The following is a 144,179-nucleotide window of genomic DNA, read 5'->3' on the forward strand; positions in this document are numbered from 1 at the left end:
TAAAAATTAGTGCAAAATTATATCTTTCTTCGTGAAAAACACTTAACTTGAGATAGAACATGTTAAATTAAAAGCCATCTGCAAAAGCCTTACAAAATCTTTGTTATATTTTGATAGGTTTTTAGAACTTTAACTTGGCGATGATAAAGCTACAAAAAATCAAGAGAGAAAATTTTCCGGCCAAATTTCAATTGCTAGTATCTCGAAAATAAGTTCGACCATATTGAATATATAGTTTCTAAAAAAATGGAAAACAACACGTTTAATAATTTATTGCGATGAATCTTACAAAAGAATAAATAAAATGAGAAAAATGAAAAATGTTCTTGATAGGTTTACACCGTCACGGGGGTACTAAACTAGCCAGTATACAAAATTTATATGTTGAAACTCGATGGAAAAAATATCTGAAAGACGAGTATTTAAGAGACTTATTGCCCGGTTCAGTAGGAAATAGGCATGATCATAATACAAGACAAAGAAATAATATTACACAAGTCAACACACGGACCCGTTTATATTTCGAATAATTCACTCCAGCAATAACAAAACTATGGAACACTCTTATCTTAATCATAAGAACATGTGAATCTCTATCATTATATTCAAAAACAAATTAGTACTCAAAATAGTAAGGTCCAAGCGTATTATTATATAGGACAACGTTTTAGTCAAATTATTCGTGCTCGCTTAAGAATGAATTCAAGTTCATTGAATTCTCACCTATTCGTTCGTAATTTAGTAGATTCTCCAAATTGTCGATGTGATTATTTAGAAACACAATCTCGCTTCCTGTTATCTTGTCCCATATACATATGATTTAAGACATGAACTACTAGATTCTGTTTCAGTTCTTTGCTTTGCTTTTTGGATCAACGGTACTCTCAGATGAGCAAAATAGTCTTTTATCTAGTTTGGTGCAGAAATATATTATTAAAGGTAAACGTTTTAACTGTGATGTTAATGATTCATCATTCAATAGGTACCCAAGCATTTCATATTGTATACATGTTTATTTATTTTTTTTATTTTGTTTTTTTCTCATTATTTTTTTCTCCATCTTCCAACTTTTTCCTATTTGTATATTTATTACAGAGCATGCCAGTATTAATATTTATGTATTGTTCAATAAATGTATTATTTTTGTAAAAGGAGACAGATTTGTAAAAGCAAATTGCTTGTTTCTGAATCCTTAATATTATTTCATTTGTACAATATCGTTCATTGTTGATTTATCTGAATAAATATTGTTTAAACTAACACCGATATTTGTATTTAAAGTTGTATATGTAAAATGGCAAATCAACATGTTGAAGAAATGTTTTCTTTCAGAGTTGCTAGTTGTTGCAAGCATCTTTCAATAGCGTTGAAACCATTTTGTAATTCAATTGTTCCTCATACAATACATACTGTAAAAGCGTTTTAAATGCCCAATACTCATAAAAATGTTTTTGTTTTAATTAACTATCAATTGCTGCAGATTGATTATTTATTCCCGCGGGTTCACATGATGATACGTCAGTGCTTAGGTATACATTCTTTAAAATTAAAGGATTAACTAATTCAGTCGCAATAAAGTAAAGAAAATACACAGATATCATCTGCGATAAGCTTTTTAGAAGAGTATTTTATATTTCATAGATATGATTTGATTGTTAACCTTGGTGTTAAGTTTTTTTTATCAGTCTTAGGTAATTAAGTCAATTTGCGGCAATACACTTTATCAAAAACTGTCCAAACTTTTTTCTAATCTTAAACAAATCGTTATATCTATTTATTAGAATGTATGATTCGAGCAGTTGAATTACGATTTGATGATAGATGTATAGATATAGTAAACAAAGTATGTAATGTTGGCATCATCTGTAAAATATCAAATGTGTCAGATAAAACTTAATGATCGTCAGAGACTATCTAAAACTATCTAGGAAAGATTTCAAAATCTATTTTTTATCTACATGTATTTTACAAAATTTTGATATTATTAAGTGCTTCGGTACTGACATAATTTGTCATTTATTTTTCCAAACGTTTTTCTACTATAAGTTGAGAAAAGATTAAGAAACTAAATATCCCGTGGGGAAATTTGAGATGATTTTAGTTACTATTTCTAGGTTTCATTTGGCCGAACTGCACCTTATGATGTAAAGTGTTTTTACATACCTGATTTTTTAATATATGAGTTTGAGTATCGTCATGACGATATTTCTATTGAAATTTTAGAAATCTATTTAGAATGGTTATATCTCGTGAATTGTTTGTTGATGTGTTTTCATTTTGTTCGTCTTCAATACATTATTCGATCTTATGTTTTGTCTGATGGTCGTATACATGAATTGGGTGTTAAAATGTCAATTAACAGATGCACTTTCTTGATTTTGAATAAAGTTGAACCTCAACTTAATCTGCAATTGGTGTATGATTTTATTGTCAAATCTTTGTGAGTTTGCCTATCTTAATAGATTAGTGTGTCCTGGTGGTCTGGATTTATCAGGTAATTTCAACTAATTCAGCAAATGAACGACACTTTTCACCGTCAGAATCAGAGATCATATTTGGTTTCAGCATTCGAATATGATTGCAGACGATGTATTTTTAAGCAAGAAACAATCCCCCTTTTCTACAAATCGTATTTGTAAAGCAATTGTTTTTCTTCAGCAGATAATAACAAATCAATATTACAGATATAACAACAGAATCCATTTTTATTTTTAGCAAAAAACTAGTATGCAACTTCTTGAAACAGTTTAGTTTATATTTTGTACTAATACGTTAAGAAAGATTAACTAGTTATATACATTTACTTGACAAAATAACAAGTATTGAAAAGTCAAAAATTGTTCATAATCGCTTATAATATAATATCAAAGGTTACTGGTGTGCGGTTAGTTAATTGTCTACAAATAAGGATAACGAAACATAATGAAACGACATCTGTGAGACCCGAACAGTGTCTAACCCATGTAAATATTAATGTATTGTTCACGTTATTTAAATCCTGTTTATACAAATAAACTCAACATAGATACAAGGATTGAAATTTAGAATTTGCGCTAGACGCCCGTTTTACCGTCAGAATCAGAGATCATATTTGGTTTCAGCAGTCAAATATAATTGCAGAAGATGTATTTTTGAACCAAGTAATGACACTCCCCCTTTTCTACAAACCGTATTTGTTCAACAGCTGTTTTTAATTAGCAGATAATGAATAAATATTACAAATAGAAAAAAAGCCTTTTTGATTTTTTACGAGATAATTAAGCTGGTTCCATAGTCGGATCGTTTAGTATTGTACGAAAAGTGCAATACAAGTCAAGCATGTCAAGGATATCAGTTTCCTTTACAGAGTTGTCAGTGGTCATATAAGGTTTAAGTGATGGAAAAATAGTTCTGATGCTGTTTGGGACACGTTCAATGTACAATTTGCATACCATTAAATAAAACAAAAGCTAAAAATATAAGATAAATACAGGAAACAGTGTGATATTGATTCATCCTCAGAAATACTCAAATATAAAGGAAACATATTTGTCTAGTACTTTATGGTTGTTCCTCAAACGACAAATAAACAAGTATTTAAAATGCAAAGTTTGCCACTTATTGCTTATGATATAGTATCTAAGGTTACTGGTCAAACGCTACCTTATGCAGTTAGTTAATTGCCTAAAAATAAGGGTAATGAAACACATGGAATGACATCTGTAAGACCCAAACAGTGTCCAACCCATCATGTAAAAAATGTATGTATTATGCAAGTTATTGAAATCCTGCATATACAAATAAACTCATTATAGATGTATTCCATGAAATTTAGTATTGACGTCAAACGCGCTTTTCGTCTAGTAAAAACTTATCAGTAACGGTCGAATCTGAAACAAATTAATAATACCAAATGAAATACGATTTTTTGCAAAATACAGCTAAGGTCACCTATTTAGGAGGAATTTTTACCATCCGACGAAAAATACACTCAAACATTATGTTAGTTTTACGACTGAAATAAGGTAATGCTATCATTGTTTTGAGATAAGACCTTTTTTCACAGTGATTCATTTTAAATACTGTAAAGTTCAGCAAATCTTAATCACCTTTATTTTCTCTAAGACATATCACGATCATTTACTTATCTGTATGTAAAGAGATAAACGTTTACAAGAGGTTTTAATTACTTGTTATCATTTTATTCATCAGAGAAACTGCAGCTGTTTCTAGTTTTGTGAAAAATATAAATACATAAAGGGAATAGACTTGCACTGTTTCTGAATTTTATTTTTGTAAGTTTTATAAAGTGAAGATAGTAAGTGCTTATTTTATATACTTAAAGAGTAGGATTCAGAAAAAAATACCTCGATAATCACTTGGGATAATGACGTGCTATAGGACATTAAATGTAATTGTTATAGTAGTTGCTTCCTGTTTAGTCTGGTCTGGTGATATATATGTAACAGCATCAGGAGCAGTCACCAAAGATTCCGGGCCATTGTCTATTCCTCTGATAAACGACAAAGGAGCACCTCTGGTTGCCATGCTAGATGCCAATACCATTAACCGGAAAATAAAAGTTTACATCAGAACACTTATGAGGGAAACGATTCAAAATGCTGTGCAAGAACAAATAAAGGATATCTTTAAAACATCATTTGACGAAAACTCGACCATAAACTTTATCAGAAATATGACCATGCAGGGAATAAATGATATTTTAAAGGAGCAAGGACAAGTGAAACTGTTAGATTCTATTAGGAATGAAGGTACCTATAATATTATTATCTTTATCGGAAACAAAATGGCAGTCATACCATATCTCCTTATTTTTATATCAATTTACTTCAAGAATGATAAACATAAGCACTGTGTTATTTAAAACTTTATTGATATGATTACTTCCTCTACATTTTTACTTGAAAATAATCGATGATGTAATACTAAACTACGATACAAAGATGACTTTTATGTCCTAGTATTACTTATCCGTTATAAGATGGTGACGTGTTTTTGTCACCATTGTGTGCATTTTAACTTACAGACATCTCATACGTTTAAGTATTTTACATTCTTATCTTTTATCGGCATATTCTATATATACAAAGTACATTGTCCTTGTCACCAAAGTGTGGATTTTGTATATTTCAATTTGCTCGATTCGCTTTTGTGTGTAACGTGTTTTAACGATAGCAATATCTGTATGACTGAAACAATAACATTAGGGTTACAATATCACAAACTTGTCACCACTTTTACTGTATTTAAGCATCGGAACAAGGACATTATTCGTAAATATAAATTAACTTACAGACATTTTATACGTTTAAGTATTTTACATTCCATCTTTTATCGACATATTCTATACAAAGTACCAACGTGTTATCATTCACCAGCTAATGAAACTTTTGAACCTTCAAACATATTTATTTGTAAGGGATATTGCTACTATACTGCTGTCAAGTTATTAAAGATGTAATTTTTGGAACAATATTCGTTTACTCATAGGTTCTTAGCCCCGGAAATACAGAAATAAAACCGGTTCTTTGTAAGATCCGGATTATGTTCTTCTCGTATTATTTATGATGGGCTTCATATTAGAGCACTTACGATATGAATTGTATTGCTTTCTATATGATGAGGACAATATATTTCGATCTATAAAATTAAGGTCTGGAGCTGACTTGTCAATAACAACTTCTATTCCGTTTTCGTTTTAATGTAGATCAGTGTCATATTAGTTTTATCTGTTAACTATTCTCTCATCGAACTGATACTTGTTTTAATCTGAGTTCTATTGCGCGTATTGCTGTGCGTTTGTTTATTTAATCTTACTTAGACGAATTGGGGAGGTATGATAGCTTACAAAACTAGATTAACCTCGACACTTATTTCACCTTTCTCACGCCTTAAAAAAACTCTACGGTTTATATGTCCTGTATATTTTAAAAACTTTGGTCCATTCAATTGTTTCGGTGTGTAGAGTGGCTTCTATTTAGCCGAACTTGTATACATTATTGATTCGGGGTTATCATTAGCTCGCCTCCGTGTGCCGGAAGTTTTTGTTGGTTGAAGACCCACAAATGGTAAGGAGCATACCTCTTAGTTTCAGTAGAATCGTTTAACTCGATTTCTCTTGGATGAATGAAATGCAAGCAATTACTGTAATGCAAGTCATTTAGGTAACAGAGCATCTTCACTATATCAAAAAGTCAAATTAAAGAACTAAGCATGTGGTGTCTTCTTCTAGAAGGTGAGAATGTTTTGTTAGAATTTCTTCGGTATATGCAAAAAGGGATATCACATTTTATATCTACATAAATGTTCAAATAATGTTTCATTTAGCATCATCATCAACAAACGACAATAACTGATAATTCATCAACAAAACATACAAACAGGAACTTGTTTTTTTCATTTTCTTTTGTAGAAATAAATGAGGCGCTAAAATCATCTGACAAGGATTCAATGGTGGAGAATATTATGTATGAATTACAAGGTCAGTTGCTAATTTTGTTTTTTTAAATTACTAGTTCAAACGTATTTACAGGTTTTGAATGTATGCTACTCTTTTTGTTCTGCATTTGAACGACTAACTCACAGGGAATTAATAAACAATTATGCAATGCACAAAAAAAATATAATAATCAGCATTTCGTGCCAGAACCCTCGAAAACACCTGTTGTTTGTTTTTGACCATTTAAACATACCTATTCAGTAATAGTTATACACCGAGGGAAAGGTGTATCTGGATAAGAAACCCCCTCGGCCGGAGGCCGGAGGGGCTTCTTATCAAGACACGCCTTATCCCGAGGTGTATAACTAACTTACACCCCATTCTAATCTCTATATTGTTAACATTGATTATTAAATGAAAAAAAAACCAATAGTATGTATTGTATTGACAATATCAAACCATGATTTATATTTATTTTTATTACATGAAACCCCACTAGTAACCTTTTTTTTTATTATCTTCGTTCAAAATTTGACAGGTGAGTATATTTTACCAATGTCAAGGTTATTTTGCATGTTCCGATTTAATCCATGAGTTAATATGGATCAGCAGGTCAAGGTTGGCCGTATCGTGTATTCATATTACAAACAAAAAATACGTTATGCTCCCTGTATGCAGTGGTCAATATGGAAGGGTGTGAGACGGACGACATTTTTTTGGCAAGCGTTAGATTTGGTAGAAGAGACCAAAGATAAAGGCAATATTATAATCCAAAGAACTTGCCTGTATCAGTTCAATAATGGTAATCATAACTATATTTTCTATCTTACGGTTTTATAGAAAAAAGCCCCTTTTTCTCGAGAATAAATAAACATTCATATTCGGACCTACAAAGGGATAAGTGTGTCTGCAATAGAAACCCGACTACCAGAAACGCTCAGCATACAAAGATACGGATTTAATACTTTGTTACTCTCTCTTTTGAGGGCAGGAGATGATCCAGCTGGGGTCCCAATTCAAAAGAAAGGGGTGGGGTTTCAATCAGTTAAATACATTGATCTTATAAATCAGGTCCAAACCGCGGAACCCCTACCCCGGATCGGCCACTGGATAACGAGGGGTGGGGTGGTCGGAGAATTGTGATCCCCCCTTTAAAAAAAAGATCAATACTTTAGAATAGAGACATATGACTAGGATAAAAAATAATACTTTCAGCAAAGGAGTAAGTAAAGGATTATTTTTGTATTCAAAGTAGATGCTTAATTTTTTTTTTCGCTATTGGAATTTCCTAAAGTGTTTTTTTTTTTAATATCTTGAAACAATTTGTAGTGAACTTTATTATTAGTAATTTCTTATGTTCATGTTATTAAAGAATAATCAATTTCTATCGTTGCGAATAACAATGAACTTTGTTTGCTGGATGTAGAAGCAGGGGTTTCCAGAAACCCCGCTTGTCACAGCCTGTGGTCAAAATCCATTGCTATTCGTAACAATAGATCTATTCAATTTACATGTGTTTCAAAATTAGAAGCTATGAAGTAGAACAATAGAACTGGGGTGTAATTCGAATAGATAGATAAGCATGCGCACTAGTATGATAGCGCATTTTTGTTTCAGATTTGTTTGAAGTCATGTCATAGATTCAATGAAAAAAATGTAAATCAGATTTAAACCATGTGATTTCGTCTTTTCCATCAGTTAATGAATTGGCTTGCGCTACCTACGTTTTTGTTTTGAAACTAAACATAAAAATTGACGTAAAATCCATCTAGATGACTTTCAAATGAAACGTCGCATAACTACTTATTACAATGAAGTTGATTATAGACTTGCAATTGACCTCATTTGACATATAACTTAATCATAAGCAATGGGTCTATGATGGTAAGATGGCATCTGCGTCGATGAATTCTATCGATGTTCATGTATTGGTGTATTTCAAAATTTTCTGGATCAAGTATATTAGTTGTTATTGGCTTTGAAGTAGTTTGCAGTAACTGAGAGTACTTATCAGACCTGTATGTTGTCTCCTTTTTCTTTTCATTTTATTATTATTTTGTAACGATCTGATGAGTAAAGTTACTAACAAATGATTTTTTGAGTTTGTTCTTATGTCGAACTGTTATACCACTGATAGGGAGAGGGTTTGTGTTTTGCCTTGTGCAGGATCAAGCCATTTTTTCTCAAGGTTGAATTGTTTAACACTTGCCATGACGTTTTTAAAACATGCTATACTAATATGTTTGACAACTGTATATCAGTGATTTGCAATACTTGATCTTACAATGAAACGTTATGACAGAAAGCGCTCATGCATGTTACTATAATTTAATTTTGTAACGCGTCTTCTGATTAGCTGACGTTATTTTGTTATGAGCCCATAGACATAATTAAGTCATGTGACCGTGACGTCATCAACGTTTTTTGATGGTTTTCTACGGTTTAAAATGGAATTTAGAACAACATTATAAGAAATGACTGTAATATTTTTTCTATCTATTCGAAATAACATAAAAAATGTGGTGCACACTGTTAAATAACCCGCTACGCGCGTTATTCAGTGTGCACAAAAGTTTTAATGTTATTTCTTCATAGATATAAAAAATATTACAGTCATTCCTTGAATAGTTTACCATCATGTGAAGTAAACCCGTATAATATTGATCATTTGTACTGATGTTAAAGGACTTTGACTTGTTACTTTTTACTATGATAGTTATGATAATTATGTAACACCTCGTACTCATGGACAATTTAATAGAAAGCACTAATACTCATTTGATTTTATGCCATTAGATTTGGACGTACATATTGTGATGCATTTTAGTTTTTTTGCGAGAATTATAAGACTTTGTCATTTTGTTTGAGTACTTTCACAATTGTCTGTTTTTTTTTTGTATTGCCTTATATGCAATTGTGCAAAAAAACCATCAACATTCGTTTTGATGTTTGTGAATTCTGAAAATAAACCAACAAAAACATCTGAAAATTAATACTTTTTATAAGAAAATACCTCTTAAAGACAAAGCCGCTGACAAAAAGAAATAAAGATCAACATTACTATGCTATCTATCCCATCATTACTTTGATAGATCATATCTACACACCATTTTACATATATAAACAAAGAACACAATCTGAAAACAGGTGCAATATCTTCTTAAATGAATTTGAAAATGTGTTAAATTTCGGTGTTATGTCTCTGTTGTGTCGTAGTTCTCTTATGTTTAATACGTTTCCCTCAGTTTCAGTTTGTAACCCGGATTTTTTTCTCTCTATCGATTTTTGAATTTTGAACAGCGGTATACTACTGTTGCCTTTATTGAATTAAGAAATAATTCATGGGGCTTGCATATATCACTCAGGGTAAAATATTTGTCATAAAGGGCCAACCCGTGGTAAAATCACGATATATTCAAGCCCCATGAATTATTTCGATTCTAATAGGACAAATACGGCAATTGTTTTGGATCGAAGCGCTCTAGGTGAAGGCATTATTTGCCGTTCCCATAAATAAAGCAAACTGAATTAGTGACATGCTTAAACTAGTTATAATAACATAGTTCATAGGTTTGGAATGATTTAAATAATTACTTTACTTATATGTCTTATATGTATACAAGAATGGCTTATATAACACATTCTAATATGACGTGATTCTTTCGCTTTGTAAACAACACCGTGATAAAATTCTCGATATATCTATACTTAGCGCAGACTCCAAGATGTACACAAATGGCTGTTTAAATATGCCTCCCACGTAAATCCACAGGTATCGTAACCTATGTGCACAGGGTTGTGGATTTCGCTGTGTTAACAATTACAATTGAATAAAACCCTACAGAACATTTATTCTGATTCTGACGCATAACAAAAAGAATTTACACATTAGAGAACGGAAAAATGGACAAAAACAAAATAAATTAAAATTCCGCAAAATTCCAGTAATGATTTGGCGCATTAACGTCATTTCAAAACATGACGTCATACGAATGAAAACGTCAAAGCTGAAGGTTTTTCTATTGCGTTTACCTACTAATCTCGGTTACAATTGCATTAAAATAAAGTATTGAGATAGGTGTTGCTTGTTTTCTGTTCTATCGCATTATTGGCACATTTACTGATTTCAGCAAGTCAACATGGCGGCTCCTTGGTTACAACATGTCAACAGTGAATTTGACGGTAGCTTACGATAAAAAATGTAAATTTAAAATTGCAAATGTTGGGTTTACTGAGAAGTAAAAAAAGTAATCACATTTTTCTTCTAGCGATTAGTTAAGAAATCATTCATGCAGATTTATTAGATTTGTTTTACATTTATCGAACAGTGGGTAAAATAGAACAGCCACACACACGGTATACCCATCATCGCTTCAGTTTTTTAATGATCGTATTTGTCCTATTATAATCGAAATTATTCATGGAAGCCAGGATAAAATTCGAATATCACGGCCCAGGCCATGTGTAAATTTACAACAAATCTATGGCTTCCATGAATTATTTCTTAATTTTAGCATCGTTTGTTTACGTTTCCTGTTGTGATGATCTTTGGTTTCACTAGCTTGTATTTTCCCGTAAAATGCTTATATTCCGACCTCATCTTAAGCTTGTTATGATGTCAGGTAGCACATTCACAACAAAAAAATCATACGACGTACGAGTACGATGGCAACAGTACAAACAATGTAACTATTCATATTTTACCACGGGTGTGTACTATAAGCGTATAAAGGACATCATGTTAGAATTATACCTTGACGTCTTTGAAGTAAACAGTTATGGTATATGTAAGCAGTTATATATAGACAGCCGTAGATACTTCACCAATGAATTGTTCATACCGTATAATCGGTTGTAAAAACACCGAAATGTGATAACATTTAAAATAACGACTAAATTATAACACAAATATTAATAACAATCACGAAACTAAAGTTTCCTGACTTAGGACACGCATATTAAGATAGTGGCAAGGTTATCACTCAATCCTCCATTTAACTCGGACTCGTGATTTAACAGCACATATCGTATCTAAAATTACGGTATTCACAAAGAATATCATTGTAAAAATTATGATGCGATATCCTATTTACATAAGATAAGTCAATCTTCCAAACTTAATCATTTTATCCGTGAAAGAATTTGGTAAACCTTTTTTTTTACAAATTTGTAGTTACGAAAACCTCGACCTTACTTTTTATCAGTTGTACAAAAATTAAGTTTATTAAACATGTTAAAATCTGCAATGCGATTACGGACACGGGTCTAGCATGTATAGCTAACACTGTTTTTCATAAAATATGTATAAAGTTGTGTTACATAACGTATATTTAGCATTTATATGATAATAGTTATCAAAGGTACCATGATTATAATTTAGTACGCCAGACACGCGTTTCGTCTACACAAGACTCATCAGTGACGCTCATATCAAAATATCTATTAAGCCAAACAAGTAAAAAGTTGATAACTGATAAATTTTAAAAATGAATACAACAAAAATAAGTCTATCTGTTCTTTAAACAGACAATTTGATTACGCTTATTTTACAATTTTGAATCATTATACACAATTTGAGGTGCAGAAGAAATGAAAACTTTTTTCGATAAAGTATCCTACCCTTTTAATTTAAAGCAAAACGGATGAAATAGTTTAACCAGTAGATATATCAATCATGAAATATAACGACTATTTGATTACAATACCCAATTGCCAGATTTTGTTGAATGAATAAAAAAGGATGGAAAGGCAAAGGGTAATATCTTGAAGCGATTACATATATACCAAATTAGATTATTGCCATTACTGTACGTGTATGTATATGTATATATTAAACTATTTTATTAACCAACTATCAGTAGATAAGTGTTATATTAAAGACAATTTGAAATTAAGATCTCATCTATTTTACTAGAGTGTTTTGAACTTTGACTATTGCTTGTAGTACTGTCACTTTATCAATGCAACTAATCCAGAAACTATTTGACGTATACTCGTACAATCAACTTAGAGGAATTTATTGATTCATTTGCACTTGACCAAATAATACAATCACTTGGAAATTACAATCTGTATAGGAGTTCTTGGAATTGTATTACATATTTTACAATGCTCTTCAACTTCGTACTATATTCTACCTTTTTAGCTTTTGTTAATTCGAGCGTCACTGTCGAGTCGTTGGTAGACAACGCGGACGTCTGGCGCGTATACAAAATTTCAATCCTAGTATCTATAATGGGTTTAAAAATTAACTGACAAAAATAAGACTTTGTAACATATAATTACGTCCCTCATTTTTACACCAAGCTTTTAACTGTATCCTTTCTAAAATTTTGTCGTTAAAACTCTAAATATTAGTAAGATTTATGTGCAAACTATATACAGTCCTTTCCATTATGACATTTCTTTTTAAGAAGACAATAGTGGTGTATATCATTTTCTTTTTTATATACAAATATGTTGGTGAAGAAAACAGTTACCCAATTCACATCTTATTTCTATATTATTTATAAATGTGCATAAGTATAGGTCGAAATGTAAACGTTTTTTTTTTTTATTTTTATTTTTTGCTTAGTTTATACATTTGAAAAAATTAGAATGATATGAAAATATTAATTTGAAAATAATTTCTTTCAAACAATGTATTTGGAAACTTTTTTTATTATAGAAACCTGTCTACCAGAAAACCATAACATCAGTGAAAACGATATAAAGAAAGACACGCAGAATATTCTCAACAGTAAGTTCAGAAAAAACATATAAAATGCAAAGATGTGTTAAATAAGACAAATGTTAACACCAAAAGTGAAAGTTTATTTTGAAGAAATAGTGTATATATATGTAACAGGAATGTAATCAAATAGTAATATTCATACATCATATCACTTTTACAAACTATGTTTGTATGCTCAAATTCTACTGTTGTTTTTTCAAGAAATGGAAGTGTACAAAGAAATTGTCCAAATGAAAGGAAAGCTAAAGGAAGACATTAAGTTGATTCTTACAGGTATTTCCATTTTGTTATTATGTAAACAAAGATACATAACGAAGATATGTTATGATTATACATGATATAACAAAAGACTTTGGTGTAAAGTTTTCAGCAACTTCAGGGAATTTGTAGACAGGCATCAATAAGGTTAACCTATATTGTATAAACAAACAATTATTGATCCAGGGAGAATATATTCAAGAGAGAAAACAAACGAACTCAATGATATCAACAGAAATGAGGCGATAAACGACGAGCTTAAAAAGGGAAAAATTAACGAATAATCGTCAAAATAAATGAAAATGAAAGATCGACATCAGACTATGCAAATTTCTCTTCTACAGCGAGAATCTTACTTTGGCCATTTGTTTTTCATGGTTTTCAAAACCAGTTTCACTATCTATTTAAAGTCATCCCGAAATTCGAAAAAAGAATTCCCGGATCCCGAAAGGATCAATCCCGAGCATAAAGACACCTAATCCCGACGTCCCGAAAAAGGTCCTGCTCCCACTCCCTCATGTAAAGGTGGTAACATTTGGTGTCCCGAAATTATTCGTCGCATAAGCGATAATACCACATCCAAACTAGAGTAGGCATGGGTTGCAATAATGAATTGAAGGAGAATGTAAACTTGTTATCTCTTGGATTTCTACTTTTCAGGTAGATATTTTGGAAATTCGATATTAGATTATTACGTATTGTGGTTAGTTGCGTAATAATCTTGAATTTCCTAACGGCAAAAGAATAAAATATTTTTTTTCTTCAGAAGATGGAGGAAAAAAACAAGTTTCCGAAATTCTCAGAATGTTGACACGGGACGTAAAAGGCAAGTTAGAACTATTGAATGCTTATTAAGATTAAGTTTAAAGTTTAAGATATGGTATAATATTAGATTATACATATTCCCATGAAAGAGTAATACAAAAATATATGTATACATGTAATTTATTTTTGATATTGAACATGTTGAAAAGCACTCATCTTTTAAAAATTCACAATCTATTTAACGGCAAACAAATTTCTATATATCTATCAACTAAATGTCATAACAAAAGCTGGATCACAACTATCAAATGTTTTGTAAACGTTATCCGCCAAAAAAACATTATGCATAAAAAGAGTTATGATACATGTACATCAGCAGTTCCTTATGCTAAGACACTCAGATTAGATCAGGAAAATTCTAGAATCACATTTTCACACAGACATAATCCAAATACTATCACAAATCCAATACTTTTATGCTTGTTAAATCCAATCAAATGTACATTATACACTGCACAAATATTTAATTTTCTTGTACACTTCCTTCTCAATATTCATAGGATATTCAAAATCAAAATAAAATTGTTGAGCAAAGAGAACAGGAAAATCCAGTCATCATGGTTCAGTTGTCATATCATTATGCTTCTACTTTATATCCAAAATCACAGTCTTCATAACGGTGTGAGAAAAATACTCCTATTTGTGTATCATGAAAATCCCAAAAGTAAATTTGCGCAAAATACAAAATCTCTTCTACATGTTCTATGCAACAGACACATCAACCTGAAAAAGAAAATAAACGTAATAATGATTTCTTTTTTCTTTTTCTTAAACAAACATGTGAACAAGTATATGATTATCACACACAACATAAAATTCATCATCATGATTAATGTTGGTTTTAAACACATGATACTATGTAATTTAGAAATAAAATTCAACTGTTATCTATATTATTTATATGTGTATAATTTATATGTGTATAATTTATATGTGTTTGTAAACAATTTCAGTGTGTATATTAACAATATGATATCAACTTATTTACTTTTTAAGCTCAACCTTCTGTCTCTATTGTATAATTCTGAAGATACGTGTATGACGTGTAATATAAAAATAATTAATCTCTATAATGAGTGAAAAACTAAATATATGTTCCTTAAACTGTCAAGGCTTAGGGCAAAAAGAAAAGAGAGAAAGATTAAACCTATGGTGCAAAAACCAAAAATGTAATATTTTATTCATACAGAATCACACTTTATTGAAAAACATGAAAATGTCATAAACAATGAGATAAAAGGGAAACTTTACCATAGTTTCGGAAATTCACAATCAAGAGGCGTAACAATTCTTATAAAAGATAACATAAAATATAAAACTATTAATGAAACTAGAGATAATGATGGAAGAATAATACTCATTAACATAGAACTTGATGGTAATATTTTTACGCTACTGAATGTATATGCTCCGAACATTCGTCGAAATAGAAACTCTTTTTTCAAAAAAGTAAACAATATCATTAACAATAACCGCTTAGGAATATTAATAATGGGGGGTGATATGAATGAAAGTTTAACTTCATTTGATAGAAAAAGTATTAGCCCTAATAATCAAAATAAACCTGTTAACAGTTTAAAGCAACTTATAAAAAAATATAAACTTATTGATATTTGGAGAGAACTAAATCAAAACAGCAGTCAATTTACATGGAGAAGAAAAAACAATAGAAGTGTTGCAAGCAGAATTGATTTTTTTCTAATAAGCCCAGATATAAGACCGCACATAATATCAGCAGACATAAGACCTGCACTAATATCACATACAGATCATCAAGCGATCTCTTTACAAATAAGACTTAAAGCTCAAAATAAAGGCAAAGGATTCTTTAAGATAAATAACAGCATACTGAATGATACAAAATACAAAGAAATAATAATTAAACTAATTGATACTCATCAAGAAAAAATACTCACCAGAAATAATGATCCTCGAGTTACTTGGGACATTTTCAAAACTGAAGTAAGGGAGGTAACCATTGCATACTGCAAACAAAAGGCTGCTGAAAGTAAAAATGAAATTAAACATTTAGAAAATAAGTTAAAATTCTTAAATGAAAAATCAAGTAATTCTCAACATCTTAAAAAAGAAATAAATAATGTAGAAAACAATTTACAAAATTTATATGTAAAAGAAACTAGAGGTGCACAAATTAGATCCCGAGTCAGATGGGCAGAGGAAGGGGAAAAAAACACAAAATATTTTTTGGGTCTTGAAAAATCAAGACAAACCAAGAAAACCATTTCCGCCCTTAGAAATGACCATGGTACTATTGTTACAGACGCGTCGGATATTCTTATTCTAGGGAAAAATTACTACCAAAATTTGTATAAAAGTACTAAACCGGACCCTTCAGAAATAAAAAATTATATAAGTCAAACAAAGATAGATCACTCACTATCCAATAGTGACAGTGAACTATTGGGGGGCAACCTTACATTAGAAGAATGTACAAATGCTTTATTTAACATGAAACTAAATAAATCCCCTGGACTAGATGGTCTCAGTGTAGAATTTTATCGAACATTTTGGTCATACCTAAAAGAATCTGCAGTGAAAGTATTTAATACATGTTATGAAAAAGAAGAAATGACAACTCTCCAAAAAATAGGTGTTATCTCCTTATTATATAAAAAAAAATGATCCATTATCATTAGATAACTACAGGCCAATCACTTTATTAAATGTAGACACTAAGCTTATGGCCTATGCCTTAGCGCAAAGATTAAAGATGGTGTTGTCCAAAATTATTCATAGCGATCAGAATGGATATATAAAAAATCGGTACATAGGTTTTAACATTCGCCAGATTCAAGATATTATAGACTACTCAGAAAAATTTAATATAGATGGGGTTTTATTGTTCATAGACTTTTCCAAAGCCTTTGATTCTTTAGAATGGCCCTTCATGTATGAATCTCTACTAAAATTTGGAATACCACACTCCTTCTTGAAATGGGTTAAAACGTTATACAATGATACTAAAGGATGCCTGTCTAATAACGGCTGGATTTCAGAAACCTACAGTCTGCACCGTGGTATAAAACAAGGATGTCCGTTAAGTTCTCTTATTTTTGTTATGGCAGTTGAAATCCTGGCCTGTAGAGTAAGACAAGATTCAAACATTAAAGGGTTTCAAATTAAACTTGATGAAAAAACGCACAGTTTAAAAATTTCCCAATTGGCTGATGACACAACACTCTTTCTCAGTTCAAAAAATGAAATACACCAAGCATTAAACCTAATAGAAATATTTGGAACACTTTCTGGTTTGAAACTGAATAAATCTAAAACAGAAGGTATATGGTTAGGTAGACTTAAACATTGTAAAGAAAAAATTGAAAATATACACTGGAGCAAAGAACCAATTAAAAGTCTAGGTGTTTACTTTGGATTAGATAAAAGTGAATGTGACAAATTAAATATTGAAAAAACAATGAAACAGACAAAAAAATTAATACTTGATTGGGAAAAAAGAAATTTAACCATGATAGGACGAATAACAGTTGTTAAGTCGCTTATTTTACCTAATCTTACTTTTTTGGCTTCGGTTGTTTCAATACCCCAAATGTACATAAAAGATGTTAAAAAACTTGTTTATAATTTTATATGGAATAATAAACAAGAAAAGGTAAAACGTTCAATACTTACCAAAGATTACACAAATGGAGGTCTAAAAATGACAGACATTGATTGCTTCTTAAATGCACTAAATATTTCATGGGTTAAACGATTAACGGCAAAAGAATTTGCTAATTGGAAAGTCATTCCAACATATTATTTCAATAAATTTGGTAAAAACAACCTTATATTTCATATGATGCCTGACAACATAAAATCATTACCTAATTTAAGTAATGTTCTACCCACATTTTACTTGAACATATTAAAGAGCTGGTATGAAGCATATAATACACCAACAAGTAATACACCTATCATAAATTTTAGAAATATTAGGCAGCAAATGTTGTGGGGTAATAAAAATATAAAATTTAAAGGAAAATGTTTAGTTTACCCAAATTGGATAAAAGATGGTATTATTTTCATTAATGATATAATTGACCAAAAAGGGCACATATCACAAAAACTTATATTGGAGAAACTAACCTCAAAAACCAATTGGATCTCAGAACTTTTAAAATTGAAAAATTGTATTCCAAAAGAATAGGTTAGTACATTAAAATCTGACAAATCTTTGAAAACTTCTGTAAAAACAAAATTAAACTTGTCCTTGATTGTTAACAAAAAAACAGAACTAATTGAAAACATGTCATCCAAAGATATATATAACTATTTAAATAACAAAAATGAGGAGAGACCACTAGGGTTCTCCAAATGGAAAAACATCTTCAATCTAGAATCAATCACTCCAATAAATAATGTGCTTCAATTTACTTTTACCTATTTAATTAATAACAAATATAAAATGTTAAGATGGAAATTACTCCATTTCATCCTACCATGTAAACAATTATTACTACAATGGCACATACAAGAAACAAGTATGTGTGACTTGTGTAATGTGACTGAAGATTACGAACACTTTTTTCTCAAATGTCAATTCTTTCATGAATTTTGGAAGAAAATATATGTACTTTTAAGCAAAATCAAAATTGGGTCACATATTTTTAATTTTAAAACTTTAGTACTGGGCTATAAAATACATGATCCTATGTATAATGATATAAATCTCTTCCTCACTGTCTTATTATATTCAATTCATAAAAGCACTCATATATCAAATTATAAACAAAAAGACATAGACGCTTATACAATTTTCAGAAATGAATTTTTAAACACATACGAAATTAACATATATATTAATGCTAAAAACAGCAAATTTTTAAATGATGTAAAAAGATACATATGATCATGAATAGCTAGATACAATATTTTTTTTATGTATAGAATTTGTGTAGCAAAAGTTGACAATATATCTGAGCACGTGGTAATATACCAAAACAGCATGTTTTGTGAAAATGTACAGAATTTTGTCTCAAAATACTTTTATACACACTTTATCACTTAATCAAATGAATTTCCAACTACAACGTCGAAACTTACCACATGTAATTTTTAACTAAAGTTTAAGTTGTTCGTGTGTATCAATAAAACATATAAATTAATCCGGACAATTGATCAACAAGCTTCAACGGTTTTCATCAATAAGGTTAAAGGTCAACGATCATAAAGTTTTAATCTTTAGAAACAAAACCGGACAAAACTGTACACTTTCCGTAATTATGAAACAATATAGTTTGTAAAATGTATGTAATAACCATGAACTGTAAAACTAACAAACTATGATCTTATATAATAATTCACTGAATAAATTCCCTGGTTATCCAGTGACTAATTCACAGGGATACTCGGCCAACTGCTGTAGGTCGAGTAATTTGTTACAACAGCAAAGAAAAGTGCAATAAAGACATTATTTTATTAAAAAAAAAAAAAAAAAAAAAAAAAGTTTAAATGTGCATCCGTAAAACAATAACGAATGCAAATGGTTAATGACTAGATGTCATATCGATTTATTTGATTTAATTAGTTTTTATGTTGAAAATAAATAACAAAAGTTGATATCAAGTAATTACAAATATCATGATTTGATAAACGTGTTCATTTAAATGTATGATGAAATTTATGTTGAGAACATACTCAACCCTTGTCGTCCAATGAAAAGTCAGTTTTTTTCGCCTCTATTTTCATAGTACATGGCTTTCCATGCACTATGAAATGGTATACATGAATGACTTTTCATTGTATGTTAATTATGAAAGTGGACTCTTAAAAACAGCACTAACGAAGTGTTCAATCCCCTGAGGCATTTTCCTTGGGAAAAAAAGTTTTCTAATTAATGAGGAAGAAAAAAGTTTAAAACAAAAACATTTTGAATTTTGAAAATTTTCGTACATTTTCTAATGGTACACATAATTATATAGAATAAATAAAAAAAAATGAAATTGGGGGTACCAATGTAGTTAAAATATTTAATTTATATCCCGACATTTGAGTGATCATGAATTAGTATTTTTTTTTTCTTTTAAGAAAACAACGCCAGACTACTGATACATAAAGGATTTTTCTTTAAAAATCACAATACATGTTAAGTTATCAATAAAAAGTAAGCTTCTAATGTTGAATGGTCTGAAATCAAATATCTATACAGTGAGTTTTATAATTTAAAAACAAAATCAAAAAGGGGATTTATATAACATTGTGTTTTTTAAAATAACAAAATTTAAAGATACATAAATATTAAATTTTACCTAAAGCAGAATATAAAACAATTTATCCTTTTGGTCCTTACAGACTTTGTCAATGCTATTTCATTTCATCCGTTGATATGACCATTACCTTTGTTTGAGCTTCACTTCATTATAAAAAGTGAACTATTATTTAGGTTAGAATATTACAATGGGAAAGTCGAATTTTGTAAGGTCACTCGAAAGTGTGAATACATGTATGTTCTAAATTGGTCAGACAATACTTGGTCATGTTTTAGGAAGATTTAAGCCCTTGACTCTGACATTGGCTAACATCTTCAAAAAACATGACCAAGTATTGTCTTACCTATAAGTAAATATAGTTTTTGTCTTTTAAAACTCTACAATGTTATAAGACAGCGCCCCGTGTTTAATATCAACAGCACACTTTTTCAAGCTGTTTCGTACGCTTTAAAACTTAGAGTAAATTTTGACAAACAAATATATGTTTAAGTATTAGTTGTGGTTTTTACAACTCAGCAATATTCTAACGAATAGCTAATGCACATGTTTGATTTCGATATATGCGAACAATATTAGTTACAATATTCCTTCACTTTTAGTTTGTAACCCGGATTTTATTTTTTCTCAATCGATTTATGAGTTTCGAACAGCGGCATACTACTGTTATTAAAAAAATGTTTCTTACCACTTAGTCAAAGTGCACACATTTTAGTATGATACTAAACACATCTCTCCCTAAGGGAAATGAATCATAGACTTTCCCAAAAGAGGAAATCCGATAATTAAACTTTGAATTGTATGAAAATTGAGGACTTAAAGCAAAATGTAAAAAATTAGATTATCATCTATATTTTTATCAAATGAGAGGAATAACATACCATTGTGGTACATCTGAGGAATGAGACATTAACAGATTTTTTAATAGATAAGCTAATTGATATTTTTTTTATTTCGTAATATTATTTAGCAAAACGATTCATGAATATATTAGTATCACATGTATACATACCAATACATTTGTACTTTGTATTTATATCATAGCTTCGGGGGTATGTGCGATACAAACTGCAAAGGATTGTTCTGAACTGCAAAAATATATATCCCACTCTGATGTATACCCGATATATCCTGACACATCTGAGGTCAAAGTTTATTGTGATATGACTACAGATGGTGGAGGTTGGACTGTAAGTTTTAAAAATATAATATTTAAATAGATCCTTGTCTGAACACATACACTTTTTCATTGGTCTTCATTAAATGGATGAAATTCTCAATAATAAATTTTAAATCGATTACTGAAAATTCAAAAATTATTGCTTAAAATTACGACAGTGTAAAATCGCAAGAATGTAAAGTCATATTTTGAAAGTTTTTATATAAAGTAAACAGAATATTTCGAAATATGTAAAACTGAAAATAGTCTTTTAGTCTAAAATGACAAAATCGCAATAATGAAGGTCGCAATCCTTATGTATCTTATGTTTTATATATCATTATTGAATCAATCAGGAATGTGACACACACAATTGTTGTTATCACATAAGCAACACGACGGGTGCCACATGTGGAGCAGAATCTGCTTACCCTTCCGAAACACCTGAAATCACCCCTAGTTTTTGGTAGGGTTCGTGTTGTTTATTTTTTAGTTGTCTATGATGTGTCATGTGGACTATTGTTTATCTGTTTGTCTTTTTCATTTTTAGCCATGGCGTTGTCAGTTTATTTTCGATTTATGAGTTTGACTGTCCCTTTGGTATCGTTTGTCCCTCTTTTTCAACTATTTCATCGTGTCTATAACAGAATTAAATGTAAAATGCACGTGCTAATCATTTATGCGTTGTGTACATTCAGGTGATGTTTTCTCCATTTCGTAACCAATAAGAGTGAATGGATGCCTTTACATATGAGTTTTCTTACCTGCATCTTTGTTCTGATATATTTTCATCGTTCATACGATTTCCTTGATAATAAAAAAATATCGCGAATAGAACATTAAGATTTGTGCCAAAATATTTTTTTTATTTACATTTCATATTCAACACGAAATCTATAATATACATCTTTAAAAGAATAACGTGTTATTCATTGTTCGTTAGCCGTCTTTAAGTTATTCATTTTAATTTCTTTTTTGTCATCTATTTGAACATATGTTCTTCAGATGCAGATGGGTATGTTTCACACGGAGAACATCCGGTTTCTGGTTGTGTTATTGTTACTCAGTCTTTTATTTTCATTATTGTCTTTTAGGGGAATTAAATATTTGTGGATTCTTATAAATTCTATATATAACTTTTGGACTATTTTTAATTGGTCTATTTCTGAAATTTATTCTTACATACTTTTGATTTTTTAACCCTATATGATAACATTGCCTATGTAAATTTTAAAATTGTTTGTATGCACATTGAACGACAAATCTATGTGATGTATAAAATGCTCTGACGTCAGACACACAAATCAATGAATGTGTTTGTAGATAGATGTTTTTGTGTTCTTTTAAATTGTTCCTTTTAAAATTGTTATACGATGATGACTGATGCGCTATAAAACCAGGTTTAATCCACCATTTTCTACGTTTGAAAATGCCTGTACCAAGTCAGAAATATGACAGTTCTTGTCCATTCGTTTTTGATGAGTTTTGTTATTTGATTTTGCCATGTGATTATGGACTTTCCGAATTGGTTTTCCTCTAAGTCAGTATTTTTGTGATTTTACTTTTTTGTATATTGTCGTTGGTCTTTCAAAGCTTTTGGTCACTTTACATTTTTGTCATGGCGCTGTCAATTTGATTACTTCTTTAAAATTTGAAATTTCCTTTGTTATATTTTGACTCTCTCTAACAGAACTAACTTGATCTAGAAACAAACGCGTGTATAGCATGTATAGTGAAATTGATATTCTCAAGTTATAAGTTATTTCTTTTTCAATTGAATACAATCAAATCTTTCATAAAACAATTACTATCGATATGAATTTTGAATGAAAAAACATTTGAAACACTTAAATATTCCACACAATTTGAACATACACAGTTGTTATGTTTACTTGCTGTTAATTGTCAATGACGAAATATCTCTCCGAAGAACAATATCTTTAAAAATAATCACTAACTATAGTGTCATATCGTAATTGACAATACAGATGATTATAATTCCAAATTTGATACGTGTGTATCAATGTTACATTGAGTCGTTCAAATAAATGTCTAATTTTTGTAAAAAAAAAAGTATATTACCAAAATAAAAAAAAACGAAATCCGAGGAAAATTCAAAACGGAAAGTCCCTAATCAAATGGCATACTCAAAACCTTTAAAATCTTATCGTTAGTTTCTGTGTGTGTTACATTATCGTTTTTTTGTTGTTGCACATATCAGTGTTTCTGTTGCTTCGTTGTTTTCTTTTTATAGTTGATGTGTTTCCGTGGTTTTAGATTATAACCCGGATATGTTTTCTCTCAATCAATGACTTTCGAACAGCGGTTTACTGCGGTTGCCTTTATTGACACACATCATACGAATGGATAACAACTGTCATATTCCTGATTGGATGAAGGCATTAAGAAAAAGTAGTGAACACTAAACCTGGTTTAGAGTAGCTTAACCTCTCATTTGTATTAATTGTAATCTACTCTAGATAATCCAAAGAAGATTAGATGGGTCTGTCAATTTTCAGAGAAATTGGAAAGATTACGAGAATGGGTTTGGAAATGTTGATGGCGAATACTGGCTAGGTACGTACATGTAAAGGAAATAATATTAAAAAAGTTACTGATCTGTCACTGGATCAAAATATCCTGTCAGTACGCCAATGCTTGAAACATACCCAATGTACCAAAAGAAGCTTTTGGCTTTACGTCGGGTGTCATATGTGAAGCAGGATCTGCTTACCCTCTCGGAGCCCCTGAGATCACACTCAGTTCTTGGTTTTGTTCGTGTTGCTCAGTCTTTAGTTTTCTAACATTCTAAGTTATGGTTGATGTACTGTTGCTTCTCCCTGTTTGTTTTTTTATTTGCCTATCTGTTTGCTACGGCAATGTCAGTTTTTCATGTTTATCTACGAATTACGTTTTTGAATGTCCCCTCGTTGCCCGTCTGATGATTACATTTTCGTACTAAATAAAATTTAATAGGATGTCATTTTATCTAATATTTTTACACAAAAACATAAAGGAATGGATTTGCCAATTGATATTATTGCATACTCTAATTTGAATTGCTTGAATTGCTTGACACAACTATTGCTATATGTTTGGTTACCATTGTAATAAGAACTTTTTTCGAGGACTTGGTGTAAACTGTAATCAATTTCAAAAAAACACCATCTAAAAGACTTACCGAATAAATGAAGAAAAGTAGCTTTATACGCGTAGATGTTTCGTTGTAAATATTATTAGGTATTATTAGAAAGGAGTAGGTCCAGTAAGATCCCTTTTTGATCCCAAAATATAGCAGTTTTACAAAATTGTTAAAATGTCATATTGGACAGTAAAATGCTTCTGATACATGAATATGGGCTGTTTTTGACAGTACAATGCACATATATCGGGCACTAGATCCATTAAGTCATGCTAAACTACTGAAATCTTCGCAATTCTCGCATTTTAGTGAATTTTTAGACGGTTTTCGTGTAAAACAAATTAGGCTGCATTCGTGTTCATCCTTAATATTGAAATGTAAGTTGTAGTTGATGATAATACATAACATATATAAAGGTTGATGATGAACACGGATGCGGCCACTTTCATTTTTGACAAAAACCATCTGAAAAGTGACATTTTTCAGCATATTTGGTAGACTTTTCATATTTGAACTTGAATCATATCGTTTTAATGACTAAAACAGTTAAAAATCTTTCACATAAACTATTTAAATCAACTGAAATAGCCACTTAAGTCTTTAAAAAGTGGTCAAAATCTTTCGTCAGATGAACCTGAAATTTGAGGCCAAAATCAGTCCTTACCGACCTACTCCTTTCTAATAAAATTGCATTACTAGATATAATCAACCTATCTGACCGTATATTGTCCTATTGCATTAAAATATGATAGACGGGAGCATTAATTGCATAATTTTTTGTCCCGTTGAATACAAATACTTTATTGGAATATATGCTTTTCAAAAATTAGCACAAACTACTTTTTCATGCTTCACTTAATATTTAGTTATTAAATTTGGAAGGATTTCATTGACTACAACATTTGAAGACATTAATTTATTCAGTTTCCAGTAATCAAATGCACCGATCATTAGCTTGTCTTTTCACTAGACCCATATTATATTTATTTCTTAAACTACACCTGATAGACTATGTTTGCATCTTATGGCAAGTATTTTATTCATATACATAGACGTTTAATTGAAAATATGAATTGCAAAAAAGTTGATACCTCACATACTGTTATAAAATATGAAAAATAATCATGACTTTTTGTATGGAATTTCCCCATGAAATTGTATTTCTAGTGCTCATTTAATCAATATATTTCAGTAATACTGCTGGTTTGAGGTTTAATTCTGATTATTGAGTTACAAATTTCATGCATTAAATATCAAGAAATAAATTTGAAAAGTGAATCAATTAAACAAGACAGTTATACACTGTTCACATTAGGGACTATATTCGTAGACAATGAAAACCCATGGAGGATAACTGTGTTCTTGGACCTAACAGGATAGATATTCACTAGTCTTAATAAAACTTTGCATAACCTAGGCTTAGGGTATTATGAGATAGTTGGCTAAGTTTCATGGCAGTAGGACATATATTATAGAAACTAGGGTCATTTTAGTATTGACATTTGGAAGTTTATGTTTTACGTTCAAATCAAATATCTTTAACTGTCAAGATTTTGGTCCAAATTTTGGTTAATATTTGAAATTTTGACAAAATTTGCTTTTTAAATGCTCTTAAATATTATATATCAAGTATTAAAAACATTTGAACACTCATTTATAATAAGTCAAATTTATACGATCCCATGTCTGAAAATAGAGATTTTTCAATTCAGGGAACTTCAAGCCTTATATGAACATGCATTTTTTTTCCAATTTGAAGTTTGTGAAGTTTTTGTTAACCCTAAATTATTCTTTCATATATATTAAATGTACTTTAGATATACATAAAAATTACAAAAAGCATACCCCATGAGTATAAAATGGTCTTGGGCCATGTAATACTGAGAATTATTTAGAGTCGATTTAAGACGTAGCCCATATTGTCATATGAAATGCACAGAGAAGCTATTAGAAATGAAAACTTGTTACTTTTTGCTAATTTCTATGCTAAGGTATCATGATACAAGAAGTCTAATTGCAAAAGGACTCTTGTATTTTAATATTTTGAAAGACAGTATGGTCTGATGACCACTTTTTTCACTCACAATTGCATTGTAAAATGTTTTTTTACAGATTTAGTGATGGACTACAGATTTTATGTACAAAGCTGTTCACATTTTACATACATAAAACAGGCCGTTTAACCAGGGCCATGACATGCATGAATACAAAAATGTTCTCCACTTTTGTTCTGTGTTTATATACTTTTCTCTATAGTCAGAGCTCATAAATGGTTAATGAAATTTGATCTAAGCAGGACCAAAAAAGCTGTCAGATAGAAAGTCAGCATGCCTCTTAGGCCTAAAAGGCAAACTGCTTGACAATGCTTATTTTAGCCGTATAAAGCCAAAAAGATTTCTACAAAGGACGATAACTGTGTCCTTGGTCTATTTGGAGGTCGATAGTATTCCCGTAAAACACATTATTACAGAATAATACCTTATCGAACGCGCCTTACATCTAAAAAAACAACATACAAAGGGAAAATTTTCTAAATACATTTTTATAACAAATGAAAAATGAAGGAATTTCATGGAAGGGATAAGTTTATCTCAATTTTAAATTTATATAAAGAGACAAATTCTGACAAACTCTGGTGTCGTTATTTCTGTAAACATCTTTCTAAATATTTCCCCCATAACATATATACAATCAAATTGCTCGTATGATAGGCATGATATATGTGTTTATTCATGATCTTATGCTAATGAAAAAAGTAAAGAATCTGGAAAACCATGTGATAAATAAAAATGCAAGATTTTTATCATTTTCGTCATGATAAAATTATTTTGTATGGACGAACATTCCGGTGTGCGATTCTAAAAGTCTTGGAATAACTTGTTTAAACTTGAGAGTTACATAATAAATCAAATGCAATGGTCGAAAAAAAACAAGTCCAAATAATGGTTGTATATTTGTTATGCTATATTTTTTTCTTCATTCTATTTGAAATCTCTAGTATGTAGTTTACTATCATGTAATTGACGTAAAGTTATTTGACATGGACAATAAAGAAATATTTCCTTGATTTGTTTTAACGCTGCTGTATCATGTGTATCATATATATTAAAAGGAAACAAACACATTCACAGCCTGACATCCAGTGGTAAATATGAACTGAGAATAGACCTAATGGATCTGTCCCATAAAAAGAAGTATGCTGTGTATAAAACGTTTGTAGTTGGTGATGCAGAGTCGAAGTATAAACTTACGATTGGGGATTATAGTGGAAATGCAGGTAAATAATTAAGACCTAATCTATACACCTTGCGTAAGAAACTTTTGTCCTGAACATAATGTTTTACGCCGTCTTTTGGTACATCCAGGTTATATTACATATATCTATGGAAAACATAAATTTCAGCAATTGCTTCATTTGATGATGCTTATGCCACACCAATTTAATTCCTTGTTCAGCGGGCCACGCAATTAATCTTATCAAACGGAAAAATTTTTTTTTTGGGAATATTCCCGCTTCCCGCATGCGAAAAGTAATCGTGTATTTTTACCGCGCTGTTTTTTTTTTGTAAACATTAAATAGATAAATAGCGATCCCAGCATATTAACATTGAATGTCTTACCCCTTACTTTAATAGATTCCGCTTTCAAATCATCGTAATTTTCGTGGTTAAAATAAAGTACGCAGATTGAGAAATGTTGCTTTCAACTGCAATAAAGATTGTTTGCCGACGGAACACATCTATCCATTACCAGATATAGGAGTCTGTTGCTTAGACAGGGGTCATTTTACTGTTGCAGAAAGGAAAAAAGAGCTTATATTTTGTAACTTCAAAGTGGTAAAATCATCATATGTAAAACAATTTTGTTTTAAATATATGTCAAATTATGTTTAATAATAACGAAGTTATATTAAAGTTAAGGAACATTACAAAATATTTGGACATGTGTTGGCCATATACTGCCAGATATATATATATATAGTTCTTTGGAAAGGTTCTTCAAATAATATAAGTATGTGCACTTTTGTACCATCACTTGAAAAGTACCCCCATAAAAGGGATAGTTATAACATTGAGGAGTTGCTCCAAAGCTGATTATGACTTGGATGAAGAATTGTCTCATAGGCACTCATACTCAATCTTATTTATATGCAAAGTGCTAAAAAGACAAAAATCAAAAGTGAGAACACTAAAACTACAGAGACACAGACAACCAACATATAAAACAAACAAACTAAAATGTAAACATATCAACCAACAGCTCGAAACCTAAAAAGGTGGAGGTGAACTCAGGTGTTCTGGAATAATGCGCAGTTTCTGCTTCTTGCAAGACAGCCGCCATGTTGCTAGCTATAAGGCATATGTGGTGTCAAAAGTAGGAAAGACATATGACAATTCAATGCAGATAACGTAAAGCAGTTGACATAATAATTCAAATATGTCTTGGTGAACAGGGAAAAAAAAACACATTTCGGCAGATGATTAATGAAAGAAATGTCACAGTACAAGTAGTATATCATGTTTATCAAATTGTATAAAAATAAAAAAAAAAATAAAAATTAAACTTGTTGCCTTTTGTAAGCTATTATTCGTGAGTTTCTTTGTCAATTGTGTTCTCCTATTTATTTATATTGTAGTCCTGTAGTGTTGTGTTTTCATTTTAATGTTATATTTCACATGACCATAAATGAGGGAGGTTTGGCATGCCACAGAACCAGGTTCAACCCACCATTTTTTCCTTTAAAAATGTCCTGTACCAAGTCAGGTATATGGCCATTGTTATATTATAGTTCGTTTTTGTGAGTGTTACATTTTAACGTTGTGTTTCCGTTGTGTTGTTTGCTTTCTCTTATTTTTGAGTGTGAATTCACATTACTATAAGACGTGTCACGGTACTTATCTATCCCAAATTCAGTTATTTGGTTTTGATGTTATATTTGTTATTCTCAAAGGATTTTGTCTAATGCTTAGTCCGTTTGTGTGTGTGTGTATGTATGTGTGTGTGTGTGTTTGTGTGTGTAACATTTTAATGTGTCGTTGTTCTCTTTTATTTAATGCGTTTCCCTCAGTTTTAGTTTGTTACCCCGATTTTGTTTTTTGACCATGGATTTATGAGTTTTGAACAGCGGTATACTACTGTTGCCTTTATTTATACCATCTTGTTTGATCAATATTGTCAAAACCTTTTATTTTATGTTTACAAACCAAAATTATAATCTCTGACCTTTACTTTTCCAGCTTCGCCTCAACACTTTGCAAATTTTGATTTTTTTTTTAATTAAAATTTTCAAATAACTTGCTCGTCCCATTTTTGGAGTCGAAAAAGCCGTTAAATTTAATTGGTGTGGCATAAATTTAATAGAATATATAAACGTTTCATTCATATCATTTGTTCTCACTGTTCTCATATATTGAAGACCTGTTGGTGACCTTCTGCTGTTGTTTTTTTCTATGGTCGGGTTGTTGTCTCTTTGGCACATTCCCCATTTCCATTCTCAATTTTATCATAGTTTTCATTTGATTCAATATTGATAGACAATAGAAAATATACTAGAATTTAGATTTTAAAAAAAGACAAAACTATTTTACAAGTTACATGTTATATTCACTTAAATGTCAACTTACTCTATGTCATTTGTAGTTAATGATTTATTTATTATTGATATATAGGTAATCAAATGGTTTATCATAATGAGATGAAGTTCTCAACGTTTGACCAGGATAACGACCAACATGATGCTAAATGTGCTAACTCCTATGGGCCATGGTGGCATAAAAGCTGTTGTCACAGTGGTCTCAATAAGAAATTTAACACCAACCTGTACTGGAATGACTTCAACAGCAATGCAGCTAAAACCTCAGTTATGATGATACGAAAACTGTAATTCTATGTTAAATGTGCCGAACTATTTTCATTATCTATTTAACTGATTTATAGTCAAAATACTGGGCTAAGGATAGGTATTTATAATGTTCTAACAGAAGATATTTGATTGATTTTAAGATAAAAAATCTGTTTCATTTATACAATGATTTAAAGCGGTTGTAAATATTTTTTATTCCTATCTGTTTTGATTTTTTACAAATGAGAGGCGAATGATATTAAAGGGACATTCAAACCCATCAGTAGAAAATGAACTTATTACGCCATGGCTAAAAAGGAAAAAGACAAACAGCATGTTACAAACACTATAGAAAACCAAAGACTGAGCAATGCAAACCTAATAGATCTCAGGTGCTTCGGAAGGGTAAGCGGATATACAATAGTACTTTTAAACAATTGTAAATTTGAGTAATTGATAAAAGAACAAAATAAGGTGTGTTTTAGTCAGATCGCAACCGGACACAAGTATTTGAAAAGCCTAAAGGTCAGCATATGTTGACTAAATATGCACCAGTGACAAGTCTGTATTCAAATAATGTGTGTATAAGTTAAAGAAAAATAATTTACAAAATACCTGCCAAATTCTCCGAATGCCTCAAAAACAAAGCAATATTAGGACATGGAATAAGGTACATTAATAGCTGATTAACAATTATACTCAGCGAATTTAGACAAAATACACAAAAAAGATAACTCGCATTGATCCGAGTATTAGACAACCATATCACACATTTTGTATACACAGATAAATAATACAATACCATTTAAGAGTGTATACAATTGCTAACAGATGTACAGTTTTTAACTTACTGATATCAAATCATGTATAACTACCTTAAACCGATATTTAATATTGAGAAAAACGATAGTTTGTAATTTTGTTATGACACTGTTAGAAAACGAAGTATGTTTCTCCTTGAACATCTGAATAAACCAGTGGTGTAAATTGAGATTTAGTTGTTCCATCTTTTCTTATTTTGTTCTTTTATATATATTTACTCCTTAATTATGCATACTTGATTGTCAAATAAAAAAATATTCACTTTGAAAATAAAATGTGTTGAACACATAGCTAAACAAAGAGCCTTGACAATTTTCTTGCACTGTACTGTCTTTTTATTGTGATGATTTCTTCATTTGTGTATACATGTCTTACCTTTAGAATATATTGATTCAATTTTAAGATCTTCATTGTTCAATACATTTCCATAACCATGACTAAATTGAAATCCAATTACAGCAAAAACTAATGATAAAACATTAGAAGAGTATGCATATGTTTGTAAACTGATATGATCAGTCTTAACATCTATGATTTCTGTCCATCCAAACGATTGAATAGTTATCAAAGGTACAAGGCTTACAATTTGAAACACCAAACGCGCGTTTCGTCTTCATGAGACTAATTAGTGTCGCTCAGATCAAACAAATTAGAAAGCCAAACAAGTATATAATTGATATCCAAATACGTTTTGTCTATCAATACTTTTGAAAGCAGTAAATTTATACAAAAAGACGATATACTTGATATTCATGTGAACATCAAAGTGTGACTACTGCGCTGGTGATTGCCTCCGGAGACGAAATGCCCACCAGTAGTATCATCGACCAAGGGGTGTAAATAGTTATCAAAGGTGTCAGGCTAATAAAATGTTTTGTAATATGTGTCCATGAAAACTAATGGAGTAGCAAATGAGTAGGGCAACCATTATCGCATGACTATTTCATGTTCACCTACGGCTAATCTTCTTTCAACCTTCGGCTACTCATAAATCAAGTTTCGTAAATAAAGATATAAAAAAACACTTATGACAAAGGAAATTTTTCAAGATCAACACACTATTGACAACAAATCGAGTTTTCATCATAACTCGACTGGACACATTTTAGCCGTTATATATGCTCGAAAAATATTAATTTACCCTGTAATATCTAATAAACTGTTAATGTGTGAATTCGCTGGAAGCAATAAACAATCAACTGAGATCAAAAACTGACATATTTGCTTATCATCGCACGTGCGTAGCTTTCCAGATGTTTAAATATGTTCATGTGTGATTGCACAGACATGAATTGCATAAATAAACTATCAACGGGGCTGTAGATTATGCGTAACAATGAACCCAATGCGATTAGTACAAACTGTTTGTAGAAATGCAATATTGAAATATTGAAATGAACTTTGATATGTTTCTTTTAGTAAATGTCATGAAAGATTCCAAAGGGATAGTTAAAGTCATAAATCGAAAATAAACTGAAAAGCAATGGCTAAAAATCAAAAAGACAAACAGGCAGCAAACAATAATTTTCAAGACAAAACATAAACTGCCTGAAAGGAAATTCTTATATTTTGTTTGAGTTATACAAATGAAGAAGTAGTAAGATAGACAATGATACAACCCTTCACAAGAAACTATATAACAGAAATAAATTATAGGTCACCGTACGACCTTCAACAACGAACAAAGCCCATACTGCATAAATAGCTGTTAAACTCCCCGAAATCATTGAAACCAGAAAAAACAGCCTTATGTACGTACCAAAAATGAACTAAAAACTAATTTGTAACACAGCAACAAACGACAAAAACTGAATTCCATGCTCCTATCTTGGACAGGTACATAATGTGTTGGGGTTAACATGTTAGCGGGGCGCCCAACCCTCCTCCTAATCATTGGACAGTGGTAAAACAGAACATAAGAAATGTACACAACAATAAATGAAATGTTGTGCTCAATTGATGCCTCCTTTTCATATTATTTGCTTTGAACTTCGTCTAAAATGTCAATATTTTCCCTTATAAAGACAAAATGTACTCTACTGTATGACTGCTCTTGAAATCATATGATTAAATTATTATTGATCTCGATACTTGAAGGCATATATGAGGTATGTTCTCTTTGTACACTAGTACCAATGTAGCATTATTACTTGAGGTATTTTCCCCATTAAAATTGTACTCTATAAGCAAAACTATATGTTTCTTTACGACTTTCCTAGCATAGAAATCGTATTTGTTTCACATTTTCCCTAGAGGTCACGTTACTTTTAGAAATATATCACGTATAAAAAAATATGTAATTATGCAGGGTTTACTTGTGGACATAGTTTTCCACAGAAAGAATATAAAATCTACACCCTTTAAGTCCTGCGCTTAATATTTCAAACATTTCTAGAATGGAATGCTTACGTTATCAACTTACTCACACTCGTATCTTCAGGACCTGCTTTTAATTCTAAAAAAACTGAAACAAACCAAAAGGACGGTAGAAGATGAAGATTATGATTAAGATCAAGACTAAGATAGATAGAAAGATTACGAAATGAACGCAGTGCCCTTAGCATGGATCTGTATCATGCATATATTATACCCAAACGCAATGTGCCAATGTGGTTATTTATATGAAAATACTAAACATTATTTCCTCTCGTGTAGAAATTATACAACTTAAAAGAAAACCCTAATTTTTTAAATATGCCCACTGATTCGAAAACTTTAAGGTCTCTTTTATTTTAGATTGTAGTTAATAGGAGTTATATATTTGTTCAATGGAACACATGGCATGATTTTTAACTAAATGAAAAAAAAATCTCGGAGAGAATTTTTCCACTTTTCCAAACATATTTCACATCGATACATCATCAAATATATAATTGTAATACCTCATTTTACGACTAAGAGCTGAAAAATTTAAAGGAATTTCAATCTTTTGTCGATTACTAGCACGTACATTTGTATTATAGAAACACGTGATATTTATTTGTTCGTTCTAAAACAATTACAGATAGGAAACATTAATGAAGATTTAATCTGACAAAATGTGTATTAGTAAGGTAAAACTATTTAAATAAGACAAAATGTGCTGCTATATATTTCATATGATATCTTATTCACAATAAAATTACGAAACAACAGTTGTCATGTTTAAGATTTACAGATTACAAAAAAAAAAAAAAAAAAAAAAATATGACAACACTACACAGACAGAGAACATAATCAATAAAATTGTCTCGCATCAACTCAGATAGAATTTTCTTATACTTCGCTTCAATAAAAAGAAATTCCATGTTATCTTATAAAAATAGAATGAAAAGAATTGTACACCGTGCTTATTGTCCAAAATTGACACAATTTTAAAAGATTGTTAATTAAAAGATGTTGGCAACAAACTTGTTTTCTTGCTACAAGTAAAAAAGGAAAATATCACAATCATTCCAGTATAAAAAAAAATATTTATCAGACCTAACTTCAGATATGTAAAACAAGAAAAATAAAAAAAAATCAAGTTAAAGGAAAAATGGTGAAATTCATACATATTTCAAAATCAAACCCTCGACTTTTTCAACCAACAGTTTTTTTTATAGGTCAACTATATTGAGAAAAAATTTGGTTAACAAAACAATTAAGGAATGACTGTAATATTTTTTCTGTCTATGAAGAAATAACATAAAAAATTTGGTGCACACTGAATAACGCGCGTAGCGGGTTATTTAACAGTGTGCACCACATTTTTTATGTTATTTCGAATAGACAGAAAAAATATTACAGGCATTTCTTATAATTTAATTCTGAATTCCATTTTAAACCGTAGAAAACAATGAAAAAACGTTGATGACGTCATGGTCACATGACTAAATTATGTCTTCGGGCTCATAACAAAATAACGTCAGCCAATCAGAAGACGCGTTACATCCAAAATTAAATTATACTGATATAATAGCTTAAAGCGACAATAAAAGTGAATAACAATCAACAATGTTTAAATATAAATCATGGAGAAGCAAACACAACTGACTTAAATTTATACAAACTTACGAATAAACATTTCGGGGCCTTCTATAGCTGACTATGCGGCATGGGCTTTGCTCATTGTTGAAGGCCGTACTGTGACCTATTATTAGTAATTTCTGTGTCTCATTGGCAATCATGCCACATGTTCTTTTTTTATAGAATAAAGCTCACAAAGATGCTAACAACACAGTTTACATAGATGATGTTACATTACAGTACATTAAAGCAAAAAAAAAAGAGCATATGAACTGTCCCTTTAAGTGGGATCCATCTGGCAAACAATACAGGTTCTTACATTACAAATTTAATTCCAGAGGACGCATGTACAAGAAACAAAATACTTTTCTCTACATTTTATCGTTACAACTTTCAAGACTACACAAAATATTCATCTTCTATTAAAAGCAAAACAAGACTACAAAAACACAAAAATTCCGATAAATTGTACTAGGTTAACTATTTTAAATTTCAATTAACAAAATATATGAACATAAAATTAACGAACAAAATATGTAATTAATCATGACAACCTCTAATGAAATAGAAACATTAGGTGCTAATCGGATGGAACTTTATGGGGTTCATTGAATTCAGTGGTGATAAAAAAAAAATTCATTATATAAATGATTTAAGTAAGATAAAAATATGTCGAATCCTCTATCACGATAAACCAACATTCTAAACAAACAAAACTGATTTATTATTAATATACATTGTAATGATCATAACTATGCCTGATATCTTAGCTTTTGGATGAAAAAGTGAACTGCAATGATCAGCAAGTAATATAAATGATGTTAGTAAGAATTTGTAACATCGTTCTGAAGATATCAAATGTCTTTTTTTTTCACAACAATTCACTTAACATTGTTCATCAAGACAAAAATAACACCAAAAATAAAAAAATCCTTGCGCTTGTTTTTCTACAAGTTATAGTAAATAATCATTTGTTTTCAATTATGAAGAGACATAAATTATGAGAGATTGCAGCTGTTTTCTGCTTAGTTATAAGGATTACAAATACTGAAACCGTTTCTAAAGTTATATAATGTGAAGAGAGTGTAGTTCTATACAACTAATTGACTGATATTAAGGTAGTACCTGTACATCGACGATCACTCAGAATAATAAAGTGTTGTTGGAAAATGAATTCAATATCTGTGGTAGTTGCTTTATGTTTGTTTTGATATGGAGATATTTTTGTTACAGCATTAGATTCCGACACCAAAGATATAGGGGAACCTTTGTCAATGCGTTGTCGTTTGTGTATGAGTTACACATTTGTTTTTCATTCATTTTTTTTACATAAATAGGGCCGTTAGTTTTCTCGTTTGAATTGTTTTACATTGTCTTATCGGGGCCTTTTATACATGTTATAGCTGACTATGCGGTATAGGCTTTGCTCATTGTTCAAGGCCGTACGGTGACCTTTAGTTGTTAATGTCTGTTTCATTTTGGTCTTTTGTGCATAGTTGTCTCATTGGCCATCATACCACATCTTCTTTTTATACTTTGATTACAGACAAAGGTGCACCACTGGTGGCCATGCTAGACATAAAATCCATAAACAGGAAAATGAAGATTTACATACAAAAGCTTATGAGGGATTCGGTTCAAAATTACGAGAAAGAACAAACACAACGTATGTTTAAGACTTTATTGGAAGGAAACTCGACCGTTCAATGTTTCAGAAATATCACCCTACAGAAAATTAATGACGTTTTTAAAGCGAAAGGACAAGATCAACTGATAAATCTTTTCAGGAATGAAGGTGATTATAATATATATTTAATTGGTTTTATTGATAACGGAAATTATAGATTTAGATTCTTGGCAGTTATTTTTATATCTTAAATCAGTGCAAAACTGCTTTATCGAATATGATTCATAATCAACACTTTTGAATCGATTTTTGATATATTATTCAAAAGAAGTATAAACTTTAGTGCAATATAACATAATTTCTTGTGATGGAATGCTTTGTTATGTACTTGAAACCTTGAATCTGCTTAAATTGTTTTGAAATAGAAACAAGAAAATCAACTTTGAAAATTGAAAGCTTCATGTCAATGGTAATCTTTTAAATTGTCTTACAGTATACAATCACAATCACTTTTTGTTTTCCTTTCTTATTCCGGATACTGTTGAACCATTAAAATAATTTATCAATGATTGTCTAAACACGGTTGTGTCGATAACGAAGGTTCCAGATATGCGCGTAACAAATACGTGTTACAAATAAATTTCAAATGTTATTTATAACTTATAAAATTTTATAAATAATTATGTGTTTGAAAAAAAGACAGACAAAACGTTAACGTTTTAAGGAATTCGAAAATAAAGAAAGCGTTATATAAATAATAATTGTAACGCGCATATATTGTTGAAGGATCTATAAATTATTTAAAAGGGTTAAGAAAAATACCAATAGTGGAAGATATAAGCAAGCAAAATCGAGAGAATTGTGCAAATGATGATACAAGAATGAAAATTAGCACGAAGCATTATTATTATATACTTTTTAAGAAAAAACTGCTGGCCATGAACATTTTTATTTTTTTCAAGATGGTCACGGCCTTTTTTAAAGATGGCTGTTTTTCCCAGTTCGAAAATATTTATTTTTCTGGAAAACTTTTTCTTTGACCTTCTTTTAGTGAAAAATATTATCAGGTTTGGTGGCTACATTCCTTGCATGTGACCAGGGATTTGTATAATGATATGACGTATTTAATAGAAATAAATATTTGACTCTTCAGGGTTTGTGCATGCCCGATAATGTAAAGGAATTCAAACATAAACATTTTAACTATTTATTATTTACTTGGTGCTTTTGGATTTTTAATGATTTTATGAATTGGTTTGGTTACACAATTAAGGCTATGAAACAAATTCGTTTATCAATTTTGCGCATGCGCAAACTATTTATAGACATACAGAGTAATTTGCACCCACTACCATGACACAGTGATGCAAATCGTAGTTCTTCTAACAGACTTGGATTTGAATTTGGTAAGCATATCTTGCGCGTTATTTAATTCCTCTGAAAATCTATGCTCTTCTATGCAAGTAAGTATAACTTCTATGATGCCAATGTTTGAAATCACACCCATTCAGGTGAATTGATCAAGCTGCTAGCATTCGACGGATAAGGTGAAAAAAGTCGTTAAGTTTCAGAATCCCGACCAAATACAAATATATAAATGTAGATCAACCACTTTTGGTATTGGCTAAGCAAATTCAGTGGAAATGGCCAGATTTTACACGGAGAAGATAAGTTTATCGTTATGTTTGGTAGATAGTACATTGAAACAACTTGTTTTAAATCATTTGGGGATATATTGCATGGAAGTCGATGATTTTGCAACACCTAGAACGTCATATTATTTTCATAGTATATCCAAATGTACCTAGGACTAGACATGTGCATCAGATAACTGTGTGTGTTTTGCTTGAATCATTATATATAAATGTCTAAACGCAGAAAATTTGGCTCGATTATTTGAGGTGTAAGGAAAGAAAGTCATCTCGACCACAGTTAAATTTGTGGCGTTAAATTATGAATCTATAAGAACTTCCTGAGCTTTCAGTCGTACGTGAATTTTATGAGTCAGATACCGTACCTCACAATCAGTGCATAACAAGCATGGTATCGTATCAATTATGCTCAATGGGAACTGATCACTCTCCGAGATATGGCTTAACTTCACGAACATCATCCACAAAGTGGCAATGGAATTTGCAAATGGCAATTTCACGGTACGTGAGATCAGTAAGTTGTTTTCTTCTATCACAATTGATCAGGCACAAAACAAATTAATGCAATTGTGAAGGGCGATGTTGGTGCCACCGAAAATCCCTTTGAGATGATGGATGGATGGAAGTCAGTAGACTGGTAGATGAATTTGAAAGATCTAGTGGTTTGAGTTATTCCACAACAGATGAACGACATCACGAAGACTCTACAAAACACAAAAGGATTTCTTTGAAAAGTATCAAAGACTTTCTAAAGTGATGAACGAGTTTGGAAATCCATTTTTTTGTTTTTTAAAATAGTCAGATTTGTACAAAATTGACTGTTTTAAGGAAATTGTTAACTCGGAGGCAGATGAGATGTGTATATACACTCCAAGATATTAGGTCCGAACAATACGAAGATCTTTTGAAGCAAATGCAAAACGAAGGAGAATCTTCTTCTCTACTCCTGGTTTTTAGTGTTGTTTCTTATTCATTATTTATAACTGTTGATGTAAATGTCATTTGGTTTTGTGAGATTTTGTTTACTCCTTGGTTTTGATTGTTATTGTCTTATGGCCAGATAAAAAAGAACTATTTCCTATTGTAGCAGTAAAAAACCAACTGGAAATGTCTTTGTCAAAAAACAAATCTGAAGTTTAGTTTAGTTAAAACATATTTATCTAAATTTGATTAGGAAACAAGTTTTGCAACTTATATTAATCCCTTTCCACTTTGCGGGTGCGAGTGCTGCCTTGTAGCGTTTTTAGCCTGCTATTTTTCGAAATCTACAAGGGTGTCTTTAACGTGCACGAGATATGGCTCTCTCTTAACACGGGTCAGCCATTTATCTTCCCCGTCCGACGGACTATAGCTGAGAACATGAAAAGTTATTGCGATCCCTTTTTTTATACTGTTCATTTCTTGTCAAAGTAGACAGTTTTACTTTGATTTCGGATGCATAGTAAAAAGAAGTTATGCACAAGAGCTCGGAGAAATCAACAAAATAAAAATAAAATAAAATTCCGCGAAAGTCTTTTAATGTTTTCGACGCAGTTAAGTCATTTCAAAACATGACGTCATACAAATGAAACCACTTGAGTTGAAAGTTTTCTGTTACAGAAACCATCGAAATTCGTATGATATTGTATTAAAACTGATTTTGAAGGTAGGTTTTGTTTTATTTTTATATTCTATTGCATTATTCGCATATTTACTGATTTCAGCAAGTCAACATGGCGGCTCCTTATTTACGAAATGTCAACTTTGGATTTGACGGAAGCTAACGAGAAAAACATAAATTAAAAATGGCAAATGTCGGGTTTGAGAATTACATTTTTTATAGCGGTTATTTTCGAAATAACACATGCATGCTAAAGATTTATTAAGATGTTTGAGCTTTATCTAACAGGGAGTAAATAAATAACAGCCAATTACACAGCATAGCCACCCTCGCTTCAGTTTTTTAATGGCCGTATTTGTCCTATTAGAATCGAAATAATTCATTGAAGCCATAGATCGTTGGAAATTTACACATGGCCTGGGCCGTGATATTCGTAACGGTTACCGCTCAGGATAAAATTCGAATATCACGACCCAGGCTATTGCTTCCATGAATTATTTCTTAAGTAGACAAAGTATGTAATGTTTGCAGTATCTTGTACGTCATGATAAACTGATTAACACGTAAGCAGATCATTACTATTTTGAAAACAGTTCTTAATCTTTATTATATGTTTAAGACAGTGTGGTCATTATTTGTGTTTTGGTACAGAGATGCACTTTTACTTATTTTTTTGTTGGCCTTCAATAAACTGTTCGATCTCGAGTCCTAATTTATTTCTATATAAATATAATAATAATCTAAAAATTTCCAACTCGTGATATTTTCAAGAGATTTTCATTTTCTTCATATAAAAAAATGTAATTAAGTATATCGATATATTTGCTGTTTATGTTTTTAGTAGATCTTAATTCAACGCAGCTTTGTTTTTTCCCCGATATAAGTTGTTTTTCAAAATAATTAAGTCCACATAAATTTATTTTCAATGAATTACGAAACCAAATAAAGTTCCTTACATGACAGATTTAATTCCAGAGGATGCATGTACAAGAAACAAAATACGTTTCTTCATATTCTATCGTTACAACTTTCAAGGCTACAAAAATATTCATTTTTTTTTATTAACAATCAATACAAGAGTAGAAAAACACTAAGATTTCGATAAATAGTACTAGGGAGTTACAAAAATTAACCATATTAAGATCCATAAACATGAAATATAAACATAAAATTAACAAACAAAATATGTCATTAATCATGACGACCTCATTCCAAAATAGAAACATTAGGAGCTAGTCAGATGGAACTTTTTGGGGTTAATTGAATTAAGTTTTGTTTCTACTAATACAATATGCAAGTCAGATAAAAAAAAATGTCGAAACTGTAGCACGTTAAACCATCATTCTAACAAACAAAACTGATTTATTATTAACTTTGATCATTAGTATGCCTGATATCTAAGCTTTTGGATGAAAAAGTTAACTGCACTAATCATCACGTTACATAAATGATAATAGTAAGAATTTGTAACATCGTTCTGAAGATATCAAATCTTTCTATCACAAAAATTCACTTAAAATTGTTCATCAAGTCATTAATAACACCAAAAACATTCCTTGGCCTTGTTTATCTACAAGATAAAGAATAATCATTTGTCTTTATCTATAACGAGACATGAGTTATGAGAGATTGCAACTGTTTTCTGCGTAGTTATATAGGTTACACATACTAAAACTGTTTCTTTAGTCATATAATGTGAAGAGAGTATAGTTCTTTTCAACAAACCGTTATTAAGGTAGTACCTGTGCATCGACGCTCACTCGGAATAATAAAGTGCTATTGAAAAATGAATTCAATCGTTGTGGTAGTTGCTTTATGTGTGTTCTGGTATGGAGACATTGTTGTTACAGCATTAGAACCAGACACCGAAGATATAGGGGACCCAGACCCTTTGTCAATGCCTTTGATTACCGACAAAGGTGCACCACTGGTGGCCATGCTAGACACAAAATCCATAAACAGGAAAATGAAGATTTACATACAAACGCTAATGAGGAATACGGTTAAAAATTATGAGAAAGAACAAACACAACGTTCGTTTGAGACATTATTGGAAGGAAACTCGACCGTAGAATTTTTCAGAAATATTACCCTGCAGGAAATAAATGACGTTTTGAAAGAGAAAGGACAAGATCAACTGATTAATCCTGTCAGGAATGAAGGTGATTATAATATATATTTAATTAGTTTTATTGAAAACAGAAAGTATAGATTTAGATTCTTGCCAGTTATTTTTATATCTTAATCCAGTGCAAAACTGTTCCATTGAATATGATTAATAATCAACACGTTTGAATCAAGTTTTGCTATCTTATTCGAAAGAATTATAAACTACAGTGTAATATTACATAAGGTCGTTTGATTGAATTCTTTGTTATGTACTTGCATCCTTGAATCTTCTTAAATTGTTTTGAAACAGAAACAAGAAAATCAGCTTTGAAAATAGTAAGCTTCCTGTCAATGGTAATCTTTTAAAAACTCTTATAGTATACAATCACAATTTTCTTTTGTTTTCTTACCTGATTCGAGATAATTTTTAACCATTAACATGATTAAAAAATGATTGTCTAAACACTGTTGAGTCGATTACGAAGGTTCCAAATATTCGCGTTACAAATGTGTTACAAATAAATTTCAAATATTATATATCAATAATAATTTTTTTAAAGAAAATCGAAAATAAATATAGCGTAATACAAATAATTATTTTAACGCAAGTATATTGAAGAAGGATCTATAAATTATTTAAAAGATTCGCGAAAAATATTAAAGTGACATTAATCTGTTAATATCCATTCAAGTTGAAAATACCATGGTTTCATAGAAAAAGACCAAGAGACAAACAATAGTATAAACACAAAAATAACACAGAAAACTAAAAGCTGAGCAATACGAACCCCTCCAAAAAACTGATGGTGAGCGCAGATGCTTCGGTCGGGTAACCAGATCCTGCTCCACCTGTTTCCTTGTGTTCAAATGTTAATTATCAAGTTACATATATATTTGTTTGATTCTATTTTTTGTATGAGAAAACATGGATATGAAACACTGAGCTTTGCAACATTTTAATTGTTAATTTTGTCAAGTTTTGGTTAAACAACTTCTCATTACTTTGTTACTTCCAAGTTGTTATAAAAGTGGACTGTCGCTATAAGCATTTCTTTTTGTAAATATATTTTTTCTCGTGAAAAGTATCGAAATGTATTATTCGTCTCCTAGTTATCTTTGTTTCGTCTTAAACATATAGATATGGCTAATGATATTACAAACGCTGTTATGATCCTTTATCTATGCTGATTTACAATTGAGTCCGATTACTTTTCGCAAGAGTCATTACTAAAAATGTATCTAGTTACTCGAAAACCGAAAGTATACAACTGTTTTTTTTTATAAATGAAAGAAAATGCAATTGTGGTTTATATTTAATGATTTTCGAACTATGCCAATACAAAAGACTCTATGTTTTCTTTGTCTATAGCATAGCATTTATATGAGATTGCAGAAACAGTCGACGTTTACAGTATAAAAGATTTACCATCCTAGTGTTTAATTTATAAATGATGTACATTATCATTTACAACTGTTACGTCAGCACAAAATAAACAGATAGCTCAAATATTTATTTTCGTCTAAATATTTTATTAAAATTTGCAGTAGTAGTGTGATCCTTTTCTAAAGTTTTTAATGTTAGTATGAATTTGTTCTTTGACAATCAATGGGGACATTATTAGGTACCCAACTCATTAAGTGTATAATATATGTTGTTTCTATATGCATACAGCTTTATAGGATAAATTCAAGATAACAACGCATAAACACATATTATAACGATCAAGCCAATAAAACATAACAGAGTATATCGACCATTTGAACTGCGCACAATGATGAAATATAAAAAAAGAGATATATATCGAGACAGATCAACCATTACACGTATGTCTTTTGGTCACATGAAGCTCATAATTGTCACAATAACATAATTGTCATGATAACATCCAATCATGATTTTTCATATCAATTTCTGAGCAGATATAATTTTGCGTGAATATCTAAATTTGTACCTGTTAAATATTTCATACAACAAGTTATATGCCTGTATATTGAAATATTTCTAGGAGAGAGCAAACAGGACTGCGCTGATATAGTAAAATCAAACCGGAAAGCAAAGTCTGGTGTGTATTTCATATTCCCGGATAAAAAGACAGCAGTGAGAGTCTATTGTAATATGAATACAGTTCATGATGCATGGACAGTAAGTTGCATGTTGAAAAATTATTAAAAAAAACATTTTATAGTAGATAATCTTTACTTATAACAGAATTGTGTGCTTGTTTCAAGTTAGGAACATTGTGAATGATTTCTGTCTTTGGTTTGCTTTAAAATAATTCAAAACATGTGGACGCGGGCCAATTAAAATATTATAATGCAACAATAGTAGGGTTCACGCCTAAAGGAAGACTACATTTTCACCCTGGTATTTATTTGGATTTTTGTGTAGCATGACTATAATCTTATGGGTAGGGCTACGTTGGTTGAGTGTTATAAGGAGTCCAACTTATGTATCACCAGCTTGTCATCTCCAAATTTGTGAGTGTGGATCCCGCGTATGGCAAGTGCGCACGACTCAAGTCTTTATTGAACAGGATTATAAATGTTTTGACCGAAGGCCAATAATTCTTTCTAAATATTCCAACTTTCTTTACATATAAATACTGACTGCCATGAAATAACACTAAAGTGCTTAAATAGTGTAAAAAACGAATGAAGTAACTAATCAATATAATATGTTAGTCCTATGTATAGATTATGAAGACTTCAGTCTTATTTTGCAGGAATAGATATATTCTTGAAAACCATTATCGTTTATCATGAGACATAATTATTGTAATTCTATAGATATTTAGATTGATATAGAAGGTCAGCTCAACTGCTAGCCGATTAAAAGAACAATGATAATCCATTTTGAGTACACGTTTAGTTTTGAACCGTAGTACAAATGTGGTAATATAAGTCGGAATGAAAACCAAAATGCTGAATGAAAAAACTCTTTTGACACAGTTATGATTTTTTCCTATAACATAAAGGCACAGCCGAATGTTTTCATTTATTAAACGTTTGCTTTTATTTTATTTTAAGTCAAAACCTTTCCTAATTTTGATTTCCAGTGAACCACTGTTTTCCTTACATTTTGGTTATCATAAAATTCAGTAAATGCTAGTCGCGAGACATTATAAAGAAAAATTGGGAGCGATATGCATCGACAGGTTGAGTGACAGCTACTTAATATTTTTTCTCTTTAGTACACTCAGTATAACATCATACATGCATATCTATAACACTTAAGCAATACAGGAATAATATTTATCCTTAAACACTTTGTTGACAAGATTAACGTGCAGTAAGTTGAATAAGAGCTAAAAAAAACCCTGTTATATGTGAATATTTTGGTTGATTGAATAACATTTTTACAAAAGTTATCGATTTAAACGATTAAAGTACGATCTTTGAATATAATTTATAGTTACAAACGTTGTACTGAATAATACCTAAATTTATCAGTAGTAAGAACAATTGCCCTTCGATCCTATTGCCTTATATTTTCAATACCATGGACAGGACTTGATACTCGAAAAATATAAGGCAGTGATGTCATTTATTGGTGCAGTAACGTAACATGTTCTTGTCCATCTGCTTCAATTTATCAATGAAATGTTTGCGACTTCATTCACACAACCGAACAACGACACAACGTTTTGTGCGCGAAAATTTAACTTTACTTATACTTCATATTCTTTATATATATATAAAAAAAACCATAGAGTTAAGACAGATTGCCGATTAAAAGAGTCATGGCATTTTATCCCTAAAGGGCTCGCTTGATATTCTTGCTGATAAAGTCATTATCAAAAACAAAAATGCCATTATTCTATATATACAACCGTTTACCAGAATCGTTACAGATAATTCGGATTACCCTGTATTGAAAAATCTTTTAGAAGAAATAATTCACAATGTTTTTAAGTATATAAATGGTAGCGTGCGCTATAGATCTTTTAATTTGTGATACCGTACGGCATATTTTGTTTTAGTAAACAAAAAAGTAAACGACGTAATACAAAGAAACGAGTGATCAGTTGATGGGAGATTTTTCATTGAAAAAAATATTTGTTGAATTTGTAGGTAGATATATTTAACAAAATTATCAGTATTCCTATAAAAAACCTCTCTTTGTTTTCATATGAGTCGGAGGTGTTTCCGACACTTGTCAAAAACCCGAAGATCAAATAAGCTAGATCATTTAATTTCACATTGAGATATATAGATGATGTTATTTTCATAAATATTCCAAAACTTTTTGATTGGGTTCCAGTATTATATTCTATAGAACTAGAATTTCAAGAAACAACATGCACGATTTCAATTTTGAATCTGATCATTTTGCTCCATCTTTGTAGCAGCATACTTATATCATATAAAATGATTTACTGAATTTTGTTCTAGATTATTCAGAGAAGGTTAGACGGTACTGAAAATTTCCAGAGAACGTGGAAAGATTATGAGAATGGATTTGGGAATCCTTATGGTGAATACTGGATTGGTGAGAACAGTACTAGACTATCACACAGTTAGTTAGTTATGGCATTCTCGAAGAAATAAAAAAGATGAAAAATGATTTTGTTTGATTACAATGTACATGAGTTTGAATTATATCATTGCATTACGTTAATTATGATGACTCAAAAGCATTTATGAAACGTTTTCATCTGCTAATTACAAAAATTGAGTAAAATGATTTGAATTTCTCAACTTTGACAGTCAGTATTTGTGTTTACTACCATAATAAGAAAGAAAAGAACTACGATATTTTTGCACATAAAAAAATTAAAACAAATATTTTAAATTGAAAAAAATCATATATACGTAGTATCAACACAGAAAAATACCATTGTAAGGATCGATAAATATGTATCATGATATCATACTATTAAATAAAAGTCCGTAGTTAGCTATCATTGTACTTGATATACATATATCTGCATGTTTACCAAAAAGTTATCCCGTTAGGCTTTCTGTCTTTTCATTCCTTTTACTCCTTTTAGATATTTGATATTGTGTTGAAACACTGATGTGCTATTTTCTTTAAAAGGTAACAAACACATACACATCCTGACATCCAGAGGAAGATATGAATTGAGAATATATCTAACAGATCTGTCCAATACTGAGAAGTATGCTGTGTATAAAACGTTTATAGTTGGAGATGCTGCGTCTAAGTACAAGCTGACTGTTGGGAATTATAGTGGGAATGCAGGTATAAATAAAATAACTGTCTGAATAACTTACACTAAATACTGTAGTTTGGAACATGATTTTCCTTGCCGAAGTTAAGAATATCCAAGTAGTATCACATCTTACTGTGGAGTACGTTTCATGTTCATCATTCGTTTCGATCACGGTACTTAATTTGATATTCAATACATGTTCACACAATATTTGCAAAGACTTTCAAGAGTTTCAGTGAGAATTCTGTTTTCCTGATGTTTCGTCATTCAAAAAAGCCTGTAATTCAGTGATTGTCGTTTGTTTATGTGTTACATATTTGTTTTCGTTCATTTTTTTATATAAAATAAGACCGTGAGTTTTCTCGTTTGAATTGCTACATTGTCATATTGGGGACTTTCACAGCTGGCTATGCGATATGGGCTTTGCTAATTGTTGAAGACCGTATGGTGACCTATAATTGGTAATGTCTGTGTCATTTTGGTCACTTGTGGTGGATAGTTGTCTCATTGGCAATCATTCAACATCTTCTTTTTTATAAATAGTGCAATTATAATTGGTATAATGATTTTAAGGTGTTAGACAGTAGAGAAAATGTATTTAAAATGTTAATAAACATGACGAAGATAAAAGTAAGTGGAACATTTTGCAATAAATTAAGCTTCAATCTTACTTCAAATAACATAACATTGTTGTTTATGACACATTTATATTGATAGGTGATTATATGGCTTATAATAATGGAAATAAGTTCTCAACAAAAGACCAGGATAATGACGACTTTTTAGGAGCTGCATGGGCGATGGCATATGGACCATGGTGGCATAAAAGCTGTTGTTACAGTTCTCTTAATAGGAAGTTCAACCACAACCTGTACTGGAAATCTTTTAGCGACCACTCTGCCAAAACGTCAGTAATGATGATACGAAAACTGTTGTAGCTAAATTTAATGTTAAAGCCGCCTTTGGAACTAGTTCTAATATGCGATAGGTGTTACCTGTGAAAGGGGACAAAGTCAGAAAACCTTAAGAATACTTTACTGATCATATATGCAATCACTGTAGCAGTGGCTGGAGTGATCCCCTAAGGTTAAATAGTTAATTGATGAAATTAACATGTTAAAATTAAATTATATTCCCTTTATCATGTTTATTTATGTAAAAGTAAAACGGTATTTTTCATTATACTTCTATTGATATCTTTCGAATGACTTCGGATGTCTGAGTGAAAGAAAGACATGTGATGCATATGTACACAATATGCGTGTCTGTATTTACATGTGACAAGGGCGCATATTAGATGTTAGTTATGCATCCTTGGTTTACCTTAATTTTTAAAAGATTTAAATAGTAAAAAAAAACACAAAACAAAAAGGGTTACACAAAGACCTATTTGTGTCAGAATTACTGACTAAATCATGTTCCAGCACACAATGATAAGCACCGGAGGAAAACAACGTAACACACGACAAGAAAATGATACCTGCTTTACGACATGCATCTAATTCCTCTGCAGATTACTGTGCATCAGCTACCTTATGACGTACGTACAACAATTAGGAGGTGTGCTCTTTACATTTTAACACTTGCAAAGTCAACCTGGAAGGTAAATTCTTAAACTGCATGGTAACATCTGAGATTTTTAGAACCACATATTTAGTAGTCTTAAGTTATATGTATATGTTGTAATATGGAAGGTTCTGTACTATTCTCCTGTAGTAAATATCTTTGGTCTTCAATGAATAGAATGTATTAACAAGAAAAATTGAAACGAGAAAAAGTATCGGCTTAATTTCGGTACAAATCATTAAACAAAAACAATTATGATATACATTCACTACAGCAACACACAATAACTGTAAAATAAAGGGCTCCAATTTAGAACAGGAACATTCATAACGTGGTATGAAAAACCCTATTAAAAGTCATTTTAAAAGGGCTAACTTAATAAACTTATCGATATATATATATATATACAACTCGTCTAAACATCAACCCAACAATGTAAGATCTGTAAATTTGCTTTCGCAAATTTTTGGTTCTTCCCTCGCCGGGATTCGATATATATATATTGTAGAATACTTGTCAAGAAGGTATATTTATTAGTAGGTTTGTTAAAAGGCAAGTGGAAGAGAATTTGAAGTTCTGTACCAATTAAATCTGACAATCTCCAGAAAATGTCACGAAAAGTTCAATTTCACTTTATTGATTTCTTCCATATCCTCGAAAGGCAACTATTCGAGGTCATGAATAGCTGATAACAGTTATCTTCTGAAAATGTACAGGAAAAAAGTAAATTTAACTGACGACAGACAAAACAAACTTACAAACAAAAAACATGTCGAGGCCTTGTATAGCCAACTATACAGTATGGGTTTGTTCTCTTTTTTAAAGGCTATACGGTGGCATGTAATAGTTCACATTAACTTCAACTGAAGTTTAATCAATAGTGGTCTCATTGCCAATTACACAACATCTCCTTTACATTGTTTTAACATCTTAAGAACTATTCACTGTACATGAGTATAGGAATGGGCATAAGTATAACAGTTTCTGCTTCTACATAGAGAACAAACACTTTAAAGTAAAGTGGTAAAGAAAGTATCTTTAGAATGTTTTTGCTTCAGACAAAAAGTACTGATCGTAGGCTGTATAATTCAATTAACATCATATCACCTTCGAATGCTTAGAAATTCAGAAATGGCTATGGGTTTGCTCATGTTGCTACTGCTACATTAAAAGAGGGACGACAGATATCAAAGGGACAGTCAAACTCATAAATCGAAAATAAACTGACAACGCCATGGCTAAAAATGAAAGAGACAAACAGACAAACAATAGTACAAGAGTATAGCAAGCAGCGAGTAATAACATAAAAATTTTCATTAAAATTTCTAATTGTTTTCAATGTTTCTTCACCATGTTCACTGCATCGCGGTATTTCACAAATTTCTCACTTCTTACTATAAGATGTGATAATGTGAAGTTTCATTCCCGCTTTACTTTTCATTGTATCATTTTTTCTTTTTTGTTATGGTAGAAAATCAAAAGTTGTGTTGGTTTTGCTCAATACCTGTAGCTCTAGGTCCATTACAAATGAAGATATGTAAAAGGATTTTATAATTTTGAACAAGAAAATATAAGTCAGTAGTCTATTATTAAAATTTCGGCTCCGTTTAAAAGATGGGAGATAGATACCCGAGGGACAGTCAAACGCATAGATCGAAAATGAATTGACAACGCCATAGCTATAAAAAAAAGATAAACAAGGCTCTGTGTTGAAGGCCTTACCTTGACCTATGCTGGTTTACTTTAATAAAAAATAACTTGGATTGAGAGTTGTCTCATTGGCACTTATACTACATCTTCATATATCTAAATAATTGTACATAAGACATAACATAGAAAACTTAAGACTAAGCACCACGAGCCCCACAAAAAAACTGGGGAGATCTCAGGTGCTCCGGATGGGTATGCGAATCTGCTCGACATGTGGCACCCGGCACATGTCGTGTTGTTCATTTTATTACAAACCCAATAAATAGTTTCATTCGGTACACAACATTCGTGAAAAGGGAAGGGGGTTGTATTTACGACGTTAGGAACATATATCCAATATCATCTGTGAAATTGTTATTCCACATCGGTTAACCAACTTGTGATTGCAACTGTAAAATTTACAAAGATGATCAACTACAACTTCACCATTTGGAACTCTTTGTTTAATCACTTTCTTGTGAGCAGCAACCTCTATAAAGGAAATCATGATAGAAAAGTTCACTTTTTTTCTTTTGTCAGTAAGTTTTGTAACTAATGAAATTATTGAAACATATGATAAAGAAAAGTTGGTCTATGCGTGTGAGTTCGTTTTTTTTTAAATTATGAAATTTTCTGTGATTAAATTTATTTTATGTCATACAATACTGATTTCTTATTCGTAGTGAAATTGTTCTGTGTCTTAATTTAAAAAACAAATATGTAAATTTACGATAACATGACCTATCCTTTGTATTAAAAGTTATATTCGGCTCGTCATCAAAATACATGAATTATTTGCCACTGAAGTTAAAGCTAACAACAACCAATCTCTTATAATAACATAGTTTTCCAAAGGAAAAATATAGTTATAAAAATATGCATATACATGTACAAAAGACAGATTTTGTGTATCTTAAATCTAATTTTGATAATTTTATGTTGGTATATCAACAAAATTCGAGTTACGTTTTTGACGATTTTTCTTTATGTTATTTGGGAGTTAAGGTCTATGATTAACAAGAGATGTCACTTTTGGCATTAACTAATGTAATATCATTTAAACGGTCAGAAAATATATTTACACATTATATTTGGAAGTTGCAATACGCAATGTCGCATTTATCATATCCTATAAAATATTTGAAATTGATTATAAATTTATAATTTAATTTTGGATGTAACGCGTCTTCTGATTGGCTGACGTTATTTTGTTATCAGCCCATAGACATAATTTATTCATCTAACCGTGACTTCATCAACGTTTTTTCATGGTTTTTTACGGTTTAAAATGGAATTTAGAATTAAATTATAAGAAATGACTGTAATATTTTTTCTGTCTATTCGAAATAACATAAAACATGTGGTGCACACTGTTAAATAACCCGCTACGCGCGTTATTCAGTGTGCATCAATTTTTTTATGTTATTTCCTCATAAAAAAAATATTGCAGTCATTCCTTAAATAATCATATAAATCAAAATGAGGTCTTGCATGTCTTGCGATCGTTAAGCTAGCACAAACGTCATTGATAATATTTTCATAAAACTGTCACAAGTACAAACTTTTCTGAAAATAGATGCAAACAATAAACATTGAAAAATATACAGGTGTTATTGTTATGATCTGTTTCACGTAAAGCTGATGTGGGGAAACAAGTTAAAGTACTGAAGTGAACATTTTCTTTTAAATAACTTAAAAAAGGTGTGATTCATCAAGGGAATGCTTGTGACTTCATTGAGGCGCTAATAGTCTTTGCACAACATTTTCTATGTAAAATTTATGTATAAGCGTATACGTTAGGAGCATGTTTCAAACATTGGACATTTACACTAAATAGAAAATAGTGGTGTTTTTTTTTCTTGTCACTTTCAGAAGTTTGCCCCCTCTATTCCAATCACATACTTTTTTCAATTTACTCAATTCTTATAGATATACTATTTCTATACGAAGGTGTACATAGACAGACATGTCAAATGCATAATCTCAGTAACGGCGGAGGGAGCATTAATGTTAATCCTTGCCCGTCTCTACGTTCCTACGTAAAAATGTAAGTATTGAAAAAATATATTGAAAAAGGTTAAAATACAAAAATACTTGGTACAGGCATTTTCTGATCTTAAAAATGGTGGGATTGAACCTGGTTTCATACAGTGGAGATCACTTCTAACCTCTCATTTAACCTGTCAGAATCTGTCAGGAGAACTGTTCTAGGACAGTACGTAGAACTGTCAGCCTGACACCTTTTAGTCGGTTCTAGGCTAGAACTGTTCTAGCTAGAACTGATTTGGTTAGTTTTACCTAGAACTGATTTGAACAGTTCTACCTAGACCTGATTTGGTCAGTTCTACCTAGAACTGATTTGGACAGTTCTACCTAGAACTGATCCTGACAGTTCTACCCTAGAACAGTTTTAGACAGTTCTACCTAGAACTGACCAAATCTTTGGTCAGTTCTACTTTTAGAACAGTTCTACGGCTAGAATTGATTTATAAATTCTACGGCTAGATTTGATTTATAAATCCTACAGCTAAAATTGATTTATATATTCTACGGCTAGAATTGATTTATAAGTTTTAAGAACTCTTTGTCTAAATATAAAGGCTTATATATAAATAGCGATTAATATTATAAAGAGTTTTGCTATTTTGCCGGTTTTATTTTAAATTTTTCGTCGGCAAGAGAACATGTTTAACCCCGCCATATTCTGCATGTATGTGACTGTTCCAAGTCAGTGATTTTCTATTGTTGATGTGTTACATAAATTGTTTTTCTTTCATTTTTTTAACATAAATTAGGCCGTTGATATTTGGTGGTGGGGGGGGGGGGGCATTAGTATTTCAATTGTTTTACATTTGTCATTCCGGGAGTCAGGATGGCTCATTTTACATAACAGAATTATCTGACCTTAATGCAATGCGTTGTTTCCCAAACCACCAGTGGCGGATCCAGCAGTTTTAAAGGGGGGGGGTTCCAACCCAGGAAAAAGGGAGGTGGTCCAACTATATGTCCTCATTTAAATGCATTTATTGTCCAAAAAAGAAGGACCTGTTATATAAAAAAAATTTGACCGCATCAATCTAAACTGACCTTATTTGCTCTTTCTTCCTGCAAATCTATATAGCTGCACAGTAATTCAGTTATAATGTTAGGTCAAGAGGGACTGTAATATACAAGTTACAGCAATATTGAAAAACAATGACCTCAAAATGTTGTTCGCATGAATTAATAGTGCCAGCATGTCCTCTTTTTACTCAAAGTATTGAATCATAAAACAAATATCGGTAGTTTTCATACTTCAGACTGAGTCGTGTAATAAAATCTTTTGACCACATCAACCAAAACTGACCATATTTGCTCTTTTCATGCAAGACTATATAGCTGCACAGTACTTCAGTTATAATTTTAGGTCAAGAGGGACTGTAGTATATATAAATAACTGCAATATTGGAAATTAACGACCACAAAAAATAATTCGCATCGAATGAGAGTGCCAGCGTTTCCTACTTTTATTCAAAATATCGCATCAGAAACAAACATCAGTAGTTTTCATACCTCAGACTGACTCGTAACAAAATCATTTGTCTGCATCAATCAAAACTGACCATATTTGACAGCATCAACCAAACCAGACCATATATGACTGCATCAGCCAAAACTGACCATATTTGCTCTTTTTTATGTAACTCTTATAGTCGCATAGTAAATCTGTAATATTGTTATATAAGGATGGATTGTATAATACAAATGATAGAAATATTGGAAGACAATGCTACCTAATTTCTTTTGCATCAATTTAGAGTGTCAGCGTGTCCTCTTTTTAATCAAAATATTGCATCATAAACAAATATCAGTAGTTTTCATACCTAATACTGACTGGTATAACAAAATTATTTGTCTGCATCAACCAAAACTGACCATATTTACACTTTATTATGTAAATTTTAATATATATAGATAATTATATAGCTGCATAGTAAATCACTTATAAAATTGAGACAGGAAATGCGAATGTGTCAAAGCGACAACAACCAATCACGATGGATTGTATAATTCAAATGACAGCATGTCCTCTTTATATTCAAAATATTGAATTGTTAACAAATTTCAGTAGTTTCCATATATCAGACTGAGTTGTTTTAATAACAACATAATTTGACCGCATCAACCAAAACTGAACATATATACTTTATCATGTAAATAGATATGGCCTCATAGTAAACCAATAATATTTCTATGTCAGGACAGATATTGCATGATAAAGATGACACCAAATTTTGTCCACATTGATTTAGTGCGCCATTATTTCCTCTCTGTATCGATAATATTATTATTTACGGAATGACTGTAATATTTTTCTGTCTATGAAGACATAACATAAAAAATTTGGTGCACACTAAATAATGCGAGTAGCGGGTTTTTTAACAGTGTGCATGCACCACATTTTTTATGTTATTTTGAATAGACAGAAAAAAATATTACAGTCATTTCTTATAATTTAATTCTAAATTCCATTTAAACCTTGGCAAACCATGTAAAAACGTTGATGACATTACAGTCACATGACTAACTTTTTTCTATGGGCTGATAACAAAATAACGTCAGCCAATCAGAAGACCCGTTACATCCAAAATTAAATTATTAAATAATGAATTGTCTTTTTAAGTCAGTAGTTCATGATGGTTTTTTTTTAAACAAAACTATTTAACGGCATCATCCAACACTCACATGACTGATTCATATACTTTATTTTAAAATGAAAAGTACATGTATGAGAAGTTCTTTTCTTGGAATAATTTGAAGAAGGAAAATGATTGGTTTTGTTTGTAGCCTTACGTCCAGTGGCAAATGTTTCATTCATGCTCAGATCGAGTATATTTTTCTGACGTTCAAGACTCCCAGATATTATTTATAATCATTATGGATAAGTTTGGCTACGAGATAATGCAACTGTACATATTTTTTTTTACGCTTAACAACACTTTTTTCATTAATATCCCATAATTCATCCACCGTACAATTTTCGTTTGAACATTTGTCAAAACAGAATCTTAAATCATGAATGTAAATCCAAGGCAAACAAAGTAAGTTAAGATTAAAATTTCATGAATTAAATGCCGAGTTATATTTAGGAAGAGACTGTTAAAGACGGGGAACGAAGAAACGTAAACAATGATGTTTCATATGCAATCTTATAAAAATATTTCTCCGATAAGTTGGATCACCTTCTAGCACTTCGATATTTGTACATGTAACTTTTGATCAGAAAAAAAAAATATAGAAAAATCTGCTATTATATATAGTAAAGTAATTGGAACGGATTTTTTTCTTCTAAATTCTAAAGTGCCCTTTCTGCAGTGACGTCATTTAGAACTGTTCTACAGTCCTGACTGATTTAGTCAGTTCTGCTGACAGTTCTACGATTAGAACTGATTTGGACAGTTTTACCTAGAACAATTTTTGACAGTTCTACCCTAGACCTGATCCTGACAGTTCTAGCTAAAACTGATTTAGTCAGTTCTACCTAGAACTGATCCTTACAGTTCTACCTAGAACTGATTTAGTCAGTTCTACCTAGAACTGATTCTGACAGTTCTAGGTAGAACATTTCTAGGGTAGAACTGTTCTAGCTAGATCTGTTCTAGGACAGGTTAGAACAGTTCTATGACAGATTATTCTGACAGTTCTAATGAGAGGTTAGAAGTGATATCCACTGTAGATAGCTAAACCTCTCATTTGTATGAATGACAGTTGCATCAATTTTCATCATATATACAACAATGCGTGAAAAAACCCAAAAAACCAACCCCAGACATAATAGGTAAACTAGTCAAAAATACAGCAGTCAACATTTTGTTACAATCTCAATCACTAAAAAAAACCCAAACAAACACATATGTTTCTGTAATTTAATTATATTTTGCCTCAACAAAATGCTTGACTTACACACAATGAAAATTACCACCAACATGAGATCAAGTTTAAATTTAGCTGGCATCACATTAACCGTTCAAACAAATTTATAAATGGAATAATTAGCAATTATCAACCAAAATGTACAGACGATACATATGCAGATAATTGATATGCTCCAGATTAATATACAGCCAGTACAAAAATAAATTAAAACTGGTAATCCAGGAATTTAGTCGCATACGAGTATTTTAATCTAATTTGACACAGAGCTTCTTTTTGTATCTTTATTATACACAAAATTTATGTAGCTTGTTGTATTCGCTGTTTGCTATTTTAGAAGAGAGAAAATAACTTTATTTGAATATCTTTTGTTTTTGTTGTGCAAATCATTTTTTATTGTTACTATTGTTTTCTAATGAACTCATAACATAAATTGGCTTTGCTAAATCCGAACTGGCATTAAAAGATAAAGTTTTCAGTGTATACAGGGGAGGTTATACCAGGAACATTGCAAAACATTTTAATTATTTAAAAAGGCAATTTCGGATTAAAGAAATTAATAAATAATCATTTAAAAAAATTGTTGAAAATTTATATTACCATTCATTATAGTATGTCAAAACTATGTGGTCATTCTCTTCATTGTAAGACATTTTTTCTTTCTTGACACAATTCGAAATGCTTAATGGTTTACATCATAAAATTACAATCTGTTCCCTGTGAGGGTAAAAAACAACAACGATACGGTATTCTTTGCCTGCCTATTCTCTTATTTTACACAATAATTCATTTTAACTACACATAAAAGCGGACGAAATATTGTTTTGTAGTATATATGAGGATGGTGAACATCTGTAATTCGAAAGTTGTCGTTTGTTGCTGTATATCAAATTTGTTTTTTGTCTGAATTGTTTAACATTTGTCATTTCGGGTCCTTTTATAGCTGACAATGTGGTATTATGTTTACTCCATGATAAAGGTCGTACGTTGACCTATAGTTGTACATTTCTGTTTTTTTTAGTATCTTGTGGAGAGTTGTCTTATTTCAATCTTACCACATCTTCGTATCTTTATATTATGAATGATTCTCAAGGAGAAAATAAGAACTATCAAATAAAGATTGCAGTGATATTCAATATAGCTCTCTCTAAGAGTTAAAGTGAAACAATAAATGTTTTATTTATTTGACATTATATCGGTGCTTTCAAAAGTATTAAGGCAACAGTAGTATACCGCTGTTCGAAATTCATAACTTGAGAGAGAAAAACAAATCGGGGTTACAATTTTAATGTTTTTCTTTGCACAACTATAATATTAATCTACGGTATATTTCAAAAGATCAAGTGATAAGATTTAGATAATACGTTGAGTGTTTTGATTTCAACTGCTTTTTTGATTTGCGAGTTTTGCATTTTGAATATTTAATTTTGAATTATGAAATCTGAAATATGAATGATCCTTCTCGGCTTGCGTAATATGCTGTATAATTCATGACACTCATTTAGTGGTCATCAAATGAGTGTCATGACTGAAAAACTTTATTAACAAACCAAAATGGAGAAGACGAATCTATCTCTAGCTCAATTAGACCTGTCTTATGTAAACATTTTTCTGTTTTTATACCTGCAATTCCTCTCAAAGTGGAAAGTAATGTAAACTACATGCATTGGGACGTATGGAGACACGTATTACCATGTAATTAGAAATTAAATAATATTGGAATACTGGCGAAGTATATTATTGAAAGTCAAATAATTTTTATACAAACGACACAATTACCAACCTTTATTACTGGTTGATTAACATACATAACACACAACTTCGAAAATTAATATTAATTTTAATGTTATTTGAATATACTTAGAATATATGACCTTGGAAGCATAAGCAGCTGACACATTCAAAATAAATCATTCAGATATTTTCACGATTCAATTTGCTCCGGCCGGGTACGATCTGAGGAAAATAATATCTTCTTTTATACAGATTAATTTATCAAAACAAAATTATCACAAGATTTAAAACATTCAATCAACTTTCTATATTTACATTATAAACCGCCATGGTTTGTTTATCCTCATGTAATGAAATAAACTGTGAACAGAAAAGTTTCTTATTTGTTTATAAAGTCAAGATATTATTTAGTGCAGATACTTCAACAGTTTCTAGTTTTCTGTTTAAATATAGAATATATTTAACGGAGGAAGTGTAGTCGTCAGATATTGCAGTAACCGTTGACAGTAAGACAAAGAGAACAATATATTTCAAAATTCATTTTGCATAATGCAGTGCTATTGTAAAACGAATTTATTGGTCATATTTGTTGCTTGCTGTTTGGTCTGGTCTGGTGATATATATGTAACAGCATCAGTATCAGACACTACATATTTAGGGAATGAAGATCCCTTGTCAATATCGCTGATAAACGACAAAGGAGCACCACTAGTTGCCATGCTTGATACGAATACCATCAACAGGAAAATTAAAGTTTACATCAGAACTCTTATGAGGGAAACGATTCAAAATGCTGTGCAAGAACAAATTCAGGATATTTTTAAAACATCATTTGACGAAAACTCGACCATAAACTTTATCAGAAATATGACCATGCAGGGAATAAATGACATTTTGAAGGAGCAAGGACAAGTAAAACTGTTCGATTCTATTAGGAATGAAGGTACCTAAAATATTATTATATTTATCGGAAACTAAATGGCAGTCATACCACATCTCTTTATTTTTATATCTACAATCTACTTCAAGAATGATAAACATAATGACTGTGTTATTTAAAACTTCATTGATATGATTACTTCATCTACATTTTTACTTGAAAATAATCGATACAAAGATGACTTTTATGTCCTAGTAGTACTTATCCGTTATAAGATGGTGACGTGTCCTTGTCACCATTGTGTGAATTTTAACTTACAGACATCTCATACGTTTAAGTATTTTACATTCTTATCTTTTATCGGCATATTCTATATATACAAAGTTTTGATGTAGATCAGTTTCAGATTAGTTTTATCTGTTAACTATTCTCTCATCGAACTGAGACTTGTTTTAATCTGAGTTCTATTGTGCGTATTACTGTGCGTTTGTTTATTTAATCTTATTTAGACGAATTGGGGATGTATCATAGCTCACAAAACTAGATTAACCTCGGCACTTATTTCGCCTTTCTCACGCCTTAAAAAAACTCTACGGTTTATATGTCCTGTATGTTTTCAAAACTTTGGTCCATTCATTTGTTTCGGTGTGTAGAGTGGCTTCTATTTAGCCGAACTTGTATACATTATTGATTCGGGGTTATCATTAGCTCGTGTCCGTGTGCCGGAAGTTTGTGTTGGTTAAAGACCCACAAATGGTAAGGAGCATACTTCTTAGTTTCAGTAGAATCGTTTAACTCTCTCGGATGAATGAAATGCAAGCAATTACTGTAATGCAAGTCATTCAGGTAACAGAGTATATTCACTATATCAAAAAGTCAAATTAAAGAACTAAGCATGTGGTGTCTTCTTCTAGAAGATGAGAATTATTTTTTAGAATTTCTTCGGTATATGCAAAAAGGGATATCACATTTTTTATCTACATTAATGTTCAAATAATGTTTCATTTAGCATCATCATCAAAAAACGACAATAACTGATAATTCATAACCAAAACATACAAACAGGAACTTGTTTTTTTTTCATTTTCTTTTGTAGAAATAAATGAGGCGCTAAAATCATCTGATAAGGATTCAATGGTGGAGGATATTATGTATGAATTACAAGGTCAGTTGCTAATCTTGTTTTTTAAAATTACTAATTCAAACGTATTTACAGGTTTTGAATGTATGCTACTCTTTTTGTGCTGCATTTGAACGACTAACTCACAGGGAATTAATAAACAATTATGCAATGCACAAAAAAAAAATATAATAATCAGCATTTCGTGCCAGAACCTTCGAAAACATCTGTTGTTTGTATTTTGACCATTTAAACATACCTATTCAGTAATAGTTATACACCGAGGGAAAGGTGTATCTGGATAAGAAACCCCGTCGGCCGGAGGCCGGAGGGGCTTCTTATCCAGACACGCCTTATCCCGAGCTTACTAACTTACACCCCTTTCTAATCTCTATATTGTTAACCTTGATTATTAAATGAAAAAAAAAACCAATAGTATGTATTGTATTGACAATATCAAACCATGATTTATATATATTTTTTTTACATGAAACCCCACTAGTAACTTTTTTTGTTATTATCTTCGTTCAAAATTTGACAGGTGAGTATATTTTACCAATGTCAAGGTTTTTTTTGCATGTTCCGATTTAACCATGATTTAATATGGATCAGCAGGTCAAGGTTGGCCGTATCGTGTATTCATATTACAAACAAAAAATACGTCATGCTCCCTGTATGCACGGGTCAATATGGAAGGGTATGAGACGGACGACATTTTTTGGCAAGCGTTAGATTCGGTAGAAGAGACCATAGATAAAGGCAATATTATGATCCAAAAAACTTGCCTGTATCAGTTTAATAAAGGTAATTATAACTATATTTTCTATCTTACGGTTTTATAGAAAAAAGCCCCCTTTTTCTCGAGAATAAATAAACATTCATATTCGGACCTACAAAAGGATAAGTGTGTCTGCAATAGAAACCCGACTACCAGAAATGCTCAGCATACAAAGATACGGATTTAATACTTTGTAACTATCTCTTTTGAGGGCAGGAGATGATCCAGCTGGGGTCCCAATTCAACAGAAAGGGGTGGGGTTCCAATCAGTTAAATACATTGATCTTATAAATTAGGTCCAAACCGTGGAACCCCTACCCCGGATCGGCCACTGGATAACGAGGGGTGGGGTGGTCCGAGAGTTGTGATCCCCCATTTAAAAAAAATCAATGCTTTAGAATAGAGACATATGACTTGGATAAAAAATAATTCTTTCAGCAAAGGAGTAATTAAAGGATTATTTTTGTATTCAAAGTAGATGCTTAATTTTTTTTTTGCTATTGGAATTTCCTAAAGTGTTTTTTTTTAATATCTTGAAACAATTTGTAGTGAACTCTATTATTAGTAATTTCTTATGTTCAGATATTAAAGAATAATCAATTTCTATTGTTACGAATAACAATGGACTTTGTTTGCTGGATGTAGAAGCAGGGGTTTCCAGAAACCCCGCTTGTCACAGCCTGTGGTAACAATCCCTTGCGATTCGTAACAATATATCTATTCAATTTACATGTGTTTCAAAATTAGAAGCTATGAAGTCGAACAATAGAACTGGGGTGTAATTCGAATAGATAGATAAGCATGCGCACTAGTATGATAGCGCATTTTTGTTTCAGATTTGTTTTAATTCATGTCATAGATTCAATGAAAAAAAATGTAAATCAGATTTAAACCATGTGATTTAGTCTTTTCCATCAGTTAATGAATTGGCTTGCGCTACCTACGTTTCTGTTTTGAAACTAAACATAAAAATTGACGTAAAATCCATCTAGATGACTTTCAAATGAAACGTCGCATAACTACTTATTACAATGAAGTTGATTATAGACTTGCAATTGACCTCATTTGACATATAACTTAATCCTTAGCAATGAGTCTATGATGGTAAGATGGCATCTGCGTCGATGAATTCTATCGATGTTCATGTATTGGTGTATTTCAAAATTTCTGGATCAAGTATATTAGTTGTTATTGGCTTTGAAGTAGTTTGCAGTAACTGAGAGTACTTATCAGACCTGTATGTTGTCTCCTTTTTCTTTTCATTTTATTATTATTTTGTAACGATCTGATGAGTAAAGTTACTAACAGATGATTTTTTTGAGTTTGTTCTTATGTCGAACTGTTATACCACTGATAGGGAGAGAGTTTGTGTTTAGCCTTGTGCAGGATCAAGCCATTTTTTCTCAAGGTTGAATTGTTTAACACTTGCCATGACGTTTTTAAAACATGCTATACTAATATGTTTGACAACTGTATATCAGTGATTTGCAATACTTGATCTTACAATGAAACGTTATGACAGAAAGCGCTCATGCATGTTACTATTATTTAATTTTTTAACGCGTCTTCTGATTGGCTGACGTTATTTTGTTATGAGCCCATAGATATAATTTAGTCATGTGACCGTGACGTCATCAACGTTTTTTCATGGTTTTCTAAGGTTTAAAATGGAATTTAGAACAAAATTATAAGAAATGACTGTTATATTTTTTCTATCTATTCGAAATAACATAAAAAATGTGGTGCACACTGTTAAATAACACGCTACGCGCGTTATTCAGTGTGCACAAAATTTTTAATGTTATTTCTTCATAGATATAAAAAATATTACAGTCATTCCTTGAAGGGTTAACCATCATGTAAAGTAAACCCGTATAATATTGATCATTTGTACTGATGTTAAAGGGCTTTGACTTGTTACTTTTTACTATGATAGTTATGATAATTATGTAACACCTCGTACTCATGGACAATTTAATAGAAAGCACTAATACTCATTTGATTTTATGCCATTAGATTTGGACGTACATATTGTGATGCATTTTAGTTTTTTTGCAAGAATTATAAGACTTTGACATTTTGTTTGAGTATTGTCACAATTGTCTGTTTTTTTTATTGCCTTATATGCAATTGTGCAAAAAACCATCAACATTCGTTTTGATGTTTGTGAATTCTGAAAATAAACCAACAAAAACATCTGAAAATTAGTACTTTTTATAAGAAAATAACTCTTAAAGACAAAGCCGCTGACAAAAAGAAATAAAGACCAACATTACTATGCTATCTATCCCATCAATACTTTGATAGATCATATCTACACACCATTTTACATATATAAACAAAGAACACAATCTGAAAACAGGTTCAATATCTTCTAAAATGAATTTGAAAATGTGTTACATTTCGGTGTTATGTCTCTGTTGTGTCGTAGTTCTCTTATGTTTAATACGTTTCCCTCAGTTTCAGTTTGTAACCCGGATTTTTTTTCTCTCTATCGATTTTTGAATTTTGAACAGAGGTATACTACTGTTGCCTTTATTGAATTAAGAAATAATTCATGGGGCTTGCATATATCACTCAGGGTAAGATATTTGTCATAAAGGGCCAACCCGTGGTAAAATCACGATATATTCAAGCCCCATGAATTATTTCGATTCTAATAGGACAAATACGGCAATTGTTTTGGATCGAAGCGCTCTAGGTAAAGGCATTATTTGCCGTTCCCATAAATAAAGCAAACTGAATTAGTGACATGCTTAAACTAGTTACAATAACATAGTTCACTGGTTTGGAATGATTTAAATAATTACTTTACTTATATGTCTTATATGTATACAAGAATGGCTTATATAACACATTCTAATATGACGTGCTTCTTTCGCTTTGTAAACAACACCGTGATAAAATTCTCGATATATCTATACTTAGCGCAGACTCCAAGATGTACACATATGGCTGTTTAAATATGCCTCTCACGTAAATCCACATGTATCGTAACCTATGTGCACAGGGTTGTGGATTTCGCTGTGTTAACAATTACAATTGAATAAAACCCGACAGAACATTTATTCTGATTCTGACGCATAACAAAAAGAATTTACACATTAGAGAACGGAACAATGGACAAAAACAAAATAAATTAAAATTCCGCAACATTCCAGTAATGATTTGGCGCATTAACTTCATTTCAAAACATGACGTCATACGAATGAAAACGTCAAAGCTGAAGGTTTTTCTATTGCGTTTACCTGCTAATCTCGGATACAATTGCATTAAAATAAAGTATTGAGATAGGTATTGCTTGTTTTCTGTTCTATTGCATTATTGGCACATTTACTGATTTCAGCAAGTCAACAAGGCGGCTCCTTGGTTACAACATGTCAACAGTGAATTTGACGGTAGCTTACGATAAAAAATGTTAATTTAGAATTGCAAATGTTGGGTTTACTGAGAAGTAAAAAAAGTAATCACATTTTTTTTCTAGCGATTAGTTAAGAAATCATTCATGCAGGTTTATTAGATTTGTTTTACATTTATCGAACAGTTGGTAAAATAGAACAGCCACACACACGGTATACCCACCATCGCTTCAGTTTTTTAATGATATATTTGTCCTATTATAATCGAAATAATTCATGGAAGCCAGGATAAAATTCGAATATCACGGCCCAGGCCATGTGTAAATTGACAAGAAATCTATGGCTTCCATGAATTATTTCTTAGTTTTAGCATCGTTTGTTTACGTTTCCTGTTGTGATGATCTTTGGTTTACCTAGCTTGTATTTTCCCGTAAAATGCTTATATTCCGACGTCATCTTAAGTTTGTTATGATGTCAGGTAGCACATTCACAACAAAAAAAGCATACGACGTACGAGTACGATGGCAACAGTACACACAATGTATTCATATTTTACCACGGATGTGTACTATAAGCGTATAAAGGACATCATGTTAGAATTATACCTTGACGTCTTTGAAGTAAACAGTTATGGTATATGTAAGCAGTTATATATAGACAGCCGTAGATACTTCACCAATGAATTGTTCATACCGTATAATCGGTTGTAAAAACACCGAAGTGTGATAACATTTAAAATAACGACTAAATTATAACACAAATATTGATAACAATCACGAAACTAAAGTTTCCTGACTTAGGACACGCATATTAAGATAGTGGCAAGGTAATCACTCAATCCTCCATTTAACTCCGACTCGTGATTTAACGGTTTAAAATTACGGTATTCACAAAGAATATCATTGTAAAAATTATGATGCGATATCCTATTTACATGAGATAAGTCAATCTTCCAAACTTAATCATTTTATCCGTGAAAGAATTAGGTAAACCTTTTTTTTTTACAAATTTGTAGTTACGAAAACCTCGACCTTACTTTTTATCAGTTGTACAAAAATTAAAGTTTATTAAACATGTTAAAATCTGCAATGCGATTACGGACACTGGTCTAGCATGTATAGCTAACATTGTTTTTCATAAAATATATGTAAAGTTGTGTTACATAACGTATATTTAGCATTTATATGATAACAGTTATCAAAGGTACCAGGATTATAATTTAGTACGCCAGACACGCGTTTCGTCTACACAAGACTCATCAGTGACGCTCGATCATATCAAAATATCTATTAAGCCAAACAAGTAAAAAGTTGATAACTGATAAATTTTTAAAATGAATACAACAAAAATAAGTATATCTGTTCTTTAAACAGACAATTTGATTACGCTTATTTTACAATTTTGAATCATAATACACAATTTGAGGTGCAGAAGAAAGGAAAACTTTTTTCGATAAAGTATCCTACCCTTTTAATTTAAAGCAAAATGGGTGAAATAGCTTAACCAGTAGATATATCAATCATGAAATATAACGACTATTTGATTACAATACCCAATTGCCAGATTTTGCTGAATGAATAAAAAAGGATGGAAAGGCAAAGGGTAATATCTTGAAGCGATTACATATATACCAAATTAGATTATTGCCATTACTGTACGTGTATGTATATGTTTATACTAAACTATGTTATCAACCAACTATCAGTAGATAAGTGTTATATTAAAGACAATTTGAAATTAAGATCTCATCTATTTTACTAGAGTGTTTTGAACTTTGACTATTGCTTGTAGTACTGTCACTTTATAAATGCAACTCATCCAGAAACTATTTGACGTATACTCGTACAATAAACTTAGTGGGATTTATTGATTCATTTGCACTTGACCAAATAATACAATCACTTGAAAATTACAATCTGTATAGGAGTTCTTGGAATTTTATTATATATTTTACAATGCTCTTCAACTTCGTACTATATTCTACTTTTTTAGCTTTTGTTAATTCGAGCGTCACTGTTAAGTCGTTGGTAGACAAAGCGGACGTCTATCGCAAATACAAAATTTCAATCCTAGTACCTATGATGGTTTAACAATTAACTGACAAAAATAAGACTTTGTGACACATAATTACATTCCTCATTTGTACAGTGTATAGGGGAAATTTCTTTACAATCCAGCAAGCTTGTAACTGTATCCTTTCTAAACAAAATATTGTCGTTAAAACTCTTAATATTAGAAAGATTTATGTGCAAACTATATACAGTCCTTTCGATAATGACTTATTTCTTTTAAAGAAGACAATAGTGGTGTATATCATTTTCTTTTTTATATACAAATATGTTGGTGAAGAAAACAGTTATCCAATTCACATCTTATTTCTATTTTATTTATAAATGTGCATAAGTATATGTCGAAATGTAAACGTTTTTGTTTTATTTTGTTTTGCTTAGTTTATACATTTAAAAGAAATTAGAATGATAAAAAAATATTAAATTGAAAATAATTTCTTTTAAACAATGTATGCGGAAACTTTTTTATTATAGAAATCTGTCTACCAGAAAACCATAACATAAGTGGAAAAGATATAAAGAAAGACACGCAGAATATTCTCAACAGTAAGTACAGAATAACAAATAAAATGCAAAGATGTGTTAAAATATGACAAATGTTAACACCAAAAGTTAAAGTTTATTTTGAAGAAATAGTGTATATACATGTAACAGGAATGTAATCAAATAATAATATTCCTACATCATATCACTTTTACAAACTATGTGTTGTATGCTTAAATGCTACTGTTGTCTTTTCAAGACATGGAAGTATACAAAGAAATTGTCCAAATGAAAGGAAAGCTAAAAGAAGACATCAAGTTAATTCTTACAGGTATTGTAATTTTATAATTATGTAAACAAAGATATATAACGAAGATGTGTAATGATTTTACATGATATCACACAAGATTTGGTGCAAAGATGTAAGCAGCTTCAGGTTACTTGCAGACAGGCATTAATGAGCAAACCATTTCTTGTATAAGCAAACAATTATTGACACAGAGAGAAAAAGCAAACGGACCCAATGGTATCACCTGAAATAAAGCGATAAACGACGATCTAAAAAGGGAAGGATAAAAGAATAATCGTCAAAATAAAGGAAAATCGATCAATCATCGTTTAATGCATTTATGAAAGATCGACATCAGATTATGTCAATACTTTTCTACACCGATAATCTTACTTTGGCCATTTGTTTTACAGGTTTTCAAACACCAGTTTCACTATCATTTTTTTCCAAACTGTTGACACGTATGCTATTTGAACATATTAGCGAGCTAACTCCTATCGAATTCTTTGACTCTTTTCAACTGCTCCTTTCTCGTACGGATTTTAACTTAACTTATTGTATGGGCATATGTCTATTATTGAAAGCTTTTTGTTGACGTTTATATATTATAATTTTTTTGTGTTGTTGAGTTGAATTGTTCGCCCTAAATCACATCTCTTACTTGTTTAATATTGAATTGATAAATGCAGTCTCAGGTAAAGAAAAGCTTGAACATGTTGAACCCTCGGAACAATGTCGTCACTTCTTAAACACTTTTTGTTTCTATCCAAAGACAGGAGTTTGAAGTTCAATGCAGGCATTATGTTTCTCCCTATCATCATGTATTTTCGAGTATTGATTTAAGGTAGCACAATACAAAGATTTTTTCACTCCCAATATTTCACTCCCAATCAGACAACTTTAAACTGATGTAATTCATTTCATCCTTCTTTATATTTTATAAATGAGGTACCAAAAGGAAGAAGAAAGATTAATCTTTCAAATTGTGATAATTTCATTATGATATAATTATTACATAATTAATTATTATGTACTTAGTTGCCATATTGTGATGTCCACAGTTGAATGAATTTATCGTTTTTGGTCTTTATAGCATCCCAAAATATTTTAAGGATTTTTGTACAACACAGCTTGACCCCCAAAACTGTGTCTCAGATTTCTAAAAACATCAATAGAACAAATTTTATACCCAATTGAATTTAGTGGTCTCTTATGAATTGATGTTGCAAACTTCGTTGAAGATTTATGAGAGAATGAAATACAATAGGAAAAATCTGAGACACAGTTTTGGAGGTCAAACTGTGTTGTGCAAGAATCTATAAAGTATTTTGGGATGCTATGAATAACAAAAAAGCTAAATTCATTCAAGTATGGACATCACAATATGGCAACTAATTACATAACAATTAATTATGTAATAATTATGTCATAATGAAATTATCACAATTTGAAAGAATAATCCATCTTCTTTCTTTTGATACCTCATTTATAAAATTTAAAGAAAGATGAGTGGAATTACATCAGTTTAAAGATGTCTGATTGGGGATGAAAAATCTTTGTATTGTGCTACCTTAACATAAACAATGTTGGATTTTTTTACTTACATTGTTTCAAATGTTGTCATGTTGAGACCGTTTAAAGATTTCTTTTCTGTTTATGATTCGCTCATTGTTGAAGCAGATTTTGTTATGTTGAGGGGTAATATTTGGTGTCTCAAAGTTTTTCGTCGCATAAGTGATCATACCACATACAAACTAGAGTAGGCATGGGTTGCAAATGTTGCAATAATGAATAGAAGGCGAAGGTTCACTTGCTATCTCTTGTATTTCCACTTTTTTTCAGCAGGTAGATATTTTGGAAGTTTCTATATTAGATTATTACGTATTGTGGTTAGTTGCGTAACAATAATTAATTTCTTAACGGCAAAAGAATAAAACAAATCTTTTTTTAGAATCTGGAGGTGAAAAACAAGTTTCCGAAATGCTTAGGATGTTGACACGGGACGTAAAAGGCAAGTAAGAATTATTGAATGCTTATGATTAAGTTTAAATTTGCTTCACTTATCTAGAAACACTTACAAATGAAACATATTAATGCCTTGATTGCAAATCGAGTTATGAAGTTTCAATTAGTTTTTGTGTTGAAAATAAATAACAGGAGTTGATATCAAGTGATTAGAATTCTCGTGATTTGACAAACCTGTTTATGTAAATGTGTTTAGTTTTGTGTAAACATTGGTTTTTTTTTATAAACTCTAATTAAAGCAATATAATAAGTCAGCACCCAGTTTTGAACATCAACATCAGACTTTTTGAAGTTGTTTAATACACTTTAGAATAGAGTAAATTTTGGCAAACAAATACATTTTCATAGTTTGTACATTAACAATGATTAATAAAGATTTGACAGGGATAAAGTATTAAAAATAAGCAATATAATGCAAATATTTTTATTTTAGCATATGCAACCAAAATCAACATGATTGAGCCATCTGTGCTATCACTCAGTCATAATTCACACATTTGAATGTGATCCGAGACACAGCTCTCCCTACGGGAAAAATAATAGACCTTTCACAAAGAGAAAAATCCGATAATTAAACTTTAAATTGTATATGAATTGAGAAGTTAAAGCCATTTGTAGAAATTTTAGATAATCATCTATATTTTTATCAAATGAGAGAAAAACCATACCATTTTGGAACATCTGAGGAATAAGACATTAACAGATTTTTTAATAGATAGGCTTATTGCTTTTTTTTTATTTCGTAATACTATTTAGTAAAACGATTCATGAATATATTAGTATCACATGTATACATAACAATACTTTGTATTTATATCGTAGCTTCGGGAGTGTGTACAATGCAGACTGCAAAGGATTGTTCTGAACTGCAAAAATATATATCCCACTCTGATGTATACCCGATATATCCTGACGAATCTGAGGCCAAAGTTTATTGTGACATGACTACAGATGGCGGAGGATGGACTGTAAGTGTAAAAAACATAATATTTAAATAGACCCTTGTCTGAACACATACACTTTTTTGTTGATCGCAATAATTCAAAGTCGTGTTTGAAAGTTTTTATATGAATTAAACAGAATTTTTCGCAATATGTAAAACTGAAAATAGAATTTTAGTCTAAAATGACAAAGTAGCAATATTGAAGGTGGCAATCTTTATGTATCTTATGTATCTTATGTTTTATATAACATTATTGAATCAATCAGGAATGTGACACACACAATTTTCAACTATTTCATCGTGTCTATAACATAATTAAATGTAAATGAACGTGCGAGTCATTAATGCGTTGTGTACATTCAGGTGAGGTTTTCTTCATTTCGTAACCAATAAGAGTGAATGGATGCCTTTATATGTGACAGAGTTTTCTGACATGCATCTTTGTCCAGATATATCTTCATCGTCCATCCGATCTCTCCTTGATAATTTTTTTTATCGTGAATAAAACATTAAGATTTGTGCCAACTTAGTTATTTTTATTTATATTTCATATTCAACACGAACTATATAATATACATCTTTAAAAGAATAACGTATTATTCATTGTGCGATAGCCATCTTTAAGATATTAATTTTAATTTTTTTGGTCATCTATTTGAACATCTGTTTAGCAGATGAAGATGGATATGTTTCACAAGGAGAACTTCCGGTTTTTGGTTGTGTTATTGTTACTCAGTCTTTAATTTTCATTATTGTCTTTTGTATACTGTCGTTGGTCTTTTAAAGCTTTTGGTCACACTACATTTTTGTCATGGCGCTGTCAGTTTATTTACTTCTTTAAAATTTGAAATTTCCTTTCGTATATTTTGACTTTCTTTAACAGAACTAACTTGACCTAGAAACAAACGCGTGTATAGTGAAATTGATATCTCCGAGTAATAAGTTATTTCTTTTTCAATTGTATACAATCAAATCATTCATACAACTATTACTATCGATATGAATATTGAATTAAAAAACATTTGAAACACTTAAATATTCCACACAATTTGAACATACACAGTTGTTATATTTACTTGATGTTAATTGTCAATGACGAAATATCTCTCCGAAGATCAATATCTTTGAAAATTAATCACTTACTTTAGTGTCATATCGTAATTGACAAATACAGAGGACTATAATTTCAAAAGAATACGTTTGTATCAATGTTACATTGAGTTGTTCAAATAAATGACTGATTTTTGTAAAAAAAGTGTGTTACCAAAAAAACGAACTCCGAGGAAAAAATTAAAACGGAAAGTTCCTAATCAAATGGCATACTCCAAAGCTTTAAAATCTTATTAGATATAGGAAGATGTGGTGTGAGTGCCAGTGAGACAACTCTCCATCCAAATATCAATTTAAAAAAAGTAAACCATGATAGTTCAATGTACGGCCTTCAACACGGAGCCTTGGCTCACACCGAACGACAAGCTATAAAGGGCCCCAAAATTACTAGTGTAAAACCATTCAAACGGGAAAACCAACGGTCTAATCTATCTAAAAAAACGAGAAACGAGATACACGTATAAATTACATAAACAAACGACTTATTGTTTGTTTCTGTGTGTGTTACATTATCGTATGTTTTTTGTTGTACATCAGTGTTTCTGTTTTTTTCGTTGTTTTCTTCTCACAGTTGATGTGTTTCCCTCAGTTTTAGTTTGTAACCCGAATATGTTTTCTCTCAATCGATTTATGACTTTCGAACAGCGGTTTTACTACGGTTGCCTTTATTTAAACACATCATACGAATGGATAACAACTGTCACATTCCTGATTTAATGAAGGCATTTAAACAAATAATGAACTAAACCTGGTTAAGAGTAGGTACACCTCTCATTTGTATTACTTATCTACTCTAGATAATCCAAAGAAGATTAGATGGGTCTGTCAACTTTCAGAGAAATTGGAAAGATTACGAGAATGGCTTTGGTAATGTTGATGGTGAATACTGGCTAGGTACGTACATGTAAAGGAAATGAAATAAAAAAAAGTTACTGATCTATCACCGGATCAAAATATCCTGTCATTACGCCACTGCTTGAAACATCCAAAATGTACCAAAAGAAGCGTTTGGGTTCACGTCGAGTTTCATATGTGAAACAGAATCTACTTACCCTCTAGGAGCAATTGAGATCACATCCATATTCTTCTAAGTTATGGTTTATGTACAGTTGTTTCTCCATGTTTTTTTGTTTGTCTTCTTGTCTGTTTTCCTTTTTTTTTGCTACGGCGTTGTCAGTTTACGTTTTCGAAAGTCCCCGAAGTATTTTTGCCTCTCTGGTGATTACATTTTCGCTCTGAATAAAATTTAAAACGATGTCCTTTATCTAACATTTTTACACAAAAACCTTAAGGAATGGATTTATTTTCCAATTCATACATACTCTAATTTGAGTTGATTGACAATTGCAATATGTTTGGTTACTATTGAAATACGATTTTTTTCGAGGACTTTATGTTAAATGTACTGAATTTCAAGAGAACGCCATTAAAAAGACATACGGAATAAACAAAGAAAAGTAGCATTATACGAATGGATGAATATGCTGCACTGTAAACCCCATTAAGTATTATGAAAGATTTCTAATAAAATGACTTTACCAGATATAACCAACCTATCTGACCGTATCACGTCCTATTACATTAAAAGATGATGGATAGTAGCATAGATTTCATAAAAGATTGGCTCGTTGAATACAAATACTTTGTTAGAATGTATGATTTAAATAAATTAGTACACACTACTTTTTTAATTCTTTACATATGTTGTTATTAAGTTTGGGAGGTTTTCATTGACAATAACATTTGAAGAGATCAGTTTCCAATAATCAAATACACCGCTCTCAAGTTCGTCATTTCACTTGACTCCTATTATATTTTTTTCTTGAAATACGCCTAATAGAATTGTTTTTGCGTCTTGTGGCAAGTATTTTATTCATAAAAATAGACGGTTTATTCAAAATATGAATTGCAAAAAAGTTGCAGGTGATGATATGCTTGATACCTCACAAACTGGCAAAAAAATCGAGCCTAATTTATGAAATTTTCCCATAAAATTAAATTTCTAGTGCGCATTAAATCAATATGTTTCAGTGATAGTGTTGGGTTCAGGTGTAATTCTGAGTATTCAGTTACAGACAAATCCAAAAATTGTATATAGAATTATATGTATGACCTCTTTTTCATGCCTTTGTACAGATTTGGGGATTTAACATAAAGATCCATGTTTATTAACTTTATAAATTGTCGACATGCATGGTAGAACTACGACACCTTGTTTGTTTTAACCAAAGTAGTCGGATACTACATAAAATTTAGCAATTCCAAGTGTCTGTTGACAACGTTGTCCACAAAAGTAAGATGTTCGTTGTACAAAAAAAAAAAAAAAACACCAGAAAAAATGGTGAGACGGTTGGCCCATTTTGACAATGAAAGCTACACCCCTGTTTAAGTGCTGGCAATTTAAGTCTCGAGTTTCAACCGTTTCAAATATAAATCGAAAATTGTCTACCAAACAAGCAATATTTAGGGGTAAGAGCAAATATTGGCCAGTCCGGGGTCACAACATGTGTCCAGATAGGATAACATGTCTTCCTGTGGTATAATACAAAGTCTTGACCATATTTATCTTCTAGTCCTAAATGATCATTTGTAAAATACGTTTGCAAAGTATATACAGTATATATGGCTCTACATCCAGTTTATACTTTTGTTCTATCTTTACGTCACAACCCCTTTTTCAAAATTTGAAGTCTATATCTGACATCGTAATCTTATTATTTTATGATGTTCAGTGTTATAAACCTTGAATGATGTATTCAGTAAAATGAATTCGGTGCCCCTTTTAATTGTTTATCAATAAAATGGATTAAATAATAGACGGTAATACTATAAGGTTATCCATTCGTTTGATGTATTCGTTCTTTTGATTTTGCCATTTGATTAGGGATTTTCCATTTTAAATATTCCTCGGAGTTCAGTATTTTGTGATTTTACTTTTTACTTTAAATGATAAAAAAAATACCTGGAACTGTCTCATGTATTTGGAGATCAAAAAGCATTCCTGTGAAACCAATTTATACATAATTACTAATCGAATGCACCTAACATCTAAAGAAACAACATATATAGGGAAGTTTTTCCAAATCCATTTCAATAGCAAAAGAATCATTTTGAAAAGGAATTCCATAAAAGAGAAACATCCTTTTAAATATTTCTCCCGTAACAGATATGATAACATATATAAATATACATATAATAAAAGAAAGATAAGTAAAATAAGGCGTTGAACTGCAAAGGAAATTAAAAAAAACATGATTTTTATAATCAAAACGATGAAAGATAAATAAAATCGAACGTATGATAGGCATGGGATATGTGTGTTTACACATAAATAAAAAATAGCGGGAATCTGAAAAACCATATGATAAATAGAAATGCAAGATTTCTATCATTTTTCGTCATGACAATATTATTTTGTATGAACGAGAATTTCCAGTGTATGATTTTAACAGTCTGGAAACATTTTGTTTAAACATGATCGACGTATTTTATTATATGTACTGGTCGGCAAAAACCAGTCCCATTCGGTTTTTACCTTGAGTTACGTTTGTTTGTCATTTTATTGGAAATGTATAATATATAGTTTACTATCATGAAATTGGCGTATAGCTATTTGCCTTTGACAATAAAGTAATCATTCCCTTTCCTTTCTTTGATAAATTAAAAAAAAAATGATATTTTAACGCTACAGTCATGTGTATCTTTTGAATTTAAAGGAAACAAACACATACACAGCCTAACATCCAGTGGTAAATATGAGCTGAGAATAGACCTAACAGACATGTCCAATACAAAGACGTATGCTGTTTATAAAAAGTTTGTTGTTGGAGATGCAGCGTCCAAGTATAAGCTTACTGTTGGGGATTATAGTGGAGATGCAGGTAATAATGACCTTATCTATACACCTTATGTTACAAACTGTTTTTCTGAACATAATGTTATAGGCCGTCGTTTGGAACAACTAGGTGTGGAAGACTTTTAAGTGTCAGCAATTGCTTCATATCATGATACTTAATTGAATAGGCTATATAAATAAGTTTAAGAAAGCTTTTATCAACGTCTCTGGCATTTGTTAGTCTTTTTTATTTTTTTAAATTTCAGTTCATTATAAATTATGTTTTGTAGTTTAGTGTAACATCAATTTCCACTGAACTAGTACAAATTAAGGAGCCAGCCGTAAACATGATTTTCTAACTGCATTGATAACCAATTAGTGGCTTTTTTGGCCGTTATCTGCTTTTTGGTCGGGTTGTTGTCTCTTTGACATAATCCCGATTTCCATTCTCAATTTTATTAGCTTAAAAAAACTAATGCAGTTAATGTGACACATTTCTTATAACGATAGATGTGAAGCGTAAATATTGTCGAGATAAATAACTGCATTTAACATGTTAAACATTCATAGCGCCAAACCGTCTTCTGTTTTTCCAATTGGTCAGTCACACTGTTCACATGGGTTTTATTTGACTCATAGACAATAGAGGAATTTGTTCAGATTACAAAAAAGTGAACACTATTTTACAAGATGCATGTTATATTCATTTAAATGTCAATTTACTATCTGTCATTTGTTGTTTATGAATGCATTTATTATTGATATATAGGTGATAAAATGTCTTATCATAATGGGATGAAGTTCTCAACGACTGATCAGGATAATGACCAAAGTAGTGGTGGTAAATGTGCAGACACCTATGGGCCATGGTGGCATAAAGACTGTTGTCACAGTGGTCTTAACAAGTCATTCAAAAGCAGCTTGTACTGGGGTTCCTTCAAAAGTTCATCAGCCAAAACATCAGTTATGATGATACGACAACTATAACTGAATGTTAAAACTGTCTATCGAAGTACGTCAATTACAGATTGAATTGTTTTATTGTTAAAATAATGGATTTATGAATGGTATTAGAGATGTTCTCTAGGAAGAAAATAAATTGATTGTAAGATAAATAACCTTTATGATTTATTTAATGAATTGATAACAGAATGTTTGTAAATAATTTGAAGTTCCCTTCTGTTTTATTTTTCATCAAAAAATTATGTGAATTTGAGTCATTAAAAGGACATGATACGCAGTCAGACGCCTTTACAATTAATAACACTATTAGGTAAGTTGTAACTGACAAACAAAACTAATTTGCTGATATTAAAATTACATAAATATAGTTTGCAATTTTTATGTCTCTGTAATAGGACGATTTTTTCCGTCCGTAAGTCCACCAGTGGTTTAAATTATGTTTAAATTGAACGATTTCGTTATATCTATCATATGATCCTATGTTTGTCTCCCGGTTTCAAGTCTCTGAGGTATGATTCTGGACTCGTCTTTAATATATTTTGACTCCTATATTTTTTTTTGCAAGATTAAAAAAAAAAAAAAAAAAAACATGGAACATTTTGTGATATCTTTAAGATAGCACAAATACAAAGATTTTTCATCCCCAATCAGACACCTTTAAACTGATGTAATTCCACTCATCTTTCTTTAAATTTTATAAATGAGGTATCAAAAGAAAGAAGAAGGAGTAATCTTTCAAATTGTGATAATTTCATTATGACATAATTATTACATAATTAATTGTTATGTAATAAATTGCCATATTGTGATGTCCATACTGGAATAAATTTAGCTTCTTTTTTGTTCATAGCATCCCAAAATATTTTATAGATTCTTGCACAACACAGTTTGACCTCCAAAACGGTGTCTCAGATTTTTCCTATTGCATTTGATTCTCTCTTAAATCTTCAATGAAATTTGCAACATCAATTCATAAGAGACCACCAAATACAATTGGGTATAAAATTTGTTCTATTGATGTTTTTGGAAATCTGAGACACAGTTTTGGAGGTCAAGCTGTGTTGTACAAGAATCTATAACCGCAAGATTCATACGTCACTGTCATATTTCTATGTATAATTGTCCTGATGATGCCTATCGATAAGGCGAAACATGTAGAACAAATAAACAGATACTTTCCAGTAAAAACATGAGTGTTGTTGTCTTTATTGTCGACATATTCTTTTGTTTCATGATGACTGTGAAAACCTAGCGATATCCATTCGTTTTTACCCTACCGCACAATCACCACTCCAGGTGTTGGTTCACTTATATATTTACTGTTTTACACATAACAGTTAAAACTACCGTCGGAGCAAAGTCTTTTCTTATTTCATCAACATTCATTGACATACAGATGTGGTTAAGGGCTCAACATTTTCATCAAGTAACTTGATTAAATGTGCATTAAAGTCGTTTTGCCGAGATGTTATATTACCCAAATTTAAAATGTTAAATAAACAGAAAATACGTTTCGCTTTCAAAACCGTTTACATATGATCCTCATTAAATTCGATCCAAAAATAGTCCCTATATAGGATTAGATATCCAAATAGTCGATATAAATTCCATTGAGTCTGAAACTAATCCAAATCAGATTTCTTTTATTCGGATAGTATTAGATACATTTCCTTTTTGGCAGAAATTACCAAAAATTGTTTTAACTATCTTTCTAACTTTAAAACACTGATTTAAATTTACGTTGTACACAATACAATATAATAAAATAGTTTATGTCCCAGCTTAGATAAAAAAAAATAAAGGAATAAGAAACCTTTCTTTTTCCTATTTTGAAACAACGATGTTTGTAGGCTTTGTACGAAGTTCAACTTTGTCGTAATTTCAAGGCAGATAGCGGATTCGGGGGTGGGGGTAAACAGGTCTTTAACCCTTGGATTGGACAAAGTATCGTGTTTAGCTTAAAATCGTCAATATTGTCTTTAGTCTCGCTACTCTCAGTGATTTTTTTTTAATTTGATGGAATAACGCCCCTTTCGAGGTAAAGATAGACTTGTCTGTACACCAGCTTTGATTATTTGTAATATCTTTAATTTTTCACTTATTCTTACAACATTTGTATAAACTTCAAGATTATAAAAAAACCGGTTTTTTTCTAAAGTTAACATTGATTGGTTAAATATTTCTCAGTCATGTCCTGCGTTTGAATTTGTTTGTTAGCTTTTTGGTGATGAATGTTTGTCTCTAATATTTAATTAACTGTGCATTTGTATTCAGATATCGCAGATCGAATTTATTCGTTCATTGTTTAATCATACGTTTTTTGATTGAGTTAAGTCTGCCAATTGATATTTTATCGTATGTTTTTCTTTGTTGTGATGTTATGCTATTGTTTCAGAAAAAGGGAGAAGGTTTGGATCCATTAAAACGTTTAATCCCGCTGCAAATGTTTGCACCTGTCCTAAGTCAGGAATCTGATGTACAGTAGTTGTCGTTTGTTTATGTAATATATACGTGTTTCTCGTTTCTCGTTTTGTTTATATAGATTAGACCGTTGGTTTTCCCGTTTGAATGGTTTTACACTAGTAATTTTGGGGCCCTTTATAGCTTGTTGTTCGGTGTGAGCCAAAGCTCCGTGTTGAAGGCCGTACTTTAACCTATAATGGTTTACTTTTTAAATTGTTATTTGTATGGAGAGTTGTCTCATTGGCACTCACACCACATCTTCCTATATCTATTTTGAACTGTGCAGTATATCTGCGGTAGTTAATGCACACCTTTGCTGTGCATTATCCATATTATAGCACAGTAAGAAAAAGGAGATGTGTTAAGTTACTGATAACTTCGTCTTCTTTATATGAAATAAAGGTAAAAGTAGTATACCCCTGTTCGATATTCATTATGTGTATCAGGCCTAACGAAAAGCAATATTCAGTGTTTTACAGTGTAATAGAAAAAAAGAAAACCTGAGCACACAAATCAAACTGGTAGTGATCAAGTGTTCCGGAAGGATAATCCCATGGTGATCTTGATGTGGCAGCATGTCAGTACTAGCCCTGTGACAAATCTAATTCGATAGGTCACATTCGTGAAAATGGGACGGTATTGTACATTTACATGTTCAAAATAATTTACGATCCAGCTGTCAAAACTATGTAATCATACCTCAAAGATACAATGTAAACAGTTTCATTTACTTATTCTTTTTTTTACAAATATGCAAATGAATCAGACAAAGACACTAACAAAAGCTCAGGTACAAATTTAGTTAGATAAAAATGAATCAAATTACACTGGAAGTAACCTGGTCATATAGAGGAGCTTTTAGTAGAAAGTCTTGCTCTGTTTCTAAGAAATTCCATGGGTAGATACCAAAACATTGTTAAGGAATATTCCTTATCAACTTCACACATAATAAATGATGGTCTTGAAGTATAGATACTGATGTTCCTACCATCTTAATATTCATTTATTTGTCAGTTAAAAATATGACTTTAACTGTTTAGTCTATTTTAGACAATCCAATACAATGTCTATAAGACGTGGCTTGGTACATCCCGTCATTGTGTTATTGTGCTATGGTAATTTTGTGTATTCCTGTGTTTTGTTTCTTTCTTATGTGCTTTGTATATATCCTTTTCGTTTTTGTTGTTGGTATCTTTGTTTGTTTTTATACCGATTGAGATTATAACACAATGTTGACTGTATTACCCCTATTTTGGACATATTACCTATTGTGTCTATTTGGTTACGAATCTTTGTCAAAATAATGAAATGTTTTGCGGCGTTCATACTAGTGAGAGGTTAACCATGCTTAATTCACCATTTTCCACATGAGAAAATGCCTGTAACAAGTCAGGAATATGACAATTGCTATCCATTTGTTGGTGTGTTCGAGCTTTTGATTTCGACATTTGCGTATGGACTTTCCGTTTAGAGTTCTTAGATCTGTATTTTTGCCTGCGACAAAATTTAAACAGTCACTGCTTTTTTAACCTAGCTTTCGATATAATATTTACAAAAAACTAAAAAAGCTTCTTCTGTTTCCTATATTATAGTTTTTTCTCCGTATGTCCATAATGGACAAAGTCCGGGATAACGTGAATAGCATCATTTGTTAAATGGTTGAAGTCCTTACGGTGACATATACTTGTTAACATCTATATCATTTTTGTCTGGGATGGATATTTATCTTTTTGGCAAGCAAACCGCGGGTATTTATTATATAATACTACATTGGTTAAGCGTTCAAATGTCATTTAGTATTACAAAATAAAACGATTTAAAATTAAAAAAAAGTATTTCGATTGTTGTAAAGTGAATTATCTGTTTATTTTGATTGTAACTTTGATCGTGACTCTTCCATCATAAACAACAAGAATCACATAGCTGAACCATGTCGAACAGGAAATAAACCATGACATGACTGAACCTGAGCCATGACACCGAATGTTCTGTTATCTTAAATTATGTGCAAGAGTTGCTTTTTTCGGGATAATTGACAATTTTTACACCATAACGAAATGTGTGATGTAACCGACAGTAGATACACCACTTTTCTTTATGCATTATAAATAAATAACAATTTCTAAATTTTGACAAACATTATTCTGCGTCGAATTACAAAGTATATGATACAGATGTTGATGCACTTACACATTAGCTATAGACAAACATATTTACCCGCCTGTATTCATAAAGAGAAGTTCCTCTAACAAATATTCGAATGTTTATATTTTCGCATTGTTTATTATCAAAAACACTTATCACAATCATGTCTAACTAATCCAAACTATGACGTAATGACTACTAAACTTTCCTCTACATGGCTTGGCTACGTTTCCCTCAGTTTTAGTTTGTTATACAAATTTGTTTTTTTTTGTCAATAGATTTACGAGTTTTGAACAGCGGTATATTACTGTTGCCTTTATTTACTACACATGCAATTAGTTTGATAAAAATTTAATTGTTTAAAAATCTCAAAATCCCTCAACCCCAATCCCAAAGGCATTGCCTATCTAATGTCAAAATAAAAGAACTTTTTCAGTGATTGTCTTTCATAATTGACAATCCCAGTTTCTGAAACTTATCAATAAACCTTTAAAAGAGTATGTAAACAACAGATCTGATTCCAGAAAACACGTGCCAAGGAAAGTCCCTCCAGCATTACAAATTCTGAAGAAACAACTCATATTTCCGTTCACTAGAACACTAAATTTCCGACAAAACAGCTCTAGGAAGTTACACAGATTAGCTCATTTTGATTAATAAATGATAAAGATAAAACAAACAAAATATGTCGTTAACCAGGCTATCCTTATTTCAATATAGAAAGCTTCTAATGGAACGAGATTTTTGGGTCAATTGCATTACGTGATGATAAAACAAATGAATTGATTCTAGTGAAATATACAGAATATCAAACCCGTCATCTTGTTCGACCAATTGTTAACACACATCAAACTTATTACTTGTTTTATCTATTTGGATCCAGAATATGTTAACAAGCTTAACAAACGCAAACTGCAATCAATCATTACGTAACATACATTATATTAATTAGCTTTCGCAACATTGTTTTGAAGAAAGCAAATCTCTTTTTATAACAACTCACTTGACAATGTTGATTAGAACAGAAGTATAAAAAGACAAAAACATGAGGTTGTTTATCTAAAGTGTTATCATTTGTTTTCAATTATGAAGAGACATGCATTATGAGAGAATGCAACTATAACCCTGTTAACTACTAAGATGAATCAGTTGCACTTACTACAACTGTTTTTGTTTTACAATAAATGACTTGGCAAGGTCTTATATCTATACAACTTGTTGGCTGATATTTAGAAGGTTGCTGTTTTCCGAAGCTAACTTGGAATAATGCAGTGCTTTTGGAAATCAAATTCAATGGTAATAGTACTTGTGTATTGTTTATACTGGTCTGGTGATATATTTGTAACAGCATCATTATCAGACACCAAAGATTTAGGGAATGAAGATCCATTATCTATATCTCTGATAAATGACAAAGGAGCACCTCTGGTTGCCATGCTTGATACGAATACCATCAACAGGAAAATAAAGGTTTACATAAGAACACTTATGAGGGAAACGATTCAAAATGCTGTGCAAGAACAAATACAGGATATTTTTAAAACATCATTTGACGAAAACTCGACCGTAGACTTTATCAGAAATATGACTATGCAGGGAATAAACGACATTTTGAAAGGGCAAGGACAGGTGCAACTGTTAGATTCTATTAGGCACGAAGGTAACTATAATATTCTTATATTTTTCTTCATCGGAAATTTAATGGCAACTTACGGAAACTGTACTGTTGTCAAGTTATTTACGATGTCATTTTTAAACAATATTAGTTCACGCATAGGGACGTAGCCCCAGAAATACAGAAGTATAATCAGTTATTTATAAGATACTGGTTATATTCCTCTCGTATTATTTATGATGACTACAGTCCTTGGATGGTGTAAACTTCCCACTAACACCATACACTGTTACACCATACACCGTAACCCATTACACCATACACCGTAACCCATTACACCATACACCTTGTACCATTACACCATACACGTTACACCTTTGCACCATACACCTTACACTTTACACCATACACCATTCCCAATTCTATCTACACGATTCGAAATTACCCATAATGCAATCAAATTTTAAATATTAAGATTTTTATCATGTTTATGCTTACAATCCGAAAAAATGAAATAACAAAAACTTCGTTTGCAACCAATGGAAGGTCGTACACTATCACTCACACCATTCCCGATCGCACGTTACACAATCACACCATTCCTCATACACCATTACACCATTCCCCTTACACCATACACCATAGCACCATACACCTTACACCATTGCACCATATGCCATACACGATTACACCATACACGTTATTTTGGGAAGTTTACACCATCCAAGGGCTGTACATACTAAACCACTTACGAAATGAATAGTATGGGTTTTTATATGATAAAGACTATATCTTTCGATCTATGAAATAAAGGTATGGAGCTGACTTGTCAATTAAAACTACTGATCCGTAGTGCCTCAATGAAGATCAGTGTCAGATTTGTTTCTCTCAAGTAACTAAGACTTTCTTAAACTGATTTATATTGTGCATATTACTGTGTGCTTTTTATTCAACCTTAGCTAGGTGTCATTTGGAATGTATGATAACTCACAAAACATGATTAACCTTGGCACTTTTTCGCCTTTCTCAAGCCTTGAAACTCTACTGTTTGTATGTCCTGTATGATTTCAAAATGTTGGTCCATTCACATGTTTTAGTGTGTAGAGTGACTTCTATTTAGCCAAACTTGTACTAGTATATATTATTGATTAAGGTTTACAATATGTATATTAAGCTCGACTCCGTGTGTCGGAAGTTTCCGCTGTGTTGAAGACCCACTAATTGCAAGGAGCATACATTTTACCTTTTAGTTAGAATATTTTAACTCAAGTTCTTTCGGATCAATAAAATGCAAGCAATCACTGTAATGTGAGTCATTTACATGATAAAACATCTGCACTATATCAAAATTTCCAATTATAGAACGGAGCATATCGTTTCTGATTCTAGAAAATGAGAATGTTTTGTTATAATTACTTGTATACATGCAAAAATTAATACACAATGTAAATTTCTACATATGTGTTCAAATCGTATTTCATTTAGCATCAGCATCAACCAACTACACGGACTGATATTTCGTCAATAAAACATACAAACAGGAACTTGTCATTTTCTTTTGTAGAAATAATAAAGGGGCGAAAATCATCTTACGAGGATTCGAGGGTGGACGACATTATGTATGAATTACAAGGTCAGTTGCTAACTTTTTTTTTTTAATTACTAACTCAAACTTATTTACAAGTCTTGCATGCATTTTACTCTTTTTGTTCTGCATTTGAACGACTTATTCACAGGGAAAGAATAAACAATTATGCCATGCATGAACTAGTTATAATAATCAGCAATTCCTGCTTGAATGACGCATGTGTGTTTCAGATTTGTTTGAATTCATGTCTTAGATTCAATAAAGAAAATTGTAAATCAGATTTATACAATGTGAGTTCGTCTTTTGCTAGCCGAATCAGTCAATGATTGGCTTGCGCTACCTACGTGTTTGTATTAAAACTAAACATAATAAATTAACGTACAACTGATCTAGAAGACGTTCAAATGAAACGTCGCATAACTACTTACTACAATGAGGTTGATTAAAGAATTGCAATTGACCTCATTTTGACATACAACTTAACAATAAGTAATGGCTATATGATGGTAGGCTTGCATCTGTGTCCATGAATTCTATCGATGTTCATGTATTCTTTTTTTTTAAATTTGCCAGATCAAGTTTCATTAGTTGTTAATGGCTTTAAAGTAGTTTGCAGTAACAGAGTAACTATCAGACCTGTACGTTGTGTCCTTTGTCTTATTTTGTATGCCCAACCTACGATTGTAGAGGGGAATTATGTTTTCTGCTCTATGTGTCCATTCGTGCGTCCGTGCGTCCGTGCGTCCGTTCGTGCGTCCATTCGTCCCGCCTCAGGTTAAAGTTTTTGGTCAATGTAGTTTTTGATGAAGTTGAAGTCCAATCAATTTCACGCTCCACTTAACATGGAAAATGATAGCGCGAGTGGGGCATCCGTATACTAAGGACACATTCTTGTTTATATTATTATTTTGTATCGATCTGATGAGTAAAGTAATTTAGAAATGATTTTTTTAGTTTGTTCTTATGTCGAACTTTTACACCACTGATAAGAGTAAGGGTTTGTGTTTTGTCTTATGCATGATAAGGCCATTGTGTGTTTCATAATTGAATTGTTCTACACTTGTCATTTCGTTTTTATAACATGCTATACTAATATGTTTTCCAATTGTATATCTAACTATGAGACTATATAACAGAAGTCATTCATACATGTCACTACAAGATTTCTATCACATGTAGTTAAACCGTATTATACTGATCATGTGTACGAATGTTTCAAGACTTTGACTTGTATTCCATAAATATGATAACTTATGCAGCATCTAGTATTCATAAAGAATTTAACAGAACTAATACTAATTTAATTGTATGCCATTAGATTTAAGTGTACGTATTGTTCGGTATTTTTATTTCAATAAACTAACAGAAACATCTAAAAGTCAGTACTTTTTGAAAAAAATAACTCTTGAATACAAAGCCGCTGACAAAAAGACATAACCACTAATGTTTATATGACAAAAAGACATAACGACTAATGTTTATATGGTATCTATTCGATCATAGCTTTGATAGATATTATATGTACATCATGTTTCATATCTACCCAAATAACCCTGTCTGAAAATATGTTCATTTTTTTTTAAGTATTTGAATTATACTTTGACATGTTTGATGTTAACAACCTGGTGGATGTTAGCAATTGTTGGCACTCGTACAGCCTTCACCAATGACAAATCCATACCGTATAATCGGTTATAAAGCACCAATATGTAAATTGTGAAACAATTAAAAATAAAAACAACTACTAACTTACTAATAACAAATATGACGGACACAAACCAACGACAATCACGGAACTACAGTTTCCCGACATTAGACACTCATGTTAAGAGTGTAACAAGGTTAAACCTATTTTTAAATGTCCAATCCCTCGTACAGTGATTTTACAGCACAGAATAACAACAACTGAAAAAAACAAGAGTAGCGGAGCTTAAAAGATAAGAACGAAATATAGAAACTGCTTAGATAAAAACAAACGAAATTAAGCAACACAAAAGAAGTTCTTGCAGCTACTTAATCCTAGTTTAGAATCATTAAAAATAATGAGACTAATGTATTAGTAAGTACATATCCAGCTTATATAGTGTTAAAGCGATGAATCTTCCAAACTGCATCATGTTATCCGTGACAGAATTTTGTAAAATTTTTTACCAATTTGTATTTACAAAAAATCTCGATCTTATTATTTTCAGTAGTACAACTATTATGTTCATTAAACATTTTGAAATCTGCAATGCGCTTACGGGCATGGGTTTATCATGTATAGCTAACACGGTTTTTACAAAGAAATATTTATTCAAATAAGAGAAAATATGTATAAAGTTGTGTAACATAAAGTATATTTAGCATTTAAATGATAACGGAGTGAATTAAAAACAGAATAGAACAAAAATAAGTCCAACCATTCTTAAAAAAGACAATTTACATCCTTTTAATTTACAATTGTAAATAAAAAAACTAAATTTTTTGAAACAGAAGAAATGAACATCCCCTTAAAATACCACACCATTTGATTCTTGAGTGAAACACATGAGTTCACATAAACCATTATATATATCAAGCATGGTAGGTAACGAATAAATGGTCACAGTTCACAAATGTTCGATTTATTTTTCTGAATTTTCAAAAACGACGGAAAGGCTTAAGTTGATGTTATGTCACTTAATCTGATCTTTTTTACTGGAGTATATGGAACTTTGAATATTGCTTGTAGTACTGTGATAGTATCACCTTATAGATGCTACCCATTTATAAACTATTTGACGAATACTCTTACAATCAACTTAGTGGGATTTATTGATATCCTTTGCAGTTGACCTAATACAATAACTCGGATATTACAATTTGGATAGGAGTTATTGGAAATTTACTTTGTATGTTTTCAACGCTCTTAAATACTTTATTTGGCCTTTTTAACTTTTTTTTTCAACTTTAAATATTTATTTCACTACTGGTCGTGAACAATGTCCCTTAGCGATACATCAATGACTGAGTTGTTGACAGACGGAACTCGTGTCTGTCGCAAATATAAAATTTCAGTCCCGGTATTTATGATGAGTTTAGATATTAACTGTCGTACCACAATAACACATTGTGACACATTATTGCATCTCCCTTAGTGCAGCATATAGGGGACATTTTTCTTTAGTACACAAAGATTATAACTGTGTCCTTTCTTAAACTCTTATTAATTTCCAAACTATATATAGCCGGTTCCATAATAACATGAATAACTAGTTTCTTTTTAAACAAGATAGAGTGAAGTATGCCATTTTATGCTATTGAATGTATAATTTATCCAATTACATTTTTCTATTTTTTTTATATTATTGCGCTTCACTTATACTTATCTTATTATTTTATTGAGAATAATATCTTTTTAATCATCTATGTGGAAACTTCTTTTATTGTAGAAACATGTCTACCAGAAAATCATAATATAAGTGGAAACGATATAAAAAGAGATACGCAGAATATTCTCAACAGTAAGTTAAGAGTAACATATAAGATTAACAAATGTGCTAAATAAGACAAATGTTCACACCAAAGGCTAACGTTTACATTGAAGTCTATATATAACATATAGAGAACAAGAATTTAACCAAGTAGTTATCTTGCCTACATCATATGAATTTTACAAACCATAGATATAGGAGATGTGGTATGAGTGCCAATGAGACAACTATCCATCCAAGTAAAAATTTATAAAAGTAAACCATGTTTGTATGTGTGTATGTTTGTATACTCATATTCTACTGTTGTCTTTTCAAGAAATGGAAGTGTACAAAGAAATTGTCCAAATGAAAGGAAAGCTAAAGGAAGACATTAAAGTGCTTATAAAAGGTATTTTTACTTTTTTTATTATGTGAACAAAGATCCATTTACGAACTTGAAGAAGATATATAATATCACACAAGAATTTTTGCAAAGATGTGAGCAACGTCAGGTAACTTGCAGACAGGCATCAATACACAAACCTATATTGTATAAGCAAATTGTTATTGATTCAGGGAGAATCATTTAAGCGAGAAAAGCAAAGATCTCAATGATGTCACCAGTAATGACGCGATAAACGAGAATCTTAAAAGGGAAGATTAACGAATTATCGTCAAAATAAAGGAAAATTGATTAATCATCATTTAATGCATTTTATGAAAGATCGACATCAGATTCTGCCTATTACAAATGTACTCTTCTACACCTAGAATCTTTGTTCCTTATTCTTGGGGATTTTAACTTAACTTATTGTATGGCCAGATGCCTTTTTATTTATTTAATGTAGTGTTGTTACGTTGTTCGACCATATTTAACATCTCTTACTTCAAATGTTATCTCTTAGATTTCAACTTTTCAATATTGAATTATTACGTATTGTGGTGAGTTGAGTAACAGTCATTAATTTCTTCAAGGAAAAAGAATAATGTTTTTTTTTTAGAATATGGAGGAGAAAAACAAGTTTCCGAAATGCTTAGAATGTTGACGAGGGACGTAAAAAGTGAGTTAGAATTATTGAATGTTTATTAAGATAAAGTCTAAATTGGCTTCATTTATCCACAAAACAATAAAATTGTTAATGGTTTGATGTCAAATCGAGTTATTTCATTTCAATTAGTTTAAAGTTAAAAATAAAGAACAAGAGTTGATATCAAGTGATTACAAATCTCGTAATTTGATAAACCTTTTAATTTAAATGTGTGATATAAATTTTGTGGAAACATTGTTTTTGTCTTTATAAACTCCAACTAGAGCAATAAAATAAGTCAGCGTCTAGTGTAGAATTGCTACAATTCCCTTTCTATTATTTCTTTCTTACTAGTTTATATGTTTACTGATAAGTGCCAGCCTATTGTTTGCCCTTGGAGAAATTCCTCCTGCAGATGTCAGTATAATTGTAATCTCCTAGTTATAGCAGTAAAATTATTAAAGGGGCAAAATTGAAAAAAAAAAACATAATTAGGAAGGGACATGTAGCAAGTCTACGTCTAGTGTTGAACAGCAACATCAATATATTTAAAACTGTTTGGTACGCTTTAGAATAGAGTAAATTTTGACAAATAAATATATGTTCAAGTGAAAAATGTTATAGTTTCTTCATTATTGAAGCAATCACTAATTCGATTGGGATAACGTATTAGTTGCGGTCTTTTAATCAGCAATATTCTACCAAATGGCTAATGCACATGTTTGTATTTCGGCATATGCAACCAAATTTAGCCATTTTTTTCTATCACTTAGTCATAATTCACATATTTAAGTGTTATACGAAACTTTTCCCTTCCCGCGGGAAATAAATATGAATTGAGGAGTCAAAGCTAATTGAAAAAAATTAGATAATTAAAAAATAATCTATATTTTGGTCAATTGAGAGAAAAACCATACTATTGTGCGACTTCTGAGGAATGAGACATTTAACCGCTTTCAATATATAAGCAAATTTAACATTTCTTTTGCACTGTTACATCTATCAAAAATAATTAGTTTTACGATTTATGAATATACGTGTAAGTAGTACACGTATATTCATAAAAATTGTCCACATTACAATACTTATTATTTATATCGTAGCCTCGGGAGTATGTGCGATGACGACTGCAAAGGATTGTTCTGAATTGAGAAAATATGTATCCAGCTCTGATGTATACACGATATATCTTGATGAATCTGTGGTCAACGTTTATTGTGATATGACTACAGATAGTGGAGGATGGACTGTATGTTTGAAAAATATAATATTTAATTATATCTTGTCTGAACACATTAACTTTTTTTTTATCGATCTTCATAAAATGAATGAAATTCCCAATTATTATCTTTTCTAATTTTTGTTTATTTCCTGTACATTTTCATTGTAATGTAAAGTATGTCGTAGATGAATACTTTCAAAATACGATAACTTTGAAAATTAGTTTTGGAAATTTCTGATATATGTTTTGGTTTTCAACACCATATCAATTTTTTGTTCCTCCATCAAAAGGATAATAAAAACATGTGAAAAAAATTAACACACCAACGAAGTAGAAATGTAAAAAGACAACTACTTTTGTTGATGTTAGAAGTTTTCAAAATAGTTTCCTTTGATTTAATATCCGCATTATTATTATATGACACTTTATTGTTTGAACTTGAAATATCATTCCTGTAACTAAAAGAGTTGTTAAAATTGTGTTTAAAACTATTCTAAAGCAAATATATACCTTGTTATTACAGTTTTTACTGAACACACCTCGGGTAGATTCCGTATTATTAGTTGTGAAGATTTATATAAGTTGTGGCCATTGAATTTTTGTTTGTTTAAAGAATTGCAAATTCATTATGTTATCAAATGAACACCCATTGACAATTGAAAAAATGGTTCATCATTTAAATCAAATTTTGTGTTAATGTTATTAATGATTTTTATGCTATTTTTGTTATATCTTTTGGTGGTTGTGTTCTGTATGTTATTTGTTTTTGAGATTATCAAACGACCATTATCATTACTGTATGTTATGATCGCAATCATCATGTATCTGATGTTTCAAAAAACAACATTGAATCAATCATGAATGTGAAACTCACAATTTTCAATTTTAATCATTTTAAAAATTAAACGTAAATGCACTTTTTAGTCATTAATGCGTTGCGTATATTCAGCATATTCCGGTGAGGTTTTCTCCATTTCGTATCCAATAAAAGTGCATTGATACCTTTGCCTGCTACTGCCGTTTCTCTGTATGCACCTTGGTCCTGGCATACCAGTTACTTTCGGTCTATGAGTTTGAATATCGATTTGGTATCTTTCCCCTCTCATTGCTGAAGATGTTTTTTTTATATCCTTGAAAAAAAAAGTAAACCATCGTAAAAAGCACAAAGCTTAACGCCAAAAAAGTATATATATATATATATATATATATATATATATATATATATATATATATATATATATATATGACGTGGAAAGGTAACACATGCCCACCGAAAGCTCTTTTTTTGAGAGCCCAGGTGGTCGTGTGGTCTAGCGGGACGGCTGCAGTGCAGGCGATTTGGTGTCACGATATCACAGTAGCATGGGTTCGAATCCCGGCGAGGGAAGAACCAAAAATTTGCGAAAGCAAATTTACAGATCTAACATTGTTGGGTTGATGTTTAGACGAGTTGTATATATATATATATATATTGTATTAAACTCTATATAATATATGTTCTTAAGATATAACATGTTCTTCATTGTATGATTACCATCTATAAGATGTCTGTTTCAATATCCATTTTTTTCAGTCATTTATTGGAACATCTGTTAAATAGATTAAGATGAATATATTTTAATCGTCGTAACGAGAAACCCGCTCACCTTTTTTCATTCCCAAAGCTGACCGATTTAGTAAGATTTATCACCTCGTTTGTACTGTCATGAGCAACATGACAAGTTTGTCATGGCGTTATCAGTTTATTTTCGACTTTAAAATTTGAATGTCCCTGTGTATAGTTTGCCTGTCTTTATCAACACTAACTTGATTCAGAAACAAATATTGTGTATGATGAAATTGAAAACCTCAATTAAAAAGATATTATATTAATTTCTTTATTGATTGTATACGCAATCACAAATATTCACTCACCCCATTTTATGAAGAATAATTACACAACCTTAAAGGTCGCCCTTGTTCTTCACGATATTGATTCAAGTGGCGATGACCATATAAGGATTGTTTCAATGTATTTGGCCATCAGTACAAAAACTTTATCACTTAAAATAAATGATGAAATACAGATAAGAATACCAATAATCAGTGTGTTTGATAACCCAATACAATAAATTCGAAACTTCTGTACTTATGTAACATTCATTTGTTCAAAAGTTACTGATCTTGAGAAGTTATTTCTAGATTATCCAGAGAAGATTTGACGGATCGGTAAATTTTCAGAGAAATTGGAAAGATTACGAGAATGGATTTGGTTATGTTGATGGGGAGTACTGGCTAGGTTCGTATAGTTAAAGGAAATTCTAGATTTATGACCTGATCAGAATATTGCGCATCCTGCAATCACGGCATTGGCGGAACATTTGTTATCTAGCCTATAGATTTTATACATGTTTTGTTACTATACTGCTTTGAATTACAACGTGGAAATGTCATTCAATCTTTCAACACAAAAGGACAGAGAATAGTATTGAATCATCTATTCTGAATTGTCGATATAAACTAGTGCACTATATATTTAGTAACTATAATACCATAAATAAATCTTACTTTTTTAATGAATAATTTTTGAATAAGAAACTGAATTCAAGACTAAAAACCACAACAGTTTGTATTATCTTTAATGAATTATAAATTGACTAAGTTTACAAGTTTCAATAAAAAAAAAAAAGAGTGGTATGATTACAAAGGACAAAATTGACACCAAAATTTACATTTTCATCGTAAGGACCTTAAATTATCAATTCTTAAAGCCAAAATTTTATAATCAGATATTCAAAGCACAGAAATGTCAAATGTGAAACAATTAAAATCCAATTGCCTAATAAATGTACAAACAATAAGCAAAAAAGCTCCTGACTTGGGACATGCACATACATAATGTGGCGGGGTGAAGCATGTTAGCAAAACCCCAAACTCCCACTAACTTGGAATAGTGGTGTAATATTAACATTAGATCAAAACTAAACAATCAGTTGATAAAAGTTATTTATATGAATATAAATACATCTAGCAAAAACACCGAGTGAACATGAACCGGTGCTTGTACATCTCAACAATAAAAGACACTTAGTACATTTCTCAAAGTACTCGCAGTTTCTGACAACTAGTTTAAAACCAATAAAAATCTTTTAGAAAATCATGAATCTCAGAATAATTATCAATCATTACATATCCAATATTTAATGGATTAAGGGTTAAGGCGACATAGACAGTCACAAATTATTTACCGGTTAACAGTTACAACATTATTAACCGGTTAAAAGTTTTTTTTATTACTGGAAACAAACATTTCCCCGTTTTTGTATTGTTTTAATTTAATCGTCTCCGAATGATTGTATATAATGCAACTGTGCTATTTGCGTAGATAGATGTACTGATCGTATTGTCGTTCGTGTTATACAATCACTGAACGTAAATCGCTTTGTTAATGATATTAACAATTCGTTTGTTATCATAACGCCAGAAAGGCATGCATATATATTTAAGAAGTTTGCGTCATCTGCTTCAAATTAAAAAAAAAAATAACAATGTTTTACCCTTAATATTGCATTTTTAAGAGGTCTACGAGTTGCAGTATAAAAACATAGCTATACAAAGATTTTGTCGAAATTTACCAGTTTTTTTGTTTCTTAAATTCTTTGTCGATTTATACTTTCACTGACCTGTTGATTGAATTTCTTTAATTAACGTGTCGTTTGTTTGATATCTGATTGCTATTGGTCAAAATTCGATTATGACGTCTAAATGTCTTGTTTCTCTCAAAAGTTCCCATTGTGACATCATGAACAAGGCGACACTGTCTGATTACGTCACATAAAAAGAACACATCTCTTTACAGTTCAAAAAGAAGGATAATAACTGTCATCGACTTATCATAATCGGATCTACTGTGCGAAAATTTACAACTGCTTGAAGTTGAACTTAAACATTGTAAGTAATCATCTAAAATTCATTGGAAATTCAAATTCTACCTCCAAATCGTGCAAAACGATGTATGTCCACTCTCGACATTTAAATTCTAAATATCCAAAACGGCCCCCGGGCCATGTGTTTTAAATTTGTAAATTTAAATGTCTCGGATGAATAGATAAATATCAGACTAGCTGCAGTGGTAGAATCTTTATATATCGAAACACTTTTTTATTCGGACAACACCAAATTGATAGTCCCCATGGACACAAACTAATTACCGACGGGAAGCGGAGGGGAAATTTTTTGTGCGATTGAAAAATAAATGAAATAAATGTTAAAAAAATTGGTTTGTTATACCGAACTAAACAAAAATCTTAATCATATTCATCACGATACAATAATATATCAATAGCAGTGACTGATAAAATGTTATTAGTAGATCTCTACTTTCAAAGTAACTGAAGGTCAAACTAAACACACCTTTAACAAATAGAGAGGTTTGTTAAAAACGCTTGCTGCGAGTGATCTATTATCCCTTTCGAAAATTAGTATTTGATTTGAAATCGTATTTTATAAAGACAATACATACTGAAGTATCCTAAAGTAATGGTCTCATAGCCAGTAAATACATTGTAAGTGTATACTATAATAATCTTGCACAAAAACTATCAAACTTATGTAATAGGTATTAAAGATAAACGACTAAGGATGCATTGGAAATATCGATAAGTATGTTGCGTTGTTTATACTTTTACATGATAGCTAAAGTATAACAAGCTGCTTATTGGAATACATTTAACGTCTTTTTGCAACTAAAAAGTTTCTTGGTCCATCCGTTCTTTTTATTAATGTTAGATATTTTTTTTTTTGTTGTGAGGCTACTGTGTCATTTTCATTAACAGGAAACAAACACATTCACAGCTTGACAGCCAGTGGTAAATATGAACTGAGAATAGACCTAACGGATGTGTCCCATAAAAAGAAGTATGCTGTGTATAAAACGTTTGTAGTAGGTGATGCAGCGTCAAAATACAAACTTACTGTCGGGGATTATAGCGGAAATGCAGGTAGATGTAATACACTGTCTGGATAACTTATACTTAAAAGAAAAGTTTGAATATTATTTTGAATTATTATTGAAGACGTTTCTTGGCTCATACTTCGCAATTTTGCATGGCTTAACGCTTCATTTAATGTACATTATAATGAGTTTCGGTGTGTTTATCACTCATTTTTAAGAGAATTATGTTTTTCATGTACAAGCATTGACGATATCAATGGATATGTTAGGGATATACAATAACAAAGAACTTTTTTTCGATGTGACACATTTTTTTTTCTAACGATGGGATCAGTGTGCTTTTGTTTTCCATATATTGTTGAGTCATTCAAACAGGCCACAAAGTGCAAGTTTAATTGTTACTTTTGATTAGACCAGTTAAACAATAAAGAAAATAAACTTACAATGTTTAAGTTCAACTTCAAGCAATTGTAAATTTTCGCACAGTAGATCCGATTATGAGAAGTCAATGACATATTTATCTTTTATAGGTGATAAGTTGGCCTATCATAATGGGATGAAGTTCTCAACAATATACCAAGATAATTCTGAGAGTAAAGGAGGTGCATATGTAAAATCATATGGTCCATGGTGGCACAAAAGCTGTTGTTACAGTGGTCTCAATAAAAAATTCAACACCAACCTGTACTGGAGCGGTCAATCACCCAAAACGTCGGTCATGATGATAAGAAAACTGCATTAGCTGAATTATATGTTAATACATTCATTGGAAGTACAAATAGTACTGGGGATAAGATAAGGATAAGGAACGATATTAGTTGATTGATATGAGTCAAACTTCCTCTTTCCTATTATTAATTGTTAGAAGAAAGTTTTGGAAAGTATTTCAAACTCATTTTTTGTTTATTTTCTTTAACAATTAGTAAATTTGAGTCATTTAAAGTACAGATGGATGATATTATGTTTACGTCAGTTATATTCTTCTGGATGTTCAGTTAGAAAATAAAACGTGTTCATCAAATATCTTCTCAGTATAATATGATAAGAAATAAGACATGAGAAATCTAATGTTCCGATGATCACTTTCCTTTTTATTAAAAGCAAGATCATCAAATATATAAAGTTGGGCATAACATTTCTAGTATCAAATCTATGTATTTGTTTTTGTTCTATGAAATTTGATGCAGTCCTTGGATAAATATCAATTTGTTTGATTTATAAGATAATTATGATGTTTATTTAGTTTAACATTAAACATTATGATGATTAGTTCATTCACTTATGCCATACTCTTAGAATATAATCATGATAATGATTTTAATTATACCGTTGCAAAAAGTGGACATAAAATTACTAGAGTTGGCCGACCCGTATTGCTGCATAAACTGCATATTTTCAACTACGGCTTATCGTTATTTCAAATTTTGCAACTGATTTAGAAATATTTAAAAAAAAATAATATGAAAATATCACAGGATGAGTAACTTAAAAAAAATCTATAGATAATCGTAAACTGAAGAAGATGTCGAGATTTCGACAAACCATGGTGGAGCAATTTTTGTCGTTATCAACAAAAAAAAACCAAAAAACAATGACTATATTAGGCAACCCTGTTATATCTTACAACATGATAATGTGTAAATATGCTCGAAATATACACAAGAAACAAAAACATACATGAATTTAAAAACATACATGACTAACAACGGCCAGAGACTCATGACTTGCGAGAGGCACAAAGCGGCGGTGTTAAACATGATTTTTTTAGATCTCAACCCATCCGATCTGTAGAAAAACATACACACGACAAAACTAACAGTAAATATCTGATGTTAGAATATGTGACAAAAAAATATACAAAATGACAATGATGAAGTAATTATCAAAGGACTACCAGCAGTTACTGACATGCATGCTCCAGACTCTAATTAAACTGATTGAAAGATTATGTCTTTATCATATGAATATTAAGTACAATCCTCCCGTTAGGGGTTTAGTATTATACCATCATAAAATAGATAAGAAAAACATTAACCCGTATCAGGCCAACAACTGGTTTTAGAAAAAAAACCCAGAGCAGCAGAAGAAACACAGTTTTGGGGCATAATCGATATACAGTTTTACGACAGCTGTTCTTTGGGCTAGTAGATGGATTTCATATATGTCCGTGCGCGCCCACTATAATTCAAGATTTAGCGTGAATCTTTAAAATCATTTCTGATCATAAAAAAAAGCTATTGATTTCTTTAAACATTAATTAATTTCAAATAATTTCAACAAATTTTTATTTGTCTATATATTTAAATTAACTTTTTGTCTACCTTGTGTACATTGTATGAAGAGATAGATTCGCAGAATTGTTTTCAAGGATTGTCCTTGGTTTACAAATATGTTCCAAAATGAATAATGTATAATGACACGTGCGGTCAAATCATGGACATTATATCTGTTGAGAGTTAGTTGCCTTTTTTTCTGTATCATACAAATATCTACCAAATTTAAAATTGCGAGTCCTGAATGTTAATATGAATGAATTTGAAAACGTAAATGGGGAATGTGTCAAAGCATAGAACAGACAACAGCAGAAGGTCACCATGAAGGAATACATGCTTGCCACAAATCGCAAAGAAAACAAGTCAGTTAGCTAATCAAAAATATTTACATTTAAATATTTAGTTTGTTTGTTATGACAATGTTTTAGTAGCATATTTACAGAAACAAAGTATTGAATACAACGTCGTATCGCATTGAACGGCTTGTGAGGTGAAAAAAAGGGTATGAATACGGCTTTGATTTGATAGGCTTATCAATCACCAAACGACTTTCACACATACAACTCGACACCCCTTTTTTTTTAACACGTAACTCATTTAAATAGTCGGTAGATGTTGAACATTTCGTTACTTGCAATGTACGCTGACACAAATTTTCATAAATTGAAATTGTGTAGATAAACAGAGCTTTTCTTTATTAGTTATAACTATATTGACATCGTAGAATACATAAGTTTTGCTGAAAAATTTGACTTAAATATATTTTTACCTAGTACAAATTAATTACATATATCTAAAAAAAATAATTAAAAAACATTACGAATTCAAACAGTTTTCAAAACATAAAAAAAAACAGACGAGGAGAGCAACCAAAAAATCACCAGACGGGTAATGAAATATTTTCTGATGGAAGATTGAATAAAATGAAAGGTAATTTAATTTTAATGACAACATTGATACAAAAAAGGCGTTTCATTTTGTAACTGATGGGCTACAGAAGTTAAAAAAACGGTTGTATCAGGAAACTAGTCAACAATATTAATTGAAACGAAAACTGCAAACAGAAACAACATATTTGTTGGCGAAAGAACCCACATTCATGTCTGAGCACAAGACTGGAAGCCAGCATCGACTTCATACAGAGTTATATAGGTATAGAAAGGTTATAACCATTTAAAAACAAAAAAAGACGACGAGGTTTATGTTGAATGTCAAGAATATTTCGTACCCATTAAATTATATTATGCCACGACTAAGATATACAGGGCCAACAGCTTCAGTTGTCTTTAAAAGTTAAAGATTTGTTTTTACATTGTGATAATTTTTAAGGATATCATTTTCATGAATTCATCTATATGGAAATAAACTGTAACGTATTGTAGAAAGTTTTTTTTATCGGAATGTATATTTTTTTTAATATAAAGAAAACATTGACATCTTTACTGCGATGTTACAGATATAGGTTAACAGCAAATTTGAGTCAATTCAGTGCTCTTATTCCTAGTGCTCTGTTTCGACTATGTCATTTTGAGGTTGAATAATTGGTTTTATTAATAATCATTTTTCCGACTAGGGTAGTGTAGCTTTCGAAGTTATCCCTTTGTTCATAATTTGACAAAGGCTGCAATATGTGGAATTAGAATTCCCAATTTTGAATGGGTCAATCAGTCAAAGATTGTTGAAAACATGTTAAGAAGTTCTAGATAGGGACCACTTGCAAACATGTATATTTAATAACAGAAAAATGTCATTTCGCCAAAAAAGAAGTGAATGAATACGTTATCTTTATGTTGAGTAAAGTGAGTTCGCTGTCTGATAATTTGAGTGCTGATTCAAATAATGTACAAGTGTATTTAGGAATTACAGAATATGACTGGTTAAAACATATTCTAAGTCGGGAAATTGACGGTTGTTTTCCATTCGTGTGATGTGTTTGAACTTCCCTTGTAGTATTTTTTTTTCATGACGTAATAGAGCATTCGTTTGTGAATGCTTAACAATCATACTTATACCTATCTCAGTATTGTGACAACTCAACGTAGAAAAAATAGCTATAGCTAGCAACTGAGTTGACAACAAAACGCATATGATATTATTTTATAAACTGTCTGATAGGACTCGCTGTAATGCAGAGAAGAAGTTGTGAGCCTAATTACAACAAATACATTAAGTGTGTGACTAAGATATCTACCAATAAATGTAAATGTACAGACGTTTGTCACATGTGATGCAGGATCTGCTTAACTTTCCGGAGCATCTGTTATAAACACCAGTTTTGGTGGGGTTCGTGTTGCTTAGTCATTAGTGTTCTATGTTGTGTCTTGTGTACCTTTATTTTTCTGTTTGTCTATTTCTTTCTTAGATTAGCCAAGGCACTGTCAGTTTTATTTTCGATCTATGTGAGCTTGAGTGTCCCTCTGGTATCTTTGGCCTCTTCTTTAAAATGTTAAGATGTCTTTATCTTTGTGATAAAAAAAAAATGTGACATATTGACCTCAATTAAGAATTGAGAGGAAGTAGTACAATAAGGGATTAATAGTGTTTAGCAATACATTTTTGAAGAAATATTATTTTAGTATTGAAATAATAACCCGAGATGTAATTTTTTCCCAGATAGAATCAATAAGTATACACGAATCGTATCGGATCATACGAGCTCTGTAAACAACACCATAGTATAAAATTGGAGTTTATATCATGTATTTTTTAAATGCATTTTGTATGTGAAAGACTTTTATAAAGTACATTTGGAATGTATAAAAGGGATATTAAACTTATAAGTTGGCGAAAACCTAACAACTCAAAAGGCACACTTTGTAAATAAACTCATCATAGATACCAGGACTAAATTTTGTATATACGCCAGACGCGTTTTTCGTCTACAAAAGACTCATCAGTGACGCTCGAATCCAAAAAAGTTTTTAAAAAGCCACATAAAGTACGACGTTGAAGAGCATTTAGGGCCAAAATTCCTAAAAGTTTTGCCAAATATAGCTAAGGTAATCTATGCCTGAGGTAGAAAAGCCTTAGTATTTCAAAAATTCAAATTTTGTAAACAGTTGATTTATAAATATAACCATATCAATGATAGTTCATGTCAGCACAAAAGTGCTTACTACTGGGCTGGTGATACTACACTTGCAACAGTTGATAAAACACCACATAGAAATTATTGGTCAATCAAATATATAAATATGATGCTGTAATTCTTCAGGGATTTTATGTAGTTCATTATCTTCAAATATGCAGAAAAAGACGAATTAATTCAAGGCTTTCTATTGATAATTATTTTTGATTAGCTACATGTATGATTGTCTAAAAATTGTAGACACGACTTTATTTTAATTTGATAAAATGTTTCAAATAAGGCTTGTAAAATAAGTTGACCTTTGCAATTATAAATTAATTTGGAAATTATAGTTGTCCTTTCCAAGACTAACAAAGGAGAAATTCTTTCAAATATGTAAGAATTTCTCGTAATTAGCTTTTTATTATTTTTCTAAATGATAATGATTCTACAAACGTAAGAACCGAGTACCGTGAAGTTCTAGCCGTTGATATTCATTATACATGTTATATGGAAAAAAAAATGTCTTTGGTAAGCATTATTTTCATATCATTTCTAAACAAACTATAATTATCCAATTAAACTTTCAATATTTCATCTGATATTAAGCAATTTAAATGAATTGTACTAGCGGATCATTCAATGATGAACATTCAGTCAGATATTCCAACGAGTATATATAAATGATGGAATTTTAAACAAAGCTTATGCAGAAATTAAATGTCATTTGAATATATAATTTTTAAACAATTGAATACATAATTTTTGTGTCTTAAAATGCCCTTTTTATACTGGCATAGAAGATAATTTGGACATTAAAATTACCTGAATAAAGCGGTCTTCAATTGAAGGTCCAGTATTTTTTTTTCAAATCTGTTTTCTTTTATCCTGTTACTTTTTTTTTTTTTTTAACAAAGTTAGTTCTAAACCAAACAAATACTTTCGACATGTAGTACAAGCTTCAAGCAAGATCTACTTGACTTTGGTACCTTATAAAAGAACATAACCGTGTGAACCGAACGTTATAGTTCGGATTGTTGTTGATGAGAGTTAAAGAAGTAGGTTCAGTAAGACCCCTTTTTGGCCCCAAAATATGGCAGTTTTACAAAATTGTGAAAATGTTATCTTTTAGCTATTTATTGGAAACAAAAATGGGCTCTTTTTGGTTATACAATGCACATATATCGTGTACTAACATCATTAAGTCATGCTAAATTACTGAAATCTTCACTATTTTAGCATTTTAGTTAAATTTTAGACGGTTTCCGTCTTAAATGAAAGTGGCCGCATTCGTGTTCATCCATAATATTGAAATGTAAGTTGTATTTGATGATAATACATAACATATATAAAGGTTGAGGATGAACACGGATGCGGCCACTTTCATTTTTGACAAAAACCATCTAAAAAGTGACGATATTTGCATATTTGATAGATTTTTCATATTTAAGCTTGAATCGGAGCGTTTATAATGACTTAATCAGTTAAAATCTTTCACATAAACTAATTGAATCAATTGAAATAATCACTTACGTGTTTAAAAAGTGTCCAAAATATTTCGTTAGATGAACCTGAAATTTGAGGCCAAAATCGGCCCTTACCGGACCTACTCCTTTATTTTGAAAGAGTGTAATAATTACACATTCTTTTTTCTATAGTATTCTTTAGTTGAAATAGTTATCAAAGGTACTATGATTATATTTTAATATAATAAAAACGCGTGTTTTTTTTTAGATATAAAAAAAACATGTTTAACCCCGCCGCTTATTTGCGCCTGTGTCAAGTCAGGAGACTCTGGCCTTTGTTAGTCTTGTATGATTTTTAATTTTTTGGCTGCATTGAAGATCCATTGGTGGTCGTCGGCTGTTGTCTGCTCTATCATGTCTATGGTTGGGTTGTTGTCGTTTTCACACATTCCCCATTTTCATTCTCAATGTTACGCCTTGTAAGTAGCAACATTTTCTGTGCAAAATTATGTAAGCATTGTTCTTTACTCATACTAGTTCGAAAAATCTGGAACCATACAGTTTAATCAAAAGATCTTTTATAGTGAAAACGCAAAACCCCAAAAGGATATTGTGGCCTATGAAAATAATATCTTAATTTGAAACGCTCCGTCTAAACATAAACAATTTCATTTGTTATCTTTATCATGTGTTTATATAGAGATGAAAAAAAGTAAAATCACAAAAATACTAAACTCCAAGAAATATTCAATCGAAAAGTCCCTAATCACATGGCAACATCAACTGACAAAACATACCAAACGAATTGACAACAACTGTCATATCCTGACTTGGTACAGGCATTTTCAAATGTAGACAAATGTGGGTTTAACATAGTTTTAAAGCGCTTAACCTCTCACTTTTACGACAGTCTCATCAAATTCCGTTATATTTACAACGATGCGTGAACAAAAAAGACATAAAATAGTCAAAATATTATTATGATTATCATGTCTACATCATTAAGTACCAACTGAATAAAAGAAAAGATCTTTCCTAGATTCGAACAGGGATGTATATCCAATTCTTAATAATCGGGTAACTTTTAATTTTTGAAAACTAATCATGGTTATTCATTTATTATAACAAAATAATTATTCTAGGTTATAAATTATTAGTCAATAGCCAAACAGTTGTATAGCTTATAACATGCTATAAGCCCAAACAAGTAAAAGTTAGTAGTGTAACATTCTTTGTGAAGACTGTCGATCGACAAGTACAAAGTGTTGGTAGAAGTTATATACTGTAAGTGAGAATATGGGATCTAACTTGGTCATTTGTATAGCTCTAAAATTAATGATTTGTGTAAAATATATTTGGTTTACTGAAAAGATGCTATAAAGAGAGATATAAATATCCACCGACTTTGGCCGAATCGATATAATTTGCTGTTCCTGTGTATTTGGTAAAGACATGAATTATGAATTATGCATATATAGAAACTTTTCTTCTTTTTTGATGCAAAGATGAAATAAATTTTGTTATTTAGCTCATAAATCTTTGTTTTTAGATAATTACTGTATCATTTCTTATGATAAAATTTGGGTTATTAGCAAGTTTTTCCCACAATGCATTGTAAATCAGATCATATGACTTCCTTTTCAGCTTTAAATTATAATATTTTTTATATTCAGATTTTTGGTGCCCATCTGTATAAATAAATTGTCAGTTTGTTTTAGATTTATGAGTTTGACTGTCCCTTTGGTATCTTTCGTCCCTCTTTTATAACATGTTAATATTTTTGCGGTAACATATTCAAATTTAACATATTTAAAATGTTTGATTTCGACATGCAATATGCTTGAATAGAAAAAGGGTTTCAGAAATGCAGACATTGTTAACATTGGGGCACATTTTAAATTCGTTAATATTTCTATTAACCCACGACCGATCACACTGATGAAATGAATCCCTAGAAAATGATGTCATTTCTAGGCTTTAGAACCACAGTTTTCCATTTGTTTGTTCAAAGAAGTTATTATATGAAATGATGGGCTCAGGGGTTGAAGTCATAAAACTTTGCTCGGTGCTCGGAGCACAAAAATCTTGCTCGAAACATGAAATTCCGCATTTTGATTGGTTGATTTTCGAGTATGAGTAAAAAACTGACTCGAAAGTTTTATGACTTCAAGGCCAGGTTCCTCGGTCATACAACTTTACTGGGAACTTGGAGTACGAAATTAGTGCTCGAAACACCAAATCAAGTAGTTTGATTGGTTGATTTTCGAGTCTGAGTACGAAAATCGTGCTCGAAAGTTTTATGACCGCAAGGCCTGGTGTTTGAAAACAAAAATGTATTCTATGAGTAAAGAATAGTGCCAGACCTGTTGGTGACCCTCTGCTGTTGTTTTTTTTTTCTATGGTCGGGTTGTTGTCTCTTTGGCATATTCCCCATTTCCATTCTCAATTTCATCTGTATAAAGTTTCAATGATTTGTTCAAACTAGTTTCACCATACAACATAGTGACTGTTAAAACTCGGAAGCATTATCAGTGTTTGGCTTTGGTCATCACGCTCGAAATGTTGTTGGTTGTATCAAGTTTTTCTTCAAGTTTAACCCCGCCACATTATTAGTATGTGCCTGTCCCAAGTCATGAGCCTGTAATTCAGTGGTTGTCGTTTGTTTATGTGTTACATATTTTTTTTTCGTTCATTTTTTTACATAAATAAAGCCGTTAGTTTTCTCGTTTGAATTGTTTTACATTGTCTTATCGGGACCTATTATAGCTGACTATGCGGTATGGGCTTTGCTCATTGTTGAAGGCCGTATGGTGACCTATAGTTGCTAATGTCTTTTGTGGATAGTTGTCTCATTGGCAATCATACCACATCTTCTGTTTTATATATTCAAAGATATTTTAGTGCTTATTGCAGATACATTGTTTGATAAAAATGCATAACATATGATTGTGCTTCGTATTTTCAACATGCTGATGCCTCAAACTTATAAGTGTTGAAGCGTATACTATAATAAGGAGGAAAGTTTCTTTTACTATGAGTCTTCTGTCATTTTGACCGCTATCAAACTGTATTCTATATTTATTCTGGCACAATTTACAAGTTGTGTACATGTAAAGAAATCACGAAGATTATATATGTCAACTAGTAGGTTAATGAAAACAAAATATCTATTAATATCAAGTATTTCAGAAAAAAATGTACTGTTAATGTTTTGATTGTCAAAATGCAAATCTGGTGCACAAAATGGTGCCATTACTGCTATTACTTCCACGGGGTCGATGCTTCTGCTGGTGGACTACTAGTTCCAGAAGGTATCAGCATCCCAGTAGCCAGTACTTCGGTTCCGTTAAGGAAATAAGGATTTTATGTTAACAAAATCTGCTGTTACAAAATTTTTAAAATTATTTAAATTAAGGAATGTATCGACCTCATGATTTACTTTTCCGGATTTGGCTTATCTTTTTGTCCTTTTAAGGTGGATCGGGACCATTCGACTGCGCATAATTTCAAGCATGGATTACAATTCACACGAAACGTATGTGTCGTAAATTTGATATTATTTTTTTTAAATATTTTGATTGATTACAAATGTTAAATCATTGTAGTTATGTCACTAAAAAATATTATCGTTATAATGTGTATCTGTGAAAGGCTCAAAGTGACATTTCACCCATTACCATAATTTTCCCGCCCTAACTTGGGGTTTGAGGCAAAATATTTGTTTTTCCTTATCGGTGACCTATGTTTTTTATTTGCTCATTTTTTTAAGCTATATTACAGCTTTTTATATTACAGTTTTGGACCAAGTGTCATAGAACGGTTTTTTGATATTCTGATAAAAATATGTCAACACCTCTATTTTCCCTATCATTTCATTGAAAAATTGTCCCTTTTACACACCTGCTTAAAAGTAAAATTTTGAGCTTAAATGGTCCGTGACCCCCTATTTTTTTCGACCAATTTGATTCACTTTCTGTAAAGAATACAATAACAAAAAATACGGCACTTCTGATAGAACCTTTGAATAGGCCCGAGTCACCTTCATAAGCTTTGGATTTTCGAATATTATGGCCTCGATCATCGCTGAAAAGACATTTAATGTCGAAATGCATATCAGGTGTAAACACTTGGTACCATTTATGTTATTAGAGAGGTGTGGTTTGTCAAATAACTGTATTTATAAATTGCAACCGATAGTATTTGCTTTCTTTTTGGTTCAGGCACCAAATATAAATGTAATGTAGAACCATTGTCTATACCTTTGATGACAGGCAAAGGTGCACCACTGATTGCAATGCTTGATACAAAAATCATGAACAGAGAAAACTAAAATTTACCTGCAAACGCTTATGAAGGACATGTTTCAAAATTATGTGCAAGAACTAATTCAAGGTATTTTTAAGAAACCATTAGAAGAATGTTCGACCACACTCCACAGACCGTTTTAGAAATATTACCATGCAAGAGCTAACTGACGTATTGAAAGAGCAAAGTCAAGAAAAACTTGTTATTCCTACAAAGAATGGAGGTAACTATAGTATTCGTATGTTTTTTTTTATTGCTTAAAGACTAAAAGTAAGAAACATTTAAAACTGACGCTTTCATCGTAATATGTTCTTATTTTCATACATATCTAGCATAACATCATTTCTAAAACGTTTTAAACATTTATATTTATACAAAATTCAAGCAGTAGAAACTCGCATTCTAATTTTGTTACATTCACTAAATATGTGTCATAGATATTACTCATCGCATAGTCAGCTATAAACGGCTCCAAATAGACAAATATAAAAAAAAATAACAGAAAACTAACGGCCAATTTATCTTCATAATAATGAACGAAAAACAGATATATAACGCAGCAACAAACGACGATAAATGAATAGCAGGCTCCATACTTGGCTGAATTTGTTTTTAAAATTTATTGAAAAATATACTACCTCCAACTTTGGACATTTAACATTCAGATATTTATCACTCTCGGCATTTTAAATTTGACAATATTATAAATTATTTCAAAAGACATTTTCAAAGATGTTTATCAATAAAGCTTATGCAGTAATAACATGCATAGAAAGGGGCGTTTATAAAATACTCTTTTGTATCATAAGTACTGTAACTAACTAACTGGTCGTAGATATTACAAAACACTCATTAGTGCCGCTCGAATAAAGAATATAAAAAACTACGACGTTGAAAAGCCTTCAGGGCACAGAGTTTTGCCAAATAGAGCTGTTAATGTATTCCTGAAATTAAAAATATGTAACTCGAGTAAAAAATTAAAAGACAAAATAAACTACGACGTTGAAACACCTGCAAGACAAAAAGTTTGGTTAAATAAAGCTATTAGATTCCTGAAATTGAAAATGAGTGACGCTCTAATCAAAAATTGAAAAGGAAAACAAACTATGACGTTGACAAGCCTTCAGGGCACAGGGTGTTGCCACATAGAGCTATAATGTATTCCTGGAATTGAACATTCTTATAATAAGAATTTTGAAACATTCAAAGTTTATAAATTTCACTTGTATAATTGGCCGTTTCAGAATCTAAAAGAATATGGGTAATTTCATTGTTCGTACCCCAAAATGAAAATGACGTCATGTCATTAAATTTCCATTGTTTGTGAAATTTTTAACCAATCACGACGTTTTAGTGTACACTTTTGAAAATATTACCAAAGATGCATTAGATTCTGAAACGGCTAATTATATTAACATTGTATTGATATCACAGCTTCCGGAGTGTGTGCAAAGACTGTAAAGGATTGTGCTGAGATGCAAACATTAATACCTGGTAGTTTATCTGGTGTATACACGATATATCACGACGAATCTAAGGTCAAAGTTTATTGTGACATGACTACAGATGGTGGAGGTTGGACTGTGAGTTTTTAAACTAAATATTATAATAAAAGATAAAGAGTCTGTACAAATACATGTTTTGATAGATATTTAAACTGTGATTGATACAAACGAAGACAAAAGCACTTTCAACGTACAACATGGTACAACAGTTAATAGTTTAGAAATACATCAACTTGAAGAATTTCTTTTTTTGAATACCAATTAGACCATATTCATTATTTTATTTATTCCAGATTATCAAAAAAAAAAGACTGGATGGATCTGTAAGTCATTGTAAGTTTCAAAAGAAATTGGAAAGATTATGAAAATGGATTTTGAAATGCTGATGGAGAATACTGGTTAGGTACGTACATACATTGAAGGGAAATAAAATTCACATATTTATAAAAAGCAAAATCACAAAAAAACTGAACTCCGAATTAAATTCAAAACGAAAGGTCCGTAATCAAATGGCAAACTCAAAAGCTCATACTCGCCAACCAAATGGAAAACAACTGTGATATTACTGACCTGATATTCTACAACTTTAACAAGGATATGTTAGAAAATCTGTAATCCAATTGAGGAGAAGATACTTCTCATATTTACAGGAAACATTGGTGTCCTTTTTTGCAAACAATATTAAATTGGCAGTATCAGTCAAATTCGTGGTCACCAATTAACTCAAATTCTAAGATTTTATTTACAACTTACTAAAACATATATCGAAAAGTCAAAAAGTCAAAAGAAACAAGTAACAACGTGGTATGTATCAGCATTCCGTATTCTGTCTTGGTTTAGTCGAAATTGCATTTGAAATAACCATAGAAATGACCTCTGTAGAATGCCAAATGTTTATATTTACATAGGATGGTATAGATGATAATAGATAGCAATCACGTGCGATTGTATTTATTTTTTTTATTATTGAAGATTTTATATCAAAGGTTGATCAAATTTGCCGATCATTGTTGTTTACCTGTAGATAAATATCGAATCATCCAAACAAATGGTTCATCCTTATTCTATTTTAAATGTTGATATTCTTTTTCTTTCTTCAGCTAAATGGTTATTTTGAATGTGCCATTATTGCGGATTCAATGAGATTACTTGTTGACTTGCAAGTCAGATATACATCATCGATGTTTATGAGGTTATTTGGGCAATTTTTTTAAACAGATACACCGATATCAAGAATCAAACAAATAAAAGTTTTAATTTCACAATAATTTTATCGAGTTATCCAATTTGGACTGTTGTCATATAGGTTTTATTCTGAAATAAAGGGAATAATTTTTGTTCATAATTGTTTCAATAATGAAGTTAAATGAAATATCAATGAAGAGATAAAGTATTCAAAAAAGCACTTTAAACAAAGATACATAACATTTTATTAATAGTTGTAATAAAGCATGTTCGATCATTTGCTATATAGATTGCACTTCTGTCAAAGTATACAATGCCATTGCCAATAGTAATTCCTTGGCGGCTAAAACTGTGCAACTTTAGTAAACAATTATATTCTAAAACGCAAAGTTTACGTTCACCTCTAGTTTATTCAACATTTGTTCAAAGGTCAAACCATACAGCTCCGCTGCCTATTTTCAACATTTATGTGCCCTGAATTTTAAGAGTTTAAAGTCATACTAAAATTATGAACTACCCCTATCTTCACTGTGAGTCTTCCTCATATATCAATTTTCAACGCTACCAAGTGTTTTGATAATGGTTACATTCTCAAGTAATGTCTCTATTAAATGAAACATATATATCTTATCTCGGAACCAATACATAAACAAAACAATATATATATATATATATCTATGGATATTATATGTCTCCCTAAAAGAGAAGTGACTTGAGAAACAGCTGTATGTACAAAATACAACATTTTTTTGTAGTAGTTGAAATACAATTACCTGTATTCTATTTATAATTTAAAAGTACTAAGTATTTTTCTCGTTTGAATTGGTTTACATTTGTAATTTCGGGGGCCGTTATAGCTGATTATGCGATAAGGTCTTTGCTCATTGTTAATGGCCGTACGGTGACCTATAATTGTTAATTTCTGTTTTATTTGGTTTATTGTGGAGATTTGTCTCATTGTTAATCCTACCAAATTTTCTTTTTTATAAGTCATATTTCTCCAAAATCAAATTTGGAATTAGTATTCTGTTTTACGCAATGCATTATATACATTAAAGGAAACAAACAAATTCACAGTCTAACATCTAGTGATAGATATGAATTAAGAATAGACCTAACGGATGTGTCCAATACAAAGAAGTATGCTGTGTATACAACGTTTGTAGTGGGAGATGCAGAGTCATTGTACAAACTTACTGTTGGGGATTATAGTGGGAATGCAGGTAATAATAACAACTATACTGGTATATGTAAACTAATGGCAAGCTAGAGACCCCTCATGGAGGTGTCCAAGTAATCATATAATCACAAATGTTTTGCAAATATAATCACATATAATCATTTATTATTTTTGAAAAAGGTAACCAAATAATCAAAATACAGTCCTAGTCTATCAAACAATTATTCAATCATCCAATATTTGGTCTTGTAATCGAATGATAAATATAAAAATGGCCAAGTAATCCAATAATCAAAACCCCAAGGATGAGGCTCACACTATTATGTAGTATTTTAAAATTTTAGCCTGATTTTGCGTACAATAGTTTTTAACGTAACTTTCGAGGGCGTCTCGTACATGTAAATACACACATTCAGGTATCGTATCTCAAATTTATTCGTTCATAGTGGGTTAATTTACGTTTTTTGATTGAGTTAAGCCTTCCAATTGATATTTTATCGTGTGTTTTTTTATGTTGTGATGTTATACTATCGTCAGTAAAAGGATGAGGGTTTGATACCATTAAAACGTTTAATCCCGCTGCAAATGTGTGCACCTAATCTAAGTCAGGAATCTGATGTATAGAAGTTGTCGTATGTTTATGTAGATTATATATGTTTCTCGTTTTTCGTTTTTTTTATATAGATTAGACTGTTGGTTTTCCCGTTTGAACGGTTTTACACTTGTAATTTTGGGGCTCGTTATAGCGTGTTGTTTGGTGTGAGCCAAGGCTCCGTGTTGAATGCCTTACCTTGACCTATAATGGTTAACTTTTATAAATTGTTATTTGGATGGAGAGTTGTCTCATTGAAACTCATACCACATCTTCGTATACCTATTGTTTATTCTCATAATACCATGCAAGTACAAAGCTTTCAGAGAAGTTAAAATATAATATACATAAAAATAAAAATGCATCAAAAATGCATACAATTTATGATCTCTATTCGGATAACTGAAACAAATAACTTTGATTTTTGCTTTATTTAAAAAGCAAAATCACACAAATACTGAACTCCGAGGAAAATTCAATAGGAAAGTCCCTAATCAAATGGCAAAATCAAATGACAAATCACATCAAACGAATGGACAACAACTGTCATATTCCTGACTTGGTACAGGCATTTCAGATGTAGAAAAACAACACGTTTAAAAATGTATTGCTTCCTAAGCGCTTTTCTGGATTTACCTTCATCAGGAACGCTCAAAGCCAAACATTTGATATCCGAAGATGTATAAGTACCAAAATCGTTGAAGAGCTATATGTCAAAAATACCTAAAATAAATAGCCAAATTCAGCTAAAGCCAACTTTGCCTGAGGGAGTTGAAACCTTAGTTTCATAATAATTTTAAAATTTATAAACGGACAATTTCAGTAAAGTTTGTTAAATCATGTTAGTTACCGAAGCAATGACTACTGAGCTGATGATAACCTCGGGGACTGTAGGTCCACCAGCAGAAAATGGTAAATTGAACCTTGTTTCATAGCGCTTAACCTCTCACTTGTATGCACGATAATGACACATTTATCATTTATACAGGTGATGCAATGGACGATCATAATGGATCGGAGTTTTGGACGACTGGAAGCTGTACAAGATATCATGGGCCTTGGTGGCATAGTTCGTGTGGCGATAGTGGTCTCAATCAACAATTTAGCAGCAACCTGAAATGGAGTTCTTCTAGCTAGCATCGATGACACCAAAAAGTCAGTTATGATGATACGAAAACTATAGAAAGCTGACTTTTGAATTATTTGCATTTATTGTTATTTATTTTCTTTTTTAGTAATTGAAATATTACAAATTTTGTTTGAATTTCAGAGGGTTCTTAAACAAGTTCAGTAGTTGTTGTTTGATGATATGTTTCTTATTTCTCGTTTTTTTTATATAGATTCAACCGTTAGGAAAAAACCTTCTGTTTTCATATACTGAATTGATTTCATCATTTCTATAAATAATCAGACAATCCTTTTTGTTGTTCTTTTTATCAAAGAAAATAAAATTTGAGTCTTTACAAGTACAGGTGACAAAGTATGATGTGTTGTCACGTCAGTGAAATTGCAACATAACAAGTAAAACAATTAAACTACACCTAGAGATAAACACAAGTTGATTTGAAGTAGCATATGTCGTTTTATTGAGAGTAGCAGAACAAATTATGTCAACATTCTCCGAATGATACAATTACAAACCAAAATCTTATCTTGGGAAAACCTAGTATTGGAATTTATTTAATATGTTAATGTATAAACTAAGCAATACCGTGTCAAAGTAGATTTGCAATAACTGATAGAAAGAACGTAACTGAACGATATTAAATGATGTATGACTACCTTGAACCAATCATTAGCCATAAGAAATAAAAACAGTTCGCAATCGGTTTATGTCACTAGTTAAGGAGGAAACCCATTCCTCCCGTAACATATGAAATAACCACTTGTCAATTCATTTGAATTATGTTCTATTCATGGGCATGAGCTTATTTGTAATATGTAGTCTCTCAGTCTATTTCTCTTCCTAATTTTAAAGTTCTTTTCCCGTTTTTAATATTATAGTAAATAAAGTCGGCTTCCAAAAATTTCCAAAAATTGTATGTTCTAATATCCCAAATTAAACAAAAGAATACGCTTATGTTGTCTTCTTTTATTTGTATAGGGATTCCTATAATTCAATCACTATAATTATTCCACGATATCATTTTAACATTATGTTCAGTATATTGTAGACTACTGCTTGTTTGCTTATATATAAATATTAACACCAAAAGGTGTAGAATGATTGTTTTAGTAGACATGAAAATTCCATCCATAATCTTCCTTGTGCAAAGTATTGTCGCACAAAAATGACGGAACGACTAGCCCCAAAATAGTATTCTAATATAGGTAATTCTGCACTAGTGGATTTGAATTAGACTGAAACGGTCATTATGTTCCTAACATCATCTGGTAAGCCTGCAAAATATCTTAGTCAGATATTTACAGTTTTTCGGTCAATATTCAGATTTATCTACTGTTGTGAATTAAGTTTTCTTCTGAAAATTAACTTGCAGTCAATACAATATTGTTCAGTAGGTTTTCAGACTGATCAGTAAGATGATTATTGGTACAGGTAAATGAAAAGTTCTAGCTGGGTGAGTATGCACTGAACATAAGTTAATTGACTTTAATTACATTATGAGATCATCGGTGAAGTTGTTACTGCATCGGAAGTCTAATACAAAGGTTCTTGGTTCGATCCCCGTTCCGGGGAAAAAATTTCAAGGCTGAATTTTCCGCTTTCCCTTGACACCATTTGCGAGTATGGTCTTGAGAAACGATGATACTCCGTCGGATTTGGGACGATACATGGCTGATCCGTTTTAAGTGAGAGCCAAACTGTTGCACGTAAAAGACACCGTTTTGAAATGAGCAGACTAATCTTGCTCCAAGGTAGCACTCGCACCTACATAGTAAAAAGGTATTATTTTTTTTAGAATTTATTTATTTCCCCATCCACATAAATAAATATGTTTAAACTAACTGAATTACCCGAACAGTTCTGAAAACGCTCTGGATTAGTCTGAAAAGTAACTCAAAAACTGAAACGGATTGAGGTATGTTGTGTACAGTGTTTCAGGAGTTGTTCAGATGAAATTTGCTGCTTGAGACCAAAATGTTCTTAAAGTTATGTCATTCAAATATGTTAAGAAATTAAACACAATAAAGACGTTAAAAGGTTCCTGTAATATGTGTGTATCTGAGAACAAAACGTAAAATCACAAAAATACGTTACTCCGAGTTCAATATACATGATATAAGACCTAGTAAAATGTTAAAAAGTAAATCAGATAGCAAAAGAGTAATCTGGTCATAAATAGGTGAAATGAGTTCACCGCAGTAGATAAGAAAACAAATCACCGCAGTAGATAAGACACTTAATTTCACAGAACGTTATTTACGGTTGAAATTTCCCTGTTATACACAGGAAGCACACACTTACAAAGAATGAACAATGAGTCTCCTCTATTCGAACGACACACGTATGTAATATCTCTTCCTGTGTGATGTTACATTTAACGTCAAATAGGCGACTCTCAACTAGAGTTGATGTAAAACTTGCTATGAAGTCACATGACCTCAAATATTTGAGTTAATTTGACTACATATATCAGTAAGCAATGCATGTGAGGATTAATTTTTATATATTCCATTTTATGCTTCTTTGTTAAATATTTGTTTGTTTTTGTTCTGTTTGAGATTGTGACACGGTGATGATTACTGTATCCCTAATTTGATAATTTCACCTATCATGTCTGTTTTGTTTTAATTATAATGGAATGTGAAACGAATGTCATATCGTTCAATTCTCCATTTTCTAAATTTAAAAATACCTGTACAAAGTTAGGAATGTTACAGTTGTTGTTCTATCGTATGATGTGTTTTATAATTTGATTTGCCATTTGATTAGGTACTTTCCGTTTTTAATTTTCCTCGTAATTCAGTATTTTTGTGATTTCACCTTTTATGACGTGGTCACAGCAATAATTTGAAAAAACTTTCCACTACCGTTGTCCTTATGATAATTATTTGCACAAGTATTATTTTGAAAATAATTCTGAATTTTTGGATTGTGGTGCAATATATTTTTTTTAATTTCTAGATTACGTATACATCCCAAAAATACGTCACTGATTGTCATGTTTGTTGTGTGATGTGCTGTCGTTGAGTATAGATGTTCGTTGTAATTATAAGGTCAACATGTTGTAATGTACTATTCTGTAACAATATTTATGTATTGGTATTTCTGTGCTGAGTATTTTTGCGTGTGTTTGTACTGTAATGTTCTCACGTAGCGTTGTCATTTTTGCAATATTTTTTAACATTACCAAATATGCGGAATGTTTGGCTAACTATAACACAAGGTGCAAGGCACTATGTTGTCTTGATATGTCATGTTCCTAAGTCAGTTGTAATCAAATAGTTCATTCTTATGTCTGTTACCACTTGTGTTATTGCACGTTAGTGTATCTGTTTTAAAGTTGTTTTCCAATTATAGTTGATGTTTTCTCTTTGATTTATCTCTCAATCGATTGATAACATTTGAACAGCGGTTCACTACTGTTGCCTTTATGACACATGCTTCTCAATTTAAGTGTAGTTGCAAATGTACTGGTTTTTTTTCTATTTTTTTTATCTTAAACACAGCATTGATCTCCATATTTCAAGGGTGCATGCGTGATATTATGAGATGTCTTAAAGTCATATAATTACATTAGATGTATGTTTCATTATAATATTTTATTCTGATTGGCTAACTGCACATCACGTGTTATTCCGTAAGCAGTTGTATTGCTCAATACAACTTTTCACTCATGATAACACGTGCTCCAACAATAAAGTGCACAGGTGAATTAAATAATAAAATATATAAAATTCGTGTTTTCATGATCATAGCTAAAATATGTAATTATAAGTATTGAATGCTTCTTTTTGTAACTTTATAGGGTTGTAAAAGCGTTGACCGTGCGTACAATTTTAGAATGAAGCGCTTCCGCACTTCATACAAAATGTACTTCGGTACGTATACCTTTCTCGTAAAAATCGTGTGATTGCGATACGCATTGATCTGTAATTTAGATGAACTAATATATTTTATTGTACATATTATACACGAGCTCAATATCCATGCTTCTTTATTGATTGTTTACTAAGGTACGGTAAGCTACGGCTTCAAAACACGACATTTCATTACCTGCCATATTTTCACATAATAACTGACCAAGAGAATTTCGTTTTAACGATTATACGATATGGATGCGTAAAAAATGACAAAAATCGTGAACAGAAAACTAAGTTAATGATATATGCATGCATTGGTATAAGAATTAGATAAACATTATGTTTCGCTCGTTTTATATGCCAGCTTTAGCTGGCACTTATGGTAGAAGCATCGTTTTGGAATAAAGAACGATAACTCTCTCTACACGACCCATCTGAAAAGTTTCGTCACTCTCGTTAAATCTCGTACGATTATTTTTTTTAATGGCGGCCCAATTTAACGTTTCAACGCGAACTTGAAAAAAAGGGACAGATAGATATTTTTTTCAATATGAAATACGACATGAATTTTTATTTGTTTTACAGAAACACGAATTTAGAAATTTTGTTAACTTGTGAAGTTTATTTTAATTTTATTGTACCACGGAAATTACCGAAGTTAGGTCAACATCTGACGCCATGTTTCGTCTGCTACAACTTTCCATTATCAGTGAGGTCAAAACAAATTACTTGAATAATCACAGGTGCTTCATTTAAAAGTCACAAAATCATAATTAACGATAACATGTTTAGCGTAAACATTCCGTCCAACCATGGGAACACAGAAAAAAACTCTGCAAGCAATACATTTCGGATTTTTTTTTTATAATGACCATGCGGGGTAAACTCCGGTGCACTGATTGACCATGCATGACTACTTATGTTCATCTGCCACATAATTCCACACATCAAGGAACAATGATAATGACGATGGTTATACTGTTGAATGTGATCACGGTTATTCATGTAGCCAATGGCGAATCCAGAACTTTTCATAAGGGGGGCACGCTGACGGGCGCTCCAGTCATGCTTCAGTGATTCCCTATATAATCAACAAAATTTTCCCCACGAAAAAGCCCTACCCCCCCCCCCCCCCCCTGGATCCGCCTATGGTAGCCCACAGACTAAATCACAACTTTAATAACAAAAGTTTAAACAAAAAAAAATATTCAAATAATTCACAATCTTTTAATTCTGTACTTCCTTTGGCAAACTCTCAACACATCGTTTTATTGATTATGTCACATATCAGATATCTACCTTATAAGTCCCAGGAGAAGGAAACTGTTTTGTTTTCTTTCTCTCTAAGGTTAATCATAAAAGGAGACTTGAGTCTGAGTAGTACATTTAGTACTGTATACATTGATGCTCCCACATTGTCCAAAATTATATTTTATGGGAAGATTATGATAACCCATGAGAATACCATGACTTTGATACATGTAGGTATATATACAGGGCATGATACTTTGAAGAATGTGGGCTACATCCTTTAAAATTCAAGCTGCAGCAGTCCCTTGTATATATTTTCACTCTATACCAAGTACTTTATCACTATATAACTGTCACTCAGGTTCACATTTCAACCTATTTAGCAATACACACTTACGGTTACACGTATATAACATCACGGTACCAAAATTGCACTCAGTTACCAAATTGCTATTCAGCAAAAAATAAACCTGCAGAAATCTTACAAGTTTTCTTTCACCATAACCATGTAAAGTTATATAATTGTCATCTTTTTAAAATGAGCAAATTAAATTTGTTACCAGCATCCTTTTCTTCAAAAAATAACAGTTGAAGCATGGAATAATGTCAAATTGTTTGAAATATTTGAAGAAATAAAACAAAACATCTGTTTATATTCCAGTTTTAAGGATTTGAAATTAACCATACATGTAATGATGTATGGAATTTGGGTACTGACCTCATTACAGTATCATGGATTGTTTAGAGGTCATTTCAAACCCATTTTTCTATGACTCTACATGGACTCAAAATTAAATTGGTGTAACTATATTTTAAAGAAGGATAGTCTACAAAATAAGCACAGAATAAACTTTTGCCTGGTACATAAAAAAAAAGTTGGTGAAAAAAAACTGACAATATACATGTAGGTGCAATTTGAGTATTCTCATGTTATCAACTTCACAACAGAACTACAAATTTATTTTCATGACCAAAACAAAAAAAAAAGGTTCAAACCTAATTAAGGCAATAAAATGCTTCGCCATGCACAGCCTGATACAACCACAGATGTATATTTAGCATTTTAAAAACACCAATTTTTTTATTTTCAGTTGAAATCAAACATATTCTAATTTGAAAACAGTTATCAGGTGAACTCAAACATTTCTATTCAGCAGAAGTCTTTAACTCCTTAATTTCATATGATAGTATTACTAAGTATGTCCTACAAAAATATTGAAAATGTGAAAGCGGAACCTTTTTGGTCACTTTTTATGTGTTGCGTCTAAATAAGAATTGTAACACTTTGTAGTGACTGAACAGGTTAAACAAATACTTCTCAAGAAACAGAAAAAGAAGACAACTTGGAACAGCACAAGTCATGCCAGTATACATGTATGTATGAATAAAAACTCAGATCTGACAGAATAGCATGGACAATATGTTAGGTATATGTCCTTGTGAATATATAGTGAGGAAAGTTATCAATAATTCTGCAGATAATGCAATTTTACCAAGTGTTTTGTACATTTTCTGTTGAAATTTTCACACAATAAGTGAAACATTCAAACAGGCTAAACTAAATTTGTATTACTGAAAGTTTCAAACAATGACAAGTGTTTTATTTACCAAATAACTCATGTGTTTCTGTGAGAGAAAAAACATGTGCAATTTTGGTAATTAAAGGGAAAGAAGATCCTTTTGCAGCGCACTGGCGCATATCAATTGTGAATATATATATACTTAGTTTCCAAATATATTTTCTTTATCATGATACTCACGTCGACATTATCAAGAAGTACACATCATAGGAAAAATGCACCAATTACAGATAAAATATTTAAAACACCCTATTTTGTGTGCATCTTCCTGCCAAATCAGCATTTGTTGCATCTATATATACTAGACCAGTTAAATAAATGTAATTAAGTTAAATTTTGGAAGAAAAACCCAAAATTTTGAAAAAAAAAACCAACCCAAAAATGTTGTTCCATAACCAAAAAATCAAGGTGCAAAAATCAATTCTAATCTTCCTTTTATGTATTGATCCTTCTAGTAAAATGTCATAGAGATCCATTCACTTATACTCAAGTTTATATTCTGTGGAAACTAAATGTGTCTTCTCGAAAACATCTATGACATGATTAAGCATTACTCGAAAGCAAATTTTTGACATGCTTGTATTTCCCATTTCCATTCTCAATTTTATTCTGCTGTCATATAAAAACTTGAAAAGTAAACTACATCATGTACATGTAACCAAAAAAAATATATACAAGAAATGATATAAAACTGACTCTGAATACATGAGACTCACAAACTGAAGATGATCAGGAATACAAATGTTTTTTTATTCGAGTCGGATTTTTTTCACCGAAGCCTTTCAGCACTATCAATTAAAAATTTAAATTATTTAGTCAAAATTTAACACTAGTATTAAAGTTTATCATAACAAATTGGCAAATATAGCCATTATCACCTAAAAAAACTACTGTGTACAGACTTATCTGTGCGCTTTGGGAAGTTTTAAAAGTTTTTAGATATATAAAAGTTAAATTTATTTTGCATATCTGAAAGATAAAATCATTTTTGGTGAAGGTCTGGATTCAAAATATTTTTTTTGTCCTCTGCTTGAACAGATTTTTTATTCATCAATTTGGGAATCAGGATATTTTTTTAGGAAAAATACCATAACCCCTCCTGGCTTTTCAAGTTCAATGATCCTTCCCTAAACATTTTCCATCTGAAGTTATAATTTTATTTTAGAGTAAGACATAAACAATATGTTAATGTAGCCTAGGACATTCGTTCTGAACATGCATGAAATATTTGCAACTGGACGTTCAACAACCAACAACCAATCAATATATATAGGACATTGTCTTAGTATTTATTTAATAGTTAGCAATACAGCTTATAGGTATATCATAAATAGGTACATGTATAAAGCTGGCATTTAAGGTAGCGCCTTCCTCATATTACGACTTTAAGACGTACTATTTTAATCTAAATCACGAGGCCGTCAAATCTGAGGTTGCAAGGTTGGACGAAGAACGTGAAGTATGCATTTTTCGTTTATTTACTACATTTCATTGTTTTATTTTTAATTGTAATTTGAATGAAAAAAGGAAATTTGCTGCTGTAGTTGTTGTTCTCAAAAGTTAAAAAGAAATAAAACATTTACTTATTTTATTTTTGAATTATAATTTAATCAATTGTTGTTTTGCGTTGATTAAATTCATGTATGAATGGCATATTTTGTTAAAAAAAAATATTTTGTCAGTAAAATCTTAATGTATATCATACATGATTATATGGGGTCCATATCATGTCTGGCAGAACTATGTTGTGAAAGGAAGAATAACATCTCATCAGAAAAAAAGTTAAATATCAATAAACAAAAGAACACATCAAATAACAAAACTATCACTTCTTCTATAACCCCAATTTATTATTGATAAAAAAGACTTTTATCTTACATTTTTCTAAATCTTTAGTACATTTGTTTAATAATATGTTAATTTCAAAATTTTATGGTTTGATTATATATAGAAACTAGTTTGAGTTATCTCCGTTTGCATAATTATGCTCTTATTTGCGGATTATATTTCACTACTCAATCATATTATGAATATCTGGGTTTTTTTAGTTTTACTTTGTTTCTGTGCCTGCATTGTCATACTTAAGAAATGTATTTGTATCTTATATATATTAGTAATGGAATATAATTTGTTTTAATTATTAGGTATTCAACATATACAGTTATTTACAGAAGCCGTAAGGGGACACACAAAACATTAGAAAATATTTTTTTTAATTCGAGATCACGATAAAACATTATAAACGAAATTGTTATATCGAGATCTCGGTTTATTAAATCGTAGTTATTCAGTTATTAAAACAGTTGAATAATTAAGAAATCTTTTAATGACAAGGAAATAGTAAAATTACATAAATACTGACCTCTTAGGAAAATTCAAAACGAACAGTCCCTCATCATATTGCAAAATCAAAAGTTCAAACACATCAAACAAATGCATGACAACTGTCATATTCCTGACTTGGCACAGACATGTTCTTATGTAGAAAACGGTTGATTGAACCTGGTTTTATGAATAGCTAAACCTCTCATTTGTTTGACAGTCGCATCAAATTCCATTATATTGACAACGATGCGTGAACAACACAAACAGACATAATAGGTAAAAATGTCACAAATAGGCGTACAGCCTTCAACATGTTGTTATGGTCTTAAGAAGGAAACACATTGTTTCTAAGAGGATTCATTTGCATTATCCGTATTTCTATTAAATTCTTTTGTGTAACCACCCAAACCAACACACAAATAAGAGCAGGCGCATTATCTGTTTTCGCTAGAAATGAAAATCATGGTTATTTGTTCACAAGCATAGATTTAATGACTATATATATATATGTTTTACTTCAAGTTGTTCATTTTTTTCTTTGAATGGATTAAATACACAATACAACAAAGTATTCAGCATCAGGGAAATTTGTATTACGAAGTACATGAAGTCCAATATCAAATGTCAAAATTACATTAAACGAATGGACAACAACTGTCATATTCCTGACTTCGTACATGTACAGGCATTCTCACTTGTTGAAAATGGTGGATTGAACCTGGTTTTATAGCGCTTATTGACCTCTTTATTGAATCAGAGAAATTTATGAACGAAGTCCCTTTTTTAATGCACAAAACTATTGGACTTATTGTCATGGTCAAGGCAGGTCACTGTAATGGTATATACTAGCCAATAAAAGAATGATACAAGACAATGCCTGTTCAATATGTGTATGCATTGAATACACTGTACAACGGTCAAATATTTACGGAATGCCATTTTTTTTTCTTTTTTTAAAACCATTGACTTAGAGCAAATGCGCAAATTGTTTAGGGAGATTTTTTTAATTTTTATTTTGAAAATCGTATCTTCACCCAAAAAATCAAAAATCGATATTAGAACTTTTACACTTTAAATCTATACTTGGTCATAACCTGAATAACAAAAAAAGGAGGTGCATGCGTCCATCTAAAGTGTCTATGATTTTTGTTTACAGTGTAGAAGAAGTTGATACTCTATTTTAAAATCATGGATGCAAATAACTGTTGCCGAATCTGATTAAAATTAAGGAATGCCGAAAATGACTGGGCAATTCAGTAAAATTGAATTTATTGGATTAGGGATGAATGTACATCTGTTCGTATATTTTTCTGTCGATTGTTTTTTCTAAAATCTGATAAAGTTTTCATATATGATGGAAGAAACATACACACACTATTCCAATGCATACATTTATATATGCTAGATTTCTGTAAAAAAAGACAAAAGATCTGTGTACAAAAATGTAGAAAGGGGAATATGATCGTTGTTATCCATTTGTTTGATGTCATTGCGAGTTTGATTTTTTTCCATTTTATTAGGGACTTTCCTTTTTGAAATGTTGTTGTCTCTCTTTCCCTACATTTATAGTTTTAGTTGTATGTAATTTTGTGTACTTATTAATTTAATCAGAGTTTGTTCTGCTCCTTTTTAATTTTAATTTTATATTTTTGTTTTGTGTTGATTGAATATGAATGGCCTATTGTTTTAAAATAAACGCATTTTTTGCGTCAGTAAATGTAATTGAATAGCATACATGATTATATTATAGAGTTTATACTATTTCTCGCAGAATAATTTGGTGGAAGGAAGACATACCCAGCAGTTAACAAAATTTAAAGTACAAACCAAAGAACACAAAAAAAGATAAATGATATCTCTATTTGTATGATATGTATAACACCTATTTCTAAATTTGATTATCTTTCATCGAAATTTTCAATTTCTTACTTTTGTTTACTAATCCTATAGTACATTTGTTGATGTTAATTACAGAACTTAAAAGTTTTAATTAGTAAAGAAACTAGTTTGATTTCTCTGTAATATTATTAGCTATCATTTTCGGAATCTGTACATGTTGCAATTCACGATTATAAATATTTCATATGATACATATCTGTTTTTTCTTTCAATTTTACTTTTATTTCTTTTCATGTATTTGAATAACTAATTAGTTTACTGTACTTATTGGACTATAAATATTTTTTATCATACGGGATACAACACATACAGTGATTCGTGGTTCATAACACATGCAGTTGAATAATCAAGATATCATTTATTTGCAGGAAACTATAAAGTCTATAATTCTAGTAAATAATGTTACAAACAATGGATCATAGACCCAAACGACTGCGTTGCATTTCATATTTCTCAAACAAAAAAGAGGCGTGATAATGAATATCTTACGTTAATAATAGCAAAAGATGAAAAAAATAACAAAATAATGCGATGCATAACTCTAAGTTTCAAGGACTTTAGTTGACACTGTAGGAAAAATTGATATTCTCTTTTACAATAAAAGCTGCATAATGACTGTTGCCGAATCTGGTTAATGCTGAGGAATTAATTCCCGAACTGATTCGGCAAATTCGACAAAATTCAATTTATTGGATTAGGGGTGAATGTACACAGTTCGTACATTTTTCTGTCAAATTGATTTTCTGAAATATGATTAAATCTTCAATTCTGACGAAAGAAACACACAAAAACTATTCCAAAATCCAAATACGCCAGCTTTCTGCTGAAAGCTAAAGATCAGGGTTAAAAAATGAAAATAGAGGAAAATGACAGTTGTAATTATCCATTCGCTTGATGTGTTTAAGCGTTTGATTTTGCTATTTGATTAAGAACTTTCCTTTTTGATTTTTCCTCGGATTGCAGTTTTTTTTGTGATTTTACTTTGTACACAAAGCAAATACCAACATAGTTCGCAATTAAAAAAAACCCAAACAATTGGAGTTACCATCCTTTAATATAGATATCCTTTATAATATGCATATGCGTGTTTGTAATTTTCTTATATTTATTATTAAAGAACGAACATGTTAATACTAGCGAAGAAACAGGAAGTTCCCTCATGTAGATTACTCGGAAAGAAAGTTATTATAAAAATACCATAACAGACAAAAATGTTTTTGAAATTTAATGTTTAACGTGAAATGATTACATCTGCATTCCGACAGTGCAAGGGCTGTATAGTCAGTCAAGGTCGTTAACAACTTCCATTTTGTTGTTGGATTTGCTCCTCTCTTAATAAAATTTAGCTGGATGTCAGGGTGATAATGGTAAAAAAAATGAAGATGAGGGTGTCGATCTTTCTAAGATATTAGTAGACAGTGGTGTTGTCCTGGAAATACTATGTTTGATCACAACGGAGAAGAACATTCATTGTCTTTGCCAGTCACTTTCCACAGATACTGGTAGACAGTTGTGTTCTCCTGGAAATACTGTGTTTAATCACAGCGGAGTAGAACATTCATTGTCTTTGCCAGTCAAATTTCACAGATTCTGGTAGGCAGTGGTGTTTGCCGGATACTACTGTGTTTAATCACAGATGAGTAGAGCATTCATTGTCTTTGTCAGTCACCTTTCACAGATACTGGTAGACAGTGGTGATCTCCTAGAAATACATGCTGTGTTTAATCACAGCGGTGATCTCTTGAAAATACTGTGTTTAATCCCAGAGGAGTAGAATATTCACTGTCTTTGCCAGTCACCTTTCACATATACTGATAGAAAGTTATGTTCTCTTGAAATTACTGTGTTTAAGCACAGAGGAGTAGAACATTCACTGTCTTTGCCAGTCACCTTTCACAGATACTGGTAGACAGTGGTATTATCCTGGAAAAACTGTGTTTAATCACAGCGGAGTAGAGCATTCATTGTTTTTGCCAGTCCCCTTCCACAGATTCTGGTAGACAGTGGTGTTCTCCTGGAAATACTGTGTTTAATCACAGCGGAGTAGAACATTCACTGTCTTTGCTTATCACCTTTCACATATACTGGTAGACGGTGGTGTTCTCCTGGAAACACTCTGTTTAATCACATCGAAGAAGAACAACCACTGTCTTTGCCAGTCACCTTTCTCATATACTGGTAGACAGATGTGTTCTCTTGGAAATACTGTGCTTAATCACAGCGGAGTAGAACAATCACTGTCGTTGCCAGTCACTATCACAGATACTGGTAGACAGTGGTGTTATCCTGTAAAAACTGTGTTTAATAACAAAGGAGAAGATAATTCATTGTCTTTGTCAGTCAACTTCCACAGATACTGGTAGACAGTGGTGATCTCCTGAAAATACTGTGTTTAATCACAGCGGAGTAGAACATTCACTGTCTTTGCTTATCACCTTTCACATATACTGGTAGACAGTGGTGTTCTCCTGGAAACACTCTGTTTAATCACATCGAAGAAGAACAACCACTGTCTTTGCCAGTCACCTTTCTCATATACTGGTAGACAGATGTGTTCTCTTGGAAATACTGTGCTTAATCACAGCGGAGTAGAACAATCACTGTCGTTGCCAGTCACTATCACAGATACTGGTAGACAGTGGTGTTATCCTGTAAAAACTGTGTTTAATAACAAAGGAGAAGATAATTCATTGTCTTTGTCAGTCAACTTCCACAGATACTGGTAGACAGTGGTGATCTCCTAGAAATACATACTGTGTTTAATCACAGCGGTGTTCTCTTGAAATTACTGTGTTTAATAACAGAGGAGTAGAACATTCACTGTCTTTGCCAGTCACCTTTCAAATCTACTTGTCGACAGTGGTGTTCTCTTGAAAATACTGTGTTTAATCACAGAGGAGTAGAACATTCACTGTCTTTGCCAGTCACCTTTCACAGATACTGGTAGACAGTGGTGTTCTCCTAGAAATACCGTGTTTAATCACAGAGGAGTAGAACATTCACTGTCTTTGCCAATCACCTTTCACAGATTCTGGTAGACAGTGGTGTTCTCCTTGAAATACTGTGTTTAATTATAGCGAAGTAGAACATTCACTGTCTTTGACAGTCACCTTCCACCAATACTGGTAGACAGTGGTGTTCTCCTGGAAATACTGTGTTTAATCACAGCGGAGTAGAGCATTCATTGTCTTTGTCAGTCACATTCCACAGATACTGGTAGACAGTGGTGATCTCCTAGAAAAACATGATGTGTTTAATCACATCGGAGTAAAACATTCACTGTCTTTACCAGTCACCTTTCACATATACTGGTAGACAGTGGTGTAGTCCTAAAAATACTGTGTTTAATCACAGCGGAGTAAAACATTCACTGTCTTTACCAGTCACCTTTCATATATACTGGTAGACAGTGGTGTAGTCCTGAAAATACTGTGTTTAATCACAGCGGTTTAGAACATTCACTGTCTCTGCCAGTCACATTTCACAGATACTGGTAGACAGTGGTGTTTTCTTAGAAATACTGTGTTTAATCACAACGGAGTAGAATATTCACTGTCTCTGCCGGTCACCTTTCACATATACTGGTAGAAAGTGGTGTTCTCCTGGAAACACTATGTTTAATCACAGCGGAGTAGAGCATTCATTGTCTTTGTCAGTCACCTTCCACAGATTCTGGTAAACAGTGGTATTCTCCTGGAAACACTATGCTTAATCACAGCGGAAAAGAGCATTTTTATTGTTTTTGTCAGTCACCTTCCACAGATACTGGTAGACATTGGTGTTCTCCTGGTCATACTGTGTTTAATCACAGCGGAGTAGAACATTCACTTTCTTTGACGGTCACCTTTCACAGATACTGGTAGACAGTGGTGATCTCCTCGAAATACTGTGTTTAATCACAGCGGAGTAGAGCATTCATTGTCTTCGTCTTACCTTCCACAGATACTGGTAGACAGTAGTGTTCTCCTGGAAACACTGTTTTGAATCACAGAGGAGTAGAACATACACTGTCTTTGCCAGTCACCTTTCACAGATACTGGTAGACAATGGTGTTCTCATGGTTAAACTGTGGTTAATCACAACGGAGTAGAACATTCACTGTCTTTGCCAGTCACCTTCCACAGATACTTGTAGACAGATGTGTTCTCCTGGACATACTGTGTTTCATCACAGAGGAGTACAACATTCACTGTCCTTGTCAGTCACCTCTCACAGATACTGGTAGACAGTGGTGTTCTCCTTGAAATACTGTGTTTAATAACAGAGGAGTAGAACATTCACTGTCTTTGCCATTCACCTTTCACAGATACTGGTCGACAGTGGTATTCTTTTGGACATACTGTGTTTAATCACACCGGTGTAGAAGATTCATTGTCTTTGTCATTCACCTTCCACAGATACTTGTAGACAGATGTGTTCTCCTGGAAAAAATGTGTTTAATCACAGCGGAGTAGAGCATTCATTGTCTTTGTCAGCCACCTTTCACAGATACTGGTAGACAGTGGTGTTTCTCTTGAAATACTGTGTTTAATTATAGCGAAGTAGAACATTCACTGTCTTTGCCAGTCACCTTCCACAGATACTTGTAGACAGATGTGTTCTCCTGGACATACTGTGTTTCATCACAGAGGAGTACAACAGTCACTGTCCTTGCCAGTTACCTTTCACCGATACTGGTAGACCGTGGTGTTCTCCTGGAAATACTGTGTTTAATCACAGCGGAGTAGAACATACCATTGTCAACCTACTCATCTAATTGGAGTGAACTACGTTTTGGCTGTAAACCACCAATAGGGGATATCCTCGGGAAGTTATATATTATGTACAACAGACAATGAACTTGCGAGAGTCATTTGATAAACAAGATAAATGAAATCAGCGCAAGTGAGTGAATGTGTGGCAGTGAATGTGAGTGAATAAGTGGCAGTGAATGTTAGTAAATGTGAGTGAATGCGCGGCGGGAGCGAGAAATGGAATGAGCGTGAGTGAGTGATGGAATGAGTAAGAGAGATTGGACGGACGGGAGAGAGAGACAATGGCCGGTAGAGAGATAACGGATGAGGGAGAGCGAAAAAGGATAGAGAACGGATGCGAGATATAGTGATTGAGAGAGAAAAGGGAGAGAGAGAATGGATGGTAAAGCAAGATAATAGACGGGAGAGAGATAACGGATGAGGGAGAGCGAAAATGGATAGATAATGGATGGGAGATATAGTGATTGAGAAAGAAAAGGGAGATAGAGAATGGATGGTAGAGAAAGAAAATGGACGGGAGAGAGATAACGGATGAGGGAGAACGAAAATGGATAGAGAACGGATGGGAGATATAGTGATTGAGAGGGAAAGGGGAAGGAAAAAATTAATGGTAGAGAAAGATAATGGACGGGAGAGAGATAACGTATTAGGGAGAGCAAAAATTGATAGAGAATGAATGGAAGATATAGTTATTGAGAGAGTAAGAGGAGAGAGAAAATGGATGGTAAAAAAGAGAGACAAGGAATGAATGAGAAAGGAATAGTCAGAGTGACAAAGAAAGAGATTGCATGAGTGATAAACAAAAAATGAAAGAGAGAGAGACTCAGAATAGTATAAATATCTAAATCAAATGATTAATATAAGCTCATTAACTTTAACAAAGATGAAATGTGCACATGATTGAATTATAAAACAACGGGAAAACTAATGAATGATGCAGTTGAAAAAAATAAAACGTTGATTCCAACTTAAATCACCTAATTTATCCAACTGTATTTACTAAATGTTTTAGAAAGCTGATTATCAATGTAATAAAAGTTACCTGTTCAAGTTTGTGAATATACTAATCATACACAAAAAAAGTTCAACTCAACTAACGGTGATAAGAAATGAAGAAAGCAGGATGAAAAACGACAAAACTTTGGATTAGAGTATAAGAACAACATATTTATCTCAGCAGAAGGCTTTAATCGAATTCAATTGATTATTGGAATATTTATTATTCAGTCCTGAAAACTTGCTAAATCGCTGTTTAATTTGAAATCTGTTTTGAAATTTAAGAATTGGAAATACTTTATGTTAACCAAAATTAATAATTATGCGCCTTGTATAGAAGAATGAAATCCTTTAAGAACTCCCACGCTTCTTAGTTATGATAAAGGCCATGATAATCATTTACTTTCAGAAAAATTATATGACAATCAAGTAAGTTTGGCGTTAATATTGAGTCATTGATAAGGTCTTTGCATCGGAACTAAGCACATTTATTCTAAAAACAGTTGTTGGCATGACACGGGTTATGTTCTTCTCATATATGTTATGATGGTATGATACTAAACCCCTAACGGGAAGGATTGTGCCTGATGTTCATATGATGAAATCATAATCTTTCAGTCAGTTTAGTTGAAGTCTGGAGCTGGCATGTCAGTTAACTGCTAGTAGTCTGTTGTTATTTATGTATTATTGTCATTTTGTTTATTTTCTTTGGTTACATCTTCTGACATCAGACTCGGATTTCTCTTGAACTGAATTTTAATGTGCGTATTGTTATGCGTTTACTTTACTACATTGGTTAGAGGTATAGGGGGAGGGTTGAGATCTCACAAACATGTTTAACCCCGCCGCATTTTTGCGCCTGTCCCAAGTCAGGAGCCTCTGGCCTTTGTTAGTCTTGTATTATTTTAATTTTAGTTTCTTGTGTACAATTTGGAAATTAGTATGGCGTTCATTATCACTGGACTAGTATATATTTGTTTAGGGGCCAGCTGAAGGACGCCTCCGGGTGCAGGAATTTCTCGCTACATTGAAGACCTGTTGGTGACCCTCTGCTGTTGTTTTTTATTTGGGCGGGTTGTTGTCTCTTTGACACATTCCCCATTTCCATTCTCAATTTTATTGATCAAATGATGAATTAGTGCTCATTACCGGTACACAGAAAATGTTAGACAAATAGGTATACAATTTAGATCAACGAGTTTGTAAACTATTTTACAAAAAATTGTTGAAGATGAAAAAGGTCGGGTAGTATTCCTGATATATTGTCTGAAATTAATCATTTCAAAACTTGAGATTACAGGTCAAACTTTATGTGGTCGTTATCGAAGGTAGAAAAGAACCATTTTCAAATACTTAAAATAAGACTATATACTGAACTTAAAGCAACCAGCAATCAATAAATTAGTCGACTATCCTTGTATTTACAAGACTATACTTCGGAATTATGTCGTTGGAGAGAATGGGCATTGCCACATTGTATCAATCAACATAATTTGTAATGACTGTAATGGTGACCGTGAAACCCATGTTAATTGATAACAAGATGTGATACCATAATTTGATTAAAATGATATGTAACTTACTGGACATCATATTGTACTTGCTACATTGATCATTTAAATTCATGTGTGTGTTAGGATGAGGGCTAGAAAACCCACTACAGTATCATGGGCTTTTCTTAGCCTGATACCTTTATTGCAGTGGTTGTCATTTGATAGTCTCTGTGGTATTTATTTTCCGTTAATTGTTTTGCCCAAAACTTAATTTATTAGTTTTTCTTGTTATGATCTTTCATAGCTTTCTTTACGGTATCTTTGTTACAAAACCTACAGTGACCCAAAAAATACTCAAATTTGCAGTATGTAGTCTCACGCGAATAGTAATCTTATATACAAAGATAATGTATTTTCATTTTTTAAAGACATAGCATTGATAGTTTGCACATTTCGACACTTGTTTTCAATGCCACAGAATAATCCAAAAGGGCTTCAGCATAAATAGTGTCATATTCAGTTTGGCCATCTCAGTTTGGAGTAGCATGGGGGTCCAGAGACCTACATATACATGCAAATCAGAACAGAATTTTGAGAAACATATACATACAAACACATTTATTCAAGTTGTTTATATTTACCTGAGAAACGATGATCGATTGCTGTATCAACATTCAGTTAATCCAAAAATGCATCAAATGTGAACCGAAAAAAATATATATTTACCAAAATCACGCTCTTAATATTAGAAATATATATTTGTGTATTAATATTTCACTGATTTGGAAATTTGAATATATTTTGTTTAAACTTAGAAATGTAGAATATAATACGCAGTAAATAGTAGGTAATCAATTTGACTCTTGTAAAAAAAATTGGTATTCAGTGACCAATGTGACATTTTTTTGGTTTACATATTATGACATTTTTAAAGTATTATCTTTATAACTTCTCCCAGTTATTGTTGTATAACTTCTTTGTTTTGTGTCTGAAAAAATATTTGGAAGGAAATAGCAGGTCCAATATAGATTATACACAATTTAACGAACATCATAGCAAACATAAACCCAAAATGGAAAAGATGTTACTAACTTACTAAACTTGTGTCTGATCCATTTGTCATTTTGAACAATAAAATTAAGCTACAATCCCAATAAAAATTATTAGGATCAAGTGATTCAACGTTCAATGATTTGTGCTTTGATTGAAATATTGATAAAATGTTGCAATGGCACTTTCTTAAAAAAATGCTGAGGAGGGAAAAATAATTAATGTTAATTCGGTTTATTTCTGTATCAAGTTTCTTTATATTGACAAATTGTGGGTTGAACAGACCTATGTTTATCCTAAATGTGCCCCGAGGTAAGTTTCGTATATGTACATATAGATTTTCAAAGTCAAATTCGAGATAATAACTTGAAGTTTGTATCGGTTGCAACATGGTTTATAACAGTGGTTTCGAAGCATAATTTATACAGAAAATGAAAATTTGAAAGAAGAAGTGAATAAAACTTCGTGTGACGATTACGATTTCCGAACTTTTTTTTATACAAAAAAGGAATGGCAGCAGTTATTGATAGGTACATCATGGAGAATAAGTTATATAAAAAAGCCTATAACCACGCATCTATGTAAACCTAAAAATTATACAAAATAAAACAAAAAGTGTTGCTGCCAGTCTAAAAAACTTAAGCAAAATTGGCAAAATAAAGTACTCTTATTATTTTTCAATAAAATGTTATTCAAATATAATTATTTTGTAAATATAAAGTCTATATGAGCGCGTGAGTACCTCGTTATTACTTCGGGTGCAACAAGGATCCATTTTCTAAAAACAAAATGAATATGATCCGTCATAATCACAAATATGTATTTTTCTATATATCGCTTTTATATTGATATCTATAGTCATAAATTTTGTCAGTTTGTTGTTTGTGTCTTTGAATCAAAATAATTTATTATATTAAGATTGTTTTCACTCCAGTGTTTGTCTCTTAGATATCGCATTTGAATCATTTCAAAGTTAATCAATCAAAATGTTAGTCGTTTGCTTAAACCGATAACATAAAGTATAAAAACATTTTAAAATTTATTGAAAATTTATGGTTTATACCCACTAAAAAGATACTACTAAAAGTGATCATAGAAATTCATCAGATAACTATTTCAGAAGTTGTTTGTTTCAACTGTCTATAAATGATAGGTCAAAATATGTTTGGTGTATCACCATTACAACATAAATGGACAAAGTCATCACCTTTGCATATAAAATTATATGACTATTTATCTATTAATAGCATTATACCGAAAGCACATTAGAAAAGCAAATTTTTTGTCTTCAAAATTTCGTTTTTATCTGTTTTTGTTTCTTATAAGTATTTCAAACCCACAGAAGAAAACAATTTTCACATTAAATGCACTATATGAGAAGATGTGGGCAGTACTTTGTGCTTAATCATTAAAATCATTGATATCTTTATGACCACTGACCAGCAATAAAAATCACAGCTATGAAAAAGAGGTGGATTAGGGATTTATTGAAAATGCAGATATTGAATTCCAAATAAAAAATACATTTCTATATTTGAGCTGACAGGAGAAAAAAAGCTCAACTATTGTGTGTATTTTGGAAATATGGAGGGAAACAAAATAAAAAATGTTTAGATATTAAACAATTGTAACTGTACAACAACTTATGTTTATGATGTTCATACTGAAATTTTTTGAGGACAATAATTAAATATGAATTATTTTTAAAAGAAAATACAAATTATATATTTCATTATCCAACTTCAAAAGCGAGAGAAAAATCTTCTAACAGAAAAATAATACATTGCCATTGTATACAATCATTATTTCTAGAAGAAAAAAAACCACCAGAATGATCCTCGAGACTGGCCAAGTGATCATTTTGTGTTCACATTAATAACTCAATTTTTGAAACAATGCAAAAAACTAAAACACATTATTTTATGTACCAAATGAATAAAATCTATATTGAAAAAGTAAATGCAATGTGTAGTTAACATTATGAGATCATGCATAGTTGATGTGTATCAAGGTGGGCGGGGTTTTTCCCATATCAGTAGCAAGATCAATAATGATAAAATTTCTCACGCCACATTTGATTTTTGATGCATAGGTTGTTCATTTTATTTATAAATATAGAATAGGCGTAATGAAATGCTTTCTTACTTGCCAAATCCTAATTGCTTTATATTTAAAGGCCAACTGAGAAGTATCCCTATGGTATATGTGTGAATTATATTAAGTAAATAGGGTTCAAGTAGTATCCTAAATTAATCCATTGTGACACATTCATATTTGTCATGAAAATGTAGTTTAAATGAAATCAACTCCCAGATTTGTGCCCCTAGAAGTCGGATGTTCACGCATCTTGTTCCTTGACCAGTTATAAATAATTCTTTATGTGATAATTATATCACAATGTTACTATCGACTTTTGAACGATTAATATTTTTTTCTTTCTTTTGGTACTCATTTATAAAACTTAAGAAAAGATGAAAGGAATTACATCAGTTTAAACTTGTCTGATTTGGGGTGAAAACATCATTGTATTGCTCTACCTTAAAAAGAGAATGATATTGTGACATGCAGGGGCCGTTTTGTTGTAGTTTGCATCTCTTTAAATCTATCAATGATAAACTCAGTTTAGGTCACATGACATCCAAATTACTTACTAGTGAACGTTTAACTTATTTGTTAATGAACACGAGATATATTATTTTCAATCTATGATACGTTGACGCTCAGTAAGTCAAGCAGGTAACTTGTATATTGTAAAATGATTTCAGGGGGGAAATCTGTTCTAGATTTCAAAGTTTAAGGTTCCAAAATTAAAGTATTTTGTACAGATTTTGGCTATAGTTGTGTGTGAGTTGTGGATAATAGCGATTCATCTTTTTATTAGGATTTGGATTTTCAAATATGGAGGCCTCAATCATAAATGAAGAGATATCGTTTGTCGAAATGCGCATCCGGTACAGAAAAATGACATGTTACTCATATAACTGTTGTTACTCCACGAGATCCAACTTGTTTTTGATGGGATTTGTGTCGCAAAGTCTTTACTTTTCGAGCTATGAGGTGTTTGTTTTTTCTATTTGTTTTTCTTTCAGTTTATAATTATGTTAAATATGGCTTGTCTGTTTATCTCGTTTGAGACTTATCAATGTATGCTTTGCGTCCTTTTTTTCATGTCGAAGTGTGTAATACCAACATCGGTTTCCCCCTATTAGTCTTTGTTGAATTTCACTTTAAAACAAATTATGCAGAATCTATCTTTGTTTCAATTAAATAAATAATTGGCAGAAACAATGTTTTTTTTCAGTCTAGTTCTGGAGTCAAAATATCATGAATATCGCAACACCTTTCATTGTTTAGACGAAAATTACCATCGCTAGAAGTTATCCAACCAAATTTGCGCCCTTTTGTCCCTTTGTACAATCTGACGTTACCATGTAATAATAGGTTTCCAAAATATTCCATAGAAACACATAATAAAAAGAAATGGTGATTTGACCATCCCCGATATACGCATGATATAGTTATGACTCTGAAGTTTGTTACTGCAATGAAGTATAAGATTAATTTCCAACAACTTTCAAATCTAAGGGATTGTTTTTTTCGACACTTTTTCGTATGCAACCAGATGTGACGTATCATATGATTTAGTGGTATAACACAATAAAGGAGCGGTATAAGGCGAATTCATATTGTAAGCTTTTGAATATCAATGACATGTACCACACACTCACTTTCATTTTGTAAACATTGAAAACAATACTGCATTAGAAAATAACTCTATGGGATATACAACAATGTATATGTACAGATATTATTTTTTTTTTGTCGCAATCTAAGCCTAAATGCTCTTGTGTGATGAATGATTATAACAATTTGGTTTTTTGAACAGCGTCACTCATGAGTCTTTTGTAAGCAAAATGCAAGTCTGGCGTACACAATTTTATACAGTTATATTATATGGGATGACTTTATCTTATATGACAATCTTCATATTCTTTGAGTACACCCCTGTGAAAAAGTATAAATTTATTATAAGTCAGCAGTTCGACAACGCCATATTTTTTTTGAACTGCAACATTGTCTGCTTTCTATCAATAAGAAAACAATATCAAATCGGTGAAAACGAAGAGATTCAACGATGATGTTAGAATATACAGGAAATCATTGAAATATAAATTAACGATGATACAGTTCATTGAAAGCCGATTTTCTCTCCTAAAAAAAGAAAGACGACAATTTGATTTCTTTTAAATCTTTTGAAGTATGTATTTATGAATCCGTCAAGCATATCATTAGAAAATAAATAGTTTATGGATATAATAACCACGGATTTGGGTCTTAAGATGTAGAATGTTTAGTAAAACATCAAGCATAAGGATTCACTCTATCACAATCGCTATAGATAAATCATTGTGTATATAGGGCCAATCGGTTGTAAGATCAGTATAAATACAAACCCCCGTGAATTATTTATGCCCTTTTGCATATATGCGAATACAAACTATGTAACATGATTTACTTTATGTGTTTTAAGAAAGTCTCAACTTGTTAATATATTTGAATTATAAGCCGTCTGGTGGAGGGTTGTGGGCATATGTTTGTAATGAGGACAAATCAGCATGTGAATTTCAATCTGTCTGATAACAAATTAAATGTATAAATTATTTATTGTGTACAGGTATCGTTATTGGTAACGATCAAGTGCTTTCGTGAGAAGGGTCGTTGCATAATATCAATACGTTTCATACATAAATTTATATTAATGACTTACTAAAATACTCATTAAACGAGGAAAGATTAGCAGGTAAGAACATTACATCATATTGCAAGATACATTATTTAATTTTGGAAATAATAAATTGAATATCTTTTCAATTATTTTACTAATTAACTCAATTCCGAAAAAATCTTTGATGAGAAGATAGAAACAATTTATGGTCAAAAGGAAATTGGGGCATACGATTTAATTAAAGAGACCATACGTTGATAAAATTCTACAATATTCGATGACAGTGTAGTTTATTTATAAACCAATATACCTTGAATAAATCAAACATCAAATTTCATTTCATATAAGTGGAATTTTTATTAGAATAAGGATAATAATTGTGATGAACAAAACCAAAAAGAAAATTATAAGTTAAAAGTTATCAAAGGTACCAGGATTATTATTTAATACGCCTGACACAATACCTTCTAAATTCCATACGTTCGTCTGCTTTTTTTTCCATTAGAATACCACATAATGATTTTTTTCTTCTGTTTTTTTGTCGACTTACAGGACAGCTCTCTTTTATCTTTTCCCCTTTAATGAGTTCACTATAAAATGCTACTGTGGATTAATCAAATGGGTTTCAACTCTCCTGAATGTCTCGCGTAAATATTAAATTTTATTCCTGGTATCTATGATGAGTTTATTTTCAACTCTCCTGAATGGAGGAAATATTTCCTGGATTGGGGAAACACTGTTGTGTTAACTTGAGTTGTCATTGATTTGTTCATAATGATAAATTATCTGTTTACAAAACTTTGAATTTTCAAAATACTAAGACTTGTCTAGGAAAAGATTGCCTTAGCCTTATTTGGCCAAAATTTGAGGATTTTTTTGTTTCAATGTTCTTTAAATTCGTACTTTTTATGGCTTTTTAATATTTTTTATTCGAACGTCACTGATGAGTCTTTTGTAGATGAAACACGCTTCTGGCGCCAATATAACATTTCAATATTGGTACATATGAATACTTTATGTTTATTGACAACTCTTGTAAAAGTTTCTAAACAATCCAATAGCAAATTTGTGACTCGACTAACAACTAAATTTGTATTTATATGTACCAACAAAAGTCTCGAAAATTGGTATCCCGAGAATATTGATGAATCCACAGTTTATAACTTAATAATTACATTTCCATCTTATGATTTTGATGCAAGAGCTACTGCAGTTGGGTCTTGCACCCAAAATTATGTTTTAAAGCAATGCACTATTATCATTATTAGTTTGCCTATATCAATGAATATCATAAATACACAACGTCTGTAGATCGTACTAAACGACCTAGACCAAATTTGATCTCGGATAACATATAAGTTTCCATTCAAATCACATATCGGTAATTCATTATATGTTTTAGGCGAAAATGTCAGTTGTGTGATTCCATTCCTTGGAGCTTGTAGATTATCTTCGAGTACACCACAACTCATCTTTTGCATTTGATTTAATTACTATTGGGGTTTACCACGTGTATCATAACAAAAAAAATCAAAAGATAAAAAGAAGAAGGAATGTCTTTTAACATTTACACAAATGAACTGGTACTACGAAACTTAATTAACTCAAATTATATTGTCAAATCATTTCTATTATTACACTACTACTTTTTTTGTCAAAGTTATATATAACTAATTAATGAATCCATGTAAATTTCAAAATATAACAATTGTTTTTGATGTATAATTACTTAGGAAAACTAGGGTCATGGCCAATTGTTCAAAGGATACATACTTTACAAACTTGGAAAGTGGAAGATTTTAACGACAATGGAAACGGAACAAGGTAAATAATGTATTGCGAAATTCTCTCTCAGATAGATAAATAAATTAGCAAAAAAACGTTTTATAATGTTTGCTGGCTATAAGAATTTTTCATACTTAATCAATATAATCGTGATATATCCCAAGTTGTATTTATTGATTTGAACTATGTATGTTTAAATCGTTTTCTTTTAATGTTTCTCAGTGTGTGTTTATTTTGAATGAATGACAATTTAGGTAGATTGAAAGGTCAATGAGGTCTTTTGACATAAGTTTGAAATCGTGCCCTATTCATAAGAAAGTTTCACTTCTCTGTTGTTTTATTATCGTTATACGGTGATTTTTAAGTTGAATTTGGATGATTGCATGGTCAAACTTAAAGAAAAGCTGCAAATTTATTAATTTCAGAGTCTCTGCTTCAGTGTGAGCCCTGTTTGCTGAAAAATGAAAATGAACATGCAAAATATTACTGTAAGGATTGTGACGAAAATTACTGTGAACGTTGTATGGCAGGCCATAAGACTCAGAAATTATTTAAAAACCATGAGGGTCTGACCATTGCTGATGTTTTACCATCGAGTGATCATTGTGAACCATGCTACGAAAAACAACAGGATGTTTATCCTGTAAGCAAGTGTGAGGAGTGCGAAGAATATTTTTGCAAAACCTGTACAATTATGCATAATTCTCAGAAACAGAATAAGGGGCATACTATAAAACAATTACCAAGGCCTTTATCTTGTGATCCGTGTTCATCAAATGATACTGAAAAAGTTGCAACAGCTTACTGCTTAGAGTGCGAAGATCCAGAACCGATGTGTAACGAGTGTTCAGACCAACACAAACGAATGAAGAAAACAAAGAATCACAAGATGAGCAAGAATAAGTTAACACTTAATTTGAAGTAATTTTGAAACTCATAACAATACAGAAACAGGTCCATAATGAGTAGTGCACAGTAGGTCCCAATGAGAATTCCATTAACTTTACGGTTCACTGAATCTTGCAATACAAAAATTAACGATAAAAGAGATGACTTATTATTTCTTATTTTTAATATCCGTTTGTTTATGATGAACTTCCCTTGTCTCCATCTAATTTTGTTTATATATCTCATTTTGTTCGATTCGTTCGTGTATGAAAAATTATTACACCATTTTTTTAATCAGCAAATGGAACATATCATTTCAGATTCAGTGTAACAGAAAAAACTCAGGATAACATTCAGAATGGATCTTATGTTTCAGAAAATCAAATACAAGGCATTGGTGAACAAGAACAGGAGTCAGGTAGGTATCTTACATGTCTAGTGTTTGTTTTATACTTTGTTCATTCAAATGCAAGTAATCATTTACAAGTGTATTTCTCAAATTATCCTTTCATTTGAGGTTATGCTATATATTTTGAATTGGAAAGGGGCGACGGTAAGTTAATGGCATTATTAAGAAATATGTTATCTCTAAACCTTTAAACTTTTCATGAGAAATGTATGGCTAAGTTTTTTTAGAATTACTTTTGATGTAAATAAAATATAACATGGAGTAAAACTGGTGCAAACTGATAAATTTTCAAAACATATTTAACAAAGAGTACCAATATAACATATCAAACCACACTTGAATCACGAATTCTGGTACTACCAGTTTTTTATATAAACAATAATGGCATAAGTGGGTTGCAAATTGGATTTTCACAGCATATTTATTTAATATTGATAATAGTAAGAAATATCTATGAACAAAATACTTTAATAATATGAAGATAATTATGTCAGAAGAATCAGGGAAAATACAGGATGACTTTCGCATATATAGTTAATTACTCAGATGATCATATATCACCCATATACAAATATATTTCAGATACTATGCAACAGTGTGAACCTTGTTTGGGGAAAAACAAAAATGAATATGCAAAATATTACTGTACTGATTGTGTCGAGTACTACTGTGAACATTGTGTTGCAGGCCATAGGGCTCAAAAATCATTTAAAAACCATAATGTTCTGACCATTCAAGATATCTTACCAGTCATTGACCATTGTGAACCATGTTTTGAAAAAAAGAAAAATGTCCATCCAGTGAACAGATGTGAGGACTGTAACGAATATCTTTGTGAAAGCTGTACAACAGTGCATTGCTCTCAAAGGCAGAATAAAGGGCATGCAATAAATGCGTTACCAAGGTCTCTGTTATGTGATCCATGCGCTGCGAATAATACGAACACAACTGCTACAGCTTTCTGCCTTGACTGCGAAGATCCTGAACCATTATGTGATGATTGTGTCATCCAACATAAACTAATGAAGAAAACAAAGAATCATAAGATCAACAAGGATAAGTTTACACTTTTTTTGAAGTAATTCTATTTTTTTATTTTTAATCAAGGAGATAGAAATTCGAATATATTTATTGCACAGGCTAGAATATTAAAACTTTAAGTAACGTTCAATTTGATATCAAGTTATTTAACTTGTAAGGTTTTTTTTAACCCTTCATGACGAATTGATATTCGTTAAAATTGCCTTCTGCAAACTCAAGTTAGATATTTTAATTTTAAAATTCAGATATCATGTTATAGATTTAACTTAATATTAATGTAGTAGATGTAAATATATAATTGTAGGTTCAATCCGAAGGAAGAAAAGATGGGAAGTGCTATACATAATAAATCTAAAACTGATGCTCAAATACCAGATACCAATATCCAAGTAAAAGATATAGGTAGTTTTGTTTTTCTTTTGTTGAACATAAACTTTTAACGTAAAGAAACACCTATATTCTTGAAGTCGTTCTATTTTTCATTGAAATAATAATACCGGTTCTGACGCATTTAATGAATAAAGTATTCTTTTCTATCAACCAACACCGAACATCAAATAGTTTATAATTAGATAAACACTTTCCAAAGGGTGCACTCTTAACCTGTTCAGTAACATGATTTGTTTCAAAAGCACTCATTAAAACTAGTTAAAATTAACCGTGACGGGTTTTAAGACTGCTTGCATGCCCTTGAACCAAAAACAATTTTAATTTAAAACGAATTTTCTTAGTACACTCTTTAATACTACCGACTAATATAACGTGAAACAGAAAAGTTCCTTTTAGTCATGCTCATAATTGATTGTTTATGAGTTGGATTGATTAGGACAGGATAGATTGATGGTCTGCACGACTGAAACCGAATAATCTTGAGGCTGGATCGCCTGAAATTCCTTATGTCATGTATAAGCAAAAGTTTCAACATTTCTTCTGGTAATCAAAATACTGAACTGGTCACCGGTATTCGTATGTAATAATATTGTAATTTTGATTTGTGTTCAATTTCTCCCCTAATGTTAACAATATTGACGAGATAATTAGCCTGATATAACGGAAATTGACGAAAAAGGTTAAAAGTAATTCATACTTAACTTCCTGGATGGTGTTTAACGATCTTGTCTGCATGTTAAGCCCTCGTACGCTCGGTGCCCGACGGTGCTTGATGAGCATTTAGATATTTTGTTGTTATCAAATGTCGGTAAATGTCTTTATCATCGTAATGGAATTATGACCTTTCAATCTGTAAATAGAATACTATAGGTTCAAACAGAAAACAATTTAAAAAGGTGTTTTTTCATAGGGATGAAATCAAGAAATTTTCCCGTATTTGGTGCATCTGCCTGAAAGAATTGTCAATTTCAAATTCTGACATGACATTCAGCTTACAGGTTAATCGTCGAAATTAAATAAATTATCACGACCATAATTTTCCTTTTTTCTACTGTTTGTTATTCTAGAACTACAATGTGAACCATGTGGAAACAGAGGGAAACCAAAATCGGCTAAATATTTTTGTAACGATTGCAAAGAACGGTATTGTAAAACCTGCATGAATAAGCACATGATTAGCAAAAATACAAAAGACCATCGTATCAATAATGTTCCACAAGACGAACATTATATTGATAATTGCGATCATTGCAAGTATATTGACATCATAAGCTTTGCAAACTACATTTGTAATAACTGCAAAGAAAACTTATGCGTTGATTGCACGAAAATTCATAATTCTCAATCAATTTCACGAGATCACAGAATTCAAGTGATATCTGAGCGAATCGTTTATGTTCCATGTGCCATTTGTTGTGAACTAGGAGAGGAATCACAAGCCACTTGTTATTGCTTGAATTGTGAAATCCCAGAACCATTATGTTTATCATGTGCGGATGAACATAATTCAATGAAAAGAAATAAAAATCATCAGCTTTCGATGGAAGTCTGCAAGTTCATTAAAAGGTAAGTAAATTATCGTTTATTTATAAATTACTCTCAAGGTACCAGAAATTATTTTTCGTAAATAAATTATTCAAATTATATTACATTTTACTCAATTAAAGGTATTGTATATCATTCATGTCATTGTGATTAATTAAATAACAAATGTGCGCTAAACGTCATCGACAAAACAACCAAATAACACAGGTTAGGCAAAAAGTCATTTAAAGATTTACAAACTTTCAAAAATGCTGAACAAGAACCCACATCACAATGCTGTTAAACTCGGTTTTTTTTTTAGATATTACTCGGAATATCATTTTCGTTGTATTGTTTTCTTTTAGATTCTAGCAAAGCCTTTTAAAAATCATTAAAAGGGTTTAATAACGTTTAAACATGATATAATAAAGACAACAGTTATATATATTTTTTTAATTTTAAATTTTAAACATATTTTATTTATAATAACCTGTTACATCAACCCTAAGTTGCCCATGGAAGCAACTAGAGGGCCCCCGATTTTTACAGACTCATTTGTCGGGGAAAAACAAATTAGAATTTTAAATAATCATGCAATATTTATCTATATGAATATCATGTATCTTTGTACACATGTAATCATTTGAATATAGTATTCCTTCTATCGTTTTTTTTGTATCTCTCAAAGGAGCTACCTGTATTTATTTATAATGATTTTAAATTTTATAGCCCTTCAAACCATTTTTTGCTTTGTTAATTTATAGTTACATTAAGTTCTGGTCGAGTGATCTATTTCCACGTGCTTTTCGTTAAAGAAAAACTAAAAGGAAGTCTTTAGTTCTTTCATAAAAATTGGATTTAAGATTGTGTTTCCAAAAATGTATTTGTATTTCAAATATATGGTGAGTAAATATTTGCTTATAATATGTACCTGTTGATACTACATGTCTGAAAAAATGTCCTTGTTACAAGTATTTAGATATACAAATGTACATACACAATAGAAAATATAAAATACAGAATACATGAAGAGAGATGACAGCAATGTATAAGAGAGTTTATTTAGTATTAAAGTGGTCATTACACTGACTTGACCACTCAAAAATATATTTATATACCAAAAATGTCGCACATCGTATAACAAGCTTCATTGTTCGTATGTAGTTTAGAGGATTTGGACAAGACTTGCGTTTCATGTTTTATCATATTGAAAATCATCGTTTTTTTATCTCTTTTTTTTATATTTTCAGATGTTTTTAGTTTTCTAAATTACCCATTTGGTGATAAGAAGCACCGTATCTAAAATTTGAGAATAAGAAGTATTTGCATTTATGACACCCAAAATGATTTTTAGATTCCCATTTTTGAACAAAATTCCCATATTTTCTTAAAAATTTCCCGTCATTCTTTTTCAGCACAAAAGTTACACTTTCCGTCTGACCGCTTTTTGCAATTTTTCCTCCGTTCCGTGTAGACTATATTATGGAGTAACTTCCATTGAAGTTGTTTAGTTTTCCTATTTGCTAAATTCTTATTCAAAGTATCCCAAATATCTACCCATTGAAGTTCTTTTCCAAAATGTAAATTCCACTTAAACTGACTATTTGGAGTTATATTATTCTCATAAAAGTATCTTATATCTTTGAGGCACACTTTTTTGGTATCAACGACAACTTCATTTTTTTTTAAATTGACAAGAATCTATTATTTTCATAGGTCTATCAAAACGACTTTGCATAATGGGGTCTGCTTTTTAAAGGTCAATTTGTTGAGGCGTTAATGAAGCTTTAATGTGGCTATATTGTGCTATTCAGTTTCTTTTATCTTTTAGGTTGTTAAGAATTTCAAAAGAAGTTTTGAATGATTCATTGTTTAAGTCCCATATATCTTTTATTTTTTTTTATTCCACTTGAGGCAAAATTTGCATAACATAAGGCACGACCCTTGAACTTGAATTTACAATTGCCAAATATATTTTCATCTAAAAGGTCTTCTTTCGTCACAGATTTTTTGTTTTCTGTAAGTCAGTCCAAGAAGTTAAAAGTGCTTTATTTGACTAAAACCTCTCGTGTCCGATCAAGAACATATAAAAAAGTCTGTATCATATTTTTCGTCTAGTGACGTTAACCAGTATTTACCTATTGCATTCCATTTTTGTGTTTTTGAGTTAACAAAACTGTACAAACTTTTCACCTGTTTTGATTTAATAAAGTCTCTTAAGTTTATCATTCCTATCCCTTCTTTTTCTTTCGGTAAACAGCACACTGTTCTGGCGACTTGATTTGTTTTCCCGTCCCATATAAAGGACCATATAATATTATTTATTTGTTTTTCGTATACCGCTGGAATACCTCTCATTTCGATTGCATATCCAATCATAAACAGTACAAAGGATTTAATAATTAAAACTTGTCCCGTAAATGGGAGATCTCTTGACTTCAAAACCTCCATGCAGCTTTTAAAGTTATTGATTTTTTCTAACCAAATTTGATCTAAGTCCACCTCATACCCATGATGAACACCTTATACTTTAACAGGCCGCTTAGACCATTTAATTTAGTTTTTTTATTTCGCCACTTGCCTAAATACATACCCACAGTCTTTTCCATATTCATTCTAGCCCCCGAAGCGTTTTCGTACAGGTTTAAAGTTTTAAATCTTTCTTCGATAGACTCCTCACTTTTATTAAAGAGTTGAGAATCGTCAGCAAACATATTTAGCTTTGTTTT

The 144,179-nt window shown here is 31.2% G+C and overlaps 5 protein-coding genes across 9 annotated transcripts in view; all 5 read left to right on the forward strand.

Annotated features, from left to right (window-relative positions):
• Positions 1–4,187: 4,187 nt before the first annotated feature.
• Positions 4,188–76,722, forward strand: LOC143055427 (fibrinogen C domain-containing protein 1-A-like). 4 transcript variants are annotated; one of them, XM_076228571.1, is made up of 9 exons: positions 4,188–4,751; positions 6,413–6,481; positions 13,107–13,178; positions 13,374–13,445; positions 69,428–69,487; positions 70,324–70,469; positions 72,352–72,448; positions 75,271–75,435; positions 76,159–76,722. In XM_076228571.1, the coding sequence occupies exons 1-9, from the start codon at positions 4,367–4,369 to the stop codon at positions 76,374–76,376; spliced, it is 1,284 nt and encodes a 427-aa protein (XP_076084686.1). In that variant the 5' UTR covers positions 4,188–4,366; the 3' UTR covers positions 76,377–76,722. The 4 variants fall into 4 exon arrangements, with proteins under 4 accessions (XP_076084686.1, XP_076084687.1, XP_076084685.1 ...); XM_076228572.1 differs by lacking the exons at positions 69,428–69,487; positions 70,324–70,469; positions 72,352–72,448; positions 75,271–75,435; positions 76,159–76,722 and adding exons at positions 14,197–14,256; positions 21,527–21,672; positions 24,122–24,218; positions 27,896–28,060; positions 30,453–31,849 and having other exon boundaries at positions 4,203–4,751; XM_076228570.1 differs by lacking the exons at positions 4,188–4,751; positions 6,413–6,481; positions 13,107–13,178; positions 13,374–13,445 and adding exons at positions 58,946–59,441; positions 60,475–60,543; positions 67,179–67,250; positions 67,447–67,518.
• On the forward strand, positions 41,956–48,778 carry LOC143055426 (fibrinogen-like protein A). Of its 2 annotated transcripts, none has more exons than XM_076228568.1 (5): positions 41,956–42,475; positions 44,429–44,565; positions 46,815–46,938; positions 47,461–47,625; positions 48,314–48,778. In XM_076228568.1, the coding sequence occupies exons 1-5, from the start codon at positions 42,100–42,102 to the stop codon at positions 48,532–48,534; spliced, it is 1,023 nt and encodes a 340-aa protein (XP_076084683.1). In that variant the 5' UTR covers positions 41,956–42,099; the 3' UTR covers positions 48,535–48,778. The 2 variants fall into 2 exon arrangements, with proteins under 2 accessions (XP_076084683.1, XP_076084684.1); XM_076228569.1 differs by having other exon boundaries at positions 41,958–42,475; positions 46,815–46,911.
• A 5,436-nt stretch (positions 76,723–82,158) lies between the features above and the next one.
• On the forward strand, positions 82,159–88,687 carry LOC143055292 (uncharacterized). Its single transcript, XM_076228427.1, has 5 exons — positions 82,159–82,620; positions 84,140–84,208; positions 87,577–87,648; positions 87,935–88,006; positions 88,599–88,687. Exons 1-5 carry the CDS (start codon positions 82,227–82,229, stop codon positions 88,685–88,687), a joined length of 696 nt encoding a protein of 231 aa, XP_076084542.1. The 5' UTR covers positions 82,159–82,226.
• A 1,047-nt stretch (positions 88,688–89,734) lies between these two features.
• Positions 89,735–95,974, forward strand: LOC143053558 (fibrinogen-like protein A). The gene is made up of 4 exons (XM_076226367.1): positions 89,735–89,874; positions 92,029–92,125; positions 94,662–94,826; positions 95,311–95,974. The coding sequence occupies exons 1-4, from the start codon at positions 89,746–89,748 to the stop codon at positions 95,520–95,522; spliced, it is 603 nt and encodes a 200-aa protein (XP_076082482.1). The 5' UTR covers positions 89,735–89,745; the 3' UTR covers positions 95,523–95,974.
• A 39,405-nt stretch (positions 95,975–135,379) lies between these two features.
• The window catches only part of LOC143055447 (uncharacterized), a 21,130-nt gene continuing 12,330 nt past the window's right edge, over positions 135,380–144,179 (forward strand). The window contains exons 1-7 of the mRNA XM_076228591.1: positions 135,380–135,488; positions 137,147–137,237; positions 137,624–138,119; positions 138,407–138,504; positions 139,078–139,573; positions 139,841–139,938; positions 140,994–141,492. Of these exons, the coding sequence (XP_076084706.1) occupies positions 137,222–137,237; positions 137,624–138,119; positions 138,407–138,504; positions 139,078–139,573; positions 139,841–139,938; positions 140,994–141,492 (1,703 nt within the window). The 5' untranslated portion in view covers positions 135,380–135,488; positions 137,147–137,221. The remainder of the gene's footprint in view (positions 135,489–137,146; positions 137,238–137,623; positions 138,120–138,406; positions 138,505–139,077; positions 139,574–139,840; positions 139,939–140,993; positions 141,493–144,179) is intronic.

This window comes from Mytilus galloprovincialis, chromosome 12 (genome assembly GCF_965363235.1).
Source record: "Mytilus galloprovincialis chromosome 12, xbMytGall1.hap1.1, whole genome shotgun sequence".
NCBI lineage: Eukaryota > Metazoa > Mollusca > Bivalvia > Mytilida > Mytilidae > Mytilus > Mytilus galloprovincialis.

What these genes read in the sequence shown, in the direction of transcription:
- LOC143055427 (XM_076228570.1), top strand. Translation starts at nt 59,048, where the DNA reads ATGCAGTGCTATTGTAAAACGAATTTATTGGTCATATTTGTTGCTTGC. An exon ending in TATTATGTATGAATTACAAG is followed by an intron (nt 60,544 to 67,178) that starts GTCAGTTGCTAA and finishes TTTTTATTATAG; the next exon opens with AAATCTGTCTACCAGAAAAC. An exon ending in GGATTATAGTGGAGATGCAG is followed by an intron (nt 75,436 to 76,158) that starts GTAATAATGACC and finishes ATTGATATATAG; the next exon opens with GTGATAAAATGTCTTATCAT.
- LOC143053558 (XM_076226367.1), top strand. Translation starts at nt 89,746, where the DNA reads ATGACGACTGCAAAGGATTGTTCTGAATTGAGAAAATATGTATCCAGC. An exon ending in TGATGGGGAGTACTGGCTAG is followed by an intron (nt 92,126 to 94,661) that starts GTTCGTATAGTT and finishes TTTCATTAACAG; the next exon opens with GAAACAAACACATTCACAGC. An exon ending in GGATTATAGCGGAAATGCAG is followed by an intron (nt 94,827 to 95,310) that starts GTAGATGTAATA and finishes TATCTTTTATAG; the next exon opens with GTGATAAGTTGGCCTATCAT.
- LOC143055292 (XM_076228427.1), top strand. Translation starts at nt 82,227, where the DNA reads ATGCAGTGCTTTTGGAAATCAAATTCAATGGTAATAGTACTTGTGTAT. An exon ending in CATTATGTATGAATTACAAG is followed by an intron (nt 84,209 to 87,576) that starts GTCAGTTGCTAA and finishes CTTTTATTGTAG; the next exon opens with AAACATGTCTACCAGAAAAT. An exon ending in CATTAAAGTGCTTATAAAAG is followed by an intron (nt 88,007 to 88,598) that starts GTATTTTTACTT and finishes TTTTTTTTTTAG; the next exon opens with AATATGGAGGAGAAAAACAA.
- LOC143055426 (XM_076228568.1), top strand. Translation starts at nt 42,100, where the DNA reads ATGAATTCAATCGTTGTGGTAGTTGCTTTATGTGTGTTCTGGTATGGA. An exon ending in CAGTTCATGATGCATGGACA is followed by an intron (nt 44,566 to 46,814) that starts GTAAGTTGCATG and finishes ATTTTGTTCTAG; the next exon opens with ATTATTCAGAGAAGGTTAGA. An exon ending in CAGTACTAGACTATCACACA is followed by an intron (nt 46,939 to 47,460) that starts GTTAGTTAGTTA and finishes TTTCTTTAAAAG; the next exon opens with GTAACAAACACATACACATC.